General features: G+C 39.3%; 3 protein-coding genes across 3 annotated transcripts; 2 read left to right on the plus strand and 1 right to left on the minus strand.

Annotated features, from left to right (window-relative positions):
- Positions 1-4,442: 4,442 nt before the first annotated feature.
- Positions 4,443-23,777, plus strand: RCBTB2 (RCC1 and BTB domain containing protein 2; the record flags this gene model as incomplete). The annotated part of the gene is made up of 12 exons (XM_082277708.1): positions 4,443-4,498; positions 6,421-6,579; positions 7,062-7,212; positions 8,323-8,489; positions 9,177-9,335; positions 10,397-10,504; positions 12,610-12,752; positions 14,482-14,672; positions 17,551-17,677; positions 20,706-20,842; positions 21,441-21,571; positions 23,637-23,777. Exons 1-12 carry the CDS (start codon positions 4,460-4,462, stop codon positions 23,775-23,777), a joined length of 1,653 nt encoding a protein of 550 aa, XP_082133834.1. The 5' UTR covers positions 4,443-4,459.
- A 4,871-nt stretch (positions 23,778-28,648) lies between these two features.
- On the minus strand, positions 28,649-99,384 carry RB1 (RB transcriptional corepressor 1). Its single transcript, XM_082278071.1, has 27 exons — positions 99,198-99,384; positions 98,899-99,016; positions 88,908-89,020; positions 86,814-86,948; positions 85,866-85,904; positions 84,984-85,051; positions 83,334-83,444; positions 80,938-81,086; positions 80,128-80,205; positions 76,330-76,439; positions 75,335-75,412; positions 73,956-74,043; positions 73,383-73,499; positions 72,647-72,703; positions 72,527-72,558; positions 72,372-72,448; positions 71,955-72,157; positions 36,384-36,502; positions 35,851-35,996; positions 35,013-35,158; positions 34,361-34,465; positions 33,220-33,333; positions 32,969-33,135; positions 32,072-32,102; positions 31,605-31,750; positions 31,303-31,352; positions 28,649-30,317 (listed from the first exon to the last, which is right to left on the minus strand). Exons 1-27 carry the CDS (start codon positions 99,284-99,286, stop codon positions 30,244-30,246), a joined length of 2,760 nt encoding a protein of 919 aa, XP_082134197.1. The 5' UTR covers positions 99,287-99,384; the 3' UTR covers positions 28,649-30,243.
- Positions 56,384-57,406, plus strand: LPAR6 (lysophosphatidic acid receptor 6; the record flags this gene model as incomplete). Its single annotated transcript, XM_082277641.1, has 1 exon — positions 56,384-57,406. The coding sequence occupies one exon, from the start codon at positions 56,384-56,386 to the stop codon at positions 57,404-57,406; it is 1,023 nt and encodes a 340-aa protein (XP_082133767.1).
- Positions 99,385-105,725: the final 6,341 nt, after the last annotated feature.

Below are 105,725 nucleotides of genomic sequence, written 5' to 3' on the forward strand. Positions count from 1 at the left end.
GACTGTAGGGTTTGTAGCAGGAGAAAAGAATTTGGGATTATTTTTTTATTTCTGCTTTAAGTATTTTCCTTCTTGTGTGTGATGATGACTTTTTCCAGTTGCTTCCACTCTTTTTTCTGGCTGGTCAACAATCCACTATTCTACATCAATGATATTCATTTCTAAGGGGGAAAAAGTAACTGATGTAGGAATAAGAAAAATTAAGGAACTTAATATGAGCACTTGTCTTACCACCACTTAGGATATGCATTCTGCATATGAACCTCTGGAAATGTCAGTCGGGTCATGCTGGAGGTCCATCCCTGGAACTGGATGTCCACCTGGAACAGGTGGAACTGGATGTCATGCCAGAAGAGAGGTGGTGTCTGACAAGATGCTTTTGACTGAAGTTTTGCCTCTGGAGATGGAGCCAATAAAGAGTTTCTTGGATCTAGCCTCTAAACCGTGTGTTGATTTGCTTCTGTAATGTGTAGGCACTCAGTGGAACTTGTGTCATGAGCAAAGAATTCAGAGTCTGGTGTCATAAAGCAAGAAGGGAAAGAGAGAAGATGATGCTTTAGTTGGAGTTAGAAGTTTTTTGAACAACCACTCACTGTTTCTGAAGGTCTGCAATTTCTTGGTAGTGGAAAATGCCACATCAGTGGAAGAATGAATGACAAGCTGAGTTCTGTCAATTTATTGTCAGCACTGGTAGAGATGTAGTACTGACATCTCACTGTACATGAAGAAGGAAGATAATTTTGAAAAGAGTCTTCCTAGAAAGGAATGTGTCCTGTTCAATAGAGTACATGTTGGCAGTATTGTTGATCTGATCTCTCCTGCAAAATTGCTTGGACAAGTCAGCATCATGTCATGACTATTCTGGTAGGAAACTGCTGAGAAATCAGGAATATCAGAGGAGATTAGGTTCCTTTTCTAAAAGTGTCATCAAGTCCCTTTTCTCTGTGACTGTTTCTTCCTAATCTTTCCTAAGCTTGTGGTTAGAGTCCTTGGGGAAGAAGCTGCAGACAGACCTTTGATTCAGCAGATGAGATTCATAAATGCCCAAGTTAAGTGGGAGGAAGTATTAAGTGGAGTTCTGAAAATTTTTGTTTGCTTGCCAAGTTCCTAGAGAGAGAATCTACAAGAATGTTTACATTCAGATGAGTCAGTGAACCTGTTTAAATATTTAGGGTTAAATGGTCTTGGCCTGCTAATAGAGCTTGGCTATTAGGATTAGTATTTATGTTCCTTAACTCAATCTTATCAGAAATGTGTGTGCCTTACCCAAAGACCTATTGTGGCTGGACCAAAACAAGTGTCAAGCCTTTCAGCTTCCAAAACCAAAACTCAGACTGCCAGAGTATGCTGTCCAGATTCTTAATTGTACTTGGATTCCAGATAAGAGATTTGTGGAAATTCGGTATAAATATTTTTGTATCAAAAGGCTGTGCATGTCCTCAAGAAATGGATGTTTACAATAGTGTTATCTCCTTTAGAGTTGCACTGGGGAATTTTTTTGGGAAACACAGCTAGTGAAAATTATAAAAAGTTTTCATGCATGAGAAATATTTCTTGCTTGTCTTTTCACTTTCTAAAGTGAGTATTGCATTTTTTTTAAATGTAGTGGCTAGCTATTTCAAAGTAAGGGGTTTTAGCAGTTATGCACGTATTATAAGATTTAGTAGATGAACAAACCCAGTAAGTCATCTAAAATAACTAGGATATGTTTTTCTCCTGTACCTGATTTACTCAAATATACAGGTTTTTGTCTTTCCATGTTTTGATGAAAATACTGGGTTTTTCTTTGCTTGACTGTATTCAGAATGGTTATTTTTCTGGAGGAAAATTCTTGCAAGTAGGCCAATATGAATCATTGCTGGTATTTTAAAGGTATATGGATAAGAACGGTTCTTAAACAGGCCTAATTTTTTTTCCGTCTATTTTTGGGATCCCCAGGTGGATATATACTCTTAAATCAATTACAGGTTTTTAAAAAGAACAGCTTTGCAGATACAACTATGTGGCACTCAGTATATACTTTTATTAGAAGACATGAATTCGAATAAAAGAATAAACTGGCATAATTTGAATCACCCCATGTGCTCCTATGGGGTTGCTCAGAAATAAGGTGTCCTTGTTTGCAGTGTAAATTGAAAATGCATTTGCAGGGTAATTTTGTTGTCGTTTTAGACAAGATAAAGCATGTTCTAACTTTTGAGTTGTGAGGGCATGTAACTGATCTTTGTTCTTGAAAAGCTGGAACAAAATTGTGTGGAATCTGAAAAGTGGTGAAGTGGAGCACCTTCTATTAGGTAACTGAGGTGGTTAGATCCTAATGTATCTTTATACTAAAATCAACTGCTTTTAAAGTCAAACTATGCATTTGTCTGAACAGATGCAATTGAAGAGAAGTACTAGAACCTGAAGAATCCTGGATATCAGTTTTGTATCAAGTGGCTTGAGGAAGGAAATATGGAATTCTACATTTGTTTAACCTAGAAAATTCATAGTTAGTAATTATTCCCTTGGGGGCCTGAGTGTAGGCTAAGGATGCCCAAGAAGTGGGTAACATATGTCAGCATTGCTAGGGAATGCTGGAAATGGATGCTGCAAAATATTGGATAGCCTCGATAATCAGTTTCACAGTAGGACTACTGGCATACTTGAAATTAAATGCTTCTGACCAGTTCAGTAGTACAGGCAAAGGCCTTGATTAGGCAAATTGTTTCTACTTCAAAGAGAGATAATGTGCACAAAATTAACTGGTTGCATTCTTGATGTTTGAACAAGTATGTTGAAGAAAACAAGAAACTGCTTAACCACAAGAGTTCAGCAAGTTCCCGCATTTCCATGGAGGTGTGAAGCTTGATAAATGGCTGTGTGTGCTTATTCAGGGCTCTGCTCAGCTGCCCAGGCAGAACTGTCGGGTGCCATTTAGTTCTTAGCTGCTGCTCGAGCTTGGCATGGATACATGGATATCCCATGGGTCTGTATCGTATCCGCCAGCGCCGTTCAGTGTCGGGGATCCCAAGGTCATCTCAAATAGCAGCAGGTGCTGACATGGAGGCAACTGAGTCAGCCCTTGAGTCTTTTCCAGTTGAAGGGAAATATAACTTAGCTTCTAGTTATTTCAGTTTGGCTGTGTGTTTGAGCCTTGAGCTCAAAGTCAATGTGGACCTTCACACGAGCTGAATTCATCATTTAAAGTCTCAAGCTAGGTGTATAAAATATACTGTGTGTGTAGATTTGTGGGGTTTGTTGAAGCTTAAGCTTAACAGTTGTGCATATTCAGTGGTCGAGCTGCAGTAGTTGTTCAGGTTTTCATTTGTTTCAGGAAAATAATTTTTGTTTGTTTATTCAGTTAATTACATTGTATTTGTTGAATCATTAACATTTATAATACTTAAGTCATACTAATTTGAGGTATTTTGTGTCATTGGATTAGATCTTATGGTGTGAAGTCTCACATAAGAGACATGTTTAGTAGTAAGGTAGTTTCATGCAGCTACATTTGATACTTATTTTAGTGTGGTATTACTCTGAAAATTAACTCAGTGAAACAGTAACTTGTTTGTTGGATGTTATTCTGCCTGTTGGATGTTATTCTGCCTGTAGTCAGAATTTTACAGACATGTAATTTTATGTAAGAAGTAAACAGATTTTTAGCTATGTCTGAACCAATGTGCCTCAAAGAAAATGATGTGTACAACTTCCATAATTGTTCGGTGAAAGTGGCTTACACAGCTTCAGAGCTGCTTCTCATTTTTGTAGTTTTATTGAAAACAGAGTTGCATGGCTTTATGTTAGGCAATAATTTTAGGATAGTAGAGTTGTGCATATTTGTGAAGAAACATCTGGTCTGAAAATCTGTTTCTATTGATAATGTACGTTGTAGAAATTATACAGGTAATTTACAGAGCTGACAATATTTTCTGAAGTAGAATGAATTTTTTAGGAGGTCTCAGTAAACCTGAAAAGACACAAATGTTTTTCTAACATTGGTTTCAGAATGGAATTGGAATAAGAGCATTTGAAAGCTTAAGCCAGAAATTGAATTCTCTGAGGTGTGCTTTTTCTTTGCTGAAAGAAATGTCTTAAAGCATTCTGTCAGCAACGTTTTCAATTTATTTTTACTGCAATAAAAAGGCGTTGGAGTATGGTGCTCATAAAACGTCTTTCTTTCCAATCACAATCTGATTGATTTTCCTACTTGTTTTAAAAGAAATGTTTTGTCCAAGGATTAGTATTTTAGGTAAGAATACAGAAGAGCAGGGTCTGCCTAACTGATCATTGTACAACTGTATATAAAAGCAAAACTGAGTGAGCTTTGTATTTCTTGTTTTCTCACCCTAAAGAAGAAGATAGTTCTGGCTTAATATTAAGTGTGTATAGTTTCAGAAAGTATTGTTGCAGCAAAATGATATGACGATTTTAACCACAGTTCTCTCTCTGCAGGGGGACACAAATACAAATCCATATGGAGGATGAACCTCCTCCTCAAGGAGTCAGTGCCAAGGTCAGAGTGTTGATTTGTATTGAGAATTCTGTACTGCTCTGCTCAAAAGGTTCCATTTAGCAGTAGCTTAGTACATGCAAGTAGTTTTCAAGGTGGACAGAAAACAAAAGCTATAGGTAGAAGAAATGATACTAGCAGAAGAAATCTTGCTTAAGTCATCCACAAAATATAAGAAGAACAATATATTCATACAGCATCTGAGATTGATGTCTAAGTCTGCCTTTCGTGACTTTGTGCAATATAATGAGGGAACTGGTCCCTTATGGGATATAAATATTGGTAGGCTAAGAGTTCAAGCTGGTTTTCATATTTTTGAAATAAAATATAATGTAGAAGTGTATGAAGGGAGAAAGTCTTGAAAGGTGAAAGAATATCTCTTACTGAGTTGAGTGTAAGCAATAATTCTAGAGACAGAATTTAGATTATGGATACTTTTTTGTCTGATAAAGTTTTGGTTCTTTCTGTTTTTAAAAAATAGATCAGTATCATAAGTATTTCCTTGAGTGCTTTTTATAAGAGTAGTTGGGGATTTTTTCTTTCAGTGTATTATTTTAGTGTTAAGAAATGCTACAGTTCAGGCTTTTTTTAAACCTGTTAATTATGAGGGCAGGACATGAATGCTTTGTAGAGTGAGGTTACAGGAAAAACAACTTTTCTATTTAAGATGAATGGGTTCTGACCCACTGAGCACTTGGAATTTAGAGCCCACATTGTAAAGAAACCAATATGTTATTCCAATAAAGGAATCTGTAAAATTTAAGGACATCCTGACTGTCTTTTTGAATCTCAGACTTCTTCAGTCGTGAGCAGAAGTGGGATGCAGTTTTGTTGATGCAGTTGGAAGAGTAGTCTGTGATGCTTTCAGTATTTATCATCATATCTTAAGAGGGCCTAAAATTCTCTGTAGAATAAATGGTAGCCTCTTGACATAGAAAAATTACTCTGCAAACAGCAGATGTACGAAGACTGATTCCATATGGATTCTGGTCCTTCGTCCCTTATGACCCTGCTATGTGTCACAGAGAACAGCATTTGCTAGGATTAGCTTGGACCTACTTGCTCACTGACTTATTTCATAACATAATGTCTGTTTGTCCAGCTGCCTGCTGCCAAGCCTATTGTGTCAGCAGAATCTTACTTCCCTTTCGCTTGCCAATTTGGCTGAAGTTGGTCAGTTATTTGCTGTGAGGAGATGGGGAAAGGACTGGTGTGATCAAAACCACAACTTTTTTTCCTGTGAAGATGACCAATCCTTCTTTCCTCTCCTCAGAAGTATATAATAAAGAAATGTGTGATTAACTGCTATTTGTCTAAAGAATTTAATTTAGGATTAATTTAGGGGTTCAGTTTTGGATTTCTAATGTTATGTTTGTGTATATTTTTTCATAGTAAGCAATACTAATTGAAAAATTCTTAAGGCTGATATAACATGCTTCTGACTCCAAACTAGAATTTATTCACATCTTTGTATGAGTTGGAGGTAGAAAAAATACATACACGAGGACAAATATGCATATTTCTCAAAGATAAGTGTATTCTTGGGCAGACTTCTTTTATGGTTTCTTATTTTAACAATTGTAGCACCAGGGGAAAAGACACAGATTTCAAATTTTGAATATAGACTTTACACTTTATATTGGAATCCTGTACATTGAATTCTGTAAGATAGCACTTAAGTTGTATGAATGTAGTCAACCGTTTAACTTCTTACGTGGTACTTTTCTCCATTAATATAGATCCTTTCTTTCTAGATCATGATATATTTTGTTTGTTTATTTAATGTCTTCCTTTCAAGTATTGTAGAATTAAAATACTGGTTTGTGGCTGAAAAAGGAGGTGGTGGTGTTTATCTAATTTTTTACTATACAAAGGCATACATTTCTCTCTGTGCAAGTATTTGATAGCATTTTTTATAATACCAGGCCTTGGAGGCAACACTGTTGTCAGCCCTGAAGATGCTGGATGTTGGGAAATGGCCGATCTTTTCTCTCTGTTCCCCAGAAGAGCTCAAGTTAATTCGCCAAGCCTGTGTATTTGGCAGTGCTGGTAATGAAGTGTTGTATGCAACTGAGAATGATGAGGTAATTGTCCAAGAGTGTGTATGAACATGACATGTTTAATCAGTTATGTATCAAGTTATTCTGAAGGCCAGCAGTAGGATAGTACACCTAGAGAAAGTTGCATGCAAAAATGTCTGATTGTTTCATTTGCTACTGAAACATTTTCAATTTAAGTTAAAGGCTTCCTACCACTGTCACAGAACAGAGAAGATGGAGTTAGACATTTGTTGCAAGTGCATAGTGACAGGATGAGAAGCTGTGGACACAAATTGCAAGATGGGAAGTTCTGATTCAATACTAGGAAAAAATTGCCGTAAGAGGGGTTAAATCCTGAAGGAGTTGCAAGATTTGTTTTCCTTGGAGCTGTTCTAGAATCTTTTGGACATCGCCTTGAGTCAACTATCTGTTTAGATCTTTGTTGAGCATGAGGGTGGACTAGTTGACCTTTGGAGGAGGTTTTCCATTGCAACCTAAATTATGAGTCTGTGATTCTTTTATGACAGGTTTTTGTGCTTGGCATGAACTGCAGTGGCTGTTTGGGAACAGGAGACATGCAGAGCACTATAGAACCAAGGAGGTTAGATTCCCTGTGTGGCAAAAAGATAGCCTGCCTGAGTTATGGAAGTGGCCCTCATGTTGTTCTTGCTACAGAAGGTAAAGTATGATCTGAATATTGCTTTTTCAGAGAGTCCACTTAAATTCGTCCAGCAGGTGTGAAAAGTCTGGGCTGGTAATGTGTGAGAGAGAGTTGAGATAAGTATTCTGGACTGTTAAGTCCAGTGTATTTTCATTGGCAAATATGACATGTCAGCTTTTTATTTTTAGAAGTTTTCCAAACCCTACTTTGATCTTGTTACTACTTCAGTTACCACTATTCAGTTGCGTTCCATCATTTTCTCCAGTCTTCATGGCAGACCGTTCTACTTGCTTTTTTAATGTATGCATCTGTATTCCTCTGAGCTCTGTTGCTGGCAGATCTCACTGACACACTCATATTCCTTACCCTGATGATGAAGTACTGCCAAAGAGCAGATCCAGAACTGATCCTTGATGATTTTTCTTCATAACTCCATTTGCATTAATAGCCTTTTTTAACTTGCCTTTTAGAGGGCTGTGATACGTTACACAATTCTTGTGTTAATTATTGTCATTTCCACTTTGCTGTATATTTCTGTGCCATATGTTTCATGTGTTTACTGAAATTTGTATTCACATGTTGGTGAACTGAAGAAAAGGTTGATTGCTGTTGACAAGATAAAGTAATTAGATTTAACCAGTTCTTACAGAAAAGTATTGGTTTAGTGTAGCATTTTTTGCCTTTATAGTTCTGAGGGAACCCTTCTTAGGGAATGTGCATATTGTCAGGGAATGAAAGCTTATTATTTGAATTTTCCAAAATGGGAAACAGTGCCAGGGCATAGACAAAAATTCTAATCGATTGTCAGTAACAAAGAAATTTAAATGGGGACTCTGAGTGTTGTTTCATCCTTTTCTCTTCTGTATTGCACCATCCCTTTTCTTGCAGCAATACGTTTTCCTTTACTATGATTATGGTGATACTATCCTTTTGGATTTGTGGTCAACACTGCGAGAAGGTAGCATTGTTACACCCATGGGCTGAAGAGCCCCAAAGGACATGTATCTATTTAGACACTTAAGTATGCATATTGTTATTGAATTTGACTTTTTAGTTTGTAATTTTATGTTGTGTACTCATTGGAGAAACAGAGATTTTTCAGCCAGCTCTTTACATTTTTCTTGTAGAAGGAGAAGTGTATACATGGGGTCATAATGCTTATAGTCAGCTGGGCAATGGTACAACAAATCATGGTTTCATTCCCTGTCAAGTCTCTACTAACCTGGTGAACAAGAAAGTCATTGAAGTTGCATGTGGCTCTCACCATTCTATGGTGTTAACATCTGACGGAGAGGTGAGTGTAGTGAGAATAAATATCTGTTTTTTCTTAGTGGAATTCACATATGTGAGAAACAGGAGAACACTCTGCACCTGTAGCATTAGACCTTGCTTCTTGCAATCCTCACAGTGCTGATGCAACACAAATGTTCCAAAAATATTGAAACTTGTTAGGGTGTAGCTGCTTTGAAGTGCATGCAGAACATTGATTTTGTGCCGCATCTGCTTGTAATAACAAATTATGCAGCCAGTTCCTTCCTATGCTATACTCTACTTTAAATGCTTAATGGCATTCAAGCTGATGTTAACATAAATCACATTCACTGTAAGGAATTCTACCTGCCAAAGTAGAAAGTTTCCTGGAATTTGCCTTGAGGTGCCATTTGCGCCACTTAGCTATTCTACTTTGGATTCTGGAAGAGTAGCAATGGATTCTTCCAGCATTAACTGCAGCCATCATCTTTCCTCTTGCCTTTGTGTGGAGGAACATAAAAGAATGGAATATATAAATACTTAGATTGGCATGTTTTTGTTAGAAACAATTCAGTTGTAAACCTATGTGTCTTCCTAGGTCTGCAAAACAATGCATCCACTTGCACATACAACATGAAATTTTTTCTGCATACAGCTTTTTTCTCTCTTGAATATGTACTTTGAACTCTACATTATAAAGCCATCCTTGATGACAATTCTTTTGCAACAGGTATACACATGGGGTTATAATAACTCGGGCCAGGTTGGATCTGGTTCAACAGCAAATCAACCAATTCCTCGAAGAGTTACCAGCTGTCTGCAGAATAAAATAGTAGTTAATATAGCTTGTGGACAGATGTGCTCTATGGCTGTGGTAGAAAATGGAGAGGTAAGAAATTTTAAGTGAATATTTGAACTGAATTTTATTTTGTATAATAACTTGGCATGTAGATAATTTCAAGCCTGGTAGTAATGAGCTATTATTCTGAAAGAAGGTTTACCTTTCCAGACTCCCTCAGGGGTAGCTGCTTATACTGCTCATAAAAACCTTTGTTTTTATACCACAGCTGTCTTTAGCATTCATAGACAAATAAATTATTGTCTATACTAGAATCTTAACTGTTGTGTGTGAGAGTAATCAGTGAATGTGAGAATAATCACTGAATGATATTTTAATGTTCAGTGCTCATATACACACATCTTAAGAGAAAACAAAGAAAATAAAAGTACACTGCATATATTTGTTGTACTGGAGTACCTCTTGAATCTCTCTCATACTTTTTTATCCTCTTTGCAAAGACACAAGGAGGTTGTAGAGTTCTTGATTTTGTTCATATAAGCTGATGGTATTGGGCAGCATACATCCTTGCTAGCTCCATTTCTCCAAACACTTGAGTTTAGAACTGAGTAGCTATTGACTGTTTGCAGTAGAACATACGTCACTGAAATTACCAGAGCTCTGTATTTTCCCTTTTTCTATTGTCTGGCATAAAGCTGCCTACTCAAACTGTTGTGCATAGCTTCCAGTTTATACTTGTTCTAGTGTGTTTTCTGTTAGAAGATTTTGGAATGAGAAATTAGCTCTTTGAAGAAGGGAAGTATTATGCTGGATTTGCTCTGTGCTGGCAGGCAGCCATATGAATCACTGATTTTCTGTTCTTCATATTAAAATATTGTAGTCCTACATAATCTAACTCTTAAAGAGCATGAGTATGGAAGTTTAGAATTCTAGATGAGCATGTAACTGGCATTTTAAAGAGAAACGTGTATATATGTGTTTATATAGGTTGGTGTATGTGATCATCTGTGTGTATCTACATGTAAAGTACTAAAATATGGGGTGAGAAAGATTGAAGAAAATTACTATTATTCAAACTTTGAAGTAGTTGTATTGCTTTCAAAAGAAGTGAATAGTAGCAACCAGTTAAAAGTCCCTGTCTCTGTTTTAAGGTCTATGTCTGGGGGTACAATGGGAATGGCCAGCTGGGGCTGGGCAGCAGCGGCAACCAGCCCACGCCGTGCCGGATCGCAGCCCTGCAGGGCATTCGTGTGCAGCGGGTACGTGTGTGCTGCTCCACCTCAAACCCTCTAGGAACCTCTGCAAGTGTCCTATAGGCAGCATATGCTGCCTTTGAAGGAGGTAGCCCTTTGTTTCAAGTGACGTCAGAATGAAAAACACGTGTCCTAAAATGGACCTCCGCCAACAGGGGAGAAACTGTGACCCTGTGGAGTTCAGTGGGAATTTTGCCTTTGACTTCCGTGAGGTCAGGATTTTACTTAAAGAGGACTAGACCATTAGAAATGTTTGTTTTGTTTTTTTTCTTCCTTGTGAAAATTAATTTAAAAAAAAATTCCTGTTATTTTGGTAGATAACAGTCTTTCTAGGATGTTCCATTCTTCATTAACCCCGCCTTCTTTTCTGGAAAAATGCCGCAGTTTAGCGTTTTGTCTGTCTTGCAGACTGAATTTCCCTTTCAGAACTGCGCTCCAGCGACACTGACTTACTGGTGTTTGGAGTCTGAACAAATTACCTCCCACTGCATTTGGCTAACATTTGGTATGATTCCATGGCTAGTCTTGACCTTTGGAGGTTATTGCACTTTACCAAATAGTGGGGCTGCCACCAGTGTAACTAGCAAACTGATAACTTCTTTTGGCTAATAAGAAGTATGCAAATGGACTGCAGGACTGATACTGGAAGTCTTTCATTGATTTATGCAAAAAAGAGGATACTGTCAGGAAAATGATACAATCTGTTAGAAAACATTGGTTTTGCAACCCAGTGAAAATTTGCAAGAGTGTTTTGAACTTTGGATCGGATTTATTGCTGTGGATTTTTAAAGTCTTTTAAAAGAAACTCATTTAATTACATCATTTTACATTCAGTGCCTAGGATGTAAACAGTAGCTTTGCTGGTAGCAACTGGTGTTGGATAGTAATATAATAAAGTGAGTATTATGTTCCCCTGTATTTATTCTTCTATTTAGAGAGTGCTCCAGCAAGTTTGGCTTAGATTCTATTTCCATCCACTTCATTTACTTGATATTGATTAATACCATGCTGTAGATCTTTCTCTTTAAGTAAATAACTTAAAGGTTTATTTAATTTAAATTACATCACATGCTTCATGGATGTCAGTGGGGTATATGTAGTTATGGTAGATCTGCTTCACAGGTCATATAAAGATAGGTGAGCTAGTTTTGAACAATGTAAATTGGTTTTTGATAGCCATCTATCTCTACTAAGTTACACTAACTCCTGCAGAGCAAGACTGTTGCTGGTAGTGTTGCCATTGTGTATCTGTCTGTATGTGAGGGATGTGCTGCATATGTAAAGTGGACTTTTGAACAATCTGATGTGAGGTACCTGGGGAGGCAGCTCAGCAGGACCAAGAGGGTTTCCCGCAAGAGGTTATGAGTTGACACAGTTGTGTGCTGCCATCAAAACAGAGAGTTTTGTCTCTTCCCTCTCTTTCCTGGCAGATTGCTCTTGTTGCTTACCTTGTGTGGTCCTTAGACCCTACTGTGAGAGTTTTCTTCCAGTGATGTAAGTTTAGAGAATGGCCTGGGTTGGAAGGGACCCTAAAAATCATCCAGTTCCACCCCCTGTCATGGGCAGGGACACCTTCCACTGGACTGAGTTGCTCAGGGCCTCGACCAGCCTGGCCTTGAACACTTCCAGAGATGGGGAGTTATGTCAGCAGAGGGTTCTCTGAGCACTAGAGCTGGCACAGGGAGGGGGCAGTTCTGTGTGGCTGTCAGTCAGGGATGAGAGGAGCAGACAGGGAGACCCCACCTGTTTTTCCAGTGGTAAGCTATTCATATTGGAGCGGTTGCCCCTGGAGCAAGGCCAATGCAAGGCTGGCAATCTTCACTTTTCTGCATGTTGTTCATATTTGTCATAAAGCTTTCCTTCTTTCTCAGTTTCCAGCTATTCTTTTTGCTCTGCTCTTGAGATTATCTGCCAGGGTTTCTCATTGGTATATTTTTTCCTCAAAGTCACCTCATCTAATTTCCTTCCATTTGTAATCAACTCACCTGTATTTATAGTTTTTACACTGGTATAGAATCAATGGCATTGACGTATAGCATAAGATGCATCTATCTGTATTAACTTACAATTACATAAAAATGAGATTGTCTTCTTTTTATTATTCCTTATAGGTTGCCTGTGGCTATGCACATACATTAGTGCTAACAGATGAAGGTCAGATATATGCCTGGGGAGCCAATTCATACGGCCAGTTAGGTACTGGGAATAAAAGTAACCAGTCTTACCCTACAACAGTTATTGTGGATAAGGACAGGTAATACTTACAGTCTTGCAATCAGACATTGGTTGACATGCTCTGAGAAGAACTACATAAAATTATGGTATTTTTAATCTATTTTTTGGGGAGAAGGAGCCTATAATTTTTTGCAATGGTTCATCTGCTAAACGTGAACAGAATTTTCACTGAAAGTGCTTGAATCTGCCCCATAACCATCCCTGTGAAAAAGAAACTGGATATTCTGAGCCTGAATATGCTATTTTCTGCTTCGGCTCACACTGTACTTTACAGGCCTTAATTGCAGTTTCCCTTCAGTGGTGTAGTTTCATTGTTTGTTTGAAGTCAACAATAAAAGCTTTATTGTCTGTGAATATAAATTGTATTTTAATGTGCTACTTTTGACGAGAAGCATACTCAGAAGTAGTGAAGGGTGGACATCTGCAATTTGTGTTTTTTCTGCTATTAAATCTGGCTCATAACCCAGGAGAGAGAGAAAGGGAGGAGTTCTTTCTTAGCATTGTTGCCTAAAAATTAAGCTTAGATTTTTGCAAGTTTAATATTTTCCTCTGGGTCCTCGAGGGGTTAGTGGGGCAGTTATTTCTATTGCTATTGTAAAGCCATGTATGTATATGATCAGAGGTCTTGATTTTGGCCTCCTGTTGTGAATAAGAAGGAAAGTGAGATGTCCCTCTTAACCCTCTGTCTGAGCACATCATTGTGAGGAAGTGGCATTGCTGCTCTGGTGATGAGACATGGCCTGATCTTGAACATTGCTATTTCTTTGTGTCTATTTGTGGTTTTGCTTAAAACATTGATTTTGTTTTTTCCAGACACTTAGGCCTCAGTTAAAATGTTACAATAATGATTTTAATACAAGTTTTGGTGTTGCATGCTGCCTTTCCATTTTGTTGGTCAGAATATGAATTCTTGGTGCCAGTGAAAATCTTGCCTCAATAAAGCCTGCAAGATTTGTGCATACAGCTTTAAACAAGTTGTTACCCTGCCATTATCCCCAGGCAGCTGGAAAACAAGTAAACAAGCAGTAGTTCAGACTGCAAAACAGTGGATTGTGTAATGCTGTACACAGTGGGAGTTTTGAAGTCCTAAATCAACCTTAGAATTAGAGACATAGCCTAGCTAAGAGACACTTAGAAGCAACTTTAAGTGCTGTTTGGTTCTAATATTTAATTTTAAAAATGAAAGTCCTTTACATGTAAGTAATAATAATTATATGAGTAAGGTGAAGATGAAGTATGTTTAACTTTTTGGTTTATAACTGTTACCAATAAGTAAAAAGGCTTTCATTAATTTTCAATTATAAGCCAAAAGGCAGGTTTTTTTTAATGCCTCCTCGTTTCCTTCTTCATCTTCTCCAAGTATTTGTTCTCTATGGCTCAATGCAGCCACTCACCTCACTGTCCAGCACCACCAAGAACATTCAGAGACTTGAAACTCATCATAGCTTTGCTTGAGATGGCTGAGGGGTCAGCAGTGTGCTGCAGCAGACACAGGGCTCTACTGCCACCATGGCTGCTTGCTCCCAAGATGCTTTTCCACAGAGAAAGTTTGAGTGCATTCTCTTTGAAGAAACACTGCCAGCCCTTTTTAATTTTGCTATGTATGACCAGAAAGCATTCTTACTTACATGTGTGCTTACAAGCATGTCTTGCACCAGCAGAAGACAGGAGGCCGTGAGATTATTCACTGCATTTTGCTCTTAATGGGAGTGACCTGCTTTTATTCTTTTGTTTGCTTGTGAATTCAGAGTTATAGAGATCGCAGCCTGCCACTCTGCGCACACGTCGGCTGCCAAGACGCAGAGTGGCCAGGTGTACATGTGGGGCCAGTGCCGGGGCCAGTCCGTGACCTTCCCCCACCTCACCCACTTTGCCTGCACTGACGATGTGTTCGCCTGCTTCGCCACCCCCGCCGTCATGTGGCGCCTGCTCTCCGTAGGTGAGCTGAAATGCTTCTTTTTCTGACATCTTCTAAGTAGAATCATTGTTTCATAAAACAGTTGTGTGTGTTTGAAGCCTAAACTTAGTTTCTCTCAAAAATTTACACGGGGAAGCGTAGTCCTAGTGACATGTTACATATGTGTAAGTGTAATATGGAATTGTAAAAATTGCTAAAGCCTGATGGCAGTGCTAAGTAATTGTCCATTTTATTGATGTCGGTTATTTCTATGGGGAAATGCCTTAGGTTTGGGATGGGGCTTTTTTTGTATAACCTCTGTATGTGACTGTCCAGTGGCTCTGGGTGGAAAAGCTGAGTTTTAATTTGGAGATTTGAGGAAGCCATGCAAAACCTTTAGGAACTCTGAAGCTTTCTTTGATGCTCTTAAGTAGACTGCTAAGAATTGAGGGACCCAAATTCCCGTGTTCTGAATTGGCCACAAGCACTCAGTCTCATCACAAGTGATCATGACCTGGTCTTCTGAAGAGACAAGTTGCTGGATCTCAGATATTTGGTTAGCATTAAGATCTGTCTTGCTTGCCTTGACTAGAAAGAGTTAAGTATACAGCATTGGCTACCAGAGAGCTCATTCTTCAGCTACAATTTAATCCCATAATCGTTTCTAATAAAGTTGCTGGGGTGTTGCTGGGTTTTTTTGTTTGGTTTGTTGGGGTATTTTTGTTGTTGTTTTTGTTGGTTTGGTTTGTTGTGGTTTTTGTTTGTTTGGTTGTTGTTGTTCTCGGGGGGTTTGTGTGTTTGGTTTTTTGTGGGGCTTTTTGGGGTTGTTTTGACCATGACTTCTTGGTCCCTTTGGAAATACCGCTACTGCAGCAACGCTGTACCAAAGCATAAGGTGAAGCCTTACAGGAGGAAAAAGTTACTTTTCTTTTTACACAAAACAGGTTTCAGATGCACTTTAAAAGCCACATTCTGATATGTGCCAAGTGGTCTGTTCAGCATCCCAGCACTATTCAGGGGCTCTGAGCAGGGTTCCTTGTGATGACACAGGGTATAGGATGCTGGCTATCAGGCCCTTACCATGTCTCCTGGGTTGTTTTTGGTTAGATGACTGTGCTGGTTTCAGATGTGCGTTTTTGCACACTCCAGGAGCTGAGTGTGACTGTCCTCTTCATCCTGTCCCACCTTGGCTAGTTGTCAGGACTGACTCACTGTTGTTTGTTACCTGATGTATGCGTGGTGAGAATCCTCAGACAGCTGTGTCCTGGGATCTTACATCTGCTGACCTCGGTGCCATGGACATCTGCCATGCTTACAGCCCTCTCTGTTTTATTCTGGTGCTTCCACACCCAGGCATTCCCATTCTCTCCATGTTTGTGGCAGTTTGGACATTTCTAATACAATTCTTAGCACAGGCTGCTAAGGAGTTTTCTTGGCTTTGTGCCTTGTCAGTGTGAACTGCCTCTTCATTCCCTTCCTCTGGTTCCCCCTTCACAGCTGTAACAGTGAAATAAAAGCATGTGGTTTCCCTCTAAGCTGAACCCCACTATATTCAGTTCTCCTCTTATGGCTGTAGAAGTCATCTGGAGATGTATCTTGGACATCTGGATTGCCAGTTAACTTTGAAGAAGAGTTTCAGCTTTGCATTAGTTGCTAAAATGCTTACTTGTTTGGATAGCAGAGGTCTGAATAAATAAACCACATATTGTACAAAATAAAAACAAACAAAGTATTTTACAGTATCATTGTTTCAGAAATATTTCATTTTTCTTACCACTATATTGGATTTTTCTCCCTCATCCATTTTACCTGTACCAACCCAAATTGGGTATACCTGACATTCTCTAAATGAAATGCAAAATGATTGTGCTAAACAAAGTATAACAGTATCAAAGTGTGTGTGTGGGTTAAGCTTTTTCTAGAGCTTGTGGAGAAGGTCTTTCCATTTCCAGCTGAATACTATTATAATTTCTAGCTTGGTAGGTTACAGGACCTAGCATTTACGTAATTTTCTGTAGAGAACAACTAATTACTGACCCACAAGATCTGTATAAACCTATAATGAGTATTTATATGGTAAGAAGACAAAGTGTTGTGATGGTTAAGAATGAGGTTTGGGGGTGGAAGGGGTTGTTGATTTTTTTAGTAGTATTAAAGAAGATGGTTCTCTGAGTGTGATGAAGATTTGGATCAGTTCAGGAGGTAAAATTTTGTATGCAAATGATGAATGACTTCTCAAAGCTGTCTGGTAACTTTATAATGCAAATGTTATGTACACAGTGGGATATACAGATACATGACACAAACAGGAATATGCAGACATTGACACACTATGCTTCTAACACCATTAAGTCTAGGGAAAGCTATCCTTTTAGAATAGACTTGTAAGTGTTGGTATTTACTTTTAGGGATATTGCACTGGGCAGTTTCACTGCAACCAGCAAGTTGTTTCTGTAATAGATTTATTTTTGCTGTAATATAATGTCTCCTCATGAGAGCATTTCAGAAAATTTTATTACGATTTTTAATTGATCTTTTGAGGCTCTTATAATAACTAACAGTTTTAATTTGAGATAATTTACTCATTAATGGTTGACAGTATTTTCTATCAGATGCAGCAGTAAACTTCTGAGACCTTTTTTTTTTTTTCTGGCCTGATATAAATGAGTTAGAGGAGTGGAATTTACAGGTTTTTAAATAGAGATATTTTCTTGGAGCAGGAAACTAAAAAGAACTGAAGAAAGCTGTCCTTTCTTTGCTTTTCTGGCTCACACAGAATGCACAGGCAGCTGGGGGGTTTTACTAGCCTTAAGGAGATGTATTTATTAAGAGTGTTAATTGCTGACAGATACCCAGAATGTTGTAGTGGGAGATACTTGTATTGCTTACTACTTTATAGTAAGTCCCCTATTTATTCTAGAGCCTGATGATCATCTGACAGTAGCCCAGTCACTAAAGAAGGAATTTGACAACCCTGAAACTGCAGACCTGAAGTTCCTAGTGGATGGAAAATACATTCATGTTCATAAAGTTCTTCTCAAAATTAGGTAAGGAACAAACTGTATAAATTGTATAAACTAAACTGTGTAGTGTAGTCCACTGTGCTGAGTCATCACTGAAGAAAATTCTTGACTTATTCTTACAAATTCCCTTTTCCCTGAGTCAGGGATTCATCTGCTGTTCTTTGCTGTTACTCTCTGTCACTCCTTGTAATTATCAAACACGTTGCTCTACTACCTGTCTTTCCATCACTTCCCTCCATCTGACATCTATCCTCCTTTGTGCTGCCTAAATGGCCTTGACCATGATTTCCAATAACCTTGGTTATTGCTGCTGAGGAAAAGGCTCACTTACTTCTGCTGTCTTCCCAGTAGTTAGAATCAGTTTTTTCCTTCTTTATATGTTTGGCTTCCTCCACCAGAATGATTTGAGGGGGTTCTGTTTATTCTTGGCTTTCTTTCCTTCCACAGGACCCTTCAGTTGTTTCAGCAACTTCTGTAGGTGCTCTCCAGATTATCTTTTTTCTCCTTTTATGACAGATTTCTTGTTCTACTTGTTTTAAACCTTCTTATCAGTGAGTTTGACTTTTAAGCTGGCTTCTCTTTCTGTTTTTACAACTTTTTGCAAGTTAAAACCACTTTACAGTGAGATTTGACATAAGCAGTTCTACAGAATGATCTCATTATTATTAACATGCAGAGAGATTAATTTGTTACTGCTGTTGTGGTTTCTACTGGGATATTTTAGAGACACTGCTTTAGATCTCTTCTGCCTTGCCAACAGCTTCTGCTTCGTCCTCCTCATTGTTGCAGTATTTTTTTCTCTTTGCTATTTTTTTCTCAAAATGCTTGGCTATCTCACTCAGTTTATCGCCACTCTCATCTTCCTACTTTTGCTCCTGAGTCCTAGTAGTGATTTCTTGTATATTACTGTGTAAAATTGAAATTCCCTGTTAAGTCTTGCCTGTTCTTGTTTTGTTGGAGTTTTTTCTGCTCTCCTCTTACTGTATCGATTACCTGTATTACTTTTGTCTTCCCTTTACTGGCTTCATTGCTTGTACATTACACTCATGCCTATAGTCCACCCTCTTCATTTGGAATGCCATGTGTTCTCTATCAGATACCACCAAACCAAAATCAAATCTTGTGTATGCCCAAAATGTTCCTGAGGTTCTTTTTCCTGATAATCAGACTGTATGTAGCTTTCTGTTACTTCTTTTTTCTTGCTCTCTTTCTCAGATTATGTGGCATTCTCTGAAGGAAATATGTCTAATTCTAAAATGGATTTAAATATATGGTGTTACCAAAATACTATGAAGGAATAATAAAGCATCGGGCACAGTCTGTAAAATTAATATTTTGTTTGAGTGTCATGATGCAACTGGATTAGGGTATTTAAAATGGTATTTTGCAGCATTCGGCCTCTTCCAGAGCACTGTCATGAAAGCAGTGCTGGTACAAGTTCCTTTTCATTATCCAGTCCTTTCTTTACTGCTTATGAGGACTGCTTTCCATCTTGTCCTATTCCTGTTCTTGAACTGGATCCCCTTGTTGGTGGTTATTGGCTGGCAGTGGTGGCGAAATGTCTGGGAACGCCCGGCTCAGTGAGAGCAGCCCAAGGGCAGCGCTGCCTGCAGGAACAGATAGATCCCAGTGTGTGGGTGGGACTCATCAGCTCTGCATTCAGCCAGCCAGAACTGGGCTGGGCTGTCCCTGATGGTAACAGGGAGAGAGACACTCCAAAGGATGAGTCACTCCAGGATGCTTTTCAGGCTGGAGGACGTGTGCTAACCAATTTTTATTTTCATTTACTTATTACTTTTTCAGGGATCAGTGTGTACCACCTTCTCTCTGACTTTTGTGTGGTGCCATTGGGGCACAGACCATTCCCAAGGTCTGATCCACGCTGGATGGACAGCATGGTCACCACTACTTAACATGAGGCTCTGGGAAGCAAAACAATGAGGTTTTTTTGGCTTCTCCCAATGCCAGAATGTGGTAACAGATGTGCAGAAGCTAGATAATGACTTTTTATTTCTTTATGAATTTGACAAGGGTTTCCATTATTTTATTAAAAGCCCCAAAATACTAAGATAAAAAAAATTATTTCAATAACCAGTAAAATGTGAAGAACTTAAGTGATTAGTTAATTGTTTTTCATTTGGATTTAAGTGATATTGTCTTTAGGTTGTAGTCTTGTCTCAGAGACATTAAAAGGAAACCATCCTACCTATTATAGAAAAGTTTGAGTAAAAGAAGAGAAATTTAGATGTGGGAGAGTTATAAATTAGTGTAGTACAAAAAGGTACAATTAAATTGTGGTTTTTATAGGAAAAGTTATCAGAGGTGGTGATGTTCATTTATATCAACAAAAATTTTGAAAACAGTGCAAATGTTAGGATGCTTTTTAGGGAACAGTATGTTACAGTACATTGTAAATTACTGGGAACTGCAAGTTGCAGATTACAGCTGTCAAAGGCAGTGCTTTGTCCTTGTTTGTATCTGTTACAGAAGTATTCAGACTTGTAAAAAAAAGGTGATGAAAGATCTGAGTGAGAGTGTCTTCGCTTTCAATAATTTATCCTTGAATATAATGATTAATGCTAAATTGTGTATGGACTCTGACACTGGAATAAATGATATCTAAAATTGTTAATAATTTCCCTCTTCATTAGGTAGTGTTGGAGAAATCAGGGTTGAATGTCGGAATTATCTAAGTTAATTGTAAACTTTATCTGCTACGAGACAGGGAATAAAATTGATTGCTAATGTACAATGTAATTAAGAAAAATGGCATCAAAACCAGATGGATAATCCTTATAGGCATTGTAAGTAGAAATGGATCCTGCCATAAAATATTAACAACAAATAAAATTCTGAATTATATGTATCAGGCTTATAAGCCTTATAAGGCTTAAAGAAATTAAGATGTTCAAAGCAAGAAATCATGTAGCTAGAGGTTCTGCTTGTGTATTTAGTCTGTTAGGACTGATTTATTTTTTTACCAACTTCTTGCTGCATCTCATCTTTCAAGCTTAACTCTTTACAGTGTACAATCTTTGTTCATGTTTTGTAGGTGTGAACATTTTCGCTCCATACTCAATAATGATGATGAAATTATAGAAATGAGTGAATTTTCTTATCCTGTTTACCGAGCCTTCCTGGAATATCTGTATACAGACAACATTAGGCTCCCTCCTGAAGATGCAATAGGTATTTGTCATAAATGTAAATTACTCTAGATTATTGTTTTTGAAAAGTTCAGTCTGTGTCATTACAGGGTAAGGAAAGCAGGGCTTGTTAATTTTAGTTTCATTAGCTCTTAAATCTTGAGGTTAGCAGGTGTCAGGAAGAAAGGATGCAGTAGCAGGAAACATGCCCAAGGAGAATGAGTGGTGGGCATGCAGTGAGATCAAAGATGCAAAGTTTTCAAAAAGAGCTCGTTGTTGCTCTTATTAAGAGCTTTCTTTTATTTAGAAAGGCACTAATGCCATCCTGAAACTTTTCTTGTTTGAGTAGCTATAGCGATTTTTGCTCCTGAACGAAAAGGGAGCTCTTCCCTGCATGAATTTAAGAGGATGTAATTGATGTCCAGAATGGGAACAAGAGAACAGAACACTTGCATAGTAATACAATGGTTCCTTTTTTGATACATCTGTAGGGGACCTTAAAAAATGCACACATCAGCTAGGGAAAAAACCAGAGCAAGTCTTTGATTAATTCAGCCTAAAACAAAAGGGTAGTTGATTAATTTGAAGAGACACTTGTATATTTTGCACCACAATAGTTAAAGCTGTATGAATTTTCACAGGGCTGCTAGATTTGGCAACACTGTATAGAGAAAACAGACTGAAAAAGCTTTGCCAGCAAACGATCAAACAAGGCATTTGTGAAGAGAATGCCATTGCTCTTCTTTCTGCTGCTGTCAAGTACGAAGCTCAGGTAAGAACTTCTCTTCAGGTAAGCAGTTGTTTTCTGAGAAATTAAGCTGCCTAATGTAAACATGACTGTATTTAACTGGTAAGGCATGATTACTGTAATTTCCCTTTCTGGCTTTCCAGATGTTTGTTTTCCCCTTTTTAAGCTGTAAAATAAAAATTGAAAAACCCCCAGTTACTAGTGTTTTCTTCCTGGTCTTTTGGCTTGCACCTGTGAGTCAGGGTTCTTAATCTGCTTCCTGCTTTGTTGTATGGCATGCGAATTTCTCACTGCCATTTACATCTCTGCCTTTGGATTTTGCCCTGACTTTCAGTCCCTGAGTTCCTCACCCACTCATTTTGTCTGCCAGTGTCTGGTACAGTCACTCTGGTACTGACTTTTACAGGGAGTGGGAAAATTTACGTATAAAGTCCTTGCATATTTACACTTGTGCTTATATAAAAAAATCCATTTTGCAGTATTGTTTTCAATGAATTGTGCTGACATACAACAAATCACCTATTGTTAATATTCTCCCCATATCCTGTCATCCCCATATCCTGTGGTCCACCCTTGATTGTGGAATGTGTCACTAGCACTCAGCCTGTTAGCAGTGCTTTTTTGGTAAACAAATACTTTCAAAGATATTTTCCTTTTCTCATCTTCTTAGTGCTGTGGTGATTGTGGAAGTAACTATGTGGTGGGTTTTATTATTCAGAAAGTCTGCTGATGTATTTTAGTCATAGGGGACATTGTTATAAATACCTTTCAGGTGTGGGAGGCAAGTAGAAGGAAGAGACTGAAACAAACACTGAGTTAAAAATGTTGCAAAAGTCAGTGCTGTATGGAGACAGCAAACTATAGGAGATAATTTTGTGTAGGAGTTGCAAAGGGGAGGCTGGAAGTCGGTGAGTTCTGTCCGTTGAAAGGGGATAACAAGGGATTAGTAGATAGTAAGATCACCAGCTGCCAGTTACAAGGCATTTGTAACCCAGGTGTCAGAAACAGAGGGCGTGAACAGCTGGGGCAAAGACGAGCTGTGCTTTCAGTGTGCTGTGCTGGTACAAGCCCAGCATAGCAGGGAAGACTCTACAGGAAGGCATGACCCAATGATTTGGTTCTCTTAACAGCAGATTTTTCATTAAAATTTTATTCTGTACTTTCTCCTCATACAGGCTTTTCAACATTTTTGAACTCTTCAAAGCAGAAGTATTTTTAGTTGATCTGCATCTGGTGAAGTAGTTAAAGAGTAGTTAAAGATATGTTTATGTGTGTTATGAAGTAGTAAAACTAGTCTGGACAAAGTACCAGAGTTCATAATGGCTGAGACATAGTAAAAGGGATTGGCTGGATAACTAAATATGTGTTATCTTCCTCTTCCTTCTGTGATTCAGTATTTTACTCTTTCAAAACATGTTACAGTTTAACACAATTGTCAGATGATGAATTGGTTCACCTGCCCTGGCTGCAGCATGTGCCAAACTCGGGAGTGCATTGTTGCCCTCCTCCCTACACCCACAGCTCAGAAAGGGATGGAGTAGAATGGCTTTGGGGGAATGCAGCAAAGATTTCTTTATCAAAGACATGGGGATAGCCTCTGGCTAAGGATCTTCCAGTGTACTATATTAATATAGTAACTCCTGTTTTGAGAACCACGTGCAGTGTGTCAGGACTTCAGTTTTTATTTCCAGCATGACTAGGATATCTGCTGTTTTTCACAGGACCACTACCGAATGCAGTGCAGGGAGGAAAAGAAAGGAGTTATTGATGCTCTAGTAGTTCTGTGTGGGGCAAGTTGATGGTTTCACCCACTAATAACTTTTCTAATGAATGTGTAATAAGTTCTAGTAAATGTGATGGAGTTCTAGAGTTGATTTAGGTGGCTGCTCCTGTTTTTTCAAGTTGGGTTTATTGAGTAGTTTGTATGAACAAATTTCATCCTGTCATTTGGGATCTCATCAAAAGGATCAGAAAAGGGTGAACAATCTGGTATATTCTCTGCTAAGTAAATGACAGATTTGAAACAAAATAATAATGTTAATGGATTTATCAATCATTCATGTTACAAATTACTCCAATTTGTTCCTAGGACTTGGAAGAATTTTGCTTCAGATTTTGCATAAACCATTTGACTGTTGTTACACAAACTCAAGGCTTTGCAGAAATGGACCATGACCTCCTGAAAAACTTCATTAGCAAAGCCAGCAGAGTGGGAGCATTCCGAAATTGAGGTCTGACTACTACCAAGCTGAAGAGCATGTCCTCTTCCCTCCTGGAAATACTTCTCCTTTGGAGAACTTCTCCATGGTCAGAATGTGCAATGCTTTGGAAAGAAAGTCTTGGTGTCCATCAGCTTAGGGAGTGTGTGGAAGTCCACTAACAAGTTGGCTTTGTAAGGACAGCTACAGTGTAGGTGTGTGGTGACTGTTGACTGCCAACAGCCAGAATTTAACACAAAAGTCTAATGTAGTAACTACCCTTTCCCTCTCAAGCAAACTAAGCTTGTCATTATCTAGTCTGTCTAATTTTTAAATTTTTTTTTAAACAATCTGTGTTTGGATTTTATGGGACAGTGACCTGTTTGCTGCTAAAACTTCCATGGTGTCCTTTTGTCTCAAAACTCAGTTAATATGCCATAGTGGGCTTCTTTTTGTCTGGTTATAATTCAGTGAAGATACAAACTTGTTTTTCTGGATGTGTGGTAAAACAACATAGGTTCTTTAGGGTGAGAGGCTTTTTGATTTGTAGGAGGATATGTCTCGGTGGTTGTTTGGAGTTTATTTATGAGGAGCTTCAGCAGGGTATTACACTTCTGAGTTCCCAGCACCTGTCTCATATTTTAGCCAGAATGAAAAGAATCTCCCTTTCCATTACACCAGGCATGGTCCCTGGCACCCCAATGGAAGCACTCACCAAGTTTGTCTGGATGTGAATTGTCATGCTGTGAGTTTTGCTACTAAGAAAACCACCTAGTTACAAACCCAAACAATATTTCAAAAAAAGGAAGTTCCGCTTGAGGCTTATTTATTCCTGTCTTACTATCTCTCAGACAGATCAACTGCAGAAAAATGGAGAAAAGGGTGATTTTGAAGTGGTAACTTCAAATGAATTGAATTCATAAGAGTGAACTGACACTATATTCCAGATGGTGATAAAGGCACCTTGTCCAAATACAGCGTTTCTCCTGTGGTCAGAGCTGCGAGGTGCCCATACCACTTTCCTTTCAGGGCTGTTTAGGAGACAGGATACGCCTCTCTCCCAGCACTGATCATCGGTGGCTAAGGTAGAGGAGATGCTTCATTTCTAACTGGCTGCAGTGAGGTAAGGTGAAAACCCCACCCAGTGCTGCACAGAGGGGGGTCTGCCCCATTACAGAAGGTGGGGAGGAGCTCATGGAGCATTTACTTGAATTTTCTAACAGGTAACTATGAATTCACCCTGAGAATTTCTCTTAAAGTTCTGACTGCGTGAAGTGACTTCAAGTGCCTTTTGCAGTATTTTATGGGAAAGACAAAAAGCTGGATGCCAGGCTCAGTACACTAATTATATAAGTAGTCATGCAACCTTTCTGCAGGTCCCTGCTGTGCCACAGCATCCTTCAATGACTTTTTCTATTCCTCAAATGTGGTTTCTAAGAACTTAATTCCCTTATCACATCCTCATGTCTAAGGTAGAAATAGCTGTTCCTTACTATATTGGAGGCTCATTTCTCAAACAATCCTGTTCTTTGAGGAAGAGTAGGAGGAAAAGGAGCAGAAAAGCAGTAGTGAGTAGTGCCCTCCCCCCTTCACCCCAGACCCTGTGGGTGTGAGTGGAAAGGTGAAGCATGCAGGCAGCAGAATTTACTTAGGAGGAGGGTGATGAGCAAATATTTTGGAAAATGCTGTGGTAAACATTTACTTGTGTTTGAGACATTTGCCTCAGACTCTCACTAGAAATATATTGGATCATCTACTGCTAACAAGCACATTCTGCCACCCCCTCAGTGATGAGTACGACTTCCTCCAGCAGCATTAAGGCTGTTCTTAGCAGCTGTGTCAGTATTTTGTATTCAAACAGAAGTGGTCAAAACCTTTCCAGTACATAATGCAGATTCATCAAAACCACAACGTTCCTGGGGGAGGAGATGAGTTTTGGTAAGTTTGTGTTGAGAAGCACTTGACACCAGCACCCAGATAGAGGTTACTGCAGACAGTAAAACAGGGTCCTGGTAGGGCACAGCTTTACTGCAAACCCTGTGTGCTCTAGCCCAGCCCTGGTCATACCAAAGCATGGACACGAGGAATTCTATGTCAGCCAAGGCTGCATATCCCTGGTTAAGCCTGGGATGCCAGATTCACCTGCCAGCATTTCCTTAAGAGTAGCAGTGCATGGAATGAGGGTGTACAACCACATCCCAGCCTTGGGGCAGCAGCTGGCACCAGCCTCTGTCACGCTCCGATGGCATCACACTGGCACACATCCAGTCTCACTGGGAAATGGAACCAGCTTGGCACCTACACCCCGGTACTGGCTTGTCAGTGGTCACTCCAGCTTTCCTACAGCATGTGGTACAAAAGGTCTCTCCACACATTTCTGTTTTACTCAAAAGAATCAAACAAAAAACTATAAATGTGAAATGATGAGGGGTTTTTGACTCAACATCTGATAAGAAACCTTCTCTGGCTCCCTGGAGGCACTAATGCATGGAATGATAGCACTGGAAAGGGACACCACTCTCCAGTATTGCCTCAAGTTCATAAAGTAGTTGAACAGTTACTGCAGCTGAGATGGCACGCTGCTTGGAACAAGGCATTTTTGGCTTAATATAACCAAGTGCCATTTTTTTTCCAATTTATTTCCTTGCTGCTCATAACTTCCAACTAACCATACACATTAAAGCCTACTTGCACTTTCAGAATAATTGACAAAGCCTGTAATTTTGAGAAAAGGCATCTCTGGACTGAGTGAGGGTGAGTCTAAAGATCCAGTGTGTCAGCATTGGCTTTTATTCTGTGTCAGCTGACCTGGATGTAATAGTGTTACATTCATAGAAACATTTATTTATTTAGTTTTTTAATTTTCGTTGCATGCAGTTTCAGGTCAATGTTCAAAAAAAAAAAGCCCTAACTGGCTTAGGTGGTTAAATGTGGGTGCATGGATGTAAATATGTGCTTGAAACCCAACCATGGGACATTTCAGAAGAAATTAGGGATGCATTTTACTGTCGTGAGATAGTCTGCAACCACCTTGTTTGTGGATCTTGCAGGTTAAATACTTAATAAAGTATTGTTCTGTTTTAGGATACCACAGACAAAAGGTATTTATTAAAAAGTGAAAATATGGTCAAGCATAAACTGTGTCTGGGGTTTAAATAAAGAGCAATGTTCCACTTTCCAGAAAGGAGGCTGGAGAGAAAAAGAAATTAGATGGGTAGGGTCATTTAAAGGTTCTCCTAAGTTACTGAAGCTAAAAGCCAGCACTGCATTGTCATCTAGTACACACCTGTAGAGTTTTGTTACAATGCTTGGTAACTATGTAAACTGCTGTTTTTATATGATCTGAACAATGTCCCTGGGCTTTCCTTGTAAAACAAAGCATTTGTTTGCCCCATAGAGGCAGGATTCATTGGCTACCACCCAATGATGTAGAAAGTTTACAGCCTGAACATAAATGATTTTTTGTTTCTTTACAAACTTACCCGGTTTAATAGACCATTAATAAAAATGTCATAATATTTAAAACAGTATGAGTGGGATTTTTTCCTTTCTTTTCAGTAAAAATGAAGAAAATTTGATGCTTGTAGACTGAGTTAACTGTGTGTGGGAGAAAAGTAAACCAGATTAATATTTCACAGAGGTACCTTAAAGGTTATTTGTGTTCTTCAGGAAATCACTGTCACCAGATAACACATTTGTAAGCTCGAGAATTTGCTCAAGTGTATCAGTGCCCTTATGCCTTATTAGTGACTTAATACATTGCTATTAATAAAATGGTCCTCAGAACACCAGTCATCATTTCTTAAGCAAATGCACATTATGACCAGCTTGTTACATTTTAAAATATTTCAGCTTGTACTGTGCACTGGTATCACACAGCCATAATCTTCTCCAGCTGCTTCACATTTGATACAGGTGTCTTCCTGCAGCCACTCCTGTACCTGAAATTGTGCATTTACACGTTCCCTGCAGCTGTCCCAGTACCTGTGAGGCACCTGCTGTTTAGTGCAGCCCCTCTGCACAAGCACTACCTAAGCACAAAATTCTTCACTTGCAAAGAAGGCAAAGGCAGTGAGGAAGAAATAAATTCCTATGACATATAAGAACAAACAGCATTTGGAAACAGTGGACAGCAGGAAGAGCTTAAGGTATAAAACATCAAATTAAGAGGCTGGGAGTCAGCTCATCCACCTTCAGATGGCTACACAGCCAAACCAATAGATTAAATTCCCTTAAGCACGAGTGGATAGAACAGGCCTTTCCAGGATGCAATTTACCTGACCTCATCTTACACCCAGGGCTTAGGCTTTCTACAGGAACGGCTGCTTGTTGTTAAGCACCTAAAATGGCCATCGTATTTTGTGTCCAACTTCTGCTGTGATTCCTAATTTTCTTTTTTCCTGGAACAGTTTCAATTTTCCAGGCCATTTTTAGTACAGCAAGGTCTCACTCTAAGAAGAGTGCTGTAAAACACAGTAAGATTTCCATATCTAATAAAAAGCCGTTAGTTTCAATACACATTTATTTGCATAGGTACCATATGAATATAAGAAAATTACTGACTATAACTCCTTTAAAAGCTATTTTATTTATCTTAAAAGGAGAGAAACTGATTAGTTGTATAAAATAATATTGTACATTTTATGTAAAGCCTTCAGTCTGTTTGAAAAATAAAAATACATTGTCACAGTAAAGAAATAATGAAGCTGTTTAGATACTGGACTGTATCATCCCTCTAGCCAAAGGAAGAGTCTTGACTGCTGTAACAGAGCTTACAGTCAGTGTACCCCAATGTTAACATATATCCTGTCTGTAGAACTGCAAAAAGTGAGAAAATAAACATAAGGTACTTATGGAAGTCTGGAAACTTCTGTACATTTTTCAGTAGGAAAATTGAAGCCATACTGAGTCTAAAAAAACCCTCAATATTATTTTAAAATTAATTTACAATCAGTTTGCTGCTCGTGTAATTTTTAGTAGCTCTAGGGTTAGCTTTGAATCAACACAAGAATGGATCTTTAAAAAACTTCCTACTATAAGTATTCTAGGATCAGCTAAGCAATCTGTAAATAAGCTACCTGGAAGATGTTGGTTTAAAACATTTGTGTCATGAACAGCATGCTTTTCTACTGTACCCGTTCCTAATTTAAGTAGCTGCAAAAGTTAAATTTAATAAAAATGGGTAATTTTAAAGCAAGACAATTTATTTGCTTATGTTTTAATTCATTGTAAATAAAACATGTGCTTTTGTTAATTGGGTATTTTACAAAACTTTGTTGTGGCAAGGAAAGTTCCAGTATCTGAATCAATAACTTACAAACACAAAAGATGAAAAAAGTATTGGATGGGTTTTTTTGGGTTTTTTTGCTAGTTGCAAAATTCACAAGTTGCTCAATTAACTGCCTTTTCAGTGAAGTAAGGCAGATTGATTTTCCCAACGTGGGTTTACCACATTCAGGTATTTGGAGATGCTGCAGTAAGGCCAATGGGAGATGCCCTGTGCTTTTAGAGAGCAGGCTGCCCTTACCTGGAACCCAACTGGAGACACTCAGCTTCCAGCTGTTTCTCAAGCTGTTTGGCTTGGCTACAGTTAGGTGGAAATTCAAAGAAATCAAGAAAATTCTACATCATTAGAATTTTGAAATCTTGTGTGTACCAGGTATGGTTTGGGTTTGTTGTTTTGTTTGGTTTTGCTTTTTTTAAAATACTTGAGATTTCCCACGATAGGAAAGGGCACATCAATTACTCTGCATGTGGGAAGAAACTTCAGCTTTTGGGAAGATTCTCTGTAGGATTCTGGGGTGAATCTCTGTGGGATTCACATTCCATGAAATTCAAACTGAGGGACAGTGTACCTGCCCCTCTGAAATGACAGTGGGGTGAGAGCTGGGGAAGCAAAACTACAAAATGCCAAGTGTTGGTTTCAGTAGTAAGGCTGCGAAATGAGTTCACTTTGAATTCAGGTTGTACTCCTGAGGTGAGGCCCCGACTCTGCAAGGCCCTCAGCTACTCTGCAGTTTAATTTCATGGGAATTTGATGTGCTAATTATGACCAGAGACAGAAATCTTTGCAGTAAATGGCCCACCATTTTCAAAATTTTCAAGTGATGAAAATCTAAAAATCAAATCTAAGAAACAAAATTAGTGCATTTCAAATCATTCTAGCTAACATTTAATCTTCAGACATAAAAAAATCAATCCAACAAGACTGAACTGGCTTAAATCAGTAATGCTGCAACAGGAAATTCAGACACTTTCCAAGACTTTAAAAATCCTCAAAAAAAATATAAATTAAATTCAGTGGCTTACATTGTATGTATGCTACATCATAAGGCAAAGTATCATGGAAAACATTTAACAATTTAAAAAGTACAAATGCTTTCAACTAGCAGTTTGGAATTAAAAGCAACTAAAAAAGCAACTCTATTAATGAAGGCTGTAAAACAAAAACAATCTTAAGAGGGCCAGCGGTGCAGCCCCTTGTCCTGAGGAAGAATCTCACTTTTCTTCACTGGCTGAGGTATCATTTCCATCATTGAGCTTCTGCTTTTGCATTCTTGTTCGAGTAGATGCTACAAAAAAACCCAACAAACAAAAAGAATGAGGTATTTTCTTCATAATTACTTCAGGCTGATTACTGGAAAAATTTGTAATGACACAAGGAATAGAAGTACATTCTATTGTAAATGAACCAAATCGCTCATTATAGGATAAACACCTAATTTTGGATTGTTTCAGCCATTCTTGCTCTATCTTACAGATCTTACGAAATTCATTCCACCTGTTCACTCCAGTTCTCATTGTCCCTGTCCCCTCACTGTGTCTGTTTCCATCCTCAAGGAGGGCAGATGGTTTGTGTCACACCGGGAATCTCGCCTTGTAGCCAGGCAGATGCTGTGGGCTGAGCACTGCCCACATCCCTGAGACAGCCTGCCCAGGAATGCCTTTTCCCCCCAGTGGCACACACTAACACCACTGGACATGAGACAGAACTCTCCTTCTTAACCTCTGCCGTAAGTAAACACTGAAACATTTTCCCTATCTTAAAATAAAGGAGAGGTGCCTGGATCCACACTCATACCTATTTTGATGAGCAAGGTAAGAGTTTTTAATGGGCAAATCTGCTCAGCTGCAGAGCTCAGATTCTGCCATAGAGTGAGAATGCCTGGCCAGGCCAAGCGTGCTCCTTTACATGAGTGGAAAATACAACTCAGATGTGGGGGTTGGGGCCGTTTTGCTTTTCATGAGCTAGATTTGAGTTTCATTTTGAAACAGAAAAGTGATCCCATAAGATCTGAAAGAAATGCTGACCCACAGTAGAAGAAAAAAGCAGTCTCAGACGTTTCAATATAAAAGACAGCAAAGCAACAAAACCACTATATATGGTTTTCCTGTGTACATAAATTTCCATTTTGTAATCTGCATTTTCAAGATTAAATGCAGCATGTACAAAAGCTAAGGAAGCTACCCAAATCACATTGGTGTTGAGCAGTGTTTTCATCTGGGTGGGCCCAAGGCACTCAGTGCTGTGCAGATTATGAGAAAAGTAATACTCACTCATTTCTGCAAGCTTTTGTTGGAACTTGGACTCCTGGGGTAGGTGTTTGCTGCAGACAGAAAGCATAAGGTTAAGTTAATAAAAATAACTTTTTACCCTCGTAACCTAAACTTTAAATCAAGGGGAGTGACTTCTGACATCGAAGCATGTAACTGAGGGGCTTCATGCTTCCATCTCTCTTTGATACAGCTGCTAAAGCTCACGAATTAACACAAGATAGGATATCAGGAAGAAGTTAGGATGAAGACCCTGGGAACCAAATATATGCAAGATCTCTGAAAAGACCAGGACAATCTCTCACCTTCCATCTGCCTCATCTTGCCCCTCTATATCAAAGCGCAGCCTCTTCAGTGGCTTCGGGGCAGCAGCACCTACTTCTGCACTGCGCTTCAGCTGGCACTCACTGTTGCACAACATCTGGTTTATTTTTTGAAACTTTTCAGAAGTCTGAAGTGACAAGAAAATAGGGAAAGAATTGCCAATAAATCCTGAAACCACTCCAACTTCCAGATGATCCACGAAAAATTAGAAGTTCTAAAACACTGGAGTTTTAAGAACTCTTATCTTGTGCCAGAGCAACTACAATAAAACGCAACACATTTTAAAAATGAAGTCTGGATATTTGAAAGGAGTTAACAGAACTTCCCTATAATTACTATATTAAAGCAGACACACTCACTGGCCGGCTCTAGAGATGTGAGCAGGCTATCCCATTCCTCCAGAAGTTATATGCATTTAAGACCAGACATTAAAAATGTTAAAACTCACCCCAAATGATTCTCCAATTGACACCAAAATTCTGCCAAATGAAGAAGAAAAGTTGAAGCTACATTTAACAATAACAGAAGCATCCACTAATTTGCACAGGTTAGCACAAGGCATTAACAAGGTCTCTTCCTCTCTCCCTCTCTGCATTAACAGTGCAAATCCATACTGTGCTTTACTGTGTTGAGACATTTCTCTTTGAGCCAGTGAATGCTGAATCACCAAATGAACTGAATCACACAGACAGAAATGAAATTGTGGCTTGAAAGAATCAGAGGCCCCCCATAGTCTGTCCCGTAGGAGCAGGAAGACCCTTCAGTGCTGGGTACCCAGACTATCATCCTCTTATCTTTACCTTTAGGTGTTTGCTAATCAACCAAAAATACACAATAACATTTAAACTTCTGTGCGCAGTGGGACTCACTTGATCCTAGCCTGAAAAGCCACTGGAAACTGGTACATTTGCTGTCATCCTCATCTGCTAAGAACTAAAACCAACAGTTTAAAATGTTCTGTTCAGCCAGCTAAATGAACATTTTGTTACAAAAAAGTATTTTCCCTTTAAACATGCTGACAAAGCTCATCTGTGTTTTTTGGGAGTGATGCAGGGTCGAAGCCAACAACATTTAAGCAACCAGGTGAGGAAACTCCTCTTAAGTGGGAGGTAAAAAAAAAAAAAAAAGAAAAAAAACAACCAACAAAAAAACTCCTTGAAGCACAACAGAAAAGCATTGAATGATGAACAAAGATTCCAAATGCAGGACAAAAACTATTAACCAGAAATTGCATGATAGCCACAGACTGCTGACAAACTAGATTGTGCAGGTTTTCCAATTTTCTTCCACTAAAATCCCTCAAATACCTTAAATTTAGTCAAAGAAGTACTTGTCAACAACGTACCTAGACCTTGGAGTCATCTTTGTGGGTGACTGAAACCCATCAGAGAATTTGTACGGGCTCTTCAGAGGTGAGATGTAGATGTTATTGCCAGCAGGAACACGCCGAGGAGAGTTGGAAAACTGGTAAGGACTGCGAGGAATATGTGGGATAGGTGACAGAGTGGGAGGCTATAAAAATAATAAAATTATCATAAGGATTTATTGCCTGTATATTTCTAGTCTGTTGAATAAGGAACAGAGCTAATGGCTTACCCTGCTGGAAGCATACTGCAAAATGTTTGTTTTCAGCTTCTGCATAAACACTAAGTTGTAAAAGACTATGATGGAGTCATACTGTTCTTCCCGGATAAGAACGCGTTTGAAAGTCTGCATAGGGTGAGAAAATCATACACAGATTTATAAAAACAAAAAAAAAACCCGGAACGATAATTTTACATTTGACAGACTCATAAAGTCACTCAAAGTCTGTGTTAGATTAAGAGCTAGGATAGCACATGGGTTGTATGCAAGCCATTGTAACTTCTCTGAACTGTTGGGGACTTTTCCAAACATGTATGAGCACCAGTACAAGCACCTACTTCATTAACTGGCACAGCCCCTTGGTGGGAACACAGTTCTAACATTTTCCAAATTTAAGAACAATTTGCTTTCACACACACGTGTCAAAAAGTCTAGACTACTGTGCGTGCCTTGGAAGGCTAAAAAACTCATTACTGACCTGACGGGGATAAAATAGTTCTCTAGGCTTGGAGACAATAGCTGGAGTTTAGCCAAGATCCACAAATACACTGTGAGAAATTCTGCTACTGAAAGGATGCTACAGTTCCATTAACCGGTGAGGGTTTTTCTATTGATTTCATTACTGTGCTGTGCAAAAATTTCAGTACATTAAAACTCCTGTGAAGAAAGGAACTTCTTCATGTTAGAATTAAGCCTGCAACTTTAATACATACACAGCTGTTTGATATATAGCCATACATCTCTACTTGGTATCAAACCATGTTTCTATTGAAAGCTTCACTAGAAAGTCATCTGCTTCTCTTCCCTTAATGCTCCATGGAAGTTAGACAAGTCATAAAGGAACTTGGGTTGGTTTTGAAAGTCCTATTAGCTCTAGACAGAAAATTTTTATCTAGATTCCAAATAGAATCATAAACCTTTTTTTAGTATCTTTCAAAAGATGGAAAGAAATCTGTTTTCTGAGGAGAGTTACCAAACTATTTATGCAAGATGTTTAAAAGAGATACTTAGTATTAGAGTCAGTTTTCTCCTCCATAAAATGGAGATGCAGTGCAGCAGAAGTTTTCTTTTGTATGTCCAAGTGTAGTTTGTTTTATTTTGATTTCAGTTTGTAAGATTTTTATGGAGGAGTAACATTTAAGAACTTCCATACCTCTTGATTTGTGTTGCAAAGCTCCTTGTATGCTGAAACTATTATTTTAAATCGAAGATCTACATTCTTCACTTTGCATATGCCATACATGGAACACATCATGATCTATTAAAGAAACAAGACAAGACAACTGAAAATGCAGAAAATTAATTCAGCTTCTTCATTTCAAGTTAAGAAATAAGCTTTCTATTACGGATTGTGCTCTATAAACTAGCAGCCAACTCAACTTCATAAGAACTTCCAGAACATAAGTCAGCTACTGCTACCTCCATTTCTATGTGACAAACAACTAACTGGAGCTGACAGTATCTTCTCAATACCACATGTTGCAGTTTTAGGGTAGAATAACGAAATATTTATCAGCCACACATGTTGTTTTCCCAAGAAAATCACTATATTTTAATGTAAAATATTAGAAATTGTGGTCTCTCATCATTATTTTGAAGATAGCTGAAAATGGTATTTGAAGGTGCCGTATTAAATAATTGCCAGTGCTTAAAAAACTGAGATGACAGATGTCAGTCTCAATTAAGTCCTCCTTTCAGTGATCAATAGATTAATAGAAACTCAGAGTACAATTTCTAATGGCTGAAGAACATACAAGGAACATTTTGTTCAGGAAAGCCTTTTTAAACTTTTTTGTTCATGTTACCTGGTCCAGGTGCCTGTCTCTCATTAGCTCATACTCATTTTGCAGGGTGTGCTGGAAGAGGGTCCAGATTAAGGGTTCCAGGTCAGGATGTTCGGAGAGAAGGTGAAGGAACAGGGTGTGGAGTCGACGATAGGCCAGTAGATACACTTCAGAAACAAAGAAAAATAAACTGAAATTGTTGTAACAGGAGTATACAAAATGAAGGGAGTGCAATTGAGGAGGGACAGCATTGGACTGTTCACCATCTCCAACAAAAAAAACCTACCACACATCAAGGGAAGGTAGTAGAAGCCAGGTTCAAAATAAATGGAAAAGGTTTTCACATGAGAGAGTGGACACATGGAAGGCCACACCAAACAATGCTGCACATGTGTCTATGCCAATTCAAAAAGAGTCTGAACAAGCACCTGAAACATGAATCTGCTGAGAGTTACTAAGCAGACACAGCCACAAAAAGTTCAAAACCCACCCCAGTTGGACAAAGTCAAAGCTTGGGAAAGCATTTAGGGGAAGCACCATCCATGCCTGCCCAGTTGTTCAGCTTCACAAGACATCTCTTTATGGTCACTGCTGGGAAAAGGACGCTAAGGCAGAGCCCTCTGAGCCCATATGGACATTCTTACAGCCAGGATAGGTAAGTTTTTAATTCAAACTCACAGTGGGCAGAGTGCACACAGTAACCACCTGTTGGCACCATTCTGCCCTTTCTCCCAGAGGTTTGCATGGTGTTCATTACAGATCCTACAATGAACTTTTCAGAAATGCTGAGTGCCAAAACCCAAAAAGGATAAAAGCAAGAGAGAACTTTGCAAGGTCAGCACATGCAGAAGGAACAAACCTTTCTTGTAGAACAGAGAGAGGGAGGTAGATTTCTGTGGTTTCTGTGTTTGGGGGATCACAGCAGGCTGAACATCTGGAGTGGAAGCAGCACTTAGAGGAGGTCCAGATGCTTTCTTCTTAGGAGATTTCACAGGAGAAAGATAGCTGGAGGTTCAACACATATTAAGCACTTAACATCGCAGGATAAAGGAACAATTCTAGATGAATAATATTTGCAGGAACTCTTCCTTCTTCCCCATTAGAAGAAAGGAATTGCTATTGTGACCTGTTATCCCCAACATTTGATGCAGGGACTTATTTATTCCTAGGCAAGTAACATAACAGTTTACAATTACAAGTTTGATAGGGCTGGGGAAAAAATATTTCAGCATTTGATTTAAATGTTTTATGTATAATAAATATCTGCAAATACAGTGGTTTAACAAATCTTAAGTGCCAAGCCTAACAAGTAGGAAAACAGAATACAGGTGGATTTGAATATTAAGGGTGATATCAACTTCACATTTTCCTAGACCTCAGACATTCACTTACAGGTCTGCAGCAGTGTGGTTATGCTGGAGAGGCATATTGAGAGTAGAAGTGGGTTCAGGCTGATCAGCTTGACCTTCTCGCTCTTTTGACTGCTTGATAAGATCAAACAGAGGCGACCCCTAGAAAAATTACAGGAATCCTTCATTACACTAAGAATAGACCACCACTCTGAAGGAATTTTGTTCCTTCTCTAAAACCAACCTCCAAAATGTGAACCTCAACAGAAGATTAAAGCTTTGAAGTACTTAAGAACACTCATACTTGGCAAGATAAATTTTAACATTTAACTTTGAGCTATTAAATACTTAAAACACTTTTTTTTCCTGTTTCAACAGCAGTCTATTAGATATAGGTTAACTACAGATTTGAGACACTTGTATTAGTTGTATTCTAGAGCCCCTCACTACATCCTATTGAAGTAATTTCCGAAAAGAAATTAACACAAGAAAACACATGAAAGGACACATTTCAAAAAACACAACACAATACAAAAAAAATCCTCCCAAACCCCAAAAAACCTCAAAACCAAACCAACCAACCAAAAACACCCACCAAAAAACAGCTAAAGGAAACCTCAACCCATTGGTGACTGAAAGTTACTGCTGTACCTACTGTCAATCCATTTCTGCTACAACATCTACCCAATATTTTATATTTGATAATACATAAACCACAGTCACTTAACTGCACTGGGGACTATTTAGTCTCTGCAGTATCATGTTCCAGAGCCACCGCTGGAAAGAGTTAGACTGACTCTGGATACATTAAGTCTCTGCCCTCATGGCCCAAAGCAAACCCTATTTTGATTTGAGGCTAACTATCAGTCCTTTAACCAAGTCCTTCGGAATACATCTGAAACTGAGAGCTCGAGGTAGGAGGTGATGCAGAGGGAATGTAAATGGAATGGAGAAGGTTCTGGCTGAAACCACACTGGCCTATCTGCTGACATTAGTAATAAACAGCAGTCTTGCAGAAACAAAATCTCAGCCTGCTTGCGAGTCACACAGACTGTAGAATTATGCTGAGACAGCAAAACTGCACTGGAAAATATCCATGTTTCTAAATAACTTTGAAAGCACAGTGTTGATGGCTTCTGTTTGTTTTATTTTCTTTAAACAGGAGACTCATCCTTGAGTACAATGTTGCCTCTCCATGTTGCAGCATCAGAACTCCTGAAACAACAGAGGAACATTTGAATAGCAAATATGTGCCTTCTTGAGAGTGGGAGGTGGGGGAAGCAGTGTCCATAAGACTCAGGATGAAGTGGGCAAAACCAGACATGCAGCATTTTCCTCAAATGATCTCCCCAAAAGACAGCAGTAAAATCTGTCAGCTCATTGCTCTGTGCACAATGCACTGTCTGATGATTTATGGTCTGTTTGATCCTCCAAATGCACATTTTTAGTAATAAAATGCACTGGCACAGATGACAAATCTGTAGCTATGAAGAGGAGCACAGCATGCATGTAAAGCATGAAGGATCACCTGGCTAAGGCAATAAGAAATGGCCTATTAAAACTAGACGAGATTTACTAGAATTAAAACTAGCATTAAGATATTCCTTATTTAGACTTATTTCCAAAAAAATAACACTTTTTTTTTTTTAAGTGCATCAAATAAAAATTCAGAGTGACAAGATGAGAGTGATGAGATTTACAATTTTTCACACTGCAATTTTTAAACTGTGATTTTGGCAATACTGGAGCTGTTTCATCCACAGCAGAAAAAACATCAGTTACTGATTAGTAACCACGTAGTTATTTCTCCATCATTTTTAATTACTTCAGCTCTTGGGCTGGTTTCACTTTTCCCTCCATTTAGGAGTGCACACACTTCTCGCTTGTGTCTCTCAGTGTTGCCCTTGATGGAAATGCAGGCATGTGACCTTTTCCATTTCTCATTCTTCTGGGCACTTGGCCTCTTCCTTTTTTATTATTCTCACCACCACTTCACTTTGCTCTGAAGAATCCAAATTCCTTTCCCAGAGCAGTCATTGCTGAGATATCTTGACTGAGAGTGAACCCTGCCTCATTCATTTCACATTTTAGCGATTAATGACTGGAAAAGTATTGTTTTTAATGAAGGATGAAAAGGGGTTGATAAAAGGGAATGAGAGGTCTAGAAAGACAAGCAAAAGTTATTATTCTTGAGTTAGCACTTGAGACCAACAGCTCCAGGTCCTCTCTCACCCTTGCTCCAATTCTGCTCGCACTATTCTGAGTGTGATTCCATTAAATAAGCTATGGGGGACACAGCCATTTGCTACACACAGAAGGGATCTGCCTACTTCTGTGTCATTTCCACTCCTCTTCTACCTGCCAGCCTCAACAATCAGTCAGCCTCCACATAAGTCAATCAAACCATCAGAAAGTTAACAGAGAAAGCAAACCCAGATTTAAGTCTGCTCCGCAGAGAATCACAAACAGAGCCAGAACAAGCAGTAAGAACAGACAGGGCAGCCACACCACAAAGGCTGGGAGCAGAGTAGAAAAAAGCAGGAGACAAAGTACAAGATGTTGTGCATTTACTGACAACGACATATTCCATAACCTGATTGGCACGTGGACTTTTATCCGACAGGAATGTACAAAACTAACTGCTGTTTTCCATCAGTTAGATGAGCTACATTCAGCAAGAGGATATTCTTTGTGTAGAAACATCTACCCATAGAGCCCCAACAGCAAGATGCAGTGAGTCCAACACATCTCTTTTGGTTCCCACAAATGCTAATTGATGCTGTGGTTAAAAAGGTGGCAAGACAAACAGGGTCCTACAACCCAGCTGGCCCCAGCAGTGCAGTGCTGCCAGCACCAGCAACGGCAGGGTGTGAGAGAGCGCCATTCAATGCGTGTCCTTGGGCAAAGCCTTGTCACCTATGCTGGCTGCACAAACTTGTCAGCCCTGTGGCTGCACGAGCAGAAAGAGATTGTTTAGCTTTCAGACTTGGTGACATTTAAAGTGGGTATTTTGTTGATCACCACTTCCACCCTCCTCTCAGACTTTTAGGTGCAGCACCCTGTGCTCTTTCCCCAGGGACCCCTATCACTCCCACGGGTACCCTTCCAAATGCATGGCCACGTAGTTGGAGAAGTAGGTGCTCCACTGACAAGACTGATACCTCACAAAAAAAACCTGTGTGCCACAATGTAGAAACACAAAGAGATAGGTTTTCTCAAGTGCAACTACCCCTTATGCTGCAAAACTGATGGGTTTAATTACAGCCATGTCTCCTTTCTTCATACTTAAACATGAAAAACACTTCTACACCATGAATTCAAAGCACATTCTGCAGCTTGCAGGGCATTTTCAAGCTTATCAGGGCAAACTTCGGCTTCAGTCCCATTATTTGATATTCAACACTCATATGACAGAAATACAGCATCATTAACCAGGCAATTACCAGTCCTCTAAGTAATAGTCACAAAAGAACTTTAACCCCCAGGTCCAGTTTAATCGAATAGGAATGTTTATCAGGAACTCGTTTCTAAAGCGATGTTACTCATGCTATCTTTTACTAATTTCATACTGCTTTTTAAAGCTTTTAAGCAGCACTTAACAGGTGAACAGGTCACCTCCACTGCATGCCTTTAACATGAAAGGAGATTTGCAGTTTTTACTTTAATTTAATGCTCAATAAGTGATTAATATTACTAGATGCAGCCACAGAATAAATTTCACTAATTAAGCAAAATGTTGCTTTTTGTTTAAGACTTCCCTGTGATGGCTACAGAACCTCCATTTTATTAGTGCAAAAAGCAAGAAAGCAGTGAAGACTTAAAACTTCTCAGGGTCAAAAGGCCACGGGCATCAGAATGAAGAATAAGAGTAAAATTTGACTCAGTTCCCTCTCACAGTACCCAGGGGCTAACTAACTCTCCATGGCTAAACTCTGTGAATTAAGTGGGGCTTTATTAAGAGTGGCTTTGCAGGATGCTTCCCTGCAGCAATGCCTCCATCACAAGCATCTGCAGTGATTTTTCCCCATCTGAAAGCTCCTTTTATGGACAAAACAGGCTGAAATTCTTATTTGGTACTCTTTATTTGGCTACAGTGAAACTACAGGATACACAGGTGCTTCCCGGCTTCCCAATCTTTGTATTGGCTCTATCCCAACTACATGCTTAATTGGACTTGGGTTTCCATTAAAAGATTAAAAAAAAAAACCAGCCCAACCTAAATCCTTAAATATGGGGAAGAGCTACCCTGGGGTATGGATGTACTCTACTGACTACAGAGGAAAAGCCCTGAGCAGCTTTACTCTAAACAGTGCTATTAGTAGCTCACTAATAAAAAACCTGCTTTTGTCTTTGCTTTCTATATGCTTTATATTTTTATTTGGCAATAATTTCCTAATAAATTTTCAGGATGTAGTTATCTGTTCACATTAAATTTTAATACAGTGTTTAGCACTTAACTACGTATGTATCTCAATGCCAAGGTCCCTTGGGTGGATTGTTTGTTTTTTGTTTTTTTTTTTTTTTTTTTTGCCTCAGGCTTGCTTTTTTTCTTTTGCTTGTTTTCAAATTACTGAATCAGTCAATACAACACAATGTTAAGAAATGTTCTTCTTCATAAGGTGATAAAAGATGGCAGTGATTTTACAAGGCAAAACAAAGCCAGTTTAGAACTGACAGCTTTGGAATGGGAGTGCAAGGACTGGATCAGCACAAGCTATTTCCAACCCTCTTTCCCAAGGGAGAATTGCATGCCCAGAAAGTTGGTTTTTGCGTGCAACTGTGTTTTCCGAAGTTTCATGTGACAATTAGTTACCAGAATTCTGAAACAACTCACACCTGCTAAAACAAAGTAGACTTCAGAGTCTAAACTGAAATAGTATTGATCATGAAAAAACCCAACAAAATTAAGTATCATGTCCTAATTTCACTCATGAGTTGTGTTACATAAATTATGTTCGTACTGGGGCTTGTTCTTACAAAATTTATTAAAAAAACCATTAACAACTACAGTGTTAATAGTTTAATTCATATAAAAACACTGACAGATCTGCTTTTAACTCCTTACAGTGTGTGTATGTTTAATACACGTCCTATTCCTATGCCACTCATCTTGAGCATTTAAGATCAAGTAATAGAGTCATCCAGCTTTGTGAGGATCTCCTTTTATCTAGTGATAAAGGAGTTCAGATCTCTCCAGAGAAGGAAAGCCAGGCTGCCACAGCCTGAATATACATCTTACACTTGTGTTGCTTTAAATGATGCTGCAAATCCATTCTCCTCGCAGCTCTGCAATTATCTACTTTTCCTCAGAAGTCTCTGGAGCGACCTGGCAAATCTTGTTAAAAATGGGGCATTATTTCAGAATAATCAATACCATAGAGTTTTCAGCCTCTCCCCTCCTGAAATTACTCTTCACCAAATGAAGACCAATTAACCAATCCTCCATGTTTTAGAGTGTCTCTTAGCAAAGGTCCATGGGACCCACCTCACTGTACAAGAGTATCATCCAAATATCCTTCCTAGCAATGCAGAAGGAATTCTGTGAAAACACTTTTTGGCCATAAAGATGATAGAACTTCTGTGTCAACACAGTAACTAAAACTATTGGTTACATTAAAAAATATTACACAGACCAGTGATAATGCCTGGCAAACTGGGAAACTTCTGACACAGTTACTGGTTTGTGTCTCTGCAACCAATCACCAGTCGAATACTGAAGGGGAAAAAACAAACCCTGGTCATTAGGACTGATCCTGTTTGCCAAGCCTGTAAGACTTTTTAAAAACCACTTTGAAAGGAATTTTGAAAGAATCTACACTTTCATACAACTGATTTGTTTAAATTGCTCAGAATGACCTGGGCAGACTGCTACTACACAATTTGCACCTCTTGCACCACTTCCTGCAGCAGTTTTCCTGCTCAACTCACACAATTGCACATGCAGGTACACAAAGCACTACAAAATACAATAACCCTTGCTATTTTTTGCTGAACATTATCCAAGAAAATACCATTTCAGGCTCATCTGCCAACATTTTTTCCCCCCCAAAGCAATTGCTATGAGCGTCTTCCAGAGGGATCTGTGTTCTGCACTGGCAGTGCTGCTGCAGAAACAATCTGTATCTGAAGTAATTAGCAAGTTTATTACCTAGCTCCACAGGGCAGCCAGGCTTCAGTATGACTAATTCTTAGACGAATCTCAAGATTTTTAGGCAAGAGCCAAAGGTCTCAAGGACAACTGAATCAATATCAGTCTCCCGCCACTCTCCACAGAGGAAATTGTGTACAATAAACCAAAACCCACCTGATGTGAGCCACTTGACTGTTGGAAAGGACAATATATCAACAAAAAATCTAGAGGTTGAAAAGTTTTGCAACATCTTTAAGCTGTGAAAAAACTACAGGGTGTAAAGATTTTCAGTACAGTAAGTAGAGGAGAGCTGCTTTAAGGGACCATTATCTTAAGTAACATCACACAGTACTAGAAATAACAGTTCTATAGTTATTTCTGTGCAGGAAAAAGTCTTATACTGGGGAGAAAAACAGCACTCAAGTACTTTCTTCAGAGGAACTTCTGGGTCACAAAATGCCTGTCTTGCTAAGGACAATTTTACATAATTACTACTGTAACAATCAAATTGTCACAGTATAGCATCACATTTTCTATCAGTTTCATTTCTAATTGACTTACACAGTCCCAGTTCCCAGAACAACAATTAAAAGTGGTTCTGGAAAATATTTTCACAAGTACAAGTGGAAACATGACAATGAAGTGCCTCTGAGACTTTCAGTTAAAGCCTGTGATTCAGTTTCAAGTCTTGTTTTCTTTCCAATTTCTCATTAGCTGGACAAATTCAGGTACAATGTACCACCAACAATCCTCTTATCAACCTAAAGGCAGTAAGTGTGCCAGGAAACTTTATAGACAGCAGTTTTTGAAAGAGCAGGACAATATCTTTTACCAACATAACCAAGAAGACAAAGAATTATGAATTGAACAAAAAAAGATATAACAGATGATCTGCAGAGGACAAGAGCAAGCTGCATGCACAGAAAGAGCAATTCCCCAGAAGAAGTAATACTAGGTAGGGGTTGGCACATGTCTTGAAACCATTAACAGCAGACTCCTTGTGATATTTAAAAGAAAAAAATTACTATACATGTCTTGCAATGTACTTAATATAATCTAAAAGAGAAAAATAGCCCAGAGAAATTGGAGTTCCAGAAACAATATGCCATGTTTTATAACAAAACACAACAACATGAGCATGAAAACAGTTTTATACAATGGATTTATCAACCAGTTTTGGAAAGCATTTCAATATGAAGAAAATTACATAAGACAAAGAAGAAAGAAAAACCTGAAGGTGTAATGAAACTATCTGTGTCACAACATTTTGGGCAGAAACCCATCCTCTGAGAAGAGTTTTGATCTCAATTTAAGCCAATACTTGTATGACTATCATTACAGGGTATCTCAAGCTCAGTTGGTCTATACCTTAATATGAGCTTGAGGCAGACAAGACCTGGCAGTCACCCTGCTGTGCTTGGCTTTCAAAGCAGAAGCAGAGCTTCTGAGTGCTCAGCTGGCAGAATTTAAGAAGATATCTCCACATATGCATTTCTGCCTCACAAGCAGTTATTTAATAATCAGTGAAAATGCAGCATAATAGAGGTGAGGAAGACTGCACTGGAAATCAAATTAACAAGAAAACGTTACAAAAGGTCTTGGGCTATTATTTAGAGTTTATTTAAAAAAAAAAAAAAACCCAAAACATTCTTCCCAAACTGAAAATGAATAATTAAATTTTGACAGTGTGATACAGAATAGTATAAAATTATACTAAAAATACCCCAAACTTTTCAATAAGTTGTCCTAAAAAACCTGAAACAAAAACTTGGAAAGCACTAGTACCTATGTTTTTTTATGTTACACCTGTTTCATGCTCACTTTTTAGTAATTTTATACATCTACTGTTTTATCAATTACTAAGTGTTTTTCCACTCTGTTTTCTCTCAAATTATTGCAGCTAATTCTGAGGTAGATCACAGAATGAGTTGGAAGGGACCTTAAAGGTCACCTAGTCCAACCCCCCTGCCATGGGCAGGGACACTTCCCACTAGACCAGGTTGCTCAGAGCCCCATCCAGCCTGGCTTTGAACACCTCCAGGGGTGGAGCATCCACAACTTCTCTGAGCAACGTGTGCCAGTGCCTCACCACCCTCACAGTAAAGAATTTCCTACTAATATCTAATCTAAGCCTGTTCTCTTTCAGTTTGAAGCCATTCTCCCTTGTCCTGTCACTGCATGTCCTTGTTAAAAGAGGTAAAGGGTATTACAGTGCTTTCTACTTAAAAAAAAAAAAAAAAAAAAAAAAAATCCTGATCAGCCCAGCTTTTTTCTGGTTATTCCTTCACTTCCCACCACTTGTCTCAAGGGCAGTTTCACTGATCTACAGCATTAGTTGGCTTCCCTAACTACAAAGTGTGGATTTGTATAACCATATGAGAAACAATACAAGAATTACTGTATCAGCAGAATTGCTAGGTCAGCATTAGCTTTGCATCGACCTGAAGCACAGAAACAACTGTAACTGGTCTTATCAAATGTTGAGAATATCCCTTAGTAAATGATGGGAGTCAGAAGCATATTACACTGAAACATGTGGAATATCCATTTAGTTATTCTAGGATCCTTAAAAAGAAGACTAAAGAAACCTTAAAACAATGCAATATACCTGCTTTAATTTTTTTGTAAGACCAAAAAATGTAGCTGAACTAGTAAAGAACAGCAAAACCAATAAAAAAGTGCAAAAAGATCGAAACGATTTATCTAAGATCTGAATGTGTAGATGTGCAGACCACACTTGGGCCACATCAACATCTGCAAGAAGTTTGAGCTCACATTTCTGCAAACTAGACCAATACTATTTTCCAGAAAACAATGTAAGACATGATATTCATTTTTTCATGGCCACACAAGAATCTTTTATGAAGACTGATCAGTGATGTCCAGCTCAGGCTCTGGAAAAAGACACTGGAAGGCATAACATTTCCCCCTTAGATATTTAGAGCAAAATCATGTGGGATATGAGAAAACCACAGAATGGTTAAGGTTGGAAAGGAACATAGTGGGGCATCCGGTCCAACCTCCCTGCTCAAGCAGGGTGTTTAAAACCCAGTGCATTTCTATTTGGATGACTTCACAGAGATCTAGGAAAGCAACATTTATCTTCAAGTTTTAAAACTTACAGCTCTAAAAAGATAAAGATCATGGTTTGTTGGGTTTTTCCCGTAACACCACAAACCAGATCTACCCCCACCCCCCTCTTCACCTTTGAGTAGCACCAATGCAGAAACTTCCCTCCCCACAGGAAACCCTTGTGCTACACATCTATGCAGTGAAGGACCCATACTCAGCAACCCATCTGCAGCCCCTTTGCCCACCCATTGTGGAACCTGAAGCCAGAAGTTGGTTTGGAGGCTTTGTGCAAGACCCATGAGGGCAACCAGATGCCTCAGAGAGGCCCAACAAAAGCCATGCTGAGAAGCACACATCCAGCTGGGGACTGAAAAACGAAAGCTTGCCCAGCCAAGGCACAGGCATGTGGGTCTTAGGCCTTCATAAAGATAATGAGGAAGTCAAGCCTCCTTTTAAAATGACAACATTTTAAAAAGAAAGGATGTCAAAATTTTTGATGCCCCGTTTTTTTTGGTGCTCAGATACTCCTGAGTAGGGAGTGGATGTGTATATGAAAATCAAGGAAATTTCATGGCCTCTGCTCTCTCCTTCCTCTGTGCAACACTTGCTCCTTTTAATTATATGACCTTGGCATATAATAAAAACTGCACCACGTACATAAAAAGAACTTACGAGACTCTCCCTGAAGCAATAAATCAATGACATTAGGCAATACATGAAGAGTACATATCAATAAAGCAGTAAAACTAACTTAGGTGACAAGGTGCATTCAATTACTAAATGATCAAAACATGTTTCCCCTGATCTCATTAAATTAAAAATCTCTTCTTTGGAAAACAAATGAAAAATGTGAAATCCTTCAATAACAATGCGCTTTTCTATTAAAGCTCTGCATTTTTATTGTGAGAAACTCTTGGTCATTTGTAAACAAAGCAAAACCCAAGTTCAATGTTTCTGAGGCAACTACTATGCTCTACATCCTAATTTGAGAAAATTAAAGTCTTTTGATCCTTAAATTTAAGGAAAGCTTAATTAGCTTCTTAAAATTTTTCTTTTACTTCAATCGGCCTTTTTGGATTCCAGCAGAAACCCGAAATTTTGCTAATGTTTTCCAACAAAAGCATTTCAAACTCCTTCTACTAGTACCACCAATCTGGTTGTAGCATCTCTTTTAGCAATTTCAAAACAGGAGCTCACCAAGCAGTGTTTTAAAAGGCATCATATGCTCATTTTAAATCTTGATCATGCCATGAACTGTCATTGTGCATGACTTAATCGAAATATTTCACCTTAGTTTTACTGAAGTGACAAACGACCACACTGAACTTGTTACTGTTTACTTCCTATGGGATAAGCAGATGCAGGAAGGTTGGGGTGACTGGGAAGATTTTCTCTCCTGACAAGGGATTTTAAAGTGCTGGGCTTATAGAAACCCCCCCCAAAACATTTCCCTTTAGCTCTCAAACTCCAGAGTGTGTAAAGGTCTCATATTATGTAGACAATAATGTAATTCCAAGTTCTGTTGAATTTTATAGCTTCTGATATTTGCTCTAGAAAATAACCAAGCCTGAACTGCAGCTCAGCCATTTCTCCTAACCTGCCTCTCACATATTTTCACATGAGATTAAAAAGTCATAACTCTCATAGATTTATGTTGCATTTTAATCAGGATAACCTGCCTGCCTCAGAAAGTATAAAGAATAAAAGGAAGACTTAAAGCCACAACCTGACCTTGAAATTTCACCGCATTGCTTCTGGTAAAGAAAGAGACCATTTTCACGCTGACTTAGGCATATATACCAAGTTTTTCTGTGCATCTATATGTATACTTTTGATATTTCAGAGGAGGATGGATGAAGAACACATTGAAACAGTTGTCAAATTTAAAAGAGTTACTTTGATTTGAATGCACTTTTGCTCTCCTATCTTTACTTTCACTGTAAGGAAAATGCTTTTGGTTAGTGTAGGATCTTTTATGGGCAGCTCCACTCCCTGCAGCACACATGTACTGGTGTCAAACTCGTGGAGAAACCAAAACCCAGAGTGTGCCCACAAGCACAGCAGAACACCAGCCAGAAGCCTTACATATAAATGTCTTGTTAAAAAAAGCTCACACAAGGGACCTCAACTAAGATACTTCAATCCAGTAGGAGTTCTGCTATGTAGACTTCTCTGTTTTTTTTTCTTAAGTATTTAACAGGCTCTTCGTTTGTCATTCAGTGGGCATTTTCTATAGCAGCTCTGAAGCATAGAAACCAATGACTGAGCCACAGCAAAAACAAAACAGGTTTTACCATTTATTTCCAAGGAAATAAGAGGCAGGAAATTTATGCATTTCTGAAGTTAGAACCACAAATTACAATCTCAGCCTGAATCCATCTCCCTGCTACCTGACTCTCTATTTTGTCTATTTTAACTGCAGGTGATACGAGGTACCTGTAGCATATTTATTTGTATGTGATTTTCTAACTCTCTAGACTGGTTGGCCTGAGACAATGAAAATGAAAATCAACAGTGAAGACAATTGGTCCACAACATCCAACACCCTGAAGTCAATAAGAAAACTTACAGCATCTTCAATGCACTCTGTATCGGCTATGTGCCTAGAAAGCTGTCATCCTTTATCACCCCTATCAATCCTATATAGCAAAGCATGACTATGCATACTATGTATGTATTACTGCTCATTTTTATCCTCTTTTGTGGAAAAATCAATTAGACATAGATGGCTCTCTTTTATTACATTATAAATATCATTATTGCAAACCATTTACATGAAAATAAATTACAGGGTAGTAGACCAGAAGCACAGATCTCACTCTTGAGCTTAGCTGAGGCTTTTAAACCTCACACAGCCAAACACTATGCTAATGTCTGGCCAAGCGTCAAAACAATACAGATTTGAAAGCCTCAAAGCTGAACATCGCCACAACACACATCACCAAACTTCCTGCATAGTTTCACCACTGGCTTAAATCAGTTTAATCGTGCTGGTGCTTCTCCAAATTACACATCTGCACTTTTTGCCTCATCCCTGGCTTTACCATTAGCACAGCTATGACTGCAAATTATGTATTTGTTAGGATTAGTTTTAAACCAAATAATTGTCCTCATTTGCTGAGTGCATATGTACACACAGCACAAGGGAAGAAGCAGAGAGGCTTAAACGGACAGCAGTAGGATTACTTCGAGCAACAGCCCACATTTACACTGTTTAAATCAACCCTAAAAACTGTATCAAAAGCCAAGGAATTCAAGAAGTACAGAGAAAGGGAATATTTGTAAGCAGAAGTAGGACTTTGGCGATCCTTCCACAACAACAGGTACCTCATACCTACTAAACCATCACAGACAAGAGCTGAGGAAGTTTGGCAAAACCCAGAGACTTGAGTAAGGGGTGTGCAGGACAGTGTAGGCTGCACAACACTATCTGGAGCTTCCTCTACCACCTCCACTGGAGGAGCAAAATATCATTGCATGGGTATCTCACCAGGAACTGCAGCACAAAGGTTCTGTTCTCAGTGTAGTGCCTTTTTCTGAGGCTAAATACAACATCACAGGATGGTTTGGGTTGAAAAGGACTTTAAAGGTCATCTAGCTCCAAACCCCTCACCAGAGGCAGGGACATTTTTGCCTAGACCAGGTGGCTCAAAGCCCCATCCCCCTATGAGCTTGAACACTTCCAAAGATGGAGCACCTTTCCTTCAGAGGACTCACTCCCTGACAGCAAAGGATGAGAATCCCTCATAACAAGAGCACTTGCTCAGGGCATGACATGTGGGTTTCAGTCTCCCCTCTCCTGCCAGGGTCAAACCAATGTCTCCCAGATAAACACCTTGCCACATCCAGGAAGGTTATTAACAGAGATTCAACGAAAATGGATTGTTTATGTTTTCCATTTGAGAGCATCACTCCATTTCTCCAAGGCTGCAGCAGAAAAATTATAATTATCACATGAGAAGCATGACTTTTGTCTACCCTACCAAGTTTTGACATTTCCTTTCTTATGTTCTAGGTATTAGCTGATTGCCACATTGAAAAAGCAACTGCTAAATGTGGTCAACAGTGTAATAAAATGGTTCATAAAGTATCGAATTGGTTCCATAAAACTTCAGGATATGGGCTGGGAGGAAAGATTTAAGAGAAAATCAACTAAAGTATTTGTAATTGCTGTTTACCAGTACTAATGATATGCTAAATAATCATTTAAGTGATCTTATCATGCAGAATTTAAAGAGGTTATTTGCTGACTTACACATTTAGAAAGTAATAGTTCTTCACATTAATCAAGCCCAAGTTCTGCTTTTTGGCAGCAGTTCTCCCCTGACAAGCATTTTCATGTCAGTATTTATCCAAACTAATTAGCTTACCAGCTTGAATAATTCTTATGAAACTTTTCTCCCCCCATTAACTTCTTACATTCTGGTTTTGTGAAGGGAACAAAATTAATATCATGGGGTTTTGAGTTTTTTAAACAATATGAACTCACATAAATTTTACTGAATGACTGTGGCAAATTTTTTCAATAGCTTCACAATGTTACACTTTATAAAATTCAGTATAGGAATGTGACTGTAGGATTTGTGCTGCCTCTGACAAGAAGAGGTTAAAATCCTCTATATAAAGTCAGAGGCCTCCATTTGGCCAAAACTGAAAGAGGTTGTAAACACTGGATGCAGTATTTGCAAGTAATTCAGCATGAAAGTAGAATCCTCCAGAACCAGTGCAGTAACACCAGTAATCCTGACACAGAACCAGACTACCTGAATCCTGCCCAGAGAACAAATGTTGGGCAAAAACTGACACTAAAGATATGAAAAATAGTAAGCAATTGCTTTAGAACTACACAAATTACAGATGTTCTTCTACAAGTTCTGTTGCTCCAACCATTTCACCCCCTATGCTTGGTTTAGTTTCCAAAATAATTAATGAGGCTTCTTCTTTCCTATCATTCCTATTATTTGCTTACCATAGCAAATGATTTTTAATTTATTTTAGGTTCTTAAAACAGTCATGTTCTGCACTTGAGAAGTATTTTGAGTAAAAAGTTTTTGGCCATGGAACATCTGGTAAATTTCTGCCAACTCAAACTTTGAGTTTCTAATCCTAGGACTTAAAAAGTACAAGCATGAGTAGAGCCAGAACGTGCCGCAGTGTTTGGGAAAGGCATTTAACTTATTTCCTGCATCTACAGCAGACAGAAATTTCAAGTATTGATGTTATTTCAATCACGTCTGCAGAGTAACTGAATAAACACTTTTTTTTAAGTTAAAAAAAAATGCAAATGAGAGTTTAGGAACTCAGGTATTTTGTTCTAGTTAAGGCATTTCTCTTCCTACCTGACATTTTAGAGATTCTTTTCATTCTATTCCTATCCACTGAAAATCATGTTGTTAAGATTATAAACGCCATTTTTCTTCCCTTTGAAGAACATCAACATACACTTTTCAAGCTTTTAATCTCTGTGATCCTTTCCTTTGCTGTTTAGTCCATCCCTTTTAAACCAATGAATCCATAGACGTACTCCATCAACCCAAAGGTGGGGGGGGGGGGGGGGGGGGAAGTACTCTAGCAGCCTAAAAACTCATACAGAAGGAGAGAAATTGTTTCCTCTATCTACAAGCAGGAGAGGAGCAGGTGTGTCTCTTTCAAAGGAAACTGAAACAATTTAAGAGAAAAGAGAAGCATTTTAAACACGCAAGAAGGACGAAGTCCAGAGTTTTATTCTGAGCTTCCTTTTCCCTTTTTAAGCAATTACACAACCAACTTTTACTTGTACTTTGTATGTGTGATTTTATTTGCATTAAGCTAACAAGTTTCCTGACATGGGGGAGAGCCTTTAACTGCCTCTGCAACAGTCGCAAGGGATTAGGCTGGCTAGATAAAAATACTCTGTTCATCCTAAGTTTTATAATGCTCATTTGAAGACTTGCCTGCCACATTAACAGGAGGAAAAAAAAGGGACTCTTCAGTGCCATAACAACTTCACATTATCTCCATAGGTGGACACCATCACCACATTTTAATAAAGCAGTCAGCCACTTCTCAGAAGCAGTCTTATGGTGACTTAGGGGTGTTTGAGCAGGGAGCTCCAAAAGACAGCTGAGAAAGTCAAAATGCCCAGCCCTGCTTCCTCTACACCTACTTTTCCAGAGATTTACGGAGGTGAAACAAATGAAGTCTCTTAATTGATCCTTTTGCTTGGCTGAAACCTAATCTAAAAATAAAAAAATTTAATCTGTCTATATTTTTGTCACATTCAGCTGCCACTGTAATTATCTCAAGATCGTATTTAATAGAGGGTTCTCCATTCAAGGGCTTCAAACTATATTTAGCAATTAAGACAGCCTCAGATCCCAGTGTGGAAGTGAACAAGCTCTTAATGTGGAGGGAAGCTAGAGCACAAAGCTATAGAAAACTTCGCCAGGATTGGAACAGAAAAATCTGTGGCACAGCCAGAAAGACATCCTGGCTCTCAGCCCTACTTCTCAACCATAATAAATTCCTTCCTGTACATACACATGTTCAAAGAGAAACTCCAGTAAATAGACAAAAAAAAAGCCAAACCCCATCAAAATAACTGAATAAATAACAGTACTTAGGTCAAAGAAAATACTGTCCTGTCAGGGTTTGTCTTCACTGCACCAGACAGCACAAGTTCTTCTGCATAAGACTGCTTAACCCAAGTGAGAACAAATGCCTGCACCATGACACAGGTGTGCCTCTAAAAGCAGTAACAGTAGTTACGGAATAATGGTCCCAACACAGAGCATTTTGTGCACCTGACAACCCTCATTTAACAGTGCATACTCTGGCCTTGGAAACACTGTAAGAATTTATTACAACGCTGTTAATATTGAAGTTGCTTTTTTCCCCTCTCTTAAGAGCTTTCAGTATTAGCATCAGCACAGACTGAATGCAGTACATTAGACAAGTTCAAATGCATTTCACCTTTGACCACTTAAACTTCTATTTAATTCCAGCACTGAAGGTGAGGGTACCACCAGAGGAACATACAACACTGGTCAGCACAACTCTAAAAGCTTGGAAAGCCTTCAAATACTTGTTTTATTTCAGTGAAATATTTCTTTACCAGTCGACTTGGACTTTTGAATTTAAGGGATCCTGCCCCCATGTCCTAAATGAGAGCAAGTATTCAACTCAGTGGCGTCTTGGGGAGGAAGGAGCAGTGTCCTACAGCCACTCTCCAAGCACACTGCGAGGGTTATAAGCACTTTTCCTTCTGACCCCATGTAGTGGAGCAGGTTTGCCACACAAATCCAAAATCACTTAAATGGTATCTAAACTCAGAGAAGCAGAGTTATGTGGTCACTGACTGAAGCAGCGCACAAAACTTGCTCGCTGCTAAAGTGAGATGATTTCAAGCACCTCATCAGCTCCTGGCTTTAAGGAACCCATTCTTACTCTGCCTTTGGTGCCTTTTCAAAAGCCACAGGAAGCCTGCTGATGGAAACGCAGACTTTGCTCATCTAGCAGTAGCAACAAATGACAGGTCCTAACTCATTCCCATCTCTAAGGCAGAAAGGCAGACAGACTCACATATGCACTTCCCTGCAGCAACAGCATCGTTTCCTTTGGAGACAAAAACCCCCTCAGTGTACAAGGCCCGCCCTGCAGCTGCTTCCTCCTGCCTACCCCCTCCTTCCCATCCCGTAGGAAAATTGCCTGTGGTAAAGGGCTGTAAGTGAGACTATTACCATATCAATTCTTCCTCCATAACTGTTAAACTTCTTAAAATTTAAGGTGTTGGGGACTACTGAAGTCCTTTCCGAACCTGTCGGCACAAAGCCCAACATCTTAAAACATGATCCAACGAAAGGAGAGAGTGAAATGAAGCTTCGCCCCTGCTCATGCTGGAGCCTAGCCAGAAGGGAGGCCACTCCTGACTCCCAACTGCTCCCAGCAAACTAACGCAGGTTCTTCAGCTTGGACAAGCTCACACAAATTAAAACACTGCTTGGTAACAATCAGCTGCATCTAAATTAACAAAGTGGTATAAAATTCGCCTTTGCCGTTCACACTTCTACACTGAAATGACTCAGCCTGCCCGCTCAGTCGTAACTCTCCTCGCTGAAACAGGAAGGGAAGGAAAAAACTGTCAATTCAGGGGGTTCACATTTTCATCTGCAGCTGAACGGTATTTCTGGACATATACAAATATCACTTAGGTCGTCAATTAGTGCAAAGTGCATGTACTGTACTGCACCAGAAGGGTACAGCAGCAACAGAGTCCTAAAGACAACGCAACCATACACGCAATGCCATAAATACAGCTCTGAGTAGTGTCCACACTTGTAACAGGAGCAACAACACAGGCCACAGCAAGCCAGGAGCTCTGACAGATGGAGCAAAGGCTGAGGATGCACCTTCACAACTGCTCTAAAGCACATCTACAGTGGTAAAAGGGACCAGACATCCCACTCTGCCTTTGCACACCCACACCTTTGTCCAAACGCCAAATCAAGTTCTAATCAGTGAGATACACACTCACTGCCATTAGTTTCTCTCTCTAAACATGAATTATTTCTTGAGCCTTTGACATGTGACATCAAATTTCTGTACTTCAGGGATTTTTGTTCCAGTAGCTGAGCCTGCCCCACACAGTTTTCCTGTGCAAACAAAGTTGGAGCAGTAAAGCTGAGAGCGGAGCTCCCATAGCCCGATGCAGAACTTTTGCAGGAAAACCCTTCTTTCACCATGCAAGGTTGCCAGGAACAGAAACAAAATTTAGGGTGAGATGACTGCTTTTGTGAGAAAAGCCAGGAAAGCCTTTATGCTAAGGTACATATTAGTTGGACACGAAAGACTCTGCCAAGCTCACATTTTCATTTCCTGACTGACTTAGATGTCCAAGATGCACTATGCTTTACAGTTAAGCATGAATTTCAAGAATAGTCAAAAAGGTTTCTTGTGGTTGTAGCCTATTGAAGTTAAACTGCCTGATTTCACCTCAAAATCAAGGTGAAAATGTTTCACAGAAAACTATAAAGAAAACCTGAAATAAAATAAGCAAGACCCACTTTTGTATGTTTCTGAATTTTGTCTGACCTACCTTACATTAAGAAACTATGCCAAAACCCTGTGAAGCGCTATTATTTACTCTCCTTCACAGCAGACTAGAAAGGTTTTGCCCCAGAGCCTTGCTTAGGTGCAACTGATTAAAATACAGTTCAAAAGAACCATGCCACCCAGCCAGATATGAAGAGGTCTGTTACTCTAAGACTTAGAAATAGACCGTGTCTGATGCCAGAAGTGAGTCTATCCAAGTTGTTTAATAAATGAGTCTGTCTAAACTGAGATTTATCTCATATCTGCCCCTAAAGGCAGTAAGAGCGGCTTTTTTTTTAATATTTACTTAACAATGTAATTAGTTACAACATGTTTTCCTTTCAATTATCAGTGACTAATGGGAGTATTTTGTGCATATGTGGTAACTGTCCCCCTTTAAATTACCAGAGCCACAGTAGAGTCTATGCATTTTGCTGTATTAATTCTGTGCTTAGATATTCAAGAAAACACTTTCTGCATCACAACATTTCAAAAAAGCATTGGAATCAATTTTTTTTGAAAAAGAACCACCTTTCTGATTAGAAATAAAGCTTGGGGTGTGCTTTCTAATATGGAATATGTTAAAAAAAATATATCTCTCCTCCCACTGCAACACATCTCAGTCCTGTGAATATCCAAAAGCAACCCTCTTTTTCAGTAATTATTTGGTGCATTTATTTAATTACCTATCAATGTTACTTTGTCCCTCTTGAGGTTTGTACTGGTGTATTGGGGGAATTTAGACAGAACTACTCAGCTGATTTCTGGTGATTAATGTGTCCTCTATTACAAGCAAAGCTATTAACAAAAGGCATATTAGTTCAATCCTATATAAAATCCCACAATTACTACTATCTCCAAAGAAAGACAGGAACTTAAGGGCATGGGAGCTATTTAGACACTGCAAAGTCTTGTTATAACTGAAAAGTTTTCGGACCCCAGCAACATTGACAAAGGACCTCTCAGGGAGCATGGAAAGAGTTAAGAGGCAGCTGCAGCACTCTGCAAGCTACATCTGCAAGGTACAGCAGAGACAGGGGAAGGCAAACAAACCAAACTGAAACCATTCTTCGGCGCCCGGCCTCTTCTTCCTGTGATGTCATGCTACAAATTGCCCGGGCGCTCTGCTCTGCTCTCCAGAAGGAGCTGGGCTGGCAGGAGCTGCCGAGGGCTGTGGGCTGCAGGAACGAACACGCTCTGGAATTCGGTTTCTGCCCTGGCAAGCAGCTCCCTCCCTTCTGCTTCCCGCCCCATGGGGCCAGGCAGCGAGCCGAAAAACTTGCTGTACAGAAAGGAGGGAGAGGGGGAAATGCAAGTGCTGACACTTCGCAGTGTCCAGGAAAATACTTCCTAAAGTACATGCTCCCAGTAAATTCGGATGGACAAGCCTTCGCCATCACAATCTGCAGCCAAGAGTAAGGCAGAAAGTCCTACAATGGCTTCATTGAATCGAGGCGGGAAATGGAACTAAGCAAGCTTTGGGGTGACCTCATCTGCCACAAATGATGCATTTTCTGACTTTTGCAGACTGGCTATGTGATTACAAATAGCACTCGGCAGAGAAGAGAGACTTCCTGGTGATTTCTGCTGGAGATGTACTCCCCTGCCACAGAGTTCACCTTCCTTCCCTGAAGTTTCGCAGCGTAACAAACTCGCCAAAGCACGCTGTTCAAATACATCTGACCTGCAAGTTCTTCTGGAATTTCAAAAAAGTTGCAATAAAAATACCAGAGAAAACATCAAATCACAGGAATTTTTAACATACCATTATAATGGTAAGCTCTAATTGTTCCACTGAGGACTCCTTTAAATATACTTTATATGGGTGTATCTTTAGCATGGTGTTTGTTCTTGGCCTCATAGCAAACTGTGTAGCGATCTACATTTTCACCTGTACTTTAAAAGTGCGAAACGAGACTACAACTTACATGCTTAATTTAGCCATATCAGATCTGCTTTTTGTGTTTACATTACCCTTCAGGATTTATTACTTTGTAACCAGAAACTGGCCATTTGGAGACATTCTCTGCAAGATTTCTGTCACTCTCTTTTATACAAATATGTATGGGAGCATTTTGTTTCTGACTTGCATCAGCGTGGATCGCTTTTTAGCCATTGTACACCCCTTCCGATCCAAGACTCTCCGGACCAAAAGGAATGCAAAGATTGTCTGCGTTGCAGTATGGATAACTGTGCTAGCAGGCAGCACACCAGCAAGCTTTTTCCAGTCCACAAACAGCTGGAACAATACGGAGCAAAGGACGTGCTTTGAAAACTTTTCAGAGGACACGTGGAAAACCTACCTATCCCGGATTGTTATCTTCATTGAAACCGTTGGGTTTTTTATTCCTCTCATCCTGAACGTGACCTGCTCCACTATGGTTCTACGGACTCTGAATAAACCGCTTACATTAAGCCGGAATAAAGTAAGCAAGAAAAAGGTACTCAAAATGATTTTTGTCCATTTGGTGATATTCTGCTTCTGCTTTGTGCCTTATAATGTTACCTTAATACTCTACTCCCTTATGAGAACACAGACCTGGGTCAATTGCTCAGTGGTGGCTGCAGTCAGGACTATGTACCCCATCACTCTGTGCATTGCTGTTTCAAACTGCTGTTTTGACCCCATAGTCTATTACTTCACATCCGATACCATTCAAAATTCCATAAAAAAGAATCGGTCCACCAGACCACGGGACGTCAGATTCTCTGAAAGGCCAGTTTCAGAAAACTTCATTCAACACAGCCTCCAGACCATAAAAATGAAAATATTTGACGGTGACTCTACAATATGAACTGTATTAAAAGACTATCGGGACTAAACTGGAATTAGAAGCCTGCACATTTCTTAGCTGTGGACATATATTTTGATATGTAAAGGTTGTGCTTCCTTCACATCTGAAAAGCTTATTACAAGGCTGTAAAAGTGTTAAGCATAACAGCACACAGAAAAAGTATTTTAAAAATCTATGTCAAAGGTCTGTTCCTACAGATTGTATGTTAGAAATGAACTTTAGGGTTTAGACTAGGTTAACCAAAGTCCAAAGGCAGTTTGTCAAGTCAAACACAAATGAAAAAGTAGCTTGTTTTTCCTTCCTGAAGTTAAAACAGTTGCTCAGTTTAATCGTATCAGTTTCCAAGTTACTGAGGATGGGGGTGAAGTTAACCTGCTTTACACTGCAGAAAAACTGCCCCATATTGTCATATTACTTCAGCTACCACATCTAGTTCTCTAGAGTTTCCCTCTTGTCTCTTACTTCTCCCCCTGTCTTTTTCTCTGCACTTTCCTTCTTAGGGACCATTACTTTCACAGGAGGCTTCAATCAGTGGGTTACAAGAACCCTGTTTCTTCCAGGCTTATCTGATAAAAATACATGCTCTCTCCACAAGCCTGGCCCCCATAAAGCAATTAAGTCTGGTAGTTTAGAGCATTTGGAAACGTCTCAGACAAACTGGTTTTCCTTCTCACCTCTCCCTCAGAAGCCTGTGGTAATTAGAACAAAGTAACTTGTGATGACTGAAGTTAATGCTTTAGGTACAATACCACTTTATTAAACTCTTTTGTGAGAAGTTCTTCGACTCAGCATGACTTTTGAGGAAAATAACATCCTCTGAATAAGTTAATTCAATCTCAAAGTACAGTTTCTTAGAAAAACAAGACCTTTTCTAACCAGAAATGAACATGTGCATCAAGTCAATTATTTCTTCCAGGAAACTATTTGGTGTCCCATAAATTCAAGATGCAGTAATTTTGGAGAACATGAGCATTTAAAACTTCAAATGCTATTTTCTTTCAAACTTTAAAAAGTTTTAAAAATTAAGTACTTGGGGCTCTGTGCTGGCAAAATTAATCAAGACACTTTGAAAAGTCAGCACCATGTAAAAGGAGGAATATACATATATTACTGTTACAAACAGGAATACATAGACAAAACTGCATTACAACATCCTGCTATACATGTTTCCCAGCTACTAGAACACTGTGTACATTTTCTGCAGAATTAATTTAACATCACTGTAAAATAAAATAAAATTTAAAAGGTAAAATAAGTGTTGTTTTTTCCTCCCCAAAAACAATGGAGTCAAGAATAAGAACTGAGTCTAAACAAATTTGCTCTTAAGATTTAGGGCAGTCAACTGCAACACAGATACAGCACTGAGACATTTTTACACCAGGGCTGTATATACAGAGGAGTGAATCAATGTTGAGAAAATGCATATTGAGCCATCAAACTACATGGTAAGTTGTAATCTGGATGAGTTTATTTCCCTGTGCAAAGCTTCTGTTTAATTGTTATAAATCAACCATACATTGCCTCCTACTTCTGGGAAACCGAGTTACTCAATGGCTGCTGGGAACCAGAGTTGATTGAATTTTAAATTCAACACGATTTTCAATCTTTAGCCACAGAACTTAGGAAAATTGAAATAGTATGGGCTTAAGCTACAAAGATAGCATAGATATAAATGTCTGCATAACATCTGAGAATAAGCAACTAACTTTGTTGGGAATCCTAAAATCTTCTGATTCATATCTGATTTCAAAAAAATGCACAAAACTCTCAGCATTAGTAGAAATTCTCTATTTTTTCCACATGCCACTGACAAATCCAAAGTCCAAAACCAGATATGCCCCTCTAAGGCCTCAATGCCTCTCTCTCTGAGGGGTCTGTTTAATATTAGACTCCCTCCAAGAAATGCGAGATAATAACCCCCAATGTCACTGCTGGGCTATGTTTCCAGGGCACTACTCCCCTGAGCTCATCAAAGCTGTTACTCATTTGAGTGACAACTTGTTCAGCAACAGCCCTCTGCCTTACAGCAGTGAGCACCCCAGAGCCTCACCCCGGTAAAGAGAAGCTACTCTGAGATTACAAAACTGCAGGGAAAAGTAAAAACCCATCACGGACTTAAAAGCAGAACAAGCAGACAAAGTCACATATATGAGCACTCGCCTTTAAACCAAACCTTTCCTTGGTGTATTACCTCAAGTAGCCTGGAGAAGCACAGACAATAGCTCTCTTTGCTTTGCACTCACACTCCAGGGCAGCAGCTTCTGTTTTTTGGGAAGAGCACAGTGCAACACAGTGCAATACCTTTCTGATCAGCTAATAGCTCAGTCTCCAGAAGCTATTTGAGGAAACTTTGTATTTTTTTTATTAAACATTTCCACTCTTCCACAGAGGGAAGAAAAACCAACAAACCAGCAAATACCCAAACGAAAAAACCCAACGCAGTCAAAAAGTTTCATCTGTAATGCTGAGAATAAGACCATTACTTGAAAAATTCCTGATCTGATTGGGAAGATGGGGAGTAAAACGGTACCTCCCACAAGCTGATATAAAGACAGGGTACCAGCTATTCAGGACTGGATGAGGTTTTCTCCGCCTTTTCTGGTTCTGCAACAGATTATCCTGGAGAGGTGTGGATGGAGCAATGCTTTCACTGGTACATTCCGCAACAGATGCACCCCCTCTCTCTGTTCTTGTCTTTGATACCACCTCTTCTGTCTCTCTGGTAAGGTCTTATGCCAAAATTTAAATGTAAAATCTAGATGAGAAGTTATGTTCCTAAGTCATGCCAAGACATCTCAAATGAAAAAAAGCTTACATTGTCAGAGCTGCTGAGGATCTGAATGTGTTGCAACCAGTACTTCCTGAAAGTGCATTATTTTTACTCACATTCCTACAAAGGGAGAGTTAAGAGTTCAGTTTTAAGACCAAAACTTGAGAAATTGTTCTGTTTAGTGTGGTTTCTTCATCTACGGAGTGCAGAAAATGCACACTTCCTATAAAAATAAAAGCAGACCAAATTTAATTGATTCCAAGCATGTTTTTGATCTAAACCAAGGCAGGTAGATATTGATACTTAGAGAATTAACAAGTAGTTTTAAAAGACAAGGAAAAAGAAAGTTTACTATAAACACCTCAGATTTACCATTACTTCAAAGTCAAAAGATGTCCTATTCTATACTTTCTATATTCAGCTTGAAGTTTTAATTTCTGGCTTTAACAAGAACAGAATGCCAGGCAATTTTTTTTTTCACCTCAGTACACAAGTCTTTTACCTTTAAAAAAAAATACCAATACCAAGTCAAATATGTCTTTATATTTTTCATCTAAAAGTGTGTAAAAAAATCCCTACAGAACTTTGTTCAGGCAGGTAAGGAATCCTTAACCAAAATCAACCTCCAAGCTTTTGTTTCTTAAGGAACTAACCTCAGTCACAGAAATGCAAAAATTGAAAAAGAGCTCTTGAGATCAGATGAAAGATAAGAATGACAGTACTGGATCAGACCCCAAACATGCAACTAATCTACAATCCTGACTCCAAGGGCAGATGAGGCTAGATGCCTGGGGAACAAGATAAGAGTAGGAGAAGCACACAAGGCTTTCTCAAGTGCAACACCACTTCATCAGTCATATCTCAGGACTTTCTGGGTCAGATATATTTGTGTGTTCAGCAAAATTTTTTCTTCTGTGAGCTTGTTATGTCCTCCTTCAAATTTGTGTAAAGTTTTTAATGTTCACAACAGTAAAAAAGTTCACACTGTGTGTGTGTGTGTGCATTGGGGGAACAAAACTAAGAAACCCAAATTTCCTCTTGTTTCAAATCCACTGGTTTCATTAGTGCCCTTCTCATTTCTTTTGAAACACGGCAGGGAGCACTAGACTGTCATTCAGTCTTTACATGTCACTCGTGATTAGACAGTCTTGCATCATCTCTTGCAAATGACAAAGTGACTTTCATTTGTAATTTCAAGCACCATCATAACCAAAGATAAGACTTCTAGAATGACACAAAGAACTTAGCTAAAATTAGAGAACCCAGTGAGGCTCACTTTGAGACTGGTGATTTTGAAAATCCCACCTGATCACAATATCCTCTAGCCTTATTTATTCTTTCAAGTTATTTTCTAAGAGTTTTATCAGTGAAGAGCAATTTGTTCATACTTTTCCAGCAGTAAATGTAATATTATAAGGTTCTTGCATCTAAGCAGACCTGTAAATCCTGACAAGTTCCCTTTTTGGCTAGACTATTAACATTTAGACCTCAGGGTTTCTGGCATTTGAGAACTACTGACAAAATGAAAGAGGATACATTTCAAAAGCTAAGACAAAGTGTAAATCAGAACGATTCTAGATCTAGAAGACAGAAATGCCTGGGTTGCATTTTTATCCAATTACCAGAATGTTGAAAACATTGTATAAACACAACTATCACTGCATTAGCACATTTACAGAACATACTCAATAGGGCTCATTTAAGATGAGCCAAATTCAGAAAGCCAAGCTTGCACAGTCTAACACTTCTGCAAGCTGGATGGAGAAGTTTTGCTTTGACAATTCTGGTTTGACTGAAGCCTTTCATATTTATCACCTCACCCCCATCCAGTTCCTGTCATATAGCTGCTTATAAAGCAAGCCCAGTTCTTCCCATAGGAAAACTGAACTTACCACAAAACGAAAAGAACCCTTCACACATTTTCTGGTCTTCTATAAAACCTACTACATTGCTGGAAAACTAAAAATTCCAGAGCTGAGAATTTAGATTTTAAATAATTCTTTTTCTTCTATTTAAGAAGCAGTCTGCCCACTCTAGTTCTATCAAAACTAAAAGCTGTTCAGCAATAAGAAGGGGCAAATTTTCTGTAGTTTAAACCTGAGAATCAAACCACAAGCAATGACAATGGAAGGCCTCTAGAAAGTTCTAACCCTTTTATGATGAGATAAAAAGAATATTTTTGCACACACATAGCTTTAATATTTCCCCTAACTCTATCTTTTTTAAACAGTGAGTTCCTGCCTTAAAGAACAAAATTCTTAAATAACAATGCTAGCAACAGGAGGCATTATCATAATGCCATCATTTTGGGAATAATATTAAGTCTATCTCACATGAAAACAACTGTGGCTAGGTTAAGTCTGCTTTTCAGATGAATTCTGCAAATACTGCTGCTTTATGAAAGGAAGTCTATTGGAAAAATTTAAGTACATAGCAAAACACAGACAAAAATGAGAATATCGATGGTGAAGCAAGTACCAAAATATCTGCCTTTCTGGCCTAACAAAAAAAAAAATGTTTCATTAATGAAATCAAATCCGAAAACTGCTGGCCTACTTGTATACTTAAGTTATTTCACACTTCTTACGTGTGAAAGAAAGTTTACCACATAGACTGCATGCTATTGTATTTGTATTGCTCCTGTGGGTAGCAAATGCAAAACAAAAAACTCAGTACCTGCTGCTGTCCAGATAAGATCTGTGAGTTCCTCCCAGCTGCTGGAAGGTGCAACAGGCACACAGAGAGCATGCCAAGCACGGGCTCTGGTCTGAGCAGGGTGACTCCCAAACAGAAAGGACAGGGTGCTGGCAGTCCAGGGATGTACCCAAGCCAAGTTCAGAGCAGGCAGAGTCTACCTGGGTGAGCCTCAAGTCTCTGCTCAGGGTTCAGAACACCAGGCACGCAGCTGCGGAGGCTCCACACTCAGCTGTGCACCTACCAACCTGCACCTACCCCATCCTGACAGGCAAATCCAGCCCAAAGGAAAAGCTTCCACCAAGCCTAGAGGGATTACCTTTCTGGAGGATGGTGAACATTATGCCTGCTCAACAGCTGCGAACAGGGGGATCCACACCCCTGACAAGGGCTTTTTATTGCTAGAAAGTTACTGTAAGATAGCGATACAAACACATAACTGAAATACTATATATATTTATATAGTAAAAAAACAGGCAAAAAAGCACTTACTTGGTCTACAAAAAAGCAACTCAAAACAAACTCCGTGCTTTCATGCATACAATAACAAAGAAAGTGCAGCAAGCAAAGAAACAAAAACATCTTCCAATAATATATAATTTGACAGTTTAACAAGATACTGGTTTGGCCTAAGAGCTTGAAAATTGAGCACACAGCTGGGAAAAAAAGCTCAAACCTCCACATTAGAATGTTTGTTTGGCACCCACTTTGCTTCTTAACATAAGCTAATTTTACTTCCATAGAAGAGTTAGCAAGTGAGTGAGTCAAATGACACAGCAATCAGGAAAGAAAGAGTAATGAAAGCTTGTCACAACTATTCAGGACTCTGGATCAGATGAAATAAGCCAGACCAAAAGAAAAAAACAGATCAAACAACAACAACAAAACCCCAAAAACCAAAACAAAACTTCATTCTATTCATTTTACCAGTTTTGCTTCACTACAAAGATTTATAAAACTACAAAGTCGGAGAGCATAGTCCCATCCAAGGAAGGAGCAACAGGGATACAGTCACAGAACTTAACCTAAGCTTTATTTACTTTTGTATTTAGGGAGACGTCACATCAAATTTGCCACAATTCAGCAAGATTTTACAAAACTGAAGAATTGCAAAGATACCTCCCTGAATTCTAATATATTTTTCCCTCATGGGCGACCTTTAAACACTCCTACAAAGTATTTACAATGCAGATATAACAGTGTTGCAGTAGGAAAAGCCGAAGTTCAAACTACCTAGAAACATAGCAGGACTAAAATCAAATTCCTACAGGTGTGATATGACCACCAAAACATTGGAGAGTATTAAAAAAAAAAATTTAAAAACCCCAACAACTTGAAAAACAAGGATTCCTAGAAAACTATTTCACTATTCCTTATAATCAGGCAATCTTAAAGAAAAACAGACTAAAGAAAAGTCTATCATGTTAAAGCAGACTTATTTCTGTGACTAAATCTGTACTTGGTACTGGTGTACAGACAAGCAAGATACGTTTATGCTGCACCAACAGAGCTGGCAGCTCCACTGAGCACAGCCTGTAAACCCCAGCTCCCTGTTACAGCTGTAAATCTATAACCAGAGAGATCCTGACACAGCCTGGGTACGTGACCTCCAGGTGAAAACACAGCAGCGGCTACAGGCAAGATACACAGCACAAGCAGCCACCTAAAGCAAACCTAGGCACAATTACATAACCACCTCTTGCTAATCACCCTTCCATGCTTTAAGGAAGGGGGAAATGCAGTTATGAAGAAGAGAATTAAGCAAATTATTTGCTCCTACTAACCTTAACAGACAAACGCTATAAATCTAGTTTAGGTTTGTCATTGAGTCAGATAACAGTGGAAAGTGAATAATCCCACCGTAAAATACCTGTTTAAAATAAACAGAATGAACTGCTTCCTGGAAGTACAGCTCTGTCTCAAGTATAGAGGAAACCTAAATGTCTAAGTTACAGAAGTAGGACTCATACCCCCTAAAGAAACTCTATACCCTAAAGCAGTAGATGCAGTAGGGAAAAACTTAAAATTCTTAATCAAGAATGGAATCTAAACTTCACAGAATGAAAACTCTGCATAGTTGCTGTGTCTTAGGTAATCCCTTTAGTCGTGTTTGTACTTGAACCAAGAGCATCTTAAGGGTTGGGCTGACTTGGTATACCTGCAAAAGATAAACCTGTTAACACTGTGCTAACATAACCAAAATCCTCCAGTCCTAGTGAGTGCTTTATACACTTTGTAAGTGCCTACTAAAAAGTGAATACACTGTCAACACAGACAAAAGCAGGAAACACAGGACCTCAGCTTTAAATGTTCTGGCTTCTCTTCCAGTAGCCTAGAGGATTTTCTCAAATGGTAACACCCAAGCACGAACAACAGTTTGAGTCATCCTCACGATAAATAGGAGTGGCAGGGAAGATTTTCAAAGTGATGGGAGAGACAGTGAAGAGTGTAATTCGCTGTTCTTCCTGGTTTTTCAATTTGCCTTCAGCTGTTAAAGCAGATAAGTTTCAAGCCTCAGAAAGCACAGCATGATTTTTATCAAAGGAAACTCTTCAGGAGTACTAGAAAGACATGGGATAAACACTCTTACATATGTCATTTAAGCATTTATTAAAGAGTGTGTATATATATATAGCCAAAATTTTAAAAAAGCATATAAACATAAATATATTCATATATTTATATTACATTATGTCATATATTCACAAATACCCAAAAAGCAATCATCTTATAGATTCATAAAAATGTGCCCTGTTATGACAAAGGTAAAATCACAGAAGGCTTTCCAGCCACAGCTGTGACAACTGAAATGTCATAACCTTAAAAAAATTTTAAAAAGCACATGCAACAGAACCAGTATGAGCCTTTAGCACTATCACGCCAAGGAGGAGTGGTCGTGACCTCTCTCATCCCACATGCTTCTGGAACACACTCATGATACAAGCAGAAATATATTTAGTATGTACAGACAGAAAACCTCAAATATGTTCTCAGTTCCTTTTTGAAGGTTAAAGCTGCATACTCCTAATGTAACTTTGTAGAAAGGAGCATGGTGAGCACATGACAAACCATTGTTTGGTGACCCTTATCATGTTTGTCCCCAGCAAGAAAAACACTAGAAAATTCCATATTACAAATCACTGCCCACTGCAGCTTCCAAGCTGAGACAAGATACTAGGTGCCTAAAATCCAGAAGCCCACAAGACATGAGTGATGTCTTGAGCAATCTGATGACTAAAATTCCTGAGGTGCCTGTCTTTACACCAGTGAAGCTACCTCTGTAGATCGCATCCTGCCAGTGAGCATGCTTGCAGATGTTGTCATTCTGGATATGCTCAGCACTTTTTTTGTGCCTAAGGCTGTCCCCCATTCACAAATTAGGCATTCCTGTATCTGAAGAAAGGCAAAATTTAGCAGGCATCAAAGGAGTATGCCTGATACAGACCAGCTTTCCCAGGAGAAGCCAGCTGCTGTGCAGAAACACGCACGAGTCCTGCAGCCCAGAGGAAAGACAGCACAGGAACGCGTGACTCATTCGCCAGCACTAAAGTCACTCGTGGTTGAGCCCATGACTGCATCTGTGGTTGGTAGCACAACGAGCCACAGCCTGTCCTGAGGCCTCAAGGGCAAGTGGCAAAGCACAGCTTGCACCCACATAACTATGCACTCTCCACTGCTAATCCATACCAGCAGCTGAAAATAGTCCCTGAGCTGCATCATGCCCCAAATCTTGCCTAGGCATTGTCCAGAGGAGAGCCGACAAATGCCAGAACAGGCCAGGGAACACGTTAGCAATGAAATACCCCCAATGACTGTGGGGCAATACTTCAGCCCAAACTATTGTCCCTTTGAGGCCAGTACTACAGACTCAGCCCCAGATACCCAGCCCTTGCTGCCTGCCCTTACTTGGCTGCCTATCAATAAGATTTTACATTCATTCTTTTAACACAACAGTAAACCACTTATCCAGTAACCTAATGTATCAAATTGTAACAGTGTGACCATTCCTACTTCTTCCTCATTTAAAAGGAATCACTTGAGATGTTGAAAGCAAAGAGGACTTTAAACTGCATGTAGACACCTACCTTCACAGAAGCTGCAGGACTTCAAGCACACCTAACAGAAAACCCTACTGAGAAGGATAAAAACCACAAGAAAATATATTAACTCCCCTTTCTAGATGCTCAATTCCTCCTTACAAGGAGCACAGAAACCTAATATGAAATTGTACACTGCACCCAAGGAAAGAGGCACTAAGCACTGGAGAACAGTGAGCTCCACAGTAAGTGTGTCCTTGTACAGTCAAAGACCAGGAGGCTGCATAGCTAAGCCTGCACTATTCCAAAGTACTAAGGAGCACTAACTGACCTGTAACTGCTCACAGGTTTTACCATGACCTGTATTTGTCTAACGCTTTTTATGCAAATCTCAAACATACCTACTTAATATTTTTCTCCTTAATGCATGATCAAAGTAGGTCTGCTGTTATTCCAGCTCAGCGAGTTTGTCATATTAATGCAATAATATATTCTTTGGGAATACATGGTTTTGAGCACAAAGGCACTTCTGCCACAATGAGCTGCATCATTTAAAACCAACAGAAGTCTTTGGTGTGGGATGAGGTATTTAAGTATAAACACCGACTATACAGTTAGTTGACAAATACTTATTGCGAACATCAAGTTACAATGCGTGATAAAACAACAGTGTAGATCTCATTGCAAAATAGAATAGAAACAATAAAAACCACAGAAAAGAAGAAGCTAAAAAAGGAGAAACATTATGGAGCACAGTTTAAGCAATGCTACATGAAAGAAGTTATAAATAAAGCAAAACACACTTGTCTTCTTCTAATCGTATTTTAGCCATTAGGAGAAGTAACTTTGTGAAGCCATCTTTATCTTTCATCAGTCATTAAATAAACTCCAAAACATACTGCAACTCCAAATCACAACACATATCAATACTGGTGTTCCTTCCTCCTTTGAAAAATACAAACACTAATTAGGACAGCATGTATTAAGAGCAATACAGCCAAAGAAGGCTACAGTGTCAACAGCTGCAGTGCAACACACTGCTTTGGTTTCACATATGTTTGTTACTCACACAAAAACAAACATGAAAACCACAGCTGAAGTTACCAGACCAAATCAGGCTCTGAATGAACTCTCTTTAGCCTGCCACAATGAACCTTCACATTCTGTTCTGAACTGTTGGCAGGTTGCAGGTGGTGATGCAGCTGACCCTCATCCCTGCTAACAGCAAGAGCTACCACATAACCTTTTAAAACTGCCCTCCTAAGAGAAATACGCCTTGGAATACTAGTGCTCACACGGATAAGTTAACAAGTTAAAAACAGAACACTACTGTCTACAGAACTAACCAGGAAAGTGTGGTGTGCTTCTGCTTTATCTTCAGGCAAGGCTGTGGTTGGCCTGCAATTCCAGTGCAGAAGAACAAGACCCTTTCACTACCCCAATACTGTACCCATGAAAGGGCATTTGCAAGAAGCACATTCTCTAAGCAGCAGCGTGAAAAACACAGTACGTTGCTTGTACCTCCCCCTGCAGAGCTTGTGAGCAGAATGGAAGCTGAGAGGCAGGGAAATACAGCTGGATTGTTTTGCAGATACACATAACAAAGATAATGCCATAGGCATTTATTTCCTTGAATGGCACAGCAAAACCAACAACACCCACAGGTATCTCACTCAAAATAGATTGAAAACTGACAGACTTTGAGTTTGGTTTGCTTGCACTGAAAACCTGCTCTTTCTTGTTTATTCCTAACAAACTGCAGCAAACAGCAAAAACACTTCAGTCAAAGATGTGACATGGCAGTTGACAGGGCTTTCTCTAAGGGAAATTCAGATACTCTGGAATTTGTTCACATAACCTTGATATGAGATATTCAAAACAATGACTTTTTTGGGTGGCCACAATTGACAGAATTATGGAAAAGGCTGAGCATGAACTCCCAGGCTGGCAGGTGACAAGCTATCCCTTTAATAGGAAACAGATTTTAACTATGGAAGGGTTTAAATCATATTTCTGTAAGTATGATAAAAATGAAGCAAAGGCTATTCAGCATCTTTGAGTCTGAAGTAATTTCAGTTCCCTTTAAAGTTACAAAATCAAAACAGTGCTCAAAATACTGTGAGCACAAACTCAAAGTAAAGAAAGAATATTGTATGGTGTATTTCTATTTTGCAAATAAAAATTACGCATCATATTATAATATGATCTCCACATAATCATCTGGAAGCATCATAACCTCACTGGTAAATATTTGAGTGGTTGAATGGCACTTCTCCTTTAGGGGTTCAATAAGGATTTAAGAAAAAGGAAGTACTTTTCACATGATTTAGTCAGTACGTACTTGCCCCTTTTTAAAATCAAGAATTATTGAGAAGAACCTTCAACTGGTTTCCACCCTTTATTTTGTCTAGCTATGCTTATTTTGTTGTTAGAAGAAAGGATGACCTAGAAAAGTTTCATTTCCTTCCTAAAGCACAGATGACTAAATCAGCTAGCTATGCAAAAGCAATAAACATATTCACAATGAGTAGCTAAGGAGTAGTATTTTATCTTCAGAAAACAGTAAAAACCAGAATCTTTTACATTCACTTGATACAGCTTCCAAAGTCAGGTAAAGGTCAGATGCACTTGAGACTTTTTTTCAGAGAAATTATACAAGGCATTTTTCCTCACAAAAGCTCTGTGACAAGTAAAACTACAATAAATTCAAGCTATTCTGTATTAAATTGCTCAATCCTTTTAAATCTCTCATTGATGTTCTGTTTTTTAAAGCAGTCAGGAGAATGAGCAAACAATGAAGCAGACAAGCCTTGTAATGAAATGCGCTACCTGGGAAGGTGGAGGACACAAGAACTAAACAAAAATACATAGCAAGTAAGTGGGGAAATCAAAGTTGCTTTTCTTCTTAACACTTTTTTTTGGGGGGGGGGGACAAAAACCAACAGAAAACCCCCCAAAAAACCACTCTCTAACCATATGAGGACACTTGAACTTTATCGAGAGTCCATCTTTCTTGGACTGCTTAAAATTAATCCAAAGCAACCACTTATGGTGAGACATTCTTTATGAGTAAGAAGGTGGCATTCTGGCTTTTCTCTCCTCCTTTATCAAGTGTTTGGAGGTTCAGAGGTATTTACTGGTATGAACTACACTTCTCCAATTGCCTGCCCATTCTTGAGGGAATTGCTAATTAAGCTGACACTTGCAAACCTTGTACACCATTGCATGGGGACAATACCCAGATAAGGAACTGCAGAAGAATACAGTAAACCATTATTTTGTTCACTAGCTGAGCCTTTCTGGGATACCTCAACAGCCTCCTGAGTCAGCCCTGTAAACATTTTCTCCTGTTTCTAATAAATTAAACTCTGCAGGCAAAACCAGCCAATATTCAGATGTGAGGAAGGGGTAAATTTTCCACACTAGAGGACTCATGGCTTTACATTTCCATGTGGGGCTTCAGGTCCTTTGCTGCAGTGACCCAAAGACTCAGCAAGACATTTTGGCATAGAAAATGCTTCAGTACTCCTCCTCCTCTCCTGAGCACTCTGCTATTTACAACTCACAGCCCTTCCTCCCATCATGGGCAGCCAGAGGAGGCAGTGGAGGCCAGCACAGGATCTTGCAGTGCCTGTCCTGGCTGCCACAGCTGTCCTCAGCTTTTGCAGGAAACCTGCTGTGCCCTCTGGTGCCAAGCCTCCAACAATAGGAGACACTCACTGTCTGGAGCCTGGGGAGACCCAGACCAGGGGATATGGAGATCAATAAAGCAGCAGGGCCTTTGGACACATGTCATGCACATTTCTTTTCATTCCCTCCACTGGGCTCCACTCCACATATTTCTCTGTCATTAGGTGATTTTTTTTAGGCCCCTTCCAACTGAACTATTCCATGCTATTAACACTCAAATCAGCCACCCCAAAACAGTACCAAACATGTCCCTCTAGAAACTCAAAACCAGAGAGTCAAAACATTAAAATACATTCAAGCAGAGCACTCAAAAAACCTGAAATAGTCCTGTGCTTGTTGATGACATTATAATTTGTTTCACAAAAGCCTGACATACCCATAATTTTTGAAAATACAACTCTTTGGATTTTCCAGTTTGAAAGCCCAGGTCTAAATTAGATTATCCTGCATGCCTTGTTTGAGTTATTGGGTAGAAACTGGTGGATATGGTGTACTGCTGATCAGTAAGCTGGCTTCAAGCTGGTTTGTAGAGGTAGCAGGAGTCACTTCTTGCTCAGAGAGAGTCACACCCTGGTATCTGTACCTCTATCTTTTGTCCTCTGAAGGTTACAATTCTCAAACACCTTTTACATGCCTGCAAGTTTCCTAAAATAGTGTCTGCCTCTTAAAACACCCCTTCCTCTCCAGAACTAAAAGATAAGGATGGGTTCTTAAATGGTTGCTTTGTGTCTCTCTGGTCAAAACTACCAGTCTCTATAGTCTCCTGCTTTGTGGCTTAAATAGCCTATTTCTGGTTTATAAGTAACAAACAATGAAAAGAAACAATGTTTGATTTACTAAAATACAGCCGAAAAAAACAAGCCAACCTTCCAGCATTTTATTTTAATGGCATCCAAAAATACCTAAGTGACTGAAATGCAAATGACAACGCAAAACAATATTTTAAGTACTATTAGCAAACATATCAGATGCCCAGAACTGAGGCGCTATTGCCAGGTAGAAATAGCAACTGGATAAAAACTAACTTTCAAATAAAAGCATAGAATTTATTGCTGACTTTAGTACCAAAACACAGTTAGGGGTATTACCCCTACAATTTGTGCCAGACTAGTAAGATGATGTTGGTTTACAATCACGTAAATCAGCAGAGCTATGTTGACTTCTTCCTCTGATACCCTCCTTTTGTTCTAAAACCAGAAGACATGCCAAAACGAATCCTGTTTTGCTCTTGTAATTTATTTTTCTACAACTAAATCTCAGCAAGACCACAACTTATTTTACAGAGTTGGGCGTGACTTCTTTTTTTCTAAGTAAGTATGTTATGCAAGGGCAAATACTATTTTAAAGTGTCACTTACCGACTGCCAAGCGAGAGACTCCATAATTCGATGTTCACAGTGTTCTAGATGCTTTATCATTTCCCGTGTTAGGCTGGGCTCTGCTCTAATAAAGCTTTCAATCACCTTGTAGAAGTCAAAAGCTTTTAAATCAAATACATTGAGAATCCATGGGAAAGACAAGTCTGTTTCAGCACTGGTACTGTCACTTTGTGAAGCATTTCCTGAAGGGAAAACAGACTAAAATTATCACAAATTCTACATTCTTCCACTTTTGATCTTTTCTCCTTTTTCTATTTATTGACTCATTGCTAGCTCAGACATTTCAGGGAGTTTCTTTTTGCATTTTGGGCAGTTTGTTTGCTACTTACTCTATTTTACAGATTAGAATAGATGGTAATAATTATCACAAACTACTGGACTCTAGATTTAACTTACTGCCATACGTAGCCATGACAACCTCAACAGCACACGCCAGAAGAGATGTGTGGAAGATGTTATCATTCAGAAGTTTGCTGAAGAGAAAGGAAGTTATTAGTACTTGTCCCAAGACTTAAAATAGCAGACTTAAATAACAAGTTATGGGCAAGTACCTGAAATTCTGCACTGAGAGGCGCTCTTCCTCCTGAAATAAATATATCAGACCAAACTTGTGAATATTCTTAGTATTTCTAGATGTAGTGCCAGTGCTGAGATAGCAGTACTAAACTTACCGACTTCAGCATGGACTCCATTACTCTGTAATACAGACGCACCCCAAGCTTGTACCTCTGTTAGAATGAGAAATTAAGGAATATTACAAGATGTTTTAACACACTACAACAGGCAGACTCTCGTGTTTTAACAATCCAGAACATTCCAGTTTTTGACAGAGCCACTATAAAGAAGTTACGGTCCCCAGTTCCACTTGCCAATAACATTGGAGAGGCTCAAGGACTACTAAGGTGTGTGACTACCCCAACCATGTGAAGATTTAACCAAGTGTAACAACATGAACTGTGCTCACGTTGATTCATGCTAACAGGATAAAAAGCAGGGCTGACAGACAGGAAGGAGACTGTCGAGTACAAACTTGGTCAGATTTATTTTCCAAAATCCTTGTTGAAAGCACAGCTGCCCTCCTGATTTTATAAGGAAGTGAGTCACCTTTTGCAGTTTTAGACCAAGTTACCTTAATGAATGCAAATATATGTTTCACTTAATGTATTTTAGCCAGCAATTTTCCCATTCTTCAGTAAAGTACTTCCAACATACTTCCATCCAGTTCCTTATATATTAAGAGGAATTTGTTAAATACTACCTTTACAGTACTTCCTCAATTTGAAAAGAATACTGTTACTTTTTACCTTTACTGATCTGCACTGAATAAGGATGGTCAGTAAGTCAGGTCTCACATTAGCCAGTGCTAACTAACAGTTCAAACAAGTGATACTCAGCCCAAATACCTACCTGTGAGCCAATTTCAGCCCATCCTTGTCCAACTGCTTCAGCAAATTTCTTTTTGAAGATGTGGTCAAAACTTTCCACTCTTTTCAGGATACTATCCTTAGGGTTCACTGTGCAATTCTAATAAAGTACAGGAAGCAAATTAGGGGAAGGAAGGGCAAAGAAAAGAAATTTTACTTCAAGAACATTTTAATCATTTAAATGATTAAAAGTCCTACTTCCCTTGGTAACACCTCTCAATAAGGTCATCAACATAAATAAAAATGGAGTATATAAAAGAGTGCAGTACACATTTTTGTCCTTTTTGTTTCCCGTTTATACCCCCTTTTATTTCCCATTCAGTACATACATAAAAGAATTTTAATATTTAGCTCAGTAACTAAAGTATTTAAGCACTTATAAAGGTTCCAGTACACAACAGTTAGAGAGAAGTGTTTTCTACAATGAATGATGACATTTAAACCAACTAATAAAAATTTACTCCTTCAAAAACAAGTGCATCAGATCTACAGGTGTATATTTTGCTTCAGTGATAACTTCAAGAATCTTACACAAATGCTCTTTGTAGTCACTTACATTGAAATACATGATGAGAGTATCTGATGGTTTATCAGTTGCTGAGTTTAAAATCATAATCAACTGCTGAATGTTATTCATTGCCGCTCTGGAAAAACACAATAAAATGCATAATAAGCATTAAGGTGGGCTTTACAGCTTCCAGAAACTGAACAGCAAATCCCCACACAATAAAAATTATGATTTCAGTTCTCACTCCAGTTATCAAACTGTTGGGAAAATCTATTGCACTGTGCTAACTATTATGAACTCTAACAATGCAACTTATCGAATTATTTACATACAGATTGTGATAATTTTAATAACCAAAAGAATGGCTTAACACCTAAGAAACAGTTTGATTCTTCAGTGATATTCCTGAATTTTTCATTGTGGTTTTCGTTTTTTGGTTGAATTTTGTGTGTTTGTCTGTTTTAAATTTCTGTACCACTTAACCTCAATTTGGCTCGTATCACCAGTCAAACAAGTGCAAAACCAAGAAAAACATGTTCAATCATTACAACTGTAGCAGTGCAAAGATGCATTTTTCTTTAATCTACATTTCACAAGGTATTGGTGAAATAAATCACTTCTGCCAGAACCCTAGTAATGACAAGGAAAAGCATAAGAACACTGGAAAAACATAAAACGAAACACATACAACACATCCTCATTATGCTCTAAACTAGTACTTACACCCTTTTTATATACTAATTTCTACATAAATGACCAGATACAAATCCACTGATAAAAATTATTAGATTCTCTCAGTTTCAGGGAGCTTTAAAGAAGATTCTATGAGTCTAAGTTCAGAAATACAACACTGTAAAGTAATTCAAAGCAATAAGCATGATGCTTTCAGCATATCCTCTACACAGTTCTGTTTAATCAGGGACAGATAAGGATACACTCGCCACTCTAAGTTGGTGATCAAAACTTTGCTGCCATCTACTGACACTTGTGGCTTCATGAAAAACAGTACAGCCCAAAATCAGTGCTAGTGAATGGGCCTTCACATGAATTGCCTTAAATAGCATCAGTTTTGGAAAACTCAGAGCAAAGCCCAGGTGTGGATGGAGAGAATCTAAATATCACTACACTTTCTCTCAAGATCAAAGTTGGTTTAGCACATTTAAAATTTTTAGCAATGCAGAAACTATGTACTCCTGGACTTTCTTAATGTCAAGAACTTAAAGGAAGCATCTTTGCCACTGTTAGAGGGCTTTATATCTACTACAAATAAAAAGTGTCAATGATCAGAAGTACAGAATGGTTTATGGAAAAAAAACCAACAAAAACAAGCCCACAGTTCCTTAAAAATTAAAACAGACTACCCTAAAGATGAATATTTCTAGCTACAATATTAAACAAAAGAACACATTTAAGAGAAAAACTCATACCGAACAGGAGTCTGTGGAAGCATAATATTGACTTCCTCATCTGAATTGTTTTTTAGTGGTGTCCTCTCCAACTGTGAGCTACAGAAATGGAAAACAAACTTATGAAGAAAAAATACAACTCAAAACACAAGGTTTTCTATAAAGACTTACCAATCTGAAGAAAAAAACGTGTAACAGATTTTTAGACAATCTAGATGTCCAACCACTCCAGTTATTTAAATTCCCAAGTAGATCTGCTTTGAGGAGGATGTTGGACTAGACAACCTCTAAAGTTTCCTTCCGAGCTTTTTTTCTTTTCTAGAATTCTATTTACAAACAGCTTAATTTATATGTAGAGATGATATTAGCTCCATTTTAATCCAATTTTAAATTAGTGTGTTTTCATAGCATAGATAAATTCAGACTCACATGGTGAGCCCACATTAAGTTATAGAAATCCTGAATTGTCAGAAATTGCTAGTGTTTAACTGTAAGACTGAAAAAAAAGATAAAATCACACAATCATAGAATGGTTTGGGTTGGAAGGGACCTTTGAGGGACATCTAGTCCCATCCACCTTCGATGAGCAGGGACATCTTCAACTAAATGGGGTTCCTCAGAGCTCTGTCCAGCCTAATCTGGAATGTTTCCAGGGATGGAGAATCCACCATCCAAGCCATTCAGTGCCAGCTGGCTTCAGAGCCATAACACAACCTCTGGCACATCTAATCAGCTAGTATGACATGCCTCCTCCTCATGATTCCTCAGCTTTTCCCTGGCCTTGCACAGAGTAAGAGTTAGAGCAGAGCTTCCAAATCATTTTAGGCAGAGTCACAGTCGCATGTTCTCTAATTATTTAAGTGATGCTATAAAGCAAGGCTGCTGCCAGAAATACCTTAGCTGAACTTAGCAGGTCAACAGGATACAGAGATCTCCATTTGTAACACAAGGGGGCAGAGAGCAACACAAGTTCGCATTTTCTATTACAGAACGAGAGCAGGAAATGGCAATATTACCATGCTATGACGGCAGGCTGCAGGGTTTCGTCGTGGGTCAGAAATAGTCTTGCGTCTATATCTTTGTTTTTGAGATAGAGCTCATCATACTGTTTCAAGATAACTTCAACCTCAAAAAGATATTGAAAAAAACCCAAATTTATTTTACAGGAACAAATCTGACAATTTACTGAATAACGTAAGTTACTCCTACCTCATGATTACAATGCTGAAATGCTAAAAGAACGACCTTGGAGCTCACAAAGTTACTTCTTATACAACAGCTGAAACATACCCAGAGGGAAATTATTGTTTGTAAGAGAAAACAATCCAAAATCATAAGAATTTTTTGAAGAAATGTAGGTATTCACACTGGAGAAATAGCTAGAGTAGGAAATAGACCTGCAAATCAAACTAACATTTCCATGCTTTTAAATCTTTCCTTCCAGAAAAAGGGGTGTCTCCAAGAGCAGGAAATGTAAAATGCTTTTTTTAAGAAGAGCTGTCGGGCAATTTGCTCAGTCACTGTCTTTGCTGGTTTGGACAACAAGGCCTAAACCCAAATCTTTTTTTTCCTCAGTAGAAGTTTCTTCATTTTATATGAATATTTTTGCACTGGAGTAGTTCTTAAGAGACATGCCTATTGCTACAAAAATAGACTTGTTATTTCGTACCCACACTGTAGTTTTTTTAGTAACTGTTAAAAAGTTTCTTAACTGGCTAAATCCCGGATTGATATGACTTCACTTTGCATGGAAAAGCTTATTGGATTTTTTTGAATTTTTTTTTAATTGCTTCATTTTATTTTTACTTTGAGCGACTAACATTAACTGGAAGTCTGCAATTTTTTTATCTGGGCTTCCGAATCTGCTGCTGTGCTCATGCAGAAGTAGGCAGCCACTTCAATTATCTGCTCCCTGAGCCCTTAAACATTAAATGATGATGAGCTCTGGCACTGTTAGAAAAACAGGCAACAGTGCATATGAACCCAAATTAGTCCACTCTCAGTCCCAAGAGAGAGAAAGTTAGAAATACTGCCCCCACACCTTTGCTCCTTACCCTCTTCTTTACCTTTGCCAAATGGATTTGCTCCAAACTGATCTCACATTTAAAACTTTGAGATTAGATCCATTAAACCAAAGATTATATTTCAGTTCTCATTATCACTATTCTTTTTATTTAAGAACTTGATTATATTTTCATTTTTCATTACCTTCTTAATGGCTCATGCATTCTTTTCATCTAAAGCATTTCCATATTTCATAAATTTGTCAAAAAACCAGCAGCTCTTAGACAAGATGGCTGTACTGGGCTAACTCAGAAGAAAACTTCAGTCAAAAATAAGAGTTCTGTATCAATCGATTCATCAGTGCCTGATAAAGCCTGACCAGCAAACACATGGTAAAGACAAACAAAATACCAACTTTAAGCCTCAAGGGCTTTTCTTGCTTTGGAAAGAACACTGAAATCTTTCAAAAGCTCAAGTGTTTTTTTAAGAAAAAAGTCCATTTAAATTAAAAACCCACATTACTAGCTATTATAAAATAGCTAGTAAAATTAAAAAATTTAAATTAAAAAACCACATTACTAGCTATTGTACTGATTATCTCATCCATGATTACTGGTTAGCTGATTACATGTATGAACCAACTACCTCTGAAATACAGCTCTAACTTTCTGCTCTGGCATTCAAGGTTAAGGAGCAAAGATCATGTGACTGTATTTTTCTTCAAATGCATCATTTTGTAAAATTTTCACCAGCAAGTCCTTAGGCTAATAATTTTGATATTATGCTTAAGTTGTGCAGCCTTGGATGAAAACCCTCTGATTCAAGAATAAGCTGTAAAATGACCTTTGCCTGGAAGTTCATATAGGGTTTCCCAACTATATGTACACACATAAATTGAAAAGTCTGAAGAGGCAACTGATACCCTGAAAAATTAATTTAGGAAGAGATTAAGATCTTTAGTGAGTCCTGTACTTTGTTCCCCACCCAATACACTGTGAAACTGAACAGAAGATACTCTTGGTTGAACCCTGCAGACTCATTGCTCTGATCAGCTTCAGAGCTGCTTATTTTCAGGTTACCACATCTACTGGTGACACACAGCTAAACCTACTCTTTTAAGAATGATGAATGTAAACACACTGCAAGAAGTTACCCATTAAAATGCACTCTGGATGCAATTGCATAGAGGTAGTCTGCTGCATCCAGGCTACAGCTCAGCAAGATGAAAGTAATTCTGCACAGACACAGCAGTCCAAACTCTGCCAAGTTGTGAAACTGAAACTAATCTTTTGGATATCTTTCCAACAACACTACAATAACATGTCTCATTTATATTTAAATTAAGGTGTGTAATTTAAGACTTTAAGCATTTATTGAGTGACTTCAGAAACCTAATATTGTAATAGTTGTATTTTAGATGAATGGCCTTACCAAGGTCATGGATATGCAACTCTTGTGTTTTGCTTTGAGCAAAAGCTTTTTGCTTTGAGCAAAGCTTGGTTTAGACTCAGGAGATTCATTTATTAAATTCAAATGTATAAGCTAAATATACTTTATGAATACTGGAATCCCTGCTAACCCACATTCCTGAAAAACAGTTCATTTTGCTAAACAATTTTAGAAGAACCTATTAGAACTCCATCAATGGGTAAAGAGCATCTTAAGTAATTTGGCACGAAGTTAAACACTGTTGTTGAACTGTCTGTATTGAGTTTGCATGGCAAGGCTTTGGTAGCTGGGGGGGCTACAGGGATGGCTTCTGTGAGAAGCTGTCAGAAGCTTCCCCCATGTCTGGCAGAGCCAATGCCAGACAGCTCCAGGACAGACCTTCTTTTTTGGTCAAGGCTGGGCCAGTCAGGAATTACAGTAGTGCCTCTTTGATAACATATTTAAGAAGGGAAAAAAGTTATTACACAAAAGCAATTGCTGTCTGAGAAAAGAGGAGCGAGAATATGTGAGAGGAGCAACTCTGCAGACACCAAGGTCTGTGGAGAAGGAGAGGCAGGAGGTGCTCCAAGCTCTGGAGCTGGAATTCCTGCCTGTGGTGCAGACCACGGTGAGGCAGCTGTGCCCCTTCAGCCCATGGAGGACCACAGGGATGCAGAGATCCATCTGCAGTCTGTGGAGGAAACCCACACTGGAGCAGGTGGATGTCTGAGAGCAGGCTGTAAACCCACGGAGCAGGGTCCTGGCAGGGACCTGCAGACCCATGGAGAGAGGAGGCCACGCTGGAGCAGGTTTCCTGATAGGACTTGTGAGCCTGTGGGGGACCCACAGTGAAATAGGCTGTGCCTGAAGGACTGCACCCTGTGGGAGAGTGACCCACAGTGGAGCAGTTCATGAACTGTTGCTTGTGGACTGGACTCATGTTGGAGAAGTTCATGGAGGACGGTCTCCTGTAGGAAGGACCCCCCCCACTGGAGCAGGGGAAGGACTCCTCTCACTGTGCAGTGGGAGGAACATGTGATAAACTGACTCCCCATCTCTTGGCAGTGCTGATGGGGAGGAGGTAGAGCCTGGGAAGGAAGGAGGGGTGGGGCAAAGGTTTTTTTAACATTTATTTTACTTCTCATTATCCTGCTCTGATTTTGTTGGCAATAAATTCAATTAACATCCCTAAATCAAGTCTGTTTTGCCAGTGATGGTATTCGGTGAGCAATCTCTCTCCCATCCTTTCCTAAACTCAAGAACCTTTGGTTATATTTTCTCTTCCCATCCAGTTGCAGAGGGGAGTAAAAGAGTGGGTTTGGTGGGTGCCTGGCACCCAGCCAGGGTCTACCCACCACACTGTCTTAAATTCCTCCACTTACCTCTGGTAGTCCATTTGAAGTTACAATACCAGCAGAATTCAAGAAAGGAATGAAGCTTGTGAAATACACATTTTTGACCTTAAAAAAAAATTTAAAATATAACATTATCAAGGTAGACAGTCAGCCATGCATACACTGCTTTTGCAACTTTAAATCAAGAAACTGGGACATTTCTGTAATGCACTGTGGTTTGTTTTCAATAAAGCAAGAATGAAGCTTGTTATATATCCAAAACACAATGATATGTCAGCATGCAAATGCAATCCTTTGCTAGAATATTAAGTGATTAAACTGGAAAAGAACTGCACTCTTTCCAGCCCTCTCATATTTCTGCTTCCATCATCCATCTGGATATTCAAAAATCAGTCCTTTCTGCACGAAAATAGATTTAACAGCAAAGGAAAAGGCAAATGGGGTCTTTTAAGATCTCCCACAGAAGCAATGTGCTTTTTGCATACATTTTCTCGTCATGGGATACAGCTGTGAAACCCCATCAGAGCAGCCCTGCATCCATATGCTACATGCTGTGATCAGCCTGTTACTTCATATTGTATTCTTCACAATTCAGTTACCCTAGCAAAATTATCACCCACATTAAAGGGCTTGTTTGGGGTGGTTTTGTTTGTTTTTTAAACTACTGACTAGAGAAACTATAGAAGGTATTCTCTCTTCACTACAGAAGGTAGCTACTTGACGAAGAGTTAATGTGGCACAAATAATGACACTTTTAAAAAAGACCATTTAAATAAATACATATTCCAGGTGGAGTCTAGCAGCAAGATCTATCATACTTTAAAGTGCAGGCATTACCTCATCTAAATTACAATCATGCTCTTTACAAAGGATTTCAATAATTTTTGTATCTGTATCAAGCTGCTTTGCAGTACGCGAACTCCTGTTCTGGCCTCTTCTTGGAGTGCGAGCTGAACCATTTACAGTCACTGCAGACACAGAAGACTCTAGAAAGATATTCAGAGCCATCACAAGGTTAGAGCCAGCTTAAGAAAGATAAATTTAAGTTATTAAACCTAGAAGATTCTATTTCACATATGCTTTTTCAGGTCTTCTCCTTAAACACATTTTCTTTTTCACCCATTTAGCTAGGTGAGAAACCTTCATTACGGGAGATATATATAAAAAAAAAAGTTAATTTTTGAATTCCTCTATCAGTATTTGGACATTTTGTTTTTAAGAAGCTACTCTACACAGAATACAACAGCACTTTCTGCAGGTAGCTTTACATGAGAATCGGTTTTGCAAAGCTAGGAAAGCCTTATCTTTTCACAGATGAGTTACTATTTTTTCTATTTTTACAGAAGTATAAAACAAGAAGCTGAAGGACAATAAATCAGTGCAGGACTTAAGTGCTGGTGGGAACCTGGAAAACGGTCCTGGAGGGAATTCCTCCTTTCCCCAAATGCCCCCAGGCACACAAGCAGAAACAAACAAGTCCACCTTGAAGAAGATATCAAAAAACTTTAATACAGCAAGGTAAAAATATTTCATTTTGCTAAACTCAAAATAGATGGCCTCAGTGGTTGAAATATGCAAATTATATTAATAACATACATTAATATGATTAAATATTGTTGGTTTAGACCTGACACTGTAATCAGCACGCTGCTCTCACCTGTAACTTCATTTCCATTTGACAACTGTTCTGAGAAACTCTGACAAACTACACTGCAGGGCTGGTTGCATCAATCCCCTCAGCCTTACTCAGATCATAAACCTTGACATCATTTATTACAACACAAAGCCTCTTGGTCACGAGGGTTTGGACAATACATTGTGTTATTTTCTCAAAGAATGCAGAGCTCTTCGACAGTTCATACACAGCTTCGCGTTAGAAACCCAGTGCTTTGCACTTAGGACAGTGATACCCATATCAGCAATGTAGTTTCAAGTGGCAGCATTTTTTTTTCAACATATGGTGCACAGAACCAAACTGTTTCTAATAATGAGCTCCTATTCTGCACAGTTTCACTATGAAAAAATAAATCAGCATGAACAGAGTTCAAAAACAGGTAGTTTCAATTCAGTGGTTTTTTAAAAGGATCTGCTTTTTAACACTGGAAATAAGGAGCAGCATGTATGTCTGTCCTACTAGGAAGGACAAATTTAAATTCAAAATAGTATTGGAGGAAAGCAGGCATCTGCTTGTCCTTAGTCCATCCTTTCCCACCCTTTATTCACCTTCATATTAGAATAAAAGCAAGGTTATTTGTTCTTACCTGCAACAAATAATCACTAGGTCAGATAAATATCCTCCAAAACATGGAATTTTAAGAATACAGTAGTGAATACCTTATCTATTCTACGACATTACAACCTAGGTGGATGTTTAGTTGCCAAAGAAAGCAATAAAGCTAAATAGGCTAAATATACTAGGGTTGCACCTTAACCCAGCAGATGATAAACTAATTAGTAAAGAAAAAAAGTGAGTCACATCCTGTGGCTCCAAATACTTCAGTATATTAATTCCACAGCTTGCGGAATAAAATTGTTAACTCAAATAGAATTCTGTCTTTGAAAATTGCTATGAAGATTTACTTTCTCTACCCTTCTAGTGAGGTTTTCCAAGTTTTAGGTATAAAAACTTAATGGATAAAAACTTACTGCTATTCTACCGAATAGAAGTTTCTATAGAGAAGACCCATTATATTTTTACTTAAAATAGTGACACTTCCAATAGCAAACAAGATGTAATAAAAGCAAAGCTGTCTATATTTTACCTCTACTCTTGTATTTTGAGCTGCTATCCACTGTTCTATCCATTTGTTTTAAATATCTGTACAGTCCAGTATCTTGCACATTTCTGCTGTTGTGATGCTGTTACACATACATGAAATAAGAGTCATAGCACCACATTTTCCTTTTGTAACTCAAGACAAACCTAAATAATAGTTCTCAGTTATAATCTACCCAGAACCTGAACTCCTTTACCAACTTAAACCTGCTGTTTTAACAAGTCCCTAAACAACTTGTATGGGCAGAGGACATAGCAAAAATTATATTAAATATACTGCCACATTCAGGTAATTGAATTCAAACTCACTATTACCTAAATTGAACTAAACCAGAAAAAAATGCATTTTAATAAGCTTAAGAAGCTTTATGATGTTAATTATGAATGTTAGCATGACTAATAGGAATTTAGTAAATTTACTTTCTACTTCAATGAACAAAAACCAAAAAATTCTTACTGTATGGTTCCTTGAGCATAGCAGGAGGTGACAGCTTGATAAAATAATCTAAGACACACAGCAACAACTGGAAAGAAATCACCAGGTCATCTTCCACTTGCAACACTTTACCTGAAAATATTTCAAAGGGTAAAGAAAACCTTTTTGAGATGATTGACTTAATTTTAGCAGTAATTTTGAAAAACTGAAAAAAGCTTTGGAAGTTCATATAGTAAAACACTACCACTAGAATTCAGGAAGCATCATACAGGATGCCAGTGTTCTTTAAAGGCTATTGATTTTAAAACTCATGGCTCTTAAGTTCGTGGCTTTAGAGACAGCATACATACAAATAAAATTACTGTGCACAAAATCTTGCCCTCAGTGCTCAGTCCTGATTTCTTTTTCTATTTACTGTAAAGGAATAACCTCTTATTTCGGTGCAATTCCTCATTACTTTCTTTTTTTGTGGTCTCATGCAAGCTTTCTGAAAGCTGCTAAATACTCAGAAAGCAGGAGCTGCTAGTATACAGTGAAGAGAAATTCAAAACATGCTATCACACTGTATGTTCAGCCTGTCCAATGTATATGAAATTACTTCAAAGTCACACAAGTAATAGTATGAAGAGCACTTTTAGAGCTGCATTATTCCAGTTTTTCCCAAATCATGATTCATATGCCAGAGAAGATCTACAGAGCCATCCCATGACAGCGTGCATTGCCATGAAAAATTCAGCAAGTCGATAGTGATTTTGAACAGCTACAGATCATTACCTGTACTCCACTTACAAGTGCAATTTTTGTATTTATTTTTCAATCAGAAGTAGCAAGCATCACCCAGGCTCTTCTGAAGCTCCAGCTATTTTCTAGTAAATTTTAGCTTTCTTTGTTCTCAAGAAAAGGCAGGCTAAAAAAACTTTAGTAGGTTTTGCTTTATGCTTATGCTTGGAGAATTCTAGTGACAAAGCTCCATGAAACTCAGCTGATCCAAGTCCGATTTTGATATCGGGAATGTGTACACTTCACTGATAACACACACCTGCAGTAAGCAGCACTTGAGATACATGATTCACTCCTATTAGCAGGAGGAGTACAATGAGACAGGAGCTCCATGAACTATTACAAATGTTTCATCACTCAGCATTAACTGTAACTGATGCCTTTTAAAGACAGATTCATAACACTCAGAGGACATGCTTTCAGGGACTTACTAAAATACCTTATTATTAAATGTGTTTTATAAAACTATGTATATTTATAATATATGTAAGTCCATTTCAAAAAATATGCCAGGTAATTAATTTTTAATAATTTTTAAACAATTTTAAGGTAATTATCCATTATCAAAACACTATCAGACTACAAAGCACCTCAGAATAGACTTAAATACAGAATGGTAGCCTTTAAAGTAAAAGAAAAAAAAATCATAGCAATTTTAGAAAGCTTAAATATATATGCTTATATACAGAAAGTAATATCAGTGAAAAGAACAGCCAAACTACATATAAAGAAATACCACTGAGTAGTTACAAAAGCCAGGCAATCAAAACATTCTAGGTCTGCAAAATATTTACTTGTAATAAGGATACTAGTCTCATGCTGGACATGTAAAACAAACAAAGTCACTTCAAAAATATTCATCAAAATTAGTGTGTTTTAATCAAAACTCACCTTTTGCCAGCAAAAAAGTAATCCAGTAATTTTTTAGGACTAATACAGAACTGAGTTCAGCAGAAATCCTGTAGGGAAACAAAAATACTTTGCATTGATAGCTCTGTAATAATTTAAACGACAATGTTTGAAAACATGCTTCAGTCTATGGAACTATTTAACAACATGCAACATTTCCCATATTGTTAAGTTTACTAAAAATCTCATTCCATTCCTTTTGTAATTAGGACTACACATTTGAAAAACCTAAGTCCTGGTAAAGCCATTCAAGAATCAGGAAATATCTGTAACATCCTCAGAAAAGAAAGTGAACGTAGACAATTCACTGAACTGCTATGAGCTGTTTTCTCTTGTGCCTTTGACTAATGCCCTATTCTCCAGCCACAGCATGAACTCAAGCTCATTTGGGAGTTGCTAAGGCATCTTTTAGTACACTCGTTTGTTGCTGTGATTAGGAAGCTCACTCTCCATCCACATACTCATTTCCACCATGCTGAGACATATGCCACTGGGTGGCAATACTTCGTGGAGGAGAGATAGACATATAAAAATATACTTATATATAAATACAATATAATATATATATACTTTATAGATACACTTCTATGTGTATACATATACACTATATATTTTTATAAAAATATACTTACATAATATATATAACATATGTATAGCTCACATATATAGAGATATACAGATAGATACATAGGTAACATATATGATTTCTGCATCTCCCATAATCTCGTTGAAATTCAAAGTCCACACTAAATCTAAAGTAAACACATGACACTCTACAACTTAGGTCAGTCCTGAAGAGTTAAAAGACAAAATGCTATCACATTTTACATCTTGACAAACACAATTTAGGAAAATCAAACTTACTCACTACTAGGTTGTTCCAGATAAATAAGGCCACAAGTCCTACAAAACCAAAATAAATTCTTAGTTTTGAACACACTTCTGCAAGCAAACTATGCAATATCTTTGACTTCAATGTAGTTAAAAAATACACCAGTTCGCAAAACATTTTTCTAACTTCTAAAAAAAAAAAAAATCTAACTCAAAGAACAGATTAACAACAGATCAACTATGGCCCTGGCAAGCCTGAAATAATGTTGTTTGCATATTTATGTCAAAGCTTAGACAGCAAACAATTTTAACTTGGTATAATAAAATTACTCTTTTCCAGAAAGACATGATTTGTACATAGTTACTCGGTGCTCTGTACAATACAGCAAAGTGTGCTGCAGCTGGACAAAACACTCTATAAAAGGGCATTTAAAAATCTTTAGTATTTCTTCAGTGTCACTGAAAGCCTTGTGGTGTAATGTTGCTTCCCAATTATTCTAGGTACATATCATTTCAAGAAAAAAATTCAGTTTATGGAAAAATAAACTAGGATAGATATGCCTTCATTCTACAAAGTACCAAAGGGTGATCTCCTACTGCTGTCAAAGGTTTTTTAAAAGATATTTGAGAGTCTTTTGTGATTTGGAAGGCAAAATGTTAAACAAAAAAAAAACATTAGATAGTAAACCAATCCTCTTTATATCCGTAAAAAGCCTAAAGTGAGTAGCAATAACTTGTCATGCTAGTCTTACTACTGTTTGTACTGCAACAAGGGGATTGTTTAACAAAGCATTGTGATAGTTATGGAGTAAAATGTAAGAGGTGTTTATTTAATGCATGTAAACAGCTCAATTTCACTGTTCTGCAAATATTACTACACACAGTTTAAATGGGCTCCTATAATACACAGTTTGAAAAATTCAAATACTTAAATGTTGACAGACAAAGAAATCAATTGCAAAATGAAAAAACACACGCTACCTTTCAAACTTGTGGTATAGTGCAAATAATACATCGTATTTCTTTTTCAGCCTTGATACAGTGCTATCAACTTTAGTGCTTACAGTATCCATGTTAACATCCACCTCTTTCAGAAACTGAAAAAATGTGCATACACTGAAAAAAGAAAAAAAAATACATTATCATAATTCATGAAAACAAATATTCTGAAATAGCTCTTTAAAAAGAGAAAATAAAAACACATCTACATGAAAACCCATTGCCTTACTTCACTAGACTCCAGCATGTTTTTACTATTATTACCAGTGACTGAAACCTTGCCTTGGGAAATTTTACTTGTTTACCTTGAGCCTCACCTATACGTTTCCAGACACAGGTATACTGTTCAGCCTGGCAGCAGAGGTATCTCATGATACAGGCTCTACTACAGAAGGAATACTTTCTTTCCTAGCACCAATATTATCTCTGGAAGTCAGAACTTGCTAACTAGACACACCTTTGTTCTTGCTCTGCTGGTAATACCACAAAAATCCAACACACATCTCTCAGTGCTCCTGTTCTACTATAGAAACGCTCCTACTACTCTAAGAACATGAACCTTGGCTCCATCCATGTTAAAGAAAGACCTAGGAATGAGAACTGAGATGAATGCATTGAATTATATGGAATTTCAAGTCTTTCAACAGGTATTGAGGCAAGGAGATCTCCAACCTTTGGAAATATTATTACACATGGGATCAAAGCTCTCCCTACTCATCCATGTAATATTATGGCCATCAAGGAAGCATTTTGTTACGTTCATAACTAAAATGAGCAGATTGCTAAAAATTAAAAAGCAGGAAGCTATCAAATATATTCAACTATTTCAACTGTATCAAATATATTTTGATCCTTTATCATAATATTCTGAGAGACTTTTTGATCTTTGTCAGATTAAAGAAACAAGATACAAAACCAGTCAGAAGCTCATATAAGAATGGAATGGAATAAAAGGTCTTTCCAATATATCTGAAGGCTCTAGAGGATAAGATGACTAGCAGAAAGCTCTGCCAGTTTGACCTTACAGCTGACAAAAAGCCCAAGGCTAACAGGCAATTGAGTATTGCTAAAAACCACAATCAGCAGAGTAACACCTTACTCTTTGAAACCCCTTTGAAAAGGGGAAAAAGTCTCTCAGTTTTCAGAACAAGTTGGTCTGTGGAACTTGGGTGGAACACGCTGAATGTCGCTGCACAAATGCAATTGGCTTTCAGCCACGCGGTTCCAAGGCAGTCAACACTGAAGAGATTAAGTCAAAACATTGGGCTTGACCCTGCTCTGGGAGATGATGCAAGGTAGAAGAGGTCTAATCATAACAGATGACTTCAAGGAAAAGGATATTCTGGTCCAAGGTTATTGCCAGGACTTAGCCTCCTGCCCTAGAGCATCGAGAGGCTCTGCTCCTGCATATGCTTTCCATGCACGGCACAGTTACTAGGCAGATGGCACTGGAATTCTTTCCCTTAGCTGAATCTAACACAAGCTATGCCTAGTGCTTTTTCCACCTAAATTTACCTTAAAAGCAGATACTATAATCTTAATTTCTGTATTATGAACTTATTTAATATACAATATAACAGTAATACTCCCCTAGCAGAAAGTATGTATGAAAGCACAAAGTTTAGACTGGCATTAAAATGTTTGAGAAGAGCAACATGCTGGCAAACTGTTTGAAGAGTAATATTTTTTTTCCCTACTTCTTGATTTAGCCTAAGCCTAATGCTGGGAAAAAGGTTTTATGGAAATTCTTCATAGAGGGAAAGAAAAATATTTTAAGTGCAATTTGCACCAACCTAAACTGATGAATACTTCAGGGAGAGCAAGAACAAGAATAAACTGTTACAACCGAAGCCAGCCATAGATGAATCAAACAAGTATCACTGTTCCCTCAACTAAAATATAATAGCAAGACTTCTAGTTTACCAATATACTCAGAATTTCAGTAAATAACTTTCATTTTAAAATCAACTAGTCTGATATGCACAAAGATTCACTATGCTTTAAAGACAGTCTCTTTATAAAAATGTTGGTGAGTTAATTGTTGAAATCTAAATTCACACACTTAAACTCACTTACCTTATGTTTATACTTTTCAAAAGCTCAGTGAAAGTAAATGTCACTTCATCCAGATCAATTGCTACAATAAAGATACATACTCCCCATGTTTCCTTTTTCTTTTTGTTACAAGCCTTTCAGAAAAAAAGAGGGGAAACACAGTTTTTATTATTCAATAAAAATGGGTAATACATGGAAAGCATTAATTAGTCCAAACATGATTAGAAATGGTTAAACAAAACATCCTCAAACAAATATTTGACTATGATAGCCAATTATTTGAAAATGGGAAACCATTCCAGATTTTACAATACAGGTGAAAGACCAAGCACTTCAACTCTTATTCCTACAGTACAAGATCAGTTTTACCCATACAATTCAGCAAAGCTCCGAAATACAACCTTTGGTTCCATGGAACATTTATGAAAAGCAGAAGTCATGATTCCTTTTTTTTTTTCCCCTAAATTACCATATTTGACCATAAAAAGACACTGAAGGTTAAAGAATAAGAAGCCAAGCCATAAAAAAATAATTAAAACCTTTACAATGACAGGCAATAAACACTCATAAGCGATTTCAGTTGTGTCAACCACTCATCACTGCTGGAGCACAAACCCGTCTCTGCTTAGTAAAGCATGACAGTAACAAGCACTTCCAGCCATTTTCCTACCATACCTCTACATTTAAGGTCTGCCTTCTGCTACTTAGAAGGTACGAGTTATAACCAATCATCCTTCATCAAAAGAAGCCAACCCACAGTGACAGACATGGCGTCCACAGGGAGTAGAACTCCTGATGATGGTTCACAAGCCACTCACTTGGAGCCAGACAGGCAACACTTAAGATTTCAACACCCTTCCACCAAAACAGCATCACAGTGGAAAACCTCTGGAGAACACTGATTTGCAGAAGCACAGAAAAAAAACCCCTTAAGCAGGTATAATCCAGGCTTTGCAAACAAAGCTATTTTCAAGACAGAACAAGGTATGGGTGCAGCACTGCAAAACTCCAGAAACAGCAAACTTGTAAAACACTTTTCAGACATCCAGCATCCTTGTGAATAAAACTCCGACACCACCCAGGCCCACAGCAAAGGAGCAGGATCTGAGTGCACGTCTCGGCAGCTCTAGGTCGGACACGACATCTGTTGGAGGACAGAGGTGAAACAGAGCACCAGGAGCAAGTGAATAGAAACACTGAATTCCTGCTCTTCTATACTGCTTAGCTTTAGCCCACTCCCTAGCCTACTTTTTTATCCTTTCCCTGATCACTCCACCTAGCTGCCTCCTAGACAACACCGATGCAATTTACAGGGGCCTGTTAACTCTAGAAAATGCTCCCCAAAGGCAACAGGAGTAAGACCACACCAGACCTAGCTCACTCCACCTTATGTGGTCTTCCAAATCCGTGCCAAAACCCTCTGCACCACTCATGTCCTTGCTTAGTCAGCACTAACCATGACCAATAACCTGCTGTGCCCATAAATGATACAATTTCACTCATATTGCCAACATTTTTTTTTTTTTTTGGCAATTGTTCTGTGGTATTTTTACATCAGGGAAAACTGACTGGGGGCCTTCTCCAAAGAACAAAAAGTTTCACTGGCTTGTGCAACTGTTAAGAGTTATAGAACAGGCTTCAAGGAAAAAGTAATCAGCCACCCTCAACAACATAGTAACTGACAATTATTTTAGTCATTACTTTCTTCCTGCATTCCCCTTTGAGTGTTTCCACAAATCGTGACTCCTTGCACAAGAGAAAGTAATTTTGAAATAAGCTATTAACAGACTGAGATGCATTTGTTGATACTTAAAGGGATGTAAAAAATGGTGAAGGTTAATGCTAGCTAGTGAACTACCAAGAAGAAGGATGACTACACACAGAATGAGCATACACCTGACCTTGTTTAATAAATAAGTTCCCTTCACTCCATGCTCCTGCAAACTCAGACCAGGATGTTGTCCTGTAAATACAACACCTTGTAGGGCAGGAAGACTGAGTGCTACCAAGTGGTGAAATTGTTCCTGGTTTGTTGCCTATCCAAACAAGCCTAGCTTTCCTGGGCAGCCCAGCTCAGCTCAGCTCTGGCAGCATGAATGCTAGAAGGCTATAGCAATGGTTTACTCAATAGGAGAGAGGTCTGGTTTTGCAAGAACAACCTTTAAACTCCTTGTCCAGTATGGTCTAGGATAACAATTCATTTGTTTCTACCACTAAACAAGAAGGCAGTCTCAGAGGCAGCCTAGCAATCCACGAGATCCAAACCATTACAGTGAATCAAACTTCAGTATCAGGACTACTCCCACACCCATTGCTGATGGTACAGGATGCTTTGGACACCTTCTCCTCAACACAACATCTTGGATGACTCCTGGCCTAACAAGAAAAATTATACACAACCCAAGATAAATAGATTATGGGTTGGACTTTTATTCTAGTAGCAAAGGTGAGCAGCACCTGAGCATCCCTGCCTTACAACACAGCTGAAGGAAGGAGGAGAGAAAAACATGAAAGACCACTGGACTGGGACTATCCCACCAGCTACTGCTGGTTAAAACAACCAAAGACACAGGTAAACAGCAGTTTTCTCAGAAAATAAGGTATCTGCCATAGCCATGCATGAAGATTTGAGTGATTTTAATCCATAAGTATTGTCATGGTTTAACCCCAGCTAGCAACTAGGTACCACACAGCTACTTGTTCACTTCCCATCCCTGCAGTGGGGAGGAGAATCAAAAACCAACTGTCATGGGTTGAGAAAAGAACAGTTTAATAACTGGAACAAAATAAAATGCAACAATAATAACAACAACATTAGTAATGATTGCAAGAGAAATGAAAGATAGAGAGAGGCATAAAACCCAGTAGAAACAAGTGATGCTCAGTACATTTGCTCACCACACACTGACCAATGCCCAGCCCATCCCTGAGCAGCAACCAGCAACTCCCAGCAAAACTCCAAGAATTTATCTACTCAGCATGACATTCTGTGGAATACCCCCCTGGCCAGTTCAGGATGCCTGTCCTGGCCATGCTCCCTCCAGATCTTTGTCCGCATGCCCACTGGCAGAGCACGGGAACCTAAAAAGTCCTTGACTTAGAGCAAGTAGTATTTAGCAACAACTAAAACACCAACATTACCAACATTCTCATACTAAATCCAAAACTAATCCAGCACTATACCAGCTACTGGGAACAAAATCAGCTTTATTCCAGCTGAAACCAGAACAAATACAAACATCATGGGGTAGAAGGAGGGGAGAAGGGATAAGGAGATATCTTCCTGGCAAGTCACGCTCATAAGTACTCCCCTCTTGACACCCCTTCCCTCCTCAAGTTCACTTCTTTCCTACACGAGTGAGTTAAAGTTGCCTGCTGAACAAAAACATGGCAGCATCACTCCTTCCAACTATTTTGCTTTGTTCACAGCCAAAGCAGATGATTCATCTCAGATGGACGTGAATGCATGGGAATGAAATGAAGACAAATTTATAGCCAGAAATTAACTTCTGAGGGTTTTCATCTTCACTAGTCTGACTCAAGATCTCTGTTGATACAGCATCACTACAGAAAATGGGCAAGACAACAGCTCAACATCTGCCCTTGGCTGTCCTTCAGTTTCAGTAAGATGACTTCCAGTGACCTTAATTCAACTGATAATGAAGCAAAGCCTACCTACCAAACACTAGCCCTAAGATTAATTAACACCTAGTAGTCTACATAGATTTCTTTCTCTTTTTCTCATCTTTTATTTAGGATTCCGAGGAACCAATACTATAGCTTTGGGCAATGTAGATCAGTTCTGTTGAATAAATAGAGTTTTCTGTAGGAAAAAATCTAAAACACTTACAAAAGCTTTCAAAATATTTCTCATTCTGGACCTACCATTGCTTTTATTTGATCTGGTTTTTACCAGATGACTAGTTTACTTAAATCTAGTGAAAACAACCTGGGAGGAGTCATAAAATGGCTTAAAATGCTCATCCAGCACTAACTATTGTGAAATGGATCCTTGCTTCTTTTCTTTCCAGATGTAGCTGCAAGGTGTTAAAGGCACTAACAGAAATAACTTCTGTTCTCTGCCTCAAGAGATTCTCCAGTGCTCAAGCAGTCCCAAGGAGGAAATGGCCACAGGAAGTCTCAGCTCCAGTGTGCAGCTAGAGATGTTTACTCTTCTGCCAACACTGATAACGATTTTGATGACAGCCTACAAAAGTGATCCAGAAATAGAAACTTCAAATGATGCTGCATAAAAGAAGATCAAGGGAAATGTACATGAGAAACATGCAAAGACAGATGGATACTTGAATCAAATGGGATATAGGATGTCTCACTGTAAATACCAAGCACCTGATCTTTGAACAGAAAGATGTGGAACCTGGCTTACTAAAATCTCAGTTACTACATTCCAATCAATATAGAGAACTAGCTTGACGGTACAAGAAACATTCACAGACATTAACTAGAGAGAGTCCAAAGGAGGCTATGGAGATGATCAGAGGGCTGGAGAGAGTTGAGGTTGTTCAGCCTGGAGCAGAGGAGGCTTCAGGGAGATCTTACAGCATCTTCCAGTACCTAAAGGGAGCTCTAAGAGAGCTGGAGAGGGACTTTTTACAAGGGCACGTAGAGATAGGACAAGGGGAGATGGCTTCAAACTGAAAGCGAGCAGGTTTAGATAAGATATTAGGAAGAAATTCTTTTCCTTACTGTGAGGGTGGTGAGACACCAGCACAGGTTGCCCAGAGATGCTGTGGATGCCCCATCCCTGATAGTGTTCAAGACCAAGTTGGATGGGACCCTGAGCAACCTGGTCTAGTGGAAGGTGTCCCTGCCCATAGCAGGTGGTTGGAATGGGAAGACCTTTAAAGGTCCATTCCAACCCAAACCATTCTAACTTTACATGTTTATGATTACAGCGGGTGGAAGATGACTGCAGAATAGACTCAAGAAGCTCTCACAATAGAAAACTGTTCAGAATAAAAACCTGCAGGAAAAATATCCCAGGGGAAGAAAAAAAATCTGACAGTGACCAATTTACCCCCGGTCTACATATAAGAAGTTCTGTGTAAAGACAATTAGATCCTCCATTTTTCAGCAATACAAGTTTTAAATTTTCTATTGAACATTGTCTGGGATGGAAGATTATTATTAGTTCTCAATGGATGAGATCAAATTCAAATATAATACCAGCTAAAAGTAATGAAGTAAACGGAAAGTTTTGAAGTGGTGAAAATAGTTCATCTGATATGCAAAGATCCTATTATACTTCTGCATGTAGCAAGACTGGAAGGGTCATCAATCTTTCCCCAAGATAGGCAGAAGATGTGTAAAAAAAGAAACTATACCAGTTGCCTGAGCTTTTAAAGTGCAAGGGCACATACAAGCAATGCATCTGCTGCTAAGATACTGAATATCATCAGCAAGAGGCTGTGGCAATGATTTGTTTGTTTTGGGACTTTCAATAGCTCTTTGTTTTTTAATGACAGAGGATCCTAAAATATCTGTAATTTTGCTCATCCATCCAAAGCTTCAATGGATTAATGTTCAGATCAGCTGCAGTTCTATAAATTAGAGACAAAGTCTAGACATAAAATACTTTATTACCTCATATGTGTTTCATGCTTTTGCCAAAAGCAAGAGGCCTCTCTGTCTTTTAACATGAGGATGAGATGGCTTACCAATGTTCTCCTTTTAGTAAGAAACCACAACTAAAAGGACCTGATTTAATTTAAATGTGAAATTTTAGGGACTGGGGACACTTGGCCTGCTGAACATGAGCACTTTGGTCTATACAGACCAACCTTCCATATTTAAGTCATCATTACTTCATTCCTCAACTTAAGCTACAGTTTACCTTGTATGTTTTCTTCACTAAGCAGTTCAACTCCTGCTCAAATCAAGTGCTCTCCAACATCTGCATACCAGTGTAAGTCACCAGTTGGAGAGAATTTCAGGATGTAAGATAAGTAATTAGAAACAAGAAAAACCACCTAAAACATCTTCAGATGCTAGAGATTTCTGAGGGAAAAGAAAAGGCAGCAATAATACATTCTCATGGGGTAGAGAATTGGCTGGTACAGAATTTTACACCACAGGCTTGAATTGTAACAGAAACAAATTAGTACAGTACTTGGGGGAAAAAAATACAAGGGCAAAGAAAGCTACACTAGGAAAAACTAACTATGCAGACTGCAGATCTTTCACCATGACAGTTTTTTAATAGCAGGTTAGACAATACTTGATAGAAATGGTTCAGGAATTCCTGAGTCTGAACAGCTGAGCTGCAGCAGGAGAACAGTGAGCCATGTCTCCCTAACAGGGCTATGAACAGCCAACAAAAAATGGAGCTCCAAACCCATGCACCACATACTACGGCCAGCTAAGCTGATGAGCTTGAAGCATACCAGACCCTGTGCCTTAAGGTCCTTGGCAGACACCAATTTCTATCAATTTCTTAAACCACTTCAGTTTTCTTTGGGGAAGTTTGGTTCCAATTTAGTCACCATGTCATCTGTTCCTCACACAGGTTCTCTCCAATATATTCAGCAACAATTCGCTCAAGCTTTTTTTCCTGCTTGTATCACCCCATATTCTCCTTCAGATTCTCATGTTGTTGTTGTCTACCAAAAAAACCAGTATCAGAATATAACAAATGCCCTGAGCTTTTTCATAGCAGTATTAGTATGGCTTCCTGGACTACTTCTAATATCTCTTACACCAACAATCACATGCTGCTCACCAAAGAACATGAGTAATTCCACTAAATCTATTCACTCCGTCTAGAATTTACAGGCACTATTGGTTCATAATACAGATTTCAGGAGAGCTACAAAAAATTAAGAGTACAAGAGAAGCAAGCACCAGAGTCAACTGTTAAGTGAAAACCAATCAGTGTGTAAGAGTGTTGAAATTAAGACAATAAAACTACAACTCTAAAACATTCTGTTTACCTAGGCAGCTTGGTTTGGTAAAGAAGAGAAATGACAGAGAGGAAAAAAACATTTGTATGACACTAATGCAAAAGCTCTCTTCACAGTAAGCTTGCGTGGGAATTCACCAGATATCAAAAGAATTTAAAAAGAAAACCTTTTCCTGATCACACATCAGACACCTTCCTTCAGCCCATACACCAAGAGCACTGGCTCAGTACAACATCTCTGGAACCACAGTTTGGGGTTCTGTCTAAGAGATTTTGAGTTACCATTTTATTGTAGAAGAGTGACATTAAACTCTAGCTGTCACAGAGGAAATCTTTAATGTTCTCCCACTACGAAGGGAAACACCACCATATTTAACAGATGGCTTTAGTGCTTTTTAACAGCCCCTCTCTGAAGAGCCAGTTTTTACAACTACAGGTCAGCCGCATTTTCCAGAAAAACTGTGTTACCATCTCTCTCTTGTCACCCTTCTCCTCCTCCACACCTCTCAAAGAGGTTCAGCTGTTTCAAGGACTCAAGGCCCAGCTGCAGTAGGGTGCAGCTGTATATCCTTGACTCACACGCTGCGGAAACAGATAACTTGAGAGCACTGCAAGGAAAGCTACAGTGCACAGAAAGAACGTGCAAGATAAGAAAGCTGACATTTCAGAGAGAAGTATCATCACTAGTAGCTCAAATGCTCAAAAGAAAACATACCAGTGTGGAAAGGTGACATCCTGAAGGAAAAAAGCAGTGGCTCCAGTGGGCATTTGCTTTAATTCCATGGAGCAGCAGATAAGTTCTCCCCTCCTGGCTGATGCCTGCCTAGCCAGTAAAGTGTCTCACTGAAGCACAGGCACATTTAGGCTGATAGGTCACTACATTCTAGCAACGTTTTTGAATGTGCCTGCCAAAAACAATTGCTTTATACTTTTAGGCCACATGTACCTGGCTTGCAGAGTCTCTGTACATGCACCCTAAGTGACTCCAAAAGGACAGTACTACAAGATGTTTTCACTTCAAGTCACTAAATATTCATTGAGCAAGGATACAGCAGATGATCAGACTACATCCAAACCCACCCTTGAATCCTGAATATCTGCCAGTTACCACAGTACCTAAAGTCTGGGCCACACTGCTTCCTAGTTAGCACTATGAGTGCCCTTCACATCCTCAGAGATTTGGCAGGCACAATTCTAATATCAACCACAAAGAACAAGGCCAGTGAGCCAAGAAAGGTAAGGTTTCAGGTCTTCGTGTTTTGTAAGTGGCTTGAGAGGGGGATTCTTAGATGCTACCTCTATTTCCACCAGTGGCCTGATGATTTAAAGCTTCCTCAAGTCAAACCAACTACACTGTTAAACAGAAATGTTCTGGTAAGTATTTGTCTCAACTGGTGGCCTGGTGTTTCCCTTTTTGCTTCAGAACAGAAAGCTACTAGACAGCTTCTGTTCCAGTTCAGAACTGAATCTCACTGAATAAAACATATGCAGCTGGTGCTTGCAGGACAAACCCTGGGACAGCCCCTCCACCATAATGCCTTCACCAGAGGGCAGAAAAAGAGCAGCCTCCTCCTGAATCCCTGCAACTTGAACTAGAGAGTCACCCTGAGAAGCCAAGCTCACCATGATAACAGATTGATTTGGGAAAAGAAGCAGCAATTAACCAGCCTGTAATTCACTTGACTTCAGAGTCAGGTGAAGCCTGCCCTCAGCTAGAAGTAGCAACTCCAATACCTTCCAGGTCCCCATGGAGGCACACACTTGCCAGCTTACTTATTTCAACACCCTGCAAATACAGCTGTAAGTTTGAGGAAAGGGTCTTGGATTGAAACACAGTACAATGTGGGTTTTTTTTCCTGTTAATTGAAAGGCTCTCAGCAATCAGTTTTAATAGCAAGACAACAGACATTAGCTATATATAATAATGAAGGTTTGGCTCTGAATAGGTAAAGGAGGCAATCCTCCAATGCCAAAAGGTTTCAGACACTGTGTATCTTACCTGGCCACTGCTAAGTAACGATCAGTGAAAACAAAACTTTACCTGTAAATGAAATTTGCAGGATTATACTGAAACCTGCCTTGTTTTTTTTCAGTCAAGGGAACTGAGTAGTCCTGTTTTCATTCATATAAGAGAACTCAACTATGCTTTTAGGGAAATGCTTCCCATGAACGTCCATGACCAAAAATTGTGTCTGTCACTGAAAGAGCTGTGCAGTCTCCTTCCCATGCTATTATAACACTGTGATGTGAATGCATCAAGAGCTGGTATATCCACACTGCAGTTTAAAAAACACAGATAACAAACTATTAGTTGTGACAGCATAGGTGTGGTAAGTCAGCTCAAGTTGCAGAAGGCTAAGCAGAAGTCACAACATGTACAACAATGCAACTCCACACAGTGGGAATAATACCCCAGCTAAGTATTACAGAACTACACCTGGAGTCTGTAACAAAACTTCTGCCATGACTTAGTTCTGTTCTCTGAGTCAGCATGTTAACACAGCAGTCATACTGAGGAGAAGGAAAAAGTAAAAATCAAGAAAGGGCCTAACATTTTATTAATCTGTTTACACATGCCCAATGACTAACTTTGAACGGAAATGCCTCAATGATAAGCACACGTTGACATTATGCCATAGAAAAGAAAAGTTTAACATACAGACATTCTTGTCTCTGCAATAGTGTTGTCTGTATCTTTTTCATGGCCTCGTAAAAGAGGCAGAGGGAAAAATACACAGAAACACAGAATGAGACAACCTGTATAAAGCTGACTACGACATATGTGAAACTACTTGCACTTCGAAGAATTAGCTGATCGGATGGTGCTGTTTTCTACTGTCACTTGTTAGTAAAAGGATTCCTGAGCACGTACCTTTATCGCAAAACATTAACAAAAAGGGGCAATCTACAGAAGCCAGTTTACAGAGACGTGAGCATGGCAACATCCCACTTCAGTCTACTTTCACTTCGAAAAGCTAAGTCACAGCATGTGAGCTTTGGCTGTGGGACCCTCGGCGGCCGCTGCCGCAAAGTTACAGCTCAATACAGGACAGCCAGTACTGCGGAGCGATGCTACGAGCAGTAGCTACTCACTAGAGCTCCATCCGCTGCCGACAAGCTCTCGTACGTCTTCCACGCTTTCTCCCTCACGCTGTCCGACACCTTCAGCGCATCACAGAGCACGACGAAGTCCGCTTCGCCGACCTCGAGCCTAGGAAAAGCATCACACATCGCCACCGGGAACACGGGACCGCGAGGCGACCAGGGAACCCACACGCTGCCGGAGCCGCCCCGGGGTGATGACACCGCCCCACAGCCCGGACCCCCGGGCGCGGAGAGCCCCGGGGCGGCCGGCCCACCCCCAGCCCGCTCCCGGCCCGGGCGGCGCTTACCGGGGGGCGGCGGGCGGCGCGGAGCCGCCGTCGGGGCTGTGGCGCTGGGTCCTGGCGGCGCCCGCCCTGCGCGGGGGCTTGGGCGGCATGGCGGGAGCGGCTCCCGGGAGCGCCCGCCGCGGGCGGCACTGACCAGGGGCCGCCGGCTCCCGCTCCCGGCCCCCGCCCGCCGCCCGAACCGCGGGAAAACGGCGTCACCGCCACCGCTCCGTCACTTCCGCGCCGGCGGCCGCGCCCCCGCCCCGCCTGTCGGCCCCGGACACGGGGCGGGACCGAGCGGCAGCGGCGGCGCGGCCGCGCACAGCCGGCACCGCGGCCCGGCCCCAGAGACCCGCCCGGCCCTCGGCCGCCGCACGGACGGCAGCCGATCCGTGCCGTGCGTGACACTTCAGGTACTCAAGCCCCGGCAGCCGATACAGCTTTTCCGTGAGGTGGGCAGAAACGCAGAGCTCTGTATAAGGATAACTGTACAGGTGCAGAGCAGGGCAGGAATTGCAGATCCTTTAGGACCGCTGGTTCAACCAGACCAAGTGCTGGGTCCTGCACTTCGGCCACATCTACCCCTGCAGCGCTACAGGCTGGGGGAAGAGTGGCTGCAAAGTGGCCCAGCAGCAAAGGACCTGGGGGTGCTGGTCAACAGCAGCTGAACTTGAGCCCGAGTGTCCCCAGGTGGCCAATGGTATCCTGGCCTGTATCAGCAGTAAGTGTGGCCAGCAGGACCAGGGCAAGGATTGTCCCCTTGTGTCAGCACTGGTGGAGTTACATCTCAAGTCCTGTGTCCAGTTCCTCACTACAAGAAAGTCCAAAGAAGGGCAGCGGAGCTCAGAAGGGCCTGGAGCACAAGTCCTGTGAGGAGCGGCTGAGGGAGCTGGGGGTGTTTAACCTGGGAAAAGGAGGCTTGGGACACCTTACTGCTCTCTACAACTACCTAAGCAAAGGCTGTAGTGAGACTGCTGTAAAAACTCTGGATTTAAGAAAACCCCCCAAAAAATCATCATGAGCATTAATATGTTATACAATTAAAATTTACTGGTATCTTTACATTTGTACATTTTAGTAATTTGTTCAGGCTTTTCCTTTATATTCATTAACTTAAAACAGGAGAAAAGTGTCCGGCTTTCTGCTTTATGATTAGAATTAAACCAATTACAGAAAAGTGAAGACAGAACAAATCAAAGTATGTAAACTCCAAATTAAATGTTTGAGTTGTAGACTGTAGTGGGATTTAGACATTCCTTATTATGATTCTAGTAAAACTGCTGCAGTAACTTTACCCTGCTTCTAAGCACATTTAAATACTTCTTGTATTCAGATGATACCAGATGCTGTGGAAGGTTTCGAGTTTAGGACAGTCTGTCATCTACAGTTGAACCACAGACAAGTAGAGAGACCTACCAGCTTGGAAAAGTAAGCTAAACCCCTAAACCACAGCTGAGTCCATCGCCTTCTCCTCACAACTGGCTTTAAGAGCACAAAAGAATTTAAAACAAGAGCAAAGCATCTCAGAAAACTTGGTCATAGCCAGTGGAGACCATGCCAGCTGTCATCAAGAAGGAAACACACCCTTCCTGGGTGGCTTCCCTCGCAGCTGCTTTAACATGCTGTTAGAGCCAGGCCCTGGATTGTCCAGATGGCAGGCAAAGAATTTGTTTCGTGGCCCTCTGTGCTCTGCTCCCTTTAAAGAGTTCACAAACCAGCTTCAGTGTAAATACTAAGTTTTTTAAATTGTTAGTGCACCAAGCACCTTCTCAAGTCAAATTTTATGCACTTTTTCATCAAGCAAGGCTCTTAGGGCTCCCCTTCATAAACAGGTAAAACCAAAATATAATCTCAGCATGCTTCAGGTTACAGTTGGAGGGAGACGAAGGGAGGTAGCAGATGAATCAAGCAACAATAACCTTTAATCATCCATCCCGAAGCCTTGGCTATAGTAACTGCATCTAAACTGCAGTAAGAAGAGTTAACATTTATGTATGTACTTCCAAAGAAAGGCACATCCTTGTGTAAAACCATATTTAAATTGCTGCACTTTTTCCCCCTTCTCCTTTTTAGAAGTACTGATTTGAATGTTTTAATCCTGTATAAATGAAGCCTTTAGACTTTTCAAATAAATTACAAAGGAAAGAAAAAATCAGCTCCTACTGGGGGAAAAAAAAGAAACAAAGGAAACACTGCAAGGTCAAATAAAGTATTAATGATAATTTTCACATCTGACCTGACAAAATCTTTATTCTAAACATCTTGCTACAACTGCTTTTAGAGTATAGGTCATAGACATATGGGAAACATTGTCCAGTCAGGCAGCCCTGACTCATTGTTTCCAGCTGCTACACAACGTTAGGTAATTTTATTATCCTAATTTTTTCACTTAAAACTGTTGCTATAGTTTCATGGCAATTGCCGGTGGGAATAAAAGCCATGATTTCAATTATAGTAAAATCAGTTTTCCTGAAGTTGCATGACTGAAATGTATGCATTTAAAAATCCACTAAGTTGGGAGCTTCTGGATATTAGTCCGAATACTAATTATTGGCAGAATTTTTGCTTGAATAAAGCCCCTGGGCTGTAAAACTCACAGATTATAAAGACGTCTGCCTGAATCACACCCATTTCCCTGCATGTAACAGGCAGAATTAACCAGTGAGGGGGCATAGCCTCTCCTGCCAGCCTTTTCTGTGCATTCACATTCCTTGCAGAGTGTAGTGGCCCCCAGCCCCCTGCCATCAGTGTCACCTGGAGCCCAGCTGTCCCTCTCAAGCCCCAGCACAAGTGCTAATGGGAGCAAGGAGGTGACAAACCTGCAGGCCAACTTTTCTACAGCTGCTGCCCTACAGGCCCCAGGCCTTAAGAAGAACCTTGCTGGAGAAACACCTGGCGCAGCAGACAGACCCAAGTGACAGTCTGGCTGCAGGAATGCCTCAGGGACACTCAGGCCATGGCTCGATCAGGCCCTTTCCACGCCACAGCATCACCTCCCCTGGTAACGCTGTGATTGCATTGGCATCAGCTCTGCCTTTGAACCTGGAAAGGGTTTACTGGGGTGATGGTGTGAAGGTGACTGGTTGTGCCCCTTGGTGGTGGTGAGCCTGACCTCTGTGTCGTTGTTTCCTACAAAAATACACAGCTTGAAATATGAAGAATAAAAACCATTTCTGTGAGGTAGTATTTTTACAGTGATATAAAAGCCATAGGGACCATAACAAACCTCAACCCATTTCTCTTTAAGCCAAGAGGTATTTGTCAGATGTTGCCTCTTCTAACAGCTCAAAGCCTCTCTCTATACATAGACATTATTAATAAAAAGAATATTTTTCACTCCACAGTTATACACATCTGTGGCTCGCTCTTCTCAGAGCACTACACAGGATACTGCTGGACTCTCAGTACTGCAGTGATGAGTTTAAGGCAGGAATCTCTATCAATAAAGCATTTGACCAAACTGCCAGTGGGATCTGAAAGGACACCATGACTTGTCACTGAACGGGGAAATGGCTGCACGTAAATTATGCCTATGTGCAGAACCTCAACCTTTCATAGATATTTCTAGTTCTCTTGCTTGGACATCAGAGAGGTTTTGCATTGATGAAAGTTTTTAGACTTGAGTGTCACTTTTTTCTCCTTTTGCTCAGATAGTTGTATTTATCTATTTATAGAAGAATCATAACTACTTCCACATTTCTTGTTCTCTGTGAGAATGGCTGTCAGAGCTGTGTCTGATCTGCACTAGTGCTGAGAACCAGGGCACTCAAAAATAAAATCTCTGACTGATTCAATTTATCAGATTAAGCCCTAGTGACAGTGCAATTACATCAGAAAAAAATCATCATTCCCGGTATAGCTTTCCTTGCTTACGAAGGCTTCTGGACATCAGTATAAATCATGCCCTTGCATGCACAGCTGCATCACACTCTGTGCTTTGTCACACAGGTACCACCCTGTGTCCCTGGCAGGCAAGGCACTTCAAACCCTGGGTACATTCTGCCCCACGAGGGTGCAGGGCATTCTGCATCCCCTCTGCAGGGCAGTTCATTTCAGCTGGTACTGCCAGCTGGTAATGAAATAAAGATCAGCCAGCAAACCACAGCCCTCTTGTTGCTTGCAATTAGACAGCCACATCAATGACCCCTTCCTTCCTGTCCTTCTCAGTCCCAAGTTCTTCCTCTCACCACATGAGAAAATGCGCTCTGGCACAGGCAACACCCTGTCCTGCTGCTGGCCATCTCCCCAGCAAGGATGTTTCCCATGTCTCCACTTCCAGGATTTCCTAAGCCCACAAGAAGCAAAATGCACTCTCCTGGAAGTAGTCCTTAGGAATCAAATTAATCTTAACCAACAACCTGAAAACCAATTGAAAATCAGCAACCTCAGCCGGTAGTGAGTGAGCACAGGCATTTCTCTGGACTAAACCAACCTGTAATTTTGTTTCTTTTTGTTAAGAGTGGGTCTAAGAGAAAGACATTTTTACTAAACCACGGCAGTGAAATAGCCTAATTAGTGAAAACATTTGTGTATAGCATTCCAGAAAAACGCCTGTGACAACAGCGCTATAGGCTCTTCTATGTTGCTTCCTCTGTAGCAATAAAATCTCCTCCTACCAACCACTAGAACAAGCCATGTCAGTGAGATTGCAGCTCTGCTGATGTCTCTAAACCACAAGCTTTTGCTAACGCTGATGTGTCAAATCTCCATCCTCCCACCCAACCCATATGAAGAAAAGCACGTACGCACCTTGACAGGTGTCAGGTAACCAAACTCCTGCATTTTCAGTCTTGCAGGCCCGAAGGATTTTCTGCATGCCAAAACTTGCCCTGTGCCTCTTTACTAAAACTGGAAGACTTTAGCTGGAGGAGGGAGGCCTTGCAGCTTTTATTGTGCTATGCAAGCCCAGATCATCATCACGTTGACTGGTCACAACAACTTTACATGTGCAAAGACCAGCTGAACATCAGAGGCTGTTTGGGATGCATAAGAAAGCAATACAGCCCCCTCCACCACCTAAACATGGTGGCACAGGATAGTGATTTTGTTGCTTCAGTAACTAAGTATGCCTCAGCATTAGGATTGATTTTGTTTCTTATGAGGAGTTTTAAAACTATTTGCAAAGATAATTGTCCAATGAGGTCATTTCTATACTAACCCTTTTCTGGAATTCACTGGGCTAGAAATGTGGTTTCTTCAGTGCAGCACAGCTATCTTTGTTTATTAGCCTCTTAACTATTATTATACTGGTATTTATTATACTTCTGTTATTTAAAAAGAAAAAAAGCCCATGTATCTCCAAGAGCTAGTTCTTTCCATGGATTTGTGTCCCATGCTTCATCAACTTGGTCTAAGAAGGCAGAAGTTCCAACATGAGCTTTCACTGCACTCCAAGTGTTTTAGGTTGTCTTCCTACACAAACTGCCTGGCATTTAATAAGACACAAGCACATGCTGGGAGCTTTTCCTCAGTGCACACGAGTTTCTCCCTCCTTCCCCATGCATATTTTCATACTACTGAGTGAAGTAAATTTCCTTCCAACAGGCACAAAAGCTATTAGGGACATGGGCCTACAGCATGATCATAGAAACCTCCCATCTGTAAGAACAAATCTATTTCTCCCCCTGCTACACCACCCCTTCAGCAGCCTCATTTGCTGGTGTCTCCGTTAAAGGGCACATCACAGATCACCGAGTTTGGCCACTGAGTTTTATTTTGAAAACAAGTTAAAGACCATATGAAGCTTGCTTACAAATTAACAGGTTTTATGTTTAACTTAGGGAAAATAGGAACAGAACACTCATGAAAAGGTAGGAAACATCCTTAAAAGTACTGCAGCGTGAATCTTGCGTCATACAGGGCTCCAAAGAACGCACCAGCAAACTTGTGCTGACATATACTTGACCTTTGTTGCAAGCACACAATTGCAACATCCTGAATGTCTGTAGCTAAAAGTTTTCCCAGCAGGTTTTCCAGCTTGCTTGCACATATACTGAAGTACAGCTATGTAAATATAATTTATACACGAGTATCTAGCCTGTATGCATGTGAGGCCTTATTTGATGTTCATGATTACCATGCACCATCAAAAATGGATTTAAAAAGTCCAGCTTTGGAATACAGCATACTTTTCATTTTACATATGATACTTACACCAGATTTAATCTGTAAATTAAGCTACATGCAGATGAAGAAAAAAAAAAGTATTGTGTATTTAGGAAACTTCCTTTAAAACAAATTATTTTATCTCAATCCAAACATTCACAATAGCAGGAAGCTGGATCACAGCATGTTTACAATTGTATAATAGTTCCAAAACCAGTAAGCATCCTACCACTGTGTTAAGAAAAGATCCTTTAGAAGATGAAAAATAAGATTAGTACAAAGCCTCTTGACCGAATTAACCTAAGACAAATGATTTGGACACCTATGGTGCATATTATTTAAAAATATGCAGGTTGGTTTTTTTTTTTTTTCAAATATGCAATTATTCTATAAACATTCCTACTTTTCTGATGAATCAATGCTCAATATTTGGCCAGAAGACAA

Source organism: Coloeus monedula (assembly GCF_965178545.1).
Source record: "Coloeus monedula genome assembly, chromosome: 3".
NCBI classification, from domain to species: Eukaryota; Metazoa; Chordata; class Aves; order Passeriformes; family Corvidae; genus Coloeus; species Coloeus monedula.

Coding starts and splice junctions, on each gene's coding strand:
- RB1 (XM_082278071.1), bottom strand. CDS start 99,286: ATGCCGCCCAAGCCCCCGCGCAGGGCGGGCGCCGCCAGGACCCAGCGC. Junction 35,997..36,383: donor AACCACACTGCTGCAGACCT/GTAAGTGAATGT, acceptor TTGAACCTCCAG/CTATCTTTCTCCTGTGAAAT. Junction 33,334..34,360: donor TTTGCAACACAAATCAAGAG/GTATGGAAGTTC, acceptor CACCCTATGCAG/ACTTTCAAACGCGTTCTTAT.